A 144,179-nucleotide genomic window follows, 5' to 3' on the forward strand; every position below is an offset into this window, starting at 1 on the left:
GAAAATCAGTCCTCCAAACAGTAAACAACCCACATCAGGAACCTGGAATTCAAGAAAGGAACAAGAAGACATAGATTTAGGATTCTTGAAAACAGCTCCTTTTAACTTCTCTCTTTCTAACCCACCTCGTCCTTCTTCCTCCGACTACACTCTCCATAACTTCCACCGATTTCAAACAGCTCCGGTCACCGCCCCCGCCGCCGCCAACAATCTCTTCCCTTCATTCCAACATCTCTATCATCAAAACGTCTTGAACCAAGAACATGGATTCTTGAAACCCATTAAAGGAATCCCAATTTACCATAACCATAATCATAATCATCCTCATCCTTACACTTTCTCTCATCATCAACCTAATTCAGACACATCTTTCACAACCAACACTCAAAGTTGCACTAATTTCTCATCCTCCACTTCTCCGGGAAGAATCAACCGGTCTAGGTTTCTTCCGTCGACTAGGTTTCCGGCAAGGAGGAGCATGCGGGCACCACGGATGCGATGGACTACAACCCTCCATGCCCGTTTCGTTCATGCTGTTGGACTCCTCGGCGGCCATGATAGTATGTTTCATTTTAACATTTTTTTTGAAAATAAACATTTATAGATGTTAAAGATCTCACCTTTACATTTCACAGGAGCAACACCCAAATCAGTTCTTGAATTAATGGATGTTAAAGATCTTACCTTGGCCCATGTTAAGTCTCATTTGCAGGTAATTAATTAAACCCTCATTCTCATTCTTCTATCTCTTTTTCTGACTTATTTCAATTCCATAAAACTATTTTTATTATAGATTTGTGATTAATTAATACATAAACACTCTCTCTCTCTCTTATGCTCAATGGTCTTGTTAATTTATAGAAAAACCAGATTTAAAGAATAGATTATTTAAGTTTTTTCAACTAGATCTAATATGGATAGTCTAGAATTCAAAGAAATTTCAACCACCCACAAAGAGAAGACATATGAATGTCATAAAACTAATTAAATAAATACAAAGCCCAAGGAGATTGATTATAAATCAGCCATGGAGCCGAGCCGAGACAGCTTTATACTCAGTATCCTTATTTTCAAACAATTTTTTTCTTATTTGAAAAAAAAAATAAAAATTGAAAAGAAAGAGAGAGAGCAAAATAGTCCAAGAAAGTACAGGACATCATCATTTCTCAATGATATCTTCCATTCTATCTGAACTGGTTAGTTGACCATGGTTATATATATTAACCCTAGTTCTTCATTATAAGTAAAATGTGCAACATTTTAACCTTTTCTTTATTCTATTCTTGCAATTGATCATATAATGTACCCATTATAATATTATCTTGTTTTATTTTGAATTACAGATGTATCGTACGGTTAAAACAACAGACCGAGCAGCCGGTTCATCAGGTTGGTTATTAGAAAATTTCTTGCTAAATTTATTCGATTAATTAATATTCGAAGATTAATTAATTTAGGGTTTGTTAACATTAATCAGATTTATATGATCAAAATGGGTTATCTGGAGATACTAATTCAGAAGAAGGAACTGAAAATGAAATTCAGAAGAAGAATAAAACATCCGACCATGATCATCATCAACAACTTTCAATTCAACATGGAATCAAACAAATTTTTCATCAAGAAAATGTCCTTTGGAGCAATTCCTCAAGGTAAGAGATTAATCTTAATTAATTAACACTTATAATCATATTATGTGTGATTTTATTATGGTTTAATGATTAATTAAACTTTATACATTTTAATTTAGCATGAGATTTTTCATAAACAAGTCATTTTGTAGCTAGGCTTCAACTTACCAAAGTTAGACATTTGTAAAGGGTTTATTTAGTATTTGAGAAAACAAATCATAACATAATCTAATATATATATACTCTTATTCTAAATAAACCCACAGATTTGGTTGGTTTTGGGGATCATGATCTCTCTATATATAAGCATTTGAGTTAGAAAAATTATTATTTTTGAAAAAAAAAGAGAAATTATTTACCAAGTAGCTAGCAAAGACACCTGCATCGCTACTCTTTGCATTGAGTTGGGTTCAGTGTAAGTAATAAAGGAGGAGATAAATAGAAAGCAATAATAATACATTGATAAAAGTGAAACATTTTCATCTATCCCTTTCATATTGTACTACCACTTGTAACTTTATTTCCTGGACTTATATTTACAGCTTTCTAGCATATTGTAAAGAATTTTTAAAAAAAAAAAATTGGATATAATATGTCTTGATAGTGAAAAAAGATATATACACTATTTATTTTCTCCAACATATCATAAAAAGAAAGTAAAATGATGAGATTTGGCTGATTTTTTCAAGTTACTATTTAGTTCTCAACTTTGCTATGCTCCTTTGTCAAATTATTCCACAGCTAGCATACTTCCCATTCATTTTCATTATCCTATTATCAATAACCTAAACAAAGAGCATCTCTTTCCTAGGGATTTTGTGGGGTCAAATAATAAATTTGGTCCTACAAATTAGGAGACTTAGTTCCAAAGCTTTGCCTATATGTCTCATGATGGACCCAATTGTTGAAAAATTAGCACCAAAGCTATGTTCCCTTTGAAGTTTTCTCCTAGGGCTCGTTTGATTTAGCATTGACCGGTGAGATTAATAGTGTAGGTCCTATTGATTTCTTGACTTTGGGTGAGGTGGGTATCTAGGGTTTATGTTGGTGTTTTAGGAATTGATGATGTGATTTTTCAAATTATTTCAACTTTGTGTGTTTGTGTGAGTGAATAAAGAATGGGCTATCACATGGGTGTTCAACTTTATTCAAAGGGTTGTACATATAATGCAAAAAGTAGGGTAAGTGAGGTAAGATAGGGGAGTATATATAAGATAGTGAATAAAAGATGGCTTGCTTTTATTTCTCCTTTCTCTCTTTTTCTTCTTCTCTTTTGAGATCTTTTTGTTACTTTATTTTTCTCTCACACACATACTCTACTCTCTCATTTCTGCATGGCTTCCACTAATGGTAAATATTCTCCTTACTTTGTTTTGTTTGCTTTGTAGCATGGAAACATGGCTGCATGACAAATCTTCTCCTAATATACCATCTCATGAGGTACATTACTTAATTCCCGGTCCATTCTACTTTTCGAATACATTTACAATGGTAATTTTGAATTGTTAGATTTAACGTATGATTTCATTCTCCACCCATGAAAAAGGAAGGAATATATCGCTTTTTACATGTTTTTCATAAATGTAAAGTGAACAAAAGAGGGGACAAGGGGCTTTGAGAAAGTTATATGGGTAATCATGTTCTAATTCAAATGCCTAATAGACACTTCTTAGCTAAGCAAAGAAGATTTCAATTAAATTTTGCTAACAAAACATCTTTTTCATTAAAAAAATGTATCATGGTCAACCCAAAGTTCACTTAGTCGCTTCTTTATTATATAGTTATTCCCCACTTGATTGATCAATACCCTGAATCAAGAGACTTCAAACTGACCCACCATATATATTAGAGTCATCCATGAGATCAAAGAAGGAAAAGGGAGTATAGATGGATATAGAAAATAATTAAGGATTATTTCTTATATTGACATTTTAACTTCTTCACTTAATACTAATGCTTTGTTTTGATACTTTGGTTAATCAGAAAGATGTCGATGGAAACTGCTTGAGCAACGAGAGAATGTCTGATGGGAGTTCATGCAACATTAACTCGGAGTTGACGAGCCAAAAGAAGCCTAATCTTGAATTCACTTTGGCCATTCCACACTAATATATAACCATCCCTCAAACTTGCAAGGAATTTTAACATGTATTGCTAGATGGTGAAGAGAATTATGATCAGGTGCCCCTTAATTTGGGCATGGGGAAACTAGAGAAAGATCATAATTAAAGCTATTTTCTACATGAAGATAGATTGAGAAAAAAAGGGAAAAGAAGTGGTTAAAAAGAAGGATAAAGGGGAAGCAAAGAAAGACAAGAAAGCAACAAAAGGAAAAAAGGATGGCTGAGAAAAAGCTAGCAACCATGTATGCATGAGCCTTAGAATTATTACAACTTGATTGCTAAGGCATTTCATCTGACCTAATGGCTAATACTATGTCTATTTATATATATATATATATATATTAGAACTCAAATTAATTCTGTCACAATTTTGGAGGCCATGTTGAGTGTATGATCATGATATATATAGTTTCTTATGGATCTGTTTTGTTTTTGGCCAAGTATGAGCTCTTTGATATAATTTTGTATTCCTAATGCTTTATTACTAGTTTGTTTCAAATGTGTGACATTTGTTTTTATCTATACAAGTTTGTACCTATTTTTAAAAGGCAATCTATTTGGTCTTTTTTTTTCTTGTATATAAAGAAACATTAGTTATTATTTCTATCAATGGTAATCACTGTCACAGTGAGGTTCCATGGAGGATATTGTCAAAGTGATAAACTATTTCAATATAATCGCCACAAGTTTTTGTTAGCTAATGAGCGTAAAAACTAGCTAATCGTGTATGATGTGGAGAAAACCCATTGTTATTATGCCTATTTATCGTGACAATATTTTCCTTTGAAATAGAGGATCAATAACGACAGGAGGAAACTCGCACTTAAAGGTGTGACAAAACCATGTATAGCAATATTGATCTTTATATGTATAAGGCACTAGGGTTATTTGTGGCTTGATTCAATTTTTATAATTTAATCAGATCTGAAACCAAATTCTCATACAAAAATTGATATTCAATAATTGACCTTCAACTAAATGATTTTGTTAATGAAGTTTAAATATTGTTGTTTAGTTGATCATAAGTTAGTGGATTATCTATTATATATATATATATATTTGTTTATAAAATTTATAAAAACAAAGTTCTTAAAATAAATATTTGAAAATTAATAGCAATGATGTTAGCTTAGTTAATTATTGTGTGTCTAATTAATTAACGATTTGGAACATTATTCAAATCATTTAAAACAATATCGGTTTTCTTTTCATCTGAATTTGTTCACTCAATTTTTTCAACTTAGTTAATTTATTTGCGCACACCTAATAATTAGATATAATTAAAAATATTTAATCTCTTATATAAAATAAAATATTGAGATTTTGTTCTCAAATATATTTATTTAGCCATTAAATTTATTTGAAAAGAATGCTTAAATATTCTTCATATTGATTTATTAGTATTAAGTTAATGTTATATATCAAATAGATCAAAATGTTTTACTTGAACTTCATTTGCTCGTAGTTAGAGATATATTGGTTTTATGAGATTTAGTTGATATTTGTCTATATAGTTTTCTCTTCCTAAGGCATTGCACATTCCATAACTATGAGCGTATAAAGTATCGTCGTCAATAAAACACCACTTTTGGTAGGGAATTCAAATTACAAATGAAAATTTAGTTATTGATCTTTGATTGGACAAAACTAAACGACTTTGAATCGTTTTTGTTGAGTGTTTTTTTTTTAATATATTAGTATATTTTAGTTGAAATTTATGGTGTTATTTATGTAGAGACGATGCCATATATTTGTGAGTTGTCTAAAATCAAGATTGTGTGTTTGTTAAGATATATTACCTAGATGATTATTGATTTTAGACAAATAATACGAATTGAAATTGATATTTTAGTGAAAAAACTTCATACTCAAGTATGGGAGAAAAACTAAATTAGTTAAATATAATTTGTCACGAATTAATCAACCAAATCACAAATACAAGAAGATGATCAAAACTAAGAAGATAATTAATGTTTGTAGAGATAACTTTATAAATGGTATTGCTATATTTTTTCTTGGAAACAAATACTAAATGTTAAAGTGTGATGATGAAGTGATTCTTGGTTACTTTTATTATATTTTGGATGATAAAAGTTGTACTATTTACCAAAGAAGTGAAGATGATGATATCTCCATTCATTGCTTTTGGCAATATCACATGCTTTATAGTAGTAGTACTCTTCCCTAGCAAAAGGAGAAGAAATGAATTGTGCTAACATCAACTTTGGAAAGAGAACAAAAGATGTTAAGAAAAAAGGGAATAACAAAAGATATATAGCATCATGCAATCTTTTTTCTAATGCTATACTTTATATTTTCAAAAATTAAAATAAAAATTTACTTTGCTTTGATGAAACCATTTATTCTTGAAATGAGAGAAAGGTATATATTCCCAAATTAATACTTCTTTTTAAACATTTATTAGTTTTGTCCTTTTAAATAACCATATTTGATGGGTATAAACTATGAAAATTAACATTATATATATTAATTAAAGGGTAGAATAGTCCATATTATAAGTTTCACATACATATAAACATTAATAAATCATAGATTTCAACATCAAATCAAAACATATATAAGTAGAACATTAGAGAAGGTTAATTATCAATGTGATCTAGAATAGAAAATTAATGCATCATTACTATTATTGCACAATGCAAGGTTAATTACATAGTTAAAATTACATAAATGCCCCCAGACTTATTGTTGACTACTTTTGAATGGTAGATGACTGTCCTTTTTTCTGTTCCTACCTAGCTTGCATTGCCTTTAGTATTTAATGCATTGCTGTCTAATGTGTTTGCACGAAATTTAAGAAAATTTATGGGTTTTTTTTTTTTTTAAAACAAATGCTTTCACTTTCAATTACAAAAGTAGGTTTTTATGGGTGGAGCTCAATATTTGTGTTTCATCTTTACATATAACAAAAATAGAACTTTTTTAAAACCACCAATCTCATTGTTACGATCTTCTTCGACTTAAAACTTTTTACGTAGATTTGAGTTATGGTAATGGTTAAAAAAATGATAAGATTCAAATGTAATTGAAAATGTTAGGATAAACTTTATAGAACAAAGAAGTAATTACAGCTTTTATGTATATAAATATATGTTAGTCCATAAGTGTAAGACAAAAGTAACACCACATAAAACCTTTTATGAAAGTTGATTATTCCTCCATCTCTTTCTCTTTTTTCTATCTGTCTCTTCAAATTAACATAAAATGGTCCAAAAAGCTTTAGTTGTACAATGATGGCATACTTTTTTCTACATTCATGCATGATTCAGTGCCCCATTGAAGCCATCCCTCATCAAATTTTTTTGATACAGAATGACCATTGATGGATTTGGCAAACTAGAGGACAAGAGGATAGATAAAGAGGGGGCCTTCATTTTTACTATTCCTTTATAACGCTTTTAGTTGATGAGTACAATGTCACTACTTTGCCATGGAACAAATTAAAGTGGACCGCAAAGATATTCGCAGTTTCCCTTATCGGATTTTGATATTTGTACTTTGAGTTAGGATTGAGTATGATGGGCAAATGATGGAGTTTTCTTTTATCGTAGTGATTCACATGTGTTATCTTGACGGGACCTAAAAATTGAAGAGGTATTCTAAATTGGACATAAATGTTATATCACTAGATAAATTTTAAACGGGTCCTTAAGATTTATGGTATTTTCAAAGTGGTTCAAAGTTTTTGAAAGGGTAGAAATTTTACATTAATTCATGATGAAATAATGAATACTTTGTTGGTTAAATTAGTCGAGGTTTCTTCTACTTTGGGCGTGAATCTGATTGATGATTCTAACAAATTGTTGTACTGATCAATGTAACAACTATTATAAAAATTCTTCACGGATTTGGAAAAGTTAAAAACAAAACGAGAAAGATAATCATGGCGCCCAACATAGTGAAAAACAATCTCCCCATCCCACACATGGATGATGAGAGCAGGATGGAGATAAAAGAGAAAGGTCCCTTCATGACAATAATGAGGAAAAAAATTGATTCCAACATCCATAAGATTGAGAATTAATTCATTAGAACGAAAATATCATTAAATCACGAGTCAAAAGAGAGGCACAAAAAAATACAATAATTGAGCGACATGACTAAGGGTAGGTCTCGATACGATTCACCCGCAATGAGTATACAAATCCAACTTAATCTTAAGTCAATCAAAAGTTTGTCATGACCTATTTTTTTAATTAATGCTTTTGTTTGAATATTTTACCATGATAAATTTATAAAAAAATGTTACTAAACAGATTATCGAGCTCGTAAATCCTTGAGAAGAATTGTTAATTCCCCGAACGACTTTACGAAATGAATATTAGAAAATGTTGTAATAATAGTATTATGAATTATACGCGTCGGATGACTACATCATTGAAAATTCAACGATTTCTCTCAAACGAGATAGTTTCTCAAAAAATAATTAGGATGATAACTCAAATATGTAAGTATGTCATATTAGCTCAATTCAAACTTTAAAAATCTACGAAAATACTTAGAGTAATTATTGTCATTCAAATGCATAAAGACTATTGAAAGTATATTAAACTAAATAATTCTTTACATACAATTTTTAAACAGTTTAAAGTAAATAAAGGCAATAAACTATTATATAATTATTTTACATATATATAAATAATTTAACAATGACATTAATTACAAAAATATATATATATAGGTTAGGAACATGATTTGGGCCTTGTAAGGTTTCTTATATTATAACTGGGCTTATAAATGACTGTAATCTATTTTATAATATAATTTATTACACAATTATTTAGTTCACTAACCAACAATTAGCATTACATAGTCCTTATTTAAACAACCTTAATCCAAACAAGACCTTATTTGTTTGGTAAATAATAAGGGCTCATTTAACTAGTTGATCAAAATATAATTCAAAAATATATATTATTGAATTTTAATATTTAACAAAATTATATATTTATGAATGAAATAGTACGACAGATATTAAAATAATATTAAAAATATAGAAAGGGACTGTAGGGAAGGTGAGTGGGACCCTTAGGAAGGGCAGACCCAAAGAATGTCAAATTATTTAACCATCATTACATTATCATTCAATCTCGACCCACGAGCGTAAACACGTGTCACCATCCTGTCACGTGGGTTAGACAGGACAACACCCTGCTGACCATCAGATTGCTGTTTTTTATTTATTTTTTTATTTTTTCTTGTTTTCATTCCCATCCCAGAAATTAATTACCACTGTTGAAAAATTCTGTCATTTTCAACTTTTTCATATTTTGTTACTGCTACCCACTTTACTTTTCATCTGGGTTTTGTTTCATTTTGGAATTCATTTTAAGCATAATTTTGTGAGAAAATATGAAAGTTTCTAATATTATTCAATGTAAAGTTTATGATATTGTTTGAACAAATGATTTTTCATCAATCAAATATATACCAACTTTCAATAAGAACTCTTTTTTTATAGTAAAATTTAAATGAGGTTTATTTTTTAGATAAAACTTTGTTGCATTGAACTATTTGCACTCATATAAGTTGACTATATTTTAAAGTTTACACCATAATGAATGATTATAACAATAATAGACTATCTTGATCAATGCAATGTTTGACATGTTTGATACATTTAATCGCTCAAAGATTCAACTTATTCATAACATCTTTTGCTCATTCATTCCATTCGTTTGTCCATATGCCCATTCTCAATATTATCGACAACCCTTTTTTTCATCTCAACTATATACGCATGAAGATCGTCCTATGCGTCCAAATACATTTGATTTTATTTATTCGTGATAACTTACCGTTCGTTTAAACTACTATAACAACTTATTACTTGATTCATAATATATTTATAATTATAAGCTAAATTAAACTAGTTTATTATATTCTAAGATAATGAAAACATTTGGAAGATCCATTACTTTAATTTGTCTTGACATCTTTGTCAATCAAAAGACTTTTTCCATATCCCAAGATACATAGGATATATTATCAAAATATAGTTACAACTTTGAATAGAGAGAAATTATCTTCTTCTCATTCAATTTTATTATTAACTAATATTAATGATCACAATTAACAATCAACCATATATATATATATATTGTGTTGTTTGTGATGATTTTTTCTTTCTTTCCCAAAAAAAAAATAATAATAATAAATGTAATTTAAAAGCTAACTATATATATATATAGCTAGACTTAAAATAAACATATGGTCAAGAGGAAAGAGAGTGATTTGAACAGGTCGAGGAACGTAGCATGAAAAAAGCTGTGAAAATTAAATGAAATGGGTTCCACCAATTTCTGCCAATATTGCATTAAAGGAAAAGTAGTGTTGTTAGCTTTTGGCTTTTCTAAAAGGAAGAAAAGAAACCCCACCCTTGTTTCTAAAAAGCATTTTTATTTTATTTCATATCATAAACATTCAATTTTGGCTCTTTTTTTTCATTTTTAAACAATTTTTTAATTAAATCTAAGATAAACCCACAAAGTAAAACCATCCATTCATTATGAATTCTTCATTATTATTATTTTTTTAAAAAAAAAAATTAAGATAACTCATAGAGCACACTTAAGAATTGAAGTTTAAACATGTAATTTATTGTTCATATATGTCCTTGATGAAAATGTCTTGTAATAATATACTAATATAAAAAGAGACTAGCCTTTATTAATATGGAGGAGGGTGAAAATTTGTTGTAAAAATTAAAATAAATAATAATATGGAAAGTGAATTTACCTATAAGTCCAACATAGGGACAAAATAGACTTTCATTATAAGAGAGAGAAATAAAAAAGAAAAATAAGAATGATAGTTAATTAACTTTAATTTATCTCAAACGTAAAAGAAGGCGAGATTCTCGCGGGACTGAAATAAATACCATTTTCTCCTTTACAACAGTGATGTTTTTGCCTTTATATTTGGAGCCATTTGGTATTATTGTCATTTGGGATTAATTTTAATACTTCTTTTCATTTATATTTTTTTTTGTTTTTTTAAATAGTTAATGTATATTAAAAACGTTTTTAAGACAAAAATATTACATTAATAAGAATAAAAACAGTTCTAAGAAGAACTCCGACCTATTCCATTGATTATGGATAGAACGATTACACTCATTAATCGAGATAACTCAAATATGTATAAATCTCAATCATATTCACAAACAAACTCCAAATACTAGTCTAACCCATAATTTTCATAGTTTTGGATTAAAATGACTAAAAATTGTCTTAGTTTAATGAAATAAAAAGTAAATAATTTGATGGATGAATTTGAGAAGAGAGAGAGAGAAAGAAGTAATATAATAATGAATAGATCTGAGTAAAATATGGTTTGAAAAAGACGAAAGCTTAAGCATTTGCCCGTGAAGGGTCCCTAAGGAAGAGGGGGGAATGAAATGATTTTGTAATCCATTGCTTTATGATTGACAGACATAGAGACAGACATGCAGACATAGGAGACAGACACATCGATGATTCTGACGATGGACGGACGACGACAATAGTAATAGTAGTAGTAGTAATAGTACGTACTGTCACTGCTGCTGCTTCTGCTGCTGCATGATTTCTGCAAAAATCTCTGCTGTGTCATGTGTCATCGCTTCATCGTCTCATCTTCATGCATCAGCAGCAGCTTTTCTTTCTTTTTAATTTCTCTACACAGAAAAAGGAAAAAGGAAGAAGAAGAAGCAGCTATTGAGAAAATGACCTTACTTATCTTCCTTAATAAAAACAACCCATGTCATGTCTTTGTCTGCCCGGCATTCAAGACGGGCTCTCTTTCTTTTTATCTTATTCTATGTTTCTTTCCTTCTAATTAATGGACCTCTCATTCTATCTATCTATCTTTTACTCCATTTCCATTCATTAACATCATCCATCCATCCATCCATTAATTGAATTTGATCAAGTGTTTTTCCTAACTTGTTATATGCCCATCATAGTTGGCCAATGTATTTAGTACCCTTCAAAGTAAATGAGGATTTGGGATTTGGGTTTTGACCCACATATAATTTCATTGATAATATATGGATATGATGTAATAAACCTTTATGGGGGATGGGTGGGGATGACCTAATATTGAAAAAATGCAAAGCTAATTAATTTGGAGTTGAGAAGATATGCAAAAGAAGGAATTCCAACAACAACAAAATAACACTACTTAAGTTTGTTCAAATGGGGGGTCTTAAAAAGGTGCTGAAATCTTGAAAACAAAGTCGAAACGATAGAGAGAATTCAAAAGCAATTAAAACTTCCTCTAAATATTCACACATTGTTGTTGATTCTAGGTAATTCTCAATTCTAGAGGCTGTTTGAACTCCCAGCTCCTTCTTCTTTAACTGCTGCTATTGCTACTACTTCACCTGATACTTCATTCTTTGAATTTCCAGTTACCTGTAGAATAAGACACACCAAACATATCTTGATGAAACACAAATTTGTATACTTCATCTACATTGTTCTTAATTCAATTCAAATGGTTATATATATAACCCAAGAAAACAAGTAATAAATTGTAAATTCTTACTTTTTTTAGAAATAATATTAAGTAATCAAAGCATGTATTGAAAGAGCTCTCCATAATGATTGGGTTTTGGAAGATTAGTCAAATAAGATGTTTACTTGAACTAACTGGAACACTACATGTTAGGATGTCCTAGTGGGGAGATAGGCATCTGAAGGCCCAAGAGGGTTACATGTTCAGCCCAAACTTTTTTCTTAATAATATTACATTATATTAATTTATATTTGTAACATATAAATTAATTTGAAGTAATATTTTTAGCGCACTTTGCCTTGATACAGATTAAAATTAAAATTTTATAAAGTACAAGAGACACTATATAATCTAACCATTAACTCATTAGAGCCTAAGAGACCAAATATCATGATTTCATTTCCATTAAAAATGCATTAAGTTGAATTGGGGTTTTGCTAGCTTCCTAAATTAGAGTTCCTAAATTAGAGAAAAATAATTATATAATTTACCATTGTTTATCTATTAGTAAATGCATGACCTCAATTTAGTTAAAAATTCTCTATAAATGTAAAATTTTATCTGTAGCAAAGTAATAGTTTATAAGAATTCTTAGTTAATGAAGAATGTAAAATTTTAAGGAAGTGATGATGGATACCAGATGCACAATTAATGTGATTAAATTTTTTTCTTAATAAACGAATTTGACATGAATGCACATCCAAGACGATTGGCAAAATGGGAACCGCCTTCATCAGGATTCATTAAGGTTAATACAAATTTCACCCTAAATTTGGATACTAAGCAAGTTGTTGTTTCGATGATTGATAGCGATGAATTTGGGTCACTGCTACTGATAAATTGGAACCGGATTATTTGGGATGCTTTCCTATCTCTTGGGTTATTGCATAGGCTTAATTTCTCCACTGGCGGAATGTTTATTTTGAGTTAGACTCTGTTAATGTTGTCGAAAAGGAAATCATTGTTGGAATGTTCACCAACTTTGAACGGAGTCGGATCAGATGTTTCAGAATATGTATCAAATGCTGTACCGTTAATAAAACGACGTCGTTTTATTAAAAATTATTTGTTTTAAAAAAATTATCCTCTCCCGATTTGACTCGTGTTATCTCTTCATTATTGATATTTCTCCGTCTTCCTTAGCAGGGAGCCGTGGATGAATGAACCAGACAAAGACTTAATAAGTAAGAAATCGAGAATTCTTCGTCTTAAAAAGTAAGAAATCGAGATTTATTTGTTCCAGGAAGACAAAGAAATCCAGTCATTTTAAGTCTTACCTAGAATGAAGACGAGATTTCTTGCTTTTTAAGTCTTTGTCTGGTTTATTATGCTAACGGCTCCATGCTAACGAAGACGGAGAAATAACAGTAATGAAGAGAGGGAGCGAGTAAATCGGGAGAGGATAATATTTTTAAAACAGATAATTTTTAATAAAACGACGTCATTTTATTAACGGTACAGCATTTGATACATATTCTGAAAGAGCTGATCCGACTCCCTTTAAACTGACATTCGAAGCTCTTTGGATAGCAACAGACTTTATTGCCAAGAAGGCTTGTTGTGGAGATTTAATTGCTATTGAATTGGCTAATATTTTGTACAATGAGCTTCATGATTCTCAATAAATATATCTTTTTGACCAAAAGGAGAAGAAAGTATTATTATACAGAAATATAATTTTATTAGATATAATAACCATAAGGGGATTTTTGTTGTGTAATAACTTTTCTAAAATGTACTATGAAGAGTGGAATGAGGTCTTTTGGAGCACTAGAGAAGGAAGAAGAAGAATTGATAAGATTGATGGTTTGGATCTTCAAAGCAATGTAAATGATCAATGCATTTGGAGAGTTGAGAAAGAATACTCATTTATTACAAGCAAGGCTTGGGATTTGCAAAGAGTCGGAGGTGTTGAGGTTACTTGGTGGAAAGTTGTGTGGTTAACAAAGGTGATCCCAAGATATCAATTCATGGCTGACAATTTAAGAAAGATGAACGAAATATGACAAGAAGTAAATTTGTGCACACTGATAATGTCTAGTGTCTTTATTTCCATGATTGAGATTGAATTGTGTATCATATCTTGTGTGTGCCTATTCCCTTACTCTATTTGGTAAAAGGTAGACAAGTGCATGATGATTCCTAATGTTCCAAGAAAGTGGCACGGTATGAAATAATATATATTTTTAATAATTTAGGAAGGTAGCATGACCCGTTCAATTTAAGGTGTTTTAAATGGAAATCGAACTCGTGACATTTGTTTTTTTGGGAACAGACTCTTGTCACTTGAGCATGAAGGAATAGATTACTAACTACACTAAAGAGGATTGTTTCTCTTCGACTCTTGTCATTTTTTGGAGTCATGCTCAATGAAATTTAGAGAGAAAGGAATTCTAGAGTCTTTTCAAAAGTTAGTAGAAATGAAGATGTTTGGAGAGATGTCATCCTTAGTGGACCGACCCTTACTGCCTTACTTCTATATGGAGGAGGGTCCCAAATCCGTTTCAGAATTAGCTCTTTTGCAAAGAGTGGAGCATTGACAATGAGCAAGTCATGAAGAATACTGATTGCGTGAGAAGATAAAAAAATGTATGTGTTGTTTAGTGTTGTGTTAAAACTTTTGTTTGAATTGTAGTTTAATTTTTGTTTAGTTTTTGCTATGTTAGAGGCAAAGCCTATTTAGCTCTCCATTTCAAGTTTGTCATTTTATCTGTGTCTTTTTTATTAATAATAGAAGGTTTGTAGTTTTCCCCAGAATGAGAAAGTAAATTTATTTTGAATTAAAAATAAAATGGATTGAATAAGTGAATACATCAAATACATCCTTAATTTAGGTAAAATAGGTTTACCAACCCAATTTAATTTTTGAGTAAATTGGGTTGGGGTATTTTTTATTTCTTTTTAAAAGGATATTAACTAATGCTCACCCCTAGATGAATACAAGCACCAGAAAGATGAATACACACACAAAATAGCTACAAATCCATACCTTATATTGAAGGTTTGTTATTGTAGACCTTAAAAGAGAATCACCAAATGTCAATCTCAGCCCTTTGACAAAGTCATCACGACTTATCTTTTTCATCTACAATGTTGGTGGGGAAAGAGATTGCAGGAATAGATAAGTACAACCTTTTCGTGAAGACAATGAGCAAAAAAGATCATATAGATAACATACCAGAAACAACTGGTAATTGTCTTTAACTAATTTCATGTCATTGGGAGGTACTTTGTTTTCAATTTCATGAAACAGAAGAGTAAAAGGCATCCAGGGAGATTTTGGGGTCCTTCTGCCAGTTGAAGCTTGAAATCTCTCCTTCAAGACCTGCTCGCGGTTATTCGCCTATAATAAGTGTATGTCAATTCTTCAGGGGGAGAAAGGTTGTACCTTGTAAATTTAATTAAAACAACAAGGCAACAGGTGCTATTGCAGTTTGAATAACAAGTAATTGTCAATTATAGTAACCAAGTCAATAGAAGTGAGTAGATGATCAAGCATGATAAAAAATATGCTTCAACCACCATAAATAATAAATAAAGATGTTGTTAATTGAAAGCTGCAAGTTTAGCTCAACTAAGAGCTCTATTGGTACTACTGCATCTTAGCTTTCTCAAAGATACATGAAGGAAAAACATGATAAAAGAACAAATAGAACTCATAATTTGAGAGTGGAGAGTGAGAATTACAAATTAGAAGTACAAGATAAAGAATTCAGAAAAGTGTTTCTTTATTTAGGCACTTTCTGGTTAAAATAAAAACCCAAAATTTTGTCTGGGTATAAACAATAACACGGTGGATAAACACAAATCACCCACAAGGTTCGATCAGAATGAGCATTTGTATATTCTATTTTGCTTAATCTCATGCTTCGAGCTGAGACAAAATGTGTATTATTGCAGCTCAATAACAAACAGTAAACTCTTCCTAATTCAGATTTAGATTAAATTTGAGATAACAAATATTAAATTATTACTTTTTCTTATGTCAAAGTTTGTAGTAATCAAGATGTCATGAATTCATACATCAACAGATACTTATAGTAAACTAATTTTGAATGAAAATCATTTGATTGAATCAACTAATCATCTAATTCATTCTATGAAGATGAACAAAAATAATCACATAATAATGAATAGGTAGAGCAACATAAACCCATTACAGATGCTGAAAAAAGTGGTCAAGAGGAAAGATATTGGAAGCAGTGTACAACATTGACTCAGAATGTAAGAACTTCAAGGTCACTAACATTCATGATTTATGTGTTTGTTCATAATAACTGAACATATTCATAAATTTATTGGTTATTTCTCATCTGGATATCCAGAAACAAAAATAAAAGGTGTTCATAAAATGTGGTCAATGAAATCTATCACCACATGTGCTCATATCGCATATTAGTCCCATATATAAGAGTCCAAAAGACTACAAAGAACAATCAGGTCAAGGAAATCAAAAGCATCACAAACAGTGAGTAATGCAGCTCTCCATGAATCTAATTGTGACTAACCTGCACTCCCTGAGAACAAGTAGTGATTCCTGAGTTATCAAGCCTACTTTCATTTGCAGCAAGAAATCCTGCAAATAGAAAGAAACTACTGCTAAATATATTACAGAGATTTGATCTAGAGAAAGCAATGATGAAAAGGATACATCCTCTCTCAATTCTGAAAGATAGAAGGCACTATCTTCAAAACAATTAAGATCATTAGCCCCACAAAGGAGAAACCATGAATGATTGAACGCAACATTGCTTCACAGCTTAGAAGCTTTGCACTTTTCATATCGCAATCCATTGTTTATATGAGCCTGGACAGCTGAGAGCATCTGACTTGTCTCAGACAATCCAAGTTTGTCAGTAAGACCGAAAAATCAACCAGATGGAAAATATATATTGCAGACATCAAGCTCAAGCTTATAGTTCAAAATAAAACAGTGTCTAACTGGAAAATATAACAGGTAATGTCACCTGCATCATCAGAAGACACCTTGAAATTGACCACAAATTCTGGGTAAATATGAGTGTTCATATTCATATTCCACACTATATAATGACTTGGACAGTGAAGATCATCCACGCCATTATCATACTCTTCACTACTTGGATGGAACTGATTGGATCCTGGATGAAGAACTTCCGTGTTCCCCATTATTACTCGACAGAATACCATGTGTCGCATCCCATTTTCGTCAACATCACAATAATTTACACTGCAAATTAGGAATAAAAAGAACAGACAATGAAAGGAAATTAGACCCAGGCCAGTAAATGTTTGACAATTAACTATTGCTATATACAGATGAAACTATATATAATCCTGGGTCTGGAATCTGTTAGCAGTAAGATATATGAATTTTATGTATATATGCATATTGTGTAGGCATGCATACATACATCTCTACATCTTATTCTTGTGGCAATTATACTTCCCATCAGAGTTCAAATGTAAAAAAAAAAAAAGTGAAATTGTGCAAGATAAGAATTAAAATGGAAAACTCCTGATAAGTTTAAATTAAAAATAGTTTTTTATACTGGTAGAAGTATCATTGTCAATGAGAAAATGAAGAAACGATACAAGTGTCACTTGAAGGGGAGACAACGAAAAATTCAAGCATTGAATAAAAGGGACAAAATGCTAGAATGGCTTGGAAAGAATGGGGGAGAGAGATTCACATTTTATTAATGAGGTCTATTTATAACACTATCTCTAACCTCCATTTATCTCATGTGTGTGCTAACTGCAAAAAATTAACACAGGCCATAGAAAGTCCACAGTAAACATCACAAGTTACTGGCCTACCATCTTCAGCAAACTCCAATGTTAATATGCAAAAGGAGGAAACAGAAAAAACGAGAAGATCATGCTCCTTTCTAGATGGAGGTTAAGCGGTGATTCCATCTATTTCAATGGGTGATGAATATTCTAAACTTGTTAACTTGTCATAAAAAGAAATTTCACTAGTTGTAAACTTGTGTTAGATAGTGGCAACGAACCATCAGAGGAACAGAAAACAAGAAGATTGTGCCCCTTTTTGGATGGAGCTAAGAGGTGATCCCATCTATTTCAATGGGTGATGAATGGTGAGTACATTATGCATACTCTCCTAGGAAAAGAAGAATAATGTTTGCGAAGTGGACAAGAAATACTAACCCAGTGGCAACTAAGTTTAACGGTGTCAGATAAACACCAACACCAAATGTGGGCTTAGTTTTTGGCATGGCTTGATACCCAACCCCATACTTCATGATACTGGAAACTGCAGCTTTCGGCAACGGAAGCCAAGCATATTGAACATTTGCATCACCACGGTACTTTTTGGTGATCTCAAGTTGTTTTTGGAATAGCTCCAGACGAGCATCTGCTGAAGCACCAGAACTGCGATAAATTTCGAGGATCTCTGCCTTTACAGATGAGCCCAAACTATTGAAAAACATTTTACTTATAGTATCAGAATCAAGATTTCTAGAATCAGAACTAATGTCATCCACAAAATACTTCACTACTTCGTTAGTTTCTACAGCGTCCCCAGAAACGTTTTGATCAGGTGTTACACAATTCACCTCAACTTCTACATTATAGGTGCCGACATCAGATGTTCTTACCACATCATTTGACTCATCAGTGTATTCGTTCAACTTCTGGCAATCTAATCCATCCACTTCAATTTCCAGTTGAAGATGGTACTGATGAGGCAATCCAGATTGATCATTATGATCAGCAGCTTCATCATCAACAAAGGTCTCTGGGAAGAAGCATTGACCCGCTTCATCAATCCAGGCAATAGATTGCCCTAGGCCGGTCTTCAGGTTCAAAAGCATCATATGCACAAAATCTAGAACAAATAGATTATCATTAAACTCCACTTGACTGGTCGCTTTATTCATCCAGAGATCTTTTTTAACTATATTCACAACATCACAAGGAAAATCACTCCATTCACCGTTCTGATAGTACATCAGCCGCTGTGGAACTCCACTATTCGTAAAACTTGAATAACACTTATACGCAGATCTCACACGAGCAGCTTTATCACCATACAGACCACTGAGTGCACCCAAGTTCACTCTCTTAGTAATCTTCCTAGTTGAGGGGTTTAATGAAATACGGCAAGGTAACTTGGAGTTGACACCAGTCCGTTCATTGTCATTTCGGACTGAGCCCCGTCTGTTCATGCCAACCACAACCTGATAGCCATTACCCAACACCTTTGCGGATTCGGATTCCATTTTTTCCAAAAGTATCGATTCTTGAACACGGATACAAAGTCAATAGCACAAAATTGCAATAGAAGTAGAACGCAATTAGTCCTGGTTATGCCTCATAAGAAAAAGCAAGACATTTTTTTGATACTTCCCAACATGAGAAATTTGTTACTTTTTACGTAAGTCAGGAAATTAACCTGAAAAAAAAGAGAACCCCTCTTAGTGACTTCACAACTTACAAACAGATATCAACAGATAAATTCATATAGCAAGACAAGAAACCTAATGGCTTCCTTAAATAGAAACCATATTCTCCCAAGTAATAAAGACAACCCGACAAGGAAACTAACAAATAAAGAACTTGTACGAGATTTTTTTGCAAATTCATAAGATGACACAAGTGTAAAACCCATCTCCTCCACAAATTCTCCATTTGATTCAACAGTAAACAACAATTGAATGTCTAGTAGTTAATTTTATCTACAAAAGAAAACTTGAATCCAATCATAAAAGTCACATCCCTCGGCTTTAACACCTTATTGAAATATGATCAGACCAACCAAAGAAAAGAGAAGTTCATCACAGAAAGATTTTCCCATTCATATGGGTTCAAATATTTGCAATAAGTATTGAGTTCTCTGTGACACCACTAAGTGTAAAGTATACCTTATTGGAGTTATATGAAATAATGGTTTTGTGTGACTAGAAGTAATTTTATAAGATGATTATGAATTTTATCCAAACAAACAAGCCCTAGATCTTCAAACAACCAGATTCAAGTACAAGCAAAATATAAACTTCAATTACAAACAAACATTAATCCATCTAAAAACTCATGGGATCTGATGAATACAGCCATCAAATTAGCAGATGATATGAAATACCCTAATATGATTCACAAGATCAGTACCGATCGTGTTAAAAAACAGAAGCAAACACGAAAAAATCCAGAAAATTGAAAAGAAAACAGATAAGATCTAACAAAAGATGAGATTTTAGTGATTGAGTTGGAAAACATACAGAAGAAATTGAAGATAGAATTTGTATAAGGATAGATATACGTATATAAATCCCGATTAACTTGACCAAGCGAAGAAGATAGAGAGAACAAAGAGAAGTCGACGGATTCTTCTTTCTCGATCTTTTCTTCCTTTTTCTGTTGGTGGAATTCAAACCCTAAGTCGGCCTTGTTCAAGTAATCATCCGAAGCCATTCAATTTGGACCGACTTAAGGAAGGTCATGGGTGTGAATAATTGCATGATGCTGATGTTCCATTTTTATTTTCTCTATTTTTAAATTGTCTTTTTTCAATATTTTTTTATTTTTTTTAAATATATATATTTAATGTGATTTGATATAAATGTTAATAGTTTAAGTTTAACAACAAAAAATAATAATAATAATAATAATAATAATAATAAAATAATGTTTAACTTGCTCACCAAACAATAAATTTATTGATATTAACCATTTAGAATAATAAAAAATACTCATAAAATAAATATATTAAAATCTAATATGAAACAAAAAAATAATAATAATAAAAACGAATGTTTAACTTGTCACCAAACGCATCGAAATTGAGATTAACATTTTAGAATAATATAAAATACTTCTCCACTCTTTTAACCTAACGACAATAAATAATGAATATCCCTACTCTTCACGAGGTTATGGATTTGAGCCCGTTATGCGGCAAATTCTGCGTCTGTTAAATGATTAAGTGTATTTGCTGTATGTGTTTAACTCGCGAAAATTAGTCACACAACAATGTTCACAGTTTAACGTTCTCGAAAAAATATAATATAAATATTATTTTTAATAATTTGTTTTTTAATTAAATATCTTCATATAAAAATAAATGTTGACAAACACTTAACTTGTTTGATTTATCATTATTTAAAAATAAATCATATTTAATGTAAAATGGGATTGGACCAAATATTTTAAAATATTATAAAAATTAATGATAATATATTTGGATGCAAATAACCATTAATCAAACAAGGCATAAGTAATTTCAACGGAAAAATCAAATAAGAACAACTCGTGGGGCCCGCTCTCAATTTACAAACGAAAATTCTTAGAGGATTGGGGCCCAAGTCATCTAATATAAACTACTTTGATCTATTTGGAATTTTTTTTAATAAGGGTAAGATGGGAAAGATATTTATAAGATTTTTTTCTATATAAATTAGCCTAAAAGGTTACACAAGTATAAAATTATAAATGGACACAACTCTATTAAAATATAAATATAATAACTTTTATTCATCTACAAGTGGCATATAAGTCAATTTGCATGAAAAGGGAATATAATTGTTAGCTTGTTTTCCAAGCAACTGACTTAATTAATTAAAATTAATTATTTCAGAAAGAAAAAAAAAAAGCAAAATTAATTGCTTATTTAAAATTTTCAAAAATCTTAAATAAGAAATAGAAATTCAAATATTGCTGGTTTGTATCAGATAGTTACAAAATAAAGTTTAGTTATGGTTTATTTTTTTCAACAAAATACATAGGGATAATTTGAATACAGTTTTATTCAAACTGAATTTGAAAAAAAAAATATATATTATTGGGTATTTTTTTTAAAACCTGAATTTCGTTTCAACACACGCATAATTTGTCGTTTAACGAGTTCGAACCCAAAACCTCCGAGAGGCTAGGGATCCGATCAAAATAATATTGTGATAATATATTTTAATTATATATATATATATATATTAACAAATTTAATAATATTTGTCTATTTAAATTAAATTATAGAAAAACTCAATTTGTTTTAATAATAATAATAGTCATTGCCGGCTGAAAATTAAATATTTTAAAGTCTAAACCGTCTCTTTCAAGTATCAGCACATGAAAATTCAGAATAGTAACACAGTATCTACAAATGAGCAAAGACATCTGTCATTATTATTATTTTAATTTTGAATTTTAAAAACTAACACGACCGAAGTCATTACCCGACTTCAAAGTGAGAATCGAACTCATATCTCATTTTGATCTTCATAATAGATTCAATTTTTTCAGTAAAGAACCAAGCAATTTCTTATAAAATTTGACAGCAATTGTTTGACTTTACCAGTTTCATATATCTATAACAGCAGAATTGCAGTCTTAGTTACACACACAAAAGAAAATTTGTTTCTATAATTATTATTATTATACCTTGACATTAACTGCAGCCTCCTTAATTTGCTCTATAGTAAAGATGCCAAATATGTCATCGTCGAGGACCGAGTTCACAGCTGCAAGTGCTAAGTCATCGACACTAATAGGTGGGGCGAAGAGTAGATCAGAGGCAGGAAGTGAACTCAGAGGCTTAGTGAAATTTTCACTGGCGCGAAGAAATTTCTCGAGTGGCTCTCCTATTAAATCGAGAGGTATCTCAAAGCCATCTACTCGCCTTTTCCCATATATGAAACCGGGTCTTAAAACAACACCTGAGAAATTGACGATGATCAAAATGGGTCCAATGGAAATGTGATTGTGACAGGACATCACAAACCTGAAGTCGGGTATTTAGATAGAACCTCGGATTCTGCTTTCCTTTTTCCAGTGAAGTATCCGGAAGAAAGGAGAAACGGAGGCAAGTTGTAATCATGAACCGAGATCAAAATGAACTTGGGAATGCCTGTAAAGAAGAATTAACCAGAACTCAAAGGAATGTTGCGTATTTGAATGAGATATTTGATTTTTTTCATCAGAATCCGAATCTAGATAGAAAAACAGAAATTATAAGTGTTTTCAAACGCTTTGTTTGATGTGGGTTAATTGAGCTTAATTTCAAATAACTCAATATCTAATCAATAATCTACTCATGAATCACATCATTCAAATCATTAATCAATATACCCTCTATTTAAAAATATATATTATATATATATACCACTAACCATTTTACCAAACTAATCAAACAAGATTATATAGAAATAACCCTAGATCAAACAAGGCCTCTTACCAAGTTCCTTTGCAGCATTTATTGCAACAACATTAGCCTCTCCATTAATTCTCTGCATTTGTTCTTCATTACCAAAACCTCCCAGAGTGGAAACAACAGCAGTTGCCCCAAAAAGTACTTCCTCCAAATTGGCATAAAAGACGTCGCCTGCAAACATTTATAACCAGAACCAGAGATAAACAAAAGCTTTCAACTGTAACAGACTCTATAGAACACTCTAGCAGTCAAGTCGTGATAGGTATAGGAAATGAACTTACCTGATATCCAATTCACTTGATCAACCCATGTCCCTGAATTAGAGGGACGTCCAGACCTGATAGCATTTTAGAACTTAAAAAGGTCAAAACGGTAAAAAACATGTTTAGATGACTTTGAGTGTCGAGATGAACTAAAAACGTGCATTGGAACTAATATTTCATACCTGCTTAGACTTACAACATCAATACCCTTAGATACTGCAGCTTTGCATATTGCAGAACCAACAAAACCACTGCCTCCCAAAACAACGATCTACTAAGAGAAGTATGATAATGTCAAACGGGTAACAAAGGTCGTCATAAAAAAAAGATTGTGATAAATCTCAGTAAGATTATACCCGTTCAGTCCTAATATCAGCCACAACATCTATTGTCGTGGAGCTATAATCTTCTCTTACACTCGACGACGCATAGCTGCATTTGACCCCAAGCCTGTTGGGGCTGTAAGTCACAATGGAAAATGAAATCATTTATATTTATAGCTCCATTGGGAAAGAAACAAAAAGAATGATAAATAAATATAAATACTGTAAGAAGCTACTCCTACTGAACCATCCCTGTAATTAATAACAGAATATCACACTTGAAAATTTGAGTTTTTTTGTTTGTTGAAAATAGTCCGGTTATGAAGATTCAAACCCATGACCTAATCAACATTAGTTCTTGTGCACTATCACTAAGTTAAATAAGTCTTCTTGAAAAATCGAGTTTTAGCTATCAACTTGGAGAAAAAAACTAAAGGTTCATAACAAATTTGAGTTTTGAGGATCATCTTAGAGGGGAAGTATTAAAGATTATAGATCTAATTTTTATTATTTTATTTTTTTCAATTAAGGAGAATTAGCATGACACCCACGACCATGCCCCGCTTCAACACAAAGCGCTTCCAGATAGAAAAGATTATAGCTCTAATTAAGGCAAGGTAGGTGTAAGCAGTTCAATTAGACCGCTAAACTGTTTTATGTTTAACTCTTAGATATATAGAGAACACAAATGACATTTAGCCATATTGTAAAAGGAAGAAACAACTGTCAATCAAGCAAGTTTTGTAGACTACATTGAACTAATAGTTAAGTAACATGATACACTTTACAAAAAAAATGCGTCAAATCAGTTTTCTTTGAATTGCTTCAGCTGGTCACTCGGTGGCTAGCTCAAATCGAATTGATCACTAAGTCAACATGAGTAGGTATATCGTTAACTAGGATTTTTCTGTCCTTTGTTGGACATTTATGCTCAGAGTGATTCTAAACTACAATAATTAGTTATTGAATCTATTGCCTTGAAATATAAGAGTAGCTTTGGATTTGGATATAGCAATGAGATTCAAATCCAAGAGTCTATATTCAACTTATATTCAAGTTATTAGCCCCATTTGTTATATTCAACTCATATCGCACTCGAACCAACATAAATTCTTATGACCTTGTGTTTCTCTGAGGTTGTTGAATTGGATGGAAATGGAGTGTAGACTGACCAGTGATTAGGGTTTGAGGTTGTAAATTGTAATGGAGAGCTTGATTTTGTTTCAATTCGCTTAAACAGCTCCAAATAACTAAATTCAGCTTTGATTCTCTCCCTAATTTATAAGCTGTAATTTAAAACCTAGTTATATGATGTGAAATCGTGAGAGATATCCAAAACACAGTGAAGCAGAAGATGATTACACTATTGCATGTTTATTCATTGATTCATCAAAGTTAACAGGTTACAAATACAATCACATCAATTGCCCTAAAAAATCTTGAAATCAAAGTGATAGTACAGAGAAGCTAACCAAGTATATCTGGAAACGAGTCGAAAGCGCGGATGAGAGCAAATAGATGAAGAAAGTTTCTTCGATGAAGATGGAGGCGAGGCAACGATGGTGAAGGAAGATAGCGACGACATTCTTTACACAGGAAGTGATGCAGGTGGCTCTAATGGCGGATGCCAAAATTTGTATATAAATTATGAAGTTAGGCAAACACAGTACTGTCCTTTTTTTTCTTTTTTTCTTTTTTTGGCTGGAAGCATGTGCACTCTCCACCTCCCAAAATGTGAAACTCATTAGCCAAAATTAAAAAAAAAAAAAAAAATAGATAATTGATAATATTTTTAGATATGAAAAGTTGAGAATATTCATGTGTTTAGAAAAGAAAAAATAATAATTTTTATGTAAAAATATTATAAAATAATTTAAATATATATTATTAATATATTGACTAATTTAATGGTATAATTTATTTGTCTTTCGCATCATCAATCATGATAGTTTTAGTGTTAATAATTTTGTCTAAATTCAATTCTCATTAAGAAAAATAGCGTTAATAAGACAAAATTACTTTTAGACAAAATTATTTTTTCATTAAAGTAAATCACATTGATGCTAAGTGATTCGTAGTCTTCTATGTGAGTTCAACCACCCCCACTTTTACAGTAGGAGAAAGGGCTCAATCCATGGAGAACGGTCCCTTTATTTATTTGTTAGTAAGACCTAACTCTCACTTTTATCACTAAACCGGTTTTTGATTGAGCGGTCTATTAGTTTACTGTTCACTTTGGAATACCTCGTCTTCCTAAAAAAAAAAAAAAAAAAGGACAGTTGTTGATTAGAATTAACGTTGAACGACTTCAGATATCTGCAATCGAATTGAGAAAAAAATAAAAAGATAGAGCCTAACTCTATACTATTAAGATATATATTATTTACAATATTAAGATATTGAGTAATTTAGTGGTCAAACATAACTTATTTGTCTTCACATAATTGATCAGGTAGTTCAAGGGTGAATAATTTTTTCTAAAATTCAATCTTCATTAAAAAAAAATAGCGACAAAATCACTTCGTTAGTTAAATAATCACCTCGATGCTAAAAGATATGCAGTTTTCAATGTGAGCCCAACTACCCACATTTTTAGTAGAAGAAAGTGGCTCAATCCATGGAGATTGGTTCCCTTTTCCATCTGTAAGACCTAACTTTCATTATTTATCACCAAGTCGCTTTTCCTTTGTTGCTCATTAGCACTAATGTTAACGAGGATCATCGATCAAGGACTTCGGATACTACAATCAAATTAAGAAAAATAAATAAAAAGATAGATACTAAATTAAGATATTGAGATAAATATTATTAAGATAGTGAATATTGTGTGGGAGAGCATAATAATTCATTTGTTTTCACGTAATTGATTATAGTAGTTTAAAGTGTCAATAATTTTGTCTAGAATTCAATTCTTTTTAATAAAATAGTGCTGAAACTACAAAATCACATAGATTTGAATTTTAGAAATAAAAATGGCCTATGAACACGAAAAACTGAAACTACAATAGCAGAACCTGTGACCTTTGCGTTATTAACACGACGCTCTAACCATTACAATGGCCTATGTAGATCAAGGACTTCGGATACTACAATCAAATTAAGAAAAATAAATAAAAAGATAGATACTAAATTAAGATAGTGAATATTGTGTGGCAGAGCATAATAATTCATTTGTTTTCACGTAATTGATTATAGTAGTTTAAAGTGTCAATAATTTTGTCTAGAATTCAATTCTTTTTAATAAAATAGTGCTGAAACTACAAAATCACATAGATTTGAATTTTAGAAATAAAAATGGCCTATGAACACGAAAAACTGAAACTACAATAGCAGAACCTGTGACCTTTGCGTTATTAACACGACGCTCTAACCAAATAAAAATGGCCTATGAACACGAAAAACTAAAATTACAATGGCCTATGTAGGTCTCGAACCTGCGACCTTCGCGTTATTAGCACGACGCTCTAACCAAATAAAAATGGCCTATGAACACGAAAAACTAAAGCTACAATGGCCTATGCAGGTCTCGAACCTGCGACCTTCGCGTTATTAGCACGACGCTCTAACCAATTTTGTCTAGAATTCAATTCTTTTTAATAAAATAGTGCTGAAACTACAAAATCACATAGATTTGAATTTTAGAAATAAAAATGGCCTATGAACACGAAAAACTGAAACTACAATAGCAGAACCTGTGACCTTTGCGTTATTAACACGACGCTCTAACCAAATAAAAATGGCCTATGAACACGAAAAACTAAAATTACAATGGCCTATGTAGGTCTCGAACCTGCGACCTTCGCGTTATTAGCACGACGCTCTAACCAAATAAAAATGGCCTATGAACACGAAAAACTAAAGCTACAATGGCCTATGCAGGTCTCGAACCTGCGACCTTCGCGTTATTAGCACGACGCTCTAACCAACTGAGCTAATAGGCCTTTGAATACGAAATAAAAATGGCCTATGAACACGAAAAACTAAAGCTACAATGGCCTATGCAGGTCTCGAACCTGCGACCTTCGCGTCATTAGCACGACGCTCTAATCAAATGAGCTAATAGGCCTTTGAATACAAAATAGAAAAGTTTACTATGAATATGAAAACAATGAAAATTTTAGGAAAAAAATGGCCTATGCAGGTCTCGAACCTGCAACCTTCGCGTTATTAGCACGACGCTCTAACCAACTGAGCTAATAGGCCGGTTGTTGTGTTTTTTTATTGTAGCAAATTGTTATTTAGTCCGGCGAGATAATATGAATTTGTATCAAAACCCTAATAGTCAAAGTAAATATCAAAATTTAAAATACCTCCACTCTTTATCAATTTTCGTAATAGTGACAATTGAGTTTCTTTTCATTTTTTTTTTTTTTTTTTGTTAATTACTGAGTCTTCCCTACAATGAGCAATGCAAGATCAATTTTTCTTTTACAAAAGTTTGAAATTGTACACTTAAAGATTTTGGTGTTGCATCTGTTGGTGCTTCTTCCACAGAATCCATGATTAAATTACACATAAAAAGATAATTCAGAAACCTAATAATCACTATATGAAATATGAACCTCAAAATAATATAAAACTATTGTCATCAACTATATGAAATATGAATCTCAAATAAGCTAAATTTTGACAAGAAAATGATGACAATAATTTAAAAGAAATTGAAATAAAAGAGACTTAACTGAATTATGCGAGGAACCAAAAACTTTAAATCAAACTATAACCTCTAATTTTTGGATAACTATGCTTTTATCTAGAGTAGAAACTAGGTTTAAGTTACGACTTACGAAAATGCCACTTTAAATCGTTTTTTAGTTTGGTAAAAGCGGAATGAGCTGGTTCAGATAGAAGGTAGAGCTTGAGGTGAATGAAAGAGTGTCATTCTCAGTGTCTAGAACTAGAAATCGATAGTCTACTCAAATGAAACTATAAATAAGTAAACTCAATGTGAACCAACAATTGTGGAGAGGGGAATTAAGAGAGTGATAAGTGAGAAAGAAAATAAGTAATTTTTCTTTTAAAAAAAAAATATGATAAACCCGCTAGGTTAACCCAGGCTATCGAATTTCCAGTGCAACCGGCGGATTTACCGAATTTAACTTGTTGATTGCATTTCCGATTATTTCAACAACATAACCCAGTTTGACGGCTGATTCATCGAGTTTGTCGGTTCGAGGTTCGGACAGGGTTTCAAATCTATGGTTCAAACTATCTAAAACTAATAAACTAAGTAATAATTAATTATTTTTGTCTAATAACATTTTTTTTAATACAAGAACATAGAATCCTCTCTTCATACTCATTCTTCTCGTTTAGAGTTTTTTAATTTTTTTTTTATAAAATGTCGAGTTTCGCTTTTCTTTCGAAGTGCGATTAATTCACGCGAGTTAAATATATAGCTCGCAAATATACTCAACCAATTTAATTAAACGAGCGACGACAATAAACTCGAACCCAGAATATCAAATATCCTTATCCACCATAAATTGTCACTTGAGTTATCTTAATGGGTTCTAAATCTAAACGAAAAGTTACACATAAAAAGATTGATATCCGACTTAAAAATATATATATATATATATATAATAAATATTTGCATCATAAAAGTATTGTCTACCCCGGGTCCCCAAGTAAGGATTATCATTTTCCTCCCTTTTCCAAATCTAATATAACACAACTGTGCAGAACTACCTTCCATAACGTCAATTAGAGCGAAAATGGCGAAGTCATCGGCGACTAAGGATGCTCAAGCACTTTTCCGTTCTCTCCGTTCTTCCTATGCCGCCACTCCCACTAACCTCAAGGTTTGACTTCCTTCATTTCTTACCATAGATCTATCGCATACCATGGAATTCTTCATGTCTTGATAGTCAATGTATCTTGATTTTATCTGCAGATCATCGATCTCTATGTTATGTTTGCTATTTCAACAGCTTTGATTCAGGTAAGTTATCATCTAATTGATTGATATAATCGAATCTATGGATATGTATTTTGATTTTGTGATTCACCAGCTGATGGTTCTGTGTGAGAAATTGAGATTGAATTTAGCTTTTACATCTGAATGATTTCATCTTGTGATGCTAAATCTACATGATTTGTTTATATTATTGAACCAACTACTGTTTTTGATCTTCAAATTCCATAGTTAATGTCCAAGTTCGTGGTAATGTTTGATACAGATCTTCACCAATTTGCTTTAGCCTGTTACATATTTAGCTTTAAAACAGGTGGTTTACATGGCAATCCAATGTAGTCTTGTCGGATGCAAAATGTAGAAGATTAAATTGACATATCTCTCGAACATTCCATATCTAATGTCCAAGTTCGTGTTAATGTTTGATACAGATCTTCACCAATTTGCTTTAGTCTGTTACATATTTAGCTTTAAAACAGGTGGTGTACATGGCAATCCAAAGTAGTTTTGTTGGAGGCAAAATGTAGAAGATTAAACTGACATATCTCTCGAACATTCCATATCTAATGTCCAAGTTCGTGTTAATGTTTGATACAGATCTTCACCAATTTTCTTTAGCCTGTTACATATTTAGCTTTAAAACAGGTGGTTTACATGGCAATCCAAAGTAGTCTTGTCGGAGGCAAAATGTAGAAGATTAAATTGACATATCTCTTGAACATTCCATATCTAATGTCCAAGTTCGTGTTAATGCTTGATACAGATCTTTACCAATTTGCTATTGATAACTCTGTTATATGATCAGTTCAATCCATTATACCTTATTTTGTTTCAAGTTACGTTTTGTTAGCCTGTTACATATTTAGCTTTAAAACAGGTGGTTTACATGGCAATCGTTGGTTCATTTCCTTTCAATTCGTTTCTCTCTGGAGTGCTCTCATGTGTTGGAACTGCAGTTCTTGCTGGTAAGCAGTTCTGTTTGTTAATTGATGTTTTAGGTTGTGGTAAGATTCTTCAATGTTCCTTACTGATTTGATTACCTTCTGTGATTGCAGTTTGTCTTCGTATTCAAGTAAACAAAGAAAACAAGGAATTTAAGGTAAGGTCACAATATACTCGTTTATTTGATATTTCTGCTCTGGTTTAGTGACCTAGGACTTGTTTGATGTGTGTTGTTCGAAATTAATTTCAAATAACTCGCTATCATCATTAACCATCAATACTGTAATACCCTAATTTTCTTTACTCAAATAACATGGTTTTTCAAGATCAAAGAAGAGCCTAGGTTTTCCAATTGTAGTAGGCTTTTTGAGCTTGCGGGTGTTGTATGACTGCCATTGTCGATTCCTTGTGCCTTGGATGTGATAACTGATAAGTCATTTTTAGGGTTTATATGTCCTGCTAGTTTACCAAGTTTGATATTTAATAAATGGATGATATTGAACAAGGAGTAGTGAATTCTGTGATGAACTTCTCCACTTGTTTTCTCATAGTTGAAGTTGTTTTTATATATCTGTAGGATTTGCCACCAGAACGTGCATTCGCAGATTTCGTGCTTTGCAATTTGGTGCTCCATTTGGTGATTATGAACTTCCTTGGCTGATAGTTGGAGCCAAAAACAGTTTGAATTGCTTTATATTATTCTGGGTCTTCATAGTTGGAGTTTTGTAGTACTTTTAGGGTTTTTCCTTTAGTCTACATAACTATATTGCATCTTTCACTATTTCAAATGGTATTCTGAGTTACTTAATGAATTGATAGGTCACTTGACTGCAATTTAATTTCAGATTATGATTTTGATCTGGTTATGGAAAATCAAATCATATGAAATATTTAGATTGATTTGTTGGAAACCACTCACTAGGGATTATGGATGATTAAGTGGAAAGAGACTAAAAATCTCTTTTCGAAACTGAAACTATGTCCAAGTTAAAATGAGGATTATGACTATGGAGATAAATTTATCGAAAATTTATACATTAATAATATAATAAGTAAAAGATAATAAACTAATGCATAGAACTAGCTTAATAAAATTGAACATTTGGTCATATCTTATCAATGATTTTAAGTTAGTTAATATACTTGATGGGTAACGTTTTCAATGAGAATTGAACTCGTGATTTTTTTTTCTCAGTTGACTCTTTATATTGGACTACTAGATTTTTTTTTCCTCAGTTGACTCTTTATATCGGACTACTAGTCTAACTATGATATTAAAAGTAGGAAAAAAACTCACTTAGACGTATGTACTTGTACAACTAGCTCACTTAGACGTATATACTAATAAAAGTTCATTTAAACGTACGTATTATCAAAAATTGGCTCATTTAGCCTCTTTTAGTAACCATGGTTAACTTTTATTTTTAAATTTAAATATTTATTAATTAAATATTAATATATTTTCTCTCTCTTCCCTTTTCATTTATTATTTTATTTATTACTAATAAATGAACCCTCTATTTTTATTTTTATTTCTAATTTTTTATTATTTCTATATGAGTATTTATGATTATTTTAATTTTATTTTATATATATGAGCATTCATCATTAATTATTTGAACTCTATATTTCTTCTTCTTTTTTATATATATTTTTTATATTCACATTAATTATTAATTATTTTAAAATTGTTTGATCCCAATAATTGAATATAACAATGAAAATTCTTTCAACAATAAAAATCCTTCAACACAAAAATAAATTAATTAATAATTAAAAATTAAATAATAATAAAAACCCATTCATCAAACACCAAAAGAGTAATAATCAAATATTAGACAAAACAATTCCTTTACTACTAATATAATAATATAAGTCGTAAATAAAAATTAAATAAAAAATTATTAATTTCATTTTTATTTATATTAAACTAAATAAGAAAAAAACCCTTTTTTATTTTTATTATATTAAATTAAATAAGAAAAACTCTTCAAAAAAAATTACAGGAAAACATAAAATTTAAATAAGTTGTTAAATTATTTTTAAAAAATAAGAATTTAAGAAATATAAGAAATAAAAACTAATAAAACAAAAGATGAAATATAAAAGAGAAATTAATATTAAAATAATAAAAAAATTAAGAATAAAATAAATTACTTAGTTTAATTAATGAAAAAGGAGGAGAGAAAATATATTAATGTTTAATTAATAAATATATAAATTTAAAAATAAAAGTTAACCATGGTTACTCAAAGAGGCTAAATGAGCCAATTTTTGATAGTACATACGTTTAAATGACCTTTTATTAGTACATACGTCTAAGTGAGCTAGTTGTACAAGTACATACGTCTAATTGAACTTTTTTCCTTAAAAGTAAGTAGGAAACAAAAAAGACTTTTTTTCATTAAAATTATTTGATGAATTGACGATTAATTAATTTATATTTTCTTTCCAAGATTTAAGAATTTAATTTATTTCACCATGTACATTAATTTTTTGGGGATATAAAGGAGAACTACCAAAATTTAAGAATTAATTTATTTGACTACTCATATAAATTATTTTTTTGGGAAATAAAGAGAACTAACATAACACTCCACCGCTTAAACACAAAACGCTTTCAGATGGAATCGAATCTGTGACATTTTGATCTCTTATGACGACTTTTATCACTAGAATACTAGTCATATAAATTATAAAATAAAGAGTATTTGTTTTTAAAGTTGATTATATTAATATTTATAACTAATTATATAAATATGGATCAAATGTATTGTTTCGACGAGTCATATCTCGGTTATTTTTTGGTAGGCTATTTGACTAAAACAAATTGTATGACGCAATGATCGTAATCCATTAATATGTTTATTCCACAACTTTTTTATTATGACAATACGAGAGATCTCCTCTAAAACTTATATAGAAAAATCGGATGAACTCATTGATTTTTTAGGATTTCAGAGCTCGATAAATTTTGGTTTATGTTTCCATTATTGTTAATTTCGTATTTTGAATATTTTTTGTGACCATATAAATATTTCTAATTAGTGTGGCCCTAAATTTATTACACGTGTCTTGATAAGTCTTGGTGAATTACCAATTTCAAAATGAGTCACAATCTCTCACATAGGCAACAAGAACGAATAACACATGCATTCCTTTCTCTCTCTCTCCATAGATAAGGGCGGCTTTCACTCTCTCTCTTTCTTCTCTTCTCTATGCGCGCGCAACCTCTCACAAACGCACACACACACTTCCGCAGACTATGTTGATTCTCTCTGCTCCATCTCACTCTTGCACTTTTGCCACTGCTAGGGTTTCATCTGCTAACTCCAAGCTCCGTCAGATTTCCTGCTCTCTCTCCGTCCAATCGATTGGCCGGCGGCGCTGTGGTTATTCATTCGTACTCTATTGCTATACTAAGGCAAGAGAAATGAAGGAAAATGAGGCGGCGGAAGTATCTGTTGTAGCTTCCGAGGAGATCGAGCTTGGACATTCACGTGCATTTCTTGATATTCGAACTGAAGAAGGTTGGTGTTCTCTTCACTTATATTATGCATAGTCAATTACATACTTAGATAACTATTGTGATGGAATGTAATTGATGTCTGTGTGATGCGGTATAAGAATGTAATGCGTTTTCTTATACGGCTATCTTCGATTGTTCGATAGTTATTACTTTGATTGTTCCGTCTGTTAGAGAGTGTTCAGTACGAGATTACTTTTAGTTTGATCTGCTTGTCCATGAATTGTGGAATGTTCTCTTCTATTTGAATTTGGACTGCTTATTCAGTTCATATCAGCTTCGGATTGGTGTGTGCATTTATTGAATACAAGTGATTCTCTAATAACTTTGTTAGTTTGATCTGCTTGTCCACGAATTGTGGAATGTTCTCTTCTATTTGAATTTGGACTGCTTATTCAGTTCATATCAGCTTCGGATTGGTGTGAATCTATTGAATACAAGTGATTCTCTAATAACTTTGTTAGTTTGATCTGCTTGTCCTCAAATTGTGGAATGTTCTCTTCTGGTGGAAGTCTTCTATTTCAAATTGGACTGCTTATTCAGTTCATATCAGCTTCGGATTGGTGTGCATCTATTGAATACAAGTGACTCTCTAATAACTTTGTTAGTTTGATCTGCTTGTCCACGAATTGTGGAATGTCCTTTACTACAAATTGGACTGCTTATTCAGTTCATATCAGCTTTGGATTGAGGTGACCGTCTATCGAATATAAGTGATTTCTCTAATATCAAAACACTTGCCTGGTCATGAATCATGACAAGCTCATCTGGTTGCAGTCTTCTATTGAATGAACTTTTTTCTTTTGGAGTCAATGCTACTGGATTTGAGATTGAATTCCAAAACCTGAAAATGCTATGCAGTCCCCGTTGACACTTTTCTGTACAAGTAATAACATTTTGCAAATTATATTGTCATTGATTTTTTAACTCTCTCTATTATAGGCAGAGATTCTGTATGTATTTGTTCATGGAAGGTAACATTTGTGGTTACCAGGCCAAAAACAGTTAATATTTTGTAGTCATCACTTTTAAGACCATGTGTGCACAATGTCTTACAGAGCTGGAATATAAATATGTGAATGCTATCATTTAGTGATGTCTAAGAAACTGGGGTTAATCAAGTTTACTTAAAAGTAGAATCACCTAAGCTCACAGTATGATATTTTTATAACTTGGGAAGAAGCATAGTTTCTTCTGAGGGTGTTGCTTCTGAAAATTTCTTTGCAAATTTAACTCTACCTCCTTTGTATATGGGGATTGACAGAATATCTTGTAAGTATCTTAACTTGTTCAACTAGCTATTGTTTAGGTTATAGTCTTCTTTGTGAATATCATAACAAAATGCTTCTTATATTCTTTGTCAAGACCTTTCCAACTTGTGATTTATGCTATTTCTATAAACATGATTAAACTAACAAATTATTGTTTATTTTAAAGCTCTTGCCTTGAGATACAGTATTTTTTTTACATTCTCTTCAGATTAACCTGATCTATTAGGTGTTTTTGTGATCTTTATATGCATAGCAACTGTTTCCTCTATTTGTTCCGAAGTTTGGTTTGAGTTACTGCCTCCTTATGTTGCATCAGTTTTGAGTCTTTGCAGATTTGCTTTCTGGAATTAGAAGAGAAAAGGAAAAAGGAAAGCTTCCTCCAAATATTGCTGAAGGAATGGAAGAACTTTACTGGAATTACCGAAATGCAGTAAAATTCCTTTCTTTTTGTTAGGCATATTTTCTTAATATCATAATGACACCTTTCAAAAGAAACTTTAAACATCAAGGCCAGGTTCCACATTTTAATACCTTATATTAAACCTTTTTAATTATTCTAATGGAACAATGTCACTTGTTAATTACCTATTAAAGCTGTTGTTTCTAATTTTGCTTTCCTTTGCATTTTTTGGGTTTTGTTATGGCGCTAGAGTTTATATATTTACATTCTTGTTCCAAGTAAATAGACATGGTCATTGAAACCATATCCCATCCATGCCATAAAAACGGAATAATCTGGGCATTGACAGAATAGGACAATGATAGAAAAAGGAAAACATAGCTGGACTGCTGGATTACAGCTGATTTTCTATGACCAACGTTTTTCTCCTAGTTTTGTCATTCTATTTTTATTTTTCTTTGTAAGTAACCTTTATTTACAAGAAATACTTCAATATTGCAATACAATATTTGGTTAGGTCATACATGTATTACATGCCTCCTTAAGAAATGTGTTTTGGATTGGGTCTTCTTGTTCAGGTTTTCCAAAGTGGTATCCCCAAGGCAGATGAACATGTTCTTTCCAACATGTCCATAGTTCTTGATAGAGTTTACAGGGATGTGGAGGTATCATTCCTTTGATACTACTCTATAGCCTATATATATTGTTTGTTAAGCATGTCCTGTTCCAAACTCTCAAATTATTTCCTTTACCAGAACCTTGTTCACCTTTTTCATGAACAACTGATTACTGTGCAGGATCCTTTTGTCTTCTCACCCTATCACAAAGCCATAAGACAACCATTTGACCACTATATGTTTGGACAAAATTATATCCGCCTCTTGGTGGATTTCAGGTGTGTATGATATACAACTTGTGATCTAATGAACTTTGACATTGGAAGGAAAATGATGCTTGGACATAAGGATGGAGATTATGAACTTATTTTTTCTTTTTCCTTAGTCGCATCGATTTAGATATTTAATATGGTCATGTTTCTTGTAATATATTGTGTTTGGTAGATAAATGACCACTTTTGTCCATGAACATGGCACTAGTGCTCATATTGATCTTATATCTAGAAAATACCCAACTCTGATAAATGTCCTCCATTTTGCACAGTTAATGACAAGTAAGTTACTTACTGTGGAGAATCAAAACATTTATCAACATTCAGAGTCGATGTTGGGTATTTTTAAAGTATATGGTCAAATATGAGCACACTGCACACATGCAATGTTCATGGGCAAACATGAACTTTGTCCCAGATTTTAATATGTGAACTTTATGACAGTGACATCTTAATATATAAGCTGGTGTGTTCTACTTCTTCTTGTTCTTTTGGATAAAGAGGCCTCTATTTTTCACCTGGATCCATTAAACTAGTTATGTGCAGTTCAAGAATTTACATTTCAAGTCTTAAAAATCACAGTACTGACCAATGACCTTGATTTATTTTTTATTCAGGAACTCATATACTGGCAACATACCTGTTTTTGGTGAAATAGAAGATAACCTTCGAAAGGTGCTGAAAATCCTTGCTTTGATTCTTTCCTTGTTTTTTGTTTCTTGCTTTGTTTTCCCCCTCCCTATCCTTTGTAATGTTTGAACACATCTTCCATTCTTTGTAATGAAAAGTTGACCTTTTAAAAAAGAAAAAATCTTCTGATTCTAATTGTGAGTTATATGTTTGTGGCACAAAATGAAATTCTTGAGTTTCTATATTAGAGCATGAGTGTGCTTTGCTAATGGAATAGTTCAGCTACTTTAATCTTGATTTGAATCACAAAACTATAACTGTTATAACTACCTTTAACTACTAACTTCCTACACAATGATAATAATATTTACTAGCCTATTGCACATCACTTTAATACACATATCACCATCTTCTATAGTAAAAGTAGTCACCGCTTCCTCATTGGTTGTATAGAAATATCAATTTTGTTGTACTTCCTCCTCAAGGAAAGATTGTCAATGATATCATCCCATGCATTGGCAGCAAAGGACGGGAGTGCCATCCTAGAAAGGGCTTCTGCATGGAATCACTTTGCGTAATAATCCTAGAGGGATTTCACTTCAGAGATGCCTTTGCTTGAGTATTTTCCCAAAGTCACTATTCATCTGTCAATATTGAGCCTAACTAGAATTAGAAATTGAAGCTGCGATGGTTTTAGATATTAATGTTTGTGAGAGGCTTGTATAAACAGAATTAAACATGGTTATAGTATTTATGCACAGATTCCAAATAGCAAATTATCAGTCTTGACCACTAATTTCAAGTATTCCTCAAATTAGGATAAACCTGAAGACTTGTTATTTGTCTTCTTTAAATAGTCTTCATCATAAATGATTTATCCTCCCTGCCTATAACTTCCAAATTCTTGTGTCCGCTCTGTTTACTGTTTAACTTTCCTGATATTATTGATAATAGTATTGCCTTAAAAACACAGGGACACAATGTTATACTGATGTCTAATCATCAAACAGAGGCAGATCCGGCCATTATTGCTTTGTTACTTGAAGCAACAAATCCTTATATTGCTGAAAACTTGGTGAAGAAATTTCTTTTTTTTACTTATTATGTTATTTGATTACTCTGAAAACTTAATATTCATCTTAACCTAAACGGTATTTTCCAGATCTATGTGGCAGGTGACAGAGTGATTACTGATCCTCTTTCCAAGCCCTTCAGCATGGGAAGGTGATTGGATGAATTCAAGTATTATTATGGTATGTCATTTACATAGATTTATCTTTTAAGTATCCTCTGTAGGAATCTCTTGTGTGTGTATTCCAAAAAGCATATGAATGATGTTCCTGAGCTTGCTGACATGAAGAAAAAAGCAAATACAAAAAGTTTGAAGGAAATGGCCGTGCTTTTGAGGTACAATTCCTTCACTTTTTTTTTGAATTGTTAAAGTTTGTATTAATAGAGTTGTCACAAATGTAATGGGTTTGAGTCTTCACACACTGACCATTTACAAAAAGAGCCGTCATAAATGTGATTTCTGGTTATACCAACAATGTATATTCTAAGAGCTTGTTTAATGTAGTTGGTTTTTTAATAATCTTGATTTAAGAAATATAAATCTTGTTTGAAGAAAAAGTTGATTATTTGGGTTAAATAACTAAAATATTAGTTGTATTTAATATTTTAAAATGGTATAAAAAATAAATAATATTCTAGTATTTTAGTTGTTGATTTGAATGATGATTGGATAAGAGGTTAAATCCAAATAACCCTTCATCAAACAAGCCCAAGTCTTACATGATCTGTACATTGTTCATTGAGCAACTCAATCATCAAACCACATTGAATTGTTGGTACATTTCTGTTACTATATACACTTTTTTTATAAATAACAGTTTTCATATGTGGTCACATATCTATAGGCAGCCTGTCCAAGTCACCAATATTAGCAGCATCTAACTTCTTGATTATAGTGGCCGGACCATTATTTTCCTTTTTTTGCACCTCGGGGACTTTGTTTGTTTTCCTAGATTGTGTTAGATTAAGATGACTTCCAAACTAATCCGAATTTGACCTCCCATGGATTATATATAAAGGAGTACGATAAAAAAAAATTGATGTTAATCAATAGAGGGCCTGGTATTATAAACATGGCCACAAATAATTATGCGATATTGGAATTTAGTCCTAACACGAATCCTTTTAGGAAGAAGTGAAATTTGTTTATGCTTCATCCTAACATCATGATTTCCAAGGCTTAGGTTGAATGTTCAGCAACGGGCTGTTCAAACAAATCTGATCATAGCCATATGCTATCAATTTCTTAGTTTCATATGCCTCAAGAAAATCAAGAAATCTTCAGTGCTTAAAATGAGTTAGGAGTTGCTAATAGCTTACCTAGTGCAGAGACAAGCATGGCACACAAATCACAAACTTGATGAGATTTTACTTTTTCAAATAATAAGTCTCCTATTCTGAAGGGTTAAACCACATCTGTATGCTCTCTATTATTGTTTCCTTGAAAAAATCCAAATAGCCCAAGATCAAACAAGCTCTTACTCCTGTTTACATGCTAGGGGTGGATCACGAATAATATGGATAGCACCGAGTGGTGGAAGGGATCGCCCTGACCCTATAACAAATGAATGGTTCCCGGTAAGATTTCTACATTTGTTTGTGAATGGATGACGTAGATGGGTAGGGGAGTTTCCATTTTATATGGTCCATAAACCCAAATTTGAGCTCGAACATGGTCAAGAAATTCAAATTAGTGCTAATAATCTTTTAATCTTTCTCGAAAAATTTCTCATTCTCATCATGACAATATTCGGGGTTTGTTTTTGAGTTGTAAGACTTATTTGCAATCTTATTTGAGTTAAATGATATATTTGTAAATTTTAGGGGCTAAGTTTGTGTGTTATAAAATGACAGAACTTCCATGTATATCACTGCTCTCATAGGCAAAGATTAAGCTGCGCTGATTATGTAGTTTCAGCTGCTTAGTTGTTCACAAACTCATATTTTTTTTTTCTTCTAAGGTCAATATAACGGAAAAGAAAATGCTGCATACATTACAACTAGGTTACATTTTTATATTAAAATAAGTTCTTGTCTTAGAAGCGACTACACTACACATATAAGAGAGTTAGTCTATTTCTTCCCTTGCTATATTTGATATATCTTCCAGCCTATATTAATCACTCGTACTGATAAAAAGAGGTTCAGGCACCCTTTGACGTTTCTTCAGTGGACAATATGAGAAGGCTAACAGAGCATGCTGGTGTTCCTGGTCACATTTACCCCCTATCTTTATTATGCCATGATATCATGCCTCCACCTCCTCAAGTATGTTTTTCTTCTTTCGTAGACCAATCATATATATATTTGTTTCTGTAATGATAATTGGATGTAGTAGTATAGGTAATATGGTAGTTAGCAAAGTACGTTAGTAGCTTAATCGGTTAGTAGGCATCATTTGGAGTGACGAATGAAGCTTACGCCATTCTTGGGTCTTCATCTTCATTCATCACTCCAAATAGTACATACTCTTACTATTTATATGCTACTAACCCATTAACGTACTAATTTAGTATACTAATTACCAAAATACCCCTATAATATTACTACTAGTGTTACAGTTTCACATAGATGATACCCTTTTTATCCCCAGGTTGAGAAAGAAATTGGAGAGAAAAGAATAATTTCTTTCAGTGGAACCGGATTATCAGTAGCACCCGAAATCAGTATCCATTCAATCGCAGCTAGCTCCGCGAATCCTGAAGAGGTTGGAATTGTAAAATAATTCTTCTTTAAAGATGATTCCATTATTAGCTATTAAACCTTGTTTTGATTGTAATTTTGTAGGTTAAGGAAGCTTATTGCAAAGCTCTGTACGATTCGGTGGTGGACCAATATAGTGTGCTCAACCGCGCTATACATGGAAAGAAAGGCCTAGAAGCATCTGTTCCAAGTGTCTGCTTATCACAACCGTGGAACCAGGCTGCCTCTTGAACATAAACAATTTTCTCATTTTACATACTTCTGATCAGGTTTGTTGAGTTTGGACTGGAATTGTTTGCCTTTCTCTTGCGCAATATATTCAGGTGGTAGGTCAAACTAATATTTCCTCAACGGCAAATCCGAACTCTCTGCCCGTTCCAAATTTGGGCAACATTCAGATCCGGTAACTTCGACTTCATGGTATATACACTATATTTTTGCCCGATTCATTCACTTGTAAAGTATTTTGCAGAGTCTTCTAAGCATGAGATCTCTTATTTACATTGTTAATCCTTTTTTTGAGATTAATTTTCTAATGATAATGGTTTTGGAAACTCGGTTTCTATCAAATTTCTCATCCAAATCCAGATCGGGAATGAGATTGGAATATGGAAACGGGATGTAGGCAGACTTTCGGATCCGATTCCATATTCAATTATTCATTAACAAAAGTGTTTTCAAATACCCTACAAAAATAGCCTAAATTATTATTAACCTCTGTCCTTTTATTCTCTTTTTGGATGTATAAAAAAAATTGGGTTTTGGCAATGCAAATCATCTGATTCTTCTTCACTTGTTGAAGTCCTTAGAAAAAAACAGAAAATATATTGCTTGTTTTGTGACTATTAGTGCTGGAAAATTACATGCATTGAACCTTTTCTAGCTTTTATATTTCTTATTTTATTCTCCCAATAGTACAAAGATGAATGCCTTTTTTCTTTCTTTCTTTTCCACCGGATAAATTTGCTTTTTACTGTGCTATGGTGGTAGTACCACTTTATTACTTTTTTTCAGAAAAAAAAAACATCAACTAAAATATTTTATTTCAAAATTTAAATTAAATTTTACTTTTTATTTATCAATATCATTTTATATAGTTTTCTTATACAACTAACAAAACAAATTACATGAAAGTAGGAAGTTCAAACAAACTAAAATGGAAAATGTAATTTATTCTAAGATATTAAGTTGGGTCTGGTTCGGATTTGAGTTTTTGGCTATAACCGATATTTTAGTATTTAGTATAATGAATTGAGTAATGTGATAGACTTGAAAGAATGTTTGATTAGGTTGAATTTTTTAAATAATTCTAACAAAAAAAAAAAAAAAAAAGTTAGTTGGATTGAGTTGTTTCTTTTAGAAAGTTTAGTTTTTTATTTTATTTTAGAGGGATTGAGGAGTTCTAATGGATTTATAGTGGATTCATACTTTTCAATTTTGGACTAATATGAGAATTTATAAATCTAAGATAAGCATAGTATAGTATAATAATGAAGATTAATAATGACTGTCTAAAATAGTTTAATTATTACTTTAAATATTTTATTTATTTTTGTCTCCTTATAGTTCAACACATGTGGAGCTAGCTTGTTTGGAGTTTGGATTACACTTCTCCATAATACAGTCTTATTTGGTTTTGATTTTCAATTTTGAGGGTTTCTTTTCAAACAATTTACATGATCATTATTAAATATTCATTCAGGGATAATTCTGTAATTGTCCAATTAAATCCCATTATCACATTCTTGATTCCTGTCTATGTTTGTCAGAAAACAAACAAAAATATAAATCTGGATTTTCCTTCTGAAACAATTCTAGACCAATCAAACTCATGTTTTGCCAGCCATTTTTAATTAAACAAGTGTTGAAAATTGCAAACCACAAATTTCCTTCCTTTAAATTAAAATAATTCCAAATATTATTATTCATTATTACCACTGTTTAAAAAAAACAATAATATCCTCCATTTCAATAATCTATGGATTTTATATTTTTAATTTGTTTTCTTTTTTCTTTTTTGTTTTGTGATTATATAAAAAAAATAAAAGGGAATCCAAACAAAGCCATGCCATAAATATGTAAACAAAAACAAGTAGAAGATGTTGATGTACATAGTAAGTACTATTTTATTAAATTTATGATATGAACCGGTCCGGTTCCCTAAGTAGTGGTTCATTGATTCGGGTACATATATATTTATTTATTAATTAATTAAATAAATAAATGATGTATCTCCCAGATATTTATTAATTTATTTTGCGTCTCATCCACGAGGTTAACGAATCATATCACGTTCTCCAACGTTAAAATAAATGTAATATTAAAAACCACTATTTATTTTTCACATTAAATGCTATATATGTTTTAAATTAATAATATTTTTCAATAAATTATTATTATTTATTTTTGGTCATTAACCCAATAATACAAAATACAAAACATTGAGTCAGAACATTATTTATTGTTTAATTCAATGCTCAATTATATTTTATTTCTCTTTCATTACACATTATTTAATTTGGAAGGACGATCACAAAAAAATAAAAGAGGTAACAATCATGAGATGTATGAGGTTGTGGACAAATTTGTAAAAGCAGAAGCATTAATAATAATAATATTATTATTATTATTATTATTTGTATCTCATAATGTTGATTTACTTTATTGTTGGATGCGTGTATCTATAGTCAACTAATGCAATCTATTGGTTTTTCTTAAATAAATTCAATTATTCCGGCTTAAAAGTAAATTAATCTATGAATCAAAGCTTAATTATTGGTTTTCCTATATATATAAATAAATAACATATAATTTAATTTTAAAATGGATTGCAAAACTATATATGAGCTTGTTTCATGTGTATTAATTTTATAAAAAATGATTTAACCATCAACTAACATTTATCATTTAATGGGTTATTAGTTTGAAAATAATGTAAAGATTTTATCCTAGGTTTAGAGGCGGGTCTATGTTAGGCTTAGGGTGGGTTAAAACTTACTCGGAAAACAAATTGTTTTAAGTAGTGGGACAAAATTCCATAATTTTCTATTTTTTTTAAATTTAATTAATTATTTATTTTCTATTTCTAAAGAAATAGATTATATATCTGTTTTATTCAAAAAATTTTTAAATCCGTCACATATAGTTTGGTTTTTTATTAGAAAGATGGTAAATTTATTTAATGCAACCTCCATAAGACATAGAAAATCTTGTTTGTTGGTCTTTTTAGAATTTTATAGTTTATCATTTTTAAAGATAATTGTCTTGTTCATTGCACAATGATCAATACAAAATGTTTATCTTATTCAAGTGGAGTGAATATTTGGAAGAAAGTATAAAAATAAGAATACCTTTAATATTTAACATTTGAAAGAACTTATAAATAATAAAAATAGTTTCATGTTCTAATAAATAAAAACTTTTTAAGAAAATGACTCAATAACTTTTGCATTGTCGAGAGTGACTAGTATTTGGAACTTTTTATGGAGTTTTACTGGGATTCATTGAGTGATGCCCGAGTTTTTAGATAGTTGTTGAGATATTTGGATTGATCTGACTGAATATAGCAAACATACATATTTGGGTTACCATCCTAATTATTCTTTGGTGAATTATCTAGTTGAAGAGAAATCGTCGAACTTTCAATGATCATAGTCATTTTATGCGTATCATTCATAATACTATTATTATGATGCTTTTTGAGATTCGTTCAGGAAAATCAGTAGAATATGTCGGAGAGTTAATATTTCTTCCCGAGAATTTACGAGCTCGATAACTTTTTAAATATTTTTTTTTCATGTTATGCTTTGTTGTTATGCTTAAACAATTTTTTTATTTTTAATAAATAATTTATTTTTAAAAATAAAATAATAAATAAATAAAAACTTTTCATCCTATTTTAAATAACAACTAGTCTTCTAGTTAAAATACCTTAAATTCACTAAAATTTAAAGTAGAAGGCAATTAGACACATGCCACAACTATTATCATGGATTAAATTATATTTTTGCAAATAACAGTAAGAAGAAAATAATGAATGGATGAGATATATGTTTATAATTATATAAATAAATTTAGCCCTTATTCAAAACAAGTTATTTTTATTTTCATATAATGCATTTTGTTAGAAAAAAAATAAAAAAAAATTGTTGGAATGCAATCCGTGTGGGGGACCAGGTAGTATGATCTGGTAAAGTCAAAATGAAATCAATGTAGAATAATAAAGAGATGTGATGGATGATGGATTGACCCACGTGTCTCTTATTAACATGAGAGGGTGCATTGTTACACATGTGACTGGGATGCATACGAACCCCACCGGTCCCCAGTTCAGGTAGATTTGTTTCGCCGGTGTCCGGTTACATCCTTCCAATCCAACCACTACCCGGATAACAATTAACACCAATGACAAATTTATCTTACAAATTATGTTCTCTAAATGTTTCTTCCTATAACCTAATTAATTCGTTGCCTTATTTTTTTATATTATTACAACACATTAGATCGATAATAAATAATCGACCATTATTGATTTAGACATCGTTATGCAAACGGATTTACATTAGGGCTAAGGTTGACTTAAATCCATCCCGAAAAAAAATGTTACAAGAAAAATGTAACATATTGTGTAGACTGAGGGGAATGATTAAATGAGCCAATATGTTTTCGTGGGTTGAGGTTGTTGGGATAACAGGAGATGAATAACTTTATTATCAAGATTTTTATAGGAGAATTACAATGATTCTCTTATAATAAAAGTTCACCCACAACTCACAAGGAATTAATGTTCTCCAAGGCAAAGACTTGATTTTCTAAAGTACTCGAATGCACATTTAAATAAGTCTCAATTAGGTCAATATCAATATTTTGTTCAAATCTCTCAAAGAGCTTCCAAAATATTCTTACTATATTTCCTAAATGTATTTCCATAACAAAAGATCTACTTTTCTTTTGTGATAATCTTATTTTTTAATATCAAGATTATACACCAAAAGATATAATTTTCTTTTGTTGAATATACATTTTTCTTGTACTAAGATTGTATACCATTAATATACCATATTTGTAATGTTGTAAATTCATTCTCAACACTCCACCTTGATTTATAAGTTATCTTAGTATTGTATTCTATCATTTGATTTGTCAACAAGCAAAATTCCGTAGCTCCCAAATTTAGGAACCGCCAACATATCAACAACATTGTCACCATCTTCGTAACAACTTCTCTTTGCTCGATTATGCTCCTCTCGATGCCCCACATCAAACTTTAGCATGGTAAACACCTTAGACAAGAGTAAAACCAGAGGATCTTTAGGCCATTTATGTCCTTCACTATATTACATATAATGAGTTACACAATATTTTTGTAAATTAAGATTTATAATATAACGAATTACATAAACCTTCAAAAACATCATCATCATCAAAGATGGTACATACATATAGAATGTATCTTCACCAATGGTGGAAAAACTCAAGCCTTAGTATATAGAGAGTGAAGAGAAAGTAATTGAAGAAAATGAATTTTTTTTTCCTAACATCTGCCTTCGTCTTGATTCGTCACCCTATCTTTCTCTTGTTCTTGTCTCTAAAATTTACAATTTGGCTGATTATGTAAATCCTCAAGAATAACATCATCATGAACGATGAATTATATATCTTCATAAATTGTGGAAATACGTAATCATATGTATTTAGGGAGTGAAGAGGAAGTAGTTAAAGAAACATATTTTTTCTTCCTAACACCTGCCTTCGTCTTAATTCGCCTCCCTCTCTCTGTTTTCTTCCTTTTCAAAATTAGATATCTGTTGAAAACTGAGGACACCGAAAACGAACTTTCATCGCAGACTCCTCAAAATAAGATAATAATTGAAATCTGAGAAGACCCAAAACGAACTTTCTTCGCCTACTTCTTCAAAATTAGATATCTATCAAAACTGATGACACCCAAGGCGAACATCCATCGTCTATTTCCTCAAAATAAGATATTGATCGAAGTTGATAAGACCCAAGACGAACTTCCATTGTCTACATTTTCAATTTTGGATATTTTTTGAAAACTGGGGACACCCTAGACGAACATTCATCGTCTACTTCCTTAAAGTTAGATACTAATCGAAAGCCGAGAAGACCCAAGAAAAACTTACATCGTCAAAATAATTAGGTATCCAACGACATCTCATTACTCAATTTTAAAATCTAGAAAAAACATTTGACACCCATCTTGTCTGGAACTTTGCACACTCAACCAACTTGAATCGCATAATTCTCTAACCGTCTTCAATTGTTTTCACCATGCTTCATAGTTTCTTCGAAAGAAATCGTGAATGTCATTCCCTTTGAATTGATCGAGTCTCTCATTTAGCCCATTTTTCATGACTAATAATCACATTCAAGATCTCATTCATCTTCTCACATTAGATGATAATTCAATGATATCATTCGCTTTTGAATTGATCGAACTTCTCATATAGCCCCTTTTTTATGACTAAGAATATTATTCAAGGTCTCAATCCTCTTCTCAATAAGATGACAAATCAATCATCTCATTAATCTTAACTATGATCCACAATGTATGGACAATTAAGATAGAACAAAATAAGTACATAAATCATCACCTTTGAATTGACCGAGCCTCCCATTTAGCTCTTTTTTTATGAATTAGAATCTTACTCAAGGTCTTATTCATCTTCTCACATTAAAAAATAATGCAATGATTTCTTTTTGGTTCGTTTGAGAGTTGTTTCATGATGTCTCCACCTAAATTTATAAGTGACTTCCATTAATATTCCTCCTGTTGGTCTTTTATTCATATTACGTGTTAACTAGAAATATGTTAATCCTTAATCACCCACTAACTCAATACAATTTCTTAATTTGGCCTGAAGGATTGCCTTGTCAGCATGTTGACTATGTTGTCATCAATAAATGCTTTTTTGATAAGACTTGTTGGGTACCATTCTTTCTTTCATCCATGGACAATGATAAATTTTTACCAAAGTCATCATTCTTCCCAATATTTGAAGAAATCTCAATGATCCCATGACAATTCTTCCTTGGCAATATGTCTTTTGATGACATATCTCCACCTAGAGTTGTGATTCCTGTTGAATCACTATTTGTTTCTCCATTGTGTGTGCTCTAGTTTTTTCAAACTTCACATCTTGACCTAACATAACATTATCTTTACCTTTTCTAGCCAAACTCTATACCATTTGACATTCTCTGAAATCCAATAAAGAAATTTTTCTTTGCCGTTTGATCTAGAATCTCTTGCATTATCATGAGTTAAAGTTTTTGCACTAAAAACTCTTTTCTAACCCAATTCATACAAGCCTTTGAGGTCAAACCTCAGATACCAAAACTTTGATATATATTGAGTGACCTTGGAGATAATAACTAAATATATTTGTGAATTACCTTATAGAGAATACACATTGTTTTCACTCCTTCCATAACAACTAAAATACCCTACTCACCAGAAATAGTCCATCACTTGTCTTCCAAACATAATTTTTTCTTTTATGCTTCTTTAGTATTAGGTAGTTTTTTCTGAAGTGTCATTCCTTTTAACACCAAAAACACTTTACCATTTTCTTTAGTCTTCAACATAGACTTAGAACTCTTATTGCTCTGCCTTTTTTTCTCATGATGTTGTTTACCTCTTGCAAATATGTCTTCTCCATTGTCTTCTTTTCTATAATCTGCCATCTTGATTTGTTCCTTAGATAATAAGTAACTCATACTTCTTCCACATCAAACTTGGAAATTATTCATACAAACAAGAACTATAACTTGAACATCTTTTGGAAACCTCCTTAGGACTTTTCAAAAATCCTTGAAGGATCATCCAATCTCTTTAGCTTCATCTCCTCTTGAACAACCTCGCTTTGATACCACTTGTTGGGATACTAGGAGATGAAGTAACTCTTAATACAAAACAATAACAACATCGAACAATTTCAGAAATGAAAGAAAACAACTGAATAACACAAACATAAAATTTATAGTGATTCGACTAAAACAGACCTACATCCATTTTCGAGCACAAGAGGTTTTAGCTTTATTATCAAGATTGTTATAGGAGTATTGCAATGATTCTCTCATAATGAAAGATCACACACAACTCACAAGGAAGCAATACTCTCAAGGCAAAGACTTGGTTTTCTAAAGTACCTGACTACACCTTTAAATAAGCCCAACTAGATAAGTCAATATCAATATTTTGTTCAAATCTCTTAAAGAGCTTTCAAAATATTCTTACCAGATTTACTAATTGTATTTCAATAACAAAAGATCTACTTTTCTTTTGTGATAATCTTATTTCCTAATATCAAGATTATACACCAAAAAATATAGTTTTCTTTTGTTGAATATACCATTTCCTTGTACTCGATTGTGTACCATGAATATACCATATTTGTAATATTGTAAATCTATTCTCAACGGAGGTTGAGATCGAGTATCTGTCATCAGAACACTTGGGTTGCGATGCCACCTTAGATCTAGATGTCGACAAAGGGGAGAGCGGGCAGGTGGTAACATATCAAAAGTTGATGTCATCTACCCCTAATCCTATTTCGGATTTGTTGTACGATAAAAAGCAATTGATTAAGTAGAAAATGGATGTTCGTCAAATGTAGACGACATAATTCAAGACATCACTATAAGAACCCTTTATCTTGAAATTAAAAATAATGAATTGTCAGTTTTCATTCATAGTGTGTGCGATGAAGAATCGGTGGATTTTTATCTAGATTATGATGTCAACGAGAATATTTTAATGGAATTCTCGATACATAATATGACGTTAAATGAAAACAAAACCTCCCTTGAGGGAGATTATTGATTAATGGTTTAAGTGTGACCTAATGTGCGCGAGATATCATCCATTTCATATACTTTCTACCCAAATCTTTTTTTATCGAACAACTACCAACATTGTCAGCTGAAAAAACTAAATGATCTACCGCAATATTATATGTAAGAAGGAAAACGTGTTTCGAATCCTAGAAAAGGATATTGCATTTTGATTTCATCAATGATTGAAATGATTATTGCTTGAATGTTTATGGAATCAATTATGGTGTGAAGAGAGTCGTCATTAAGTCACTATTGGGAACTCTTCTTGGTTATGGCATATATTGTTTTAGTGAGTCTAAAATTCGAAAGATGGATAAGTGGATTGTAAGGGATATATGTAATTGACAGTTGTATTGTTGAGAGTTTCTTGATTCTATACGGGTGTCTCGTGGGATTCTTGTGACATTATGAAACAAAGTTACATTATGGTAAGTTGTTGTCGTATGTGTTATAAATAGGTGAAATCGGCGATACACTTACTTTTGAATTGTCAATAATGAGTCTTTTGTGTTGTGTAATTGAGACTCACTAGGTGATACTGTGAAATTTGATTGAGACCGTTAATATGACAAAAATACATATTTGGTTTACCATTTCAATTATTTTCTAATGGATTATCTTGATACGTATCATTTATAATATTATTATTATGACGCATTCTGATATTTATTCTCGAAAATTGGTGGAGTTGGGTATGTGTTTGTATTTTTTCTTTTTTTTTCTTTTTTTTTCTTTTTTTTTTATATTTTCTATTTAAATTTTTTTTTCATGATTTATGGTTGTGCTTAAACCATTCTTATATTTTTAAGAATGATAGACCTCATTTTAAAAAAGATAATAAAATTCACATTCATTTCCCGTTTTATCACAAGTTCACTCATCTCTAATTTCACGATATGTTTAAAATGTTACTTCAAAAAAGTCAAAAATAGAGCTATATGCTTTCTTTTATATAGATATACACTTAAAAGTAAGCTATACATCAAAGTATGTGAATTCAATTCAATCACTATTTAAAATATAAAAAGCTAAAACTATAGTTTTGCATAGACTAAAAGAACATATAAATGGTTTATTTCATCTTATGAATTATAGTTTTTATCTAATCTTAAATAATTTCAAATAAGTCATGATGTTTAAGATAATATTAATAATTTTTTATCTTATATTCTATGATATTATCAAACTTCAATTAAAAATTGTTTATTTCAATGATTATAATTATAAACATATCATGCCACAATAATACATCTTAATTAAATACAAAAAATAATCAATAGTATTGACAATATCTAACTTTTAAATTAAATTAATATATATCAATATTAAAATATAATTATATCATAATTAACTTTTGAAAATAGTCTTCTAGGCTCACTTTATGACTAGGAAGCTTGCATTCTTAAATCTGAATTAAATGCTATTTTCATATCATAGTTTAATAATATAGGGCAAATTACCTGGACGGTCCTCAAACTATCTTGATCGCTCACTTTTGGCCTTCAAATTAATTTTTGAAACAAATCGCCTCTTCAACTTTTATAAAGGTCACCAGTAGCCCTTCCGTCAAGTTTTTGGTTAAACCTAAAGGTTTAAGTTTAAAATATTATTTTTTTATATATTATCTTTAATTTTATATTTTATATTTATATATATAATTATTAAATATTTTATATATAATATTATATATATATTATTAAATTTTATATAATTATTAAATCTTTTATATAATAAATAAATAATATATATATTATTTATTTTTATCTATATATATATAATTTATATATATTATCTTTAACTAATTTATATATAATATTTATATAATATATATTTAAAAAAATAATTTAAGTGTTAAAAGTATTTGAGTAGTTATTTGAGTAGTTAGAAGGTTACAATTACTTTTAATAAATTATTTTTAATATATATAAAACAAAGTTTAAAAATAAATTATATGGATTATCCTTAATCATTAATAATATATATATATAAATAAATTTATATAATTTATAGAATATATATTTTACAAAATAATTTGAAAGATTAAAAGTAATTGTAACCTTCTAACTACTCAAATACTTTTAACATTTAAATTATTTTTTAAAATATATATTATATAAGTATTATATATAAATTATATATAGAGAGATAAAAATAAATAATATATATATTATTTATTTATTATATAAAAGATTTAATAATTATATAAAATTTAATAATATATATATATATATAATATTATATATAAGGATTTAATAATTATATATATAAATATAAAATATAAGATTAAAGATAATATATAAAAAAATAATATTTTAAACTTAAACCGTTAGGTTTAGCTAAAAAGTTGACGGAAGAGCCACTAGTGACCTTTATAAAAGTTGAAAGGGCGATTTGTTTCAAAAATTAATTTGAGGGCCAAAAGTGAGCGATCGAGATAGTTCGAGGGCCGCCCAAGTAATTTGCCCAATAATATATTATATACCATCAATTAATTGATTAATATTTAGTTATTTATGATTTTTTGAGACACTAATAATCATGATAGCTAATCGTTATTTAAGTTTTTTTTAACTAAAAATTAGTATAATTATCATATTTATGACTATCTATTTCAATTTAAAGTATTTTTAATATAAAATAATTTCGAGTCATCAATTTAAAGTATAAAATAATTTCGAGACATTATCTATGATGCAAGACTCTGTTTTAAATTTTAAAAATAAAATACAATCAGGTTTATAAGAAAATAAAATGGAGCACTAAATAATAATTGAAAATATATGATATTTTAATATTTTGAATATTAAATAAATTGATGATATAAATAGAATGACACAAATAACATATTGGGGCTCTTCATTGGGAATTAATTGTAATTTAGGACCTCTTTTATTGAGGATTACAATTTGATGCTTCTTTGAGGTCAATTGCAATTTAGGATCTTTTCTTTCAAACCTCACAATTTGGTGCTACTTATTGGAGACAATTGGAATTTTAAACCTCTTTTTTCGAGTCTCACAATTTGAAGTTCTACATTGTCAGGCTTGTATAAAATGGGGTTTTGCCCTAACAAACATGGACGTCCGTAAAAAAATTTATTGTGTGGCCTTTATAATTAAAAAATTAATGGTGACACATAATTCTAAATGCCCTAAACCCGACTCAACTTCATTTCATTGGGATGTGAAGAGTAGGAGAGTCGAGCGTCACGAGGTAAATGAATGATGTTGGAGAAGAAGTTTAATTTGAGTTGGGATAAATGTTTGGTTTTATATTTTTATTTTTAATGAATTGACATTTAGAAGTATATGTCCCTATTGATTTTGCAATTATAAAGGCCACGTAATACATTTTTTGACGGACGTCCATGTCCATTACGATAAAACCGCATTTTGTATAAATCTAATAATGTAGAGACCTAAATTGTGAGTTTCGAAAGAAAATGTCTCAAATTGCAATTGACTCCAATAAGGAGTCATAATTTGTGAAATTCGAAAGAAGGGTCCCAAATTACAATTGACCTTAATAAGGAGCCTAAATTGTGAAATTTGAAGAGGTCCCAAATTGCAATTGGCTCCTCTAAGGAGCCTAATTTGTTATTTCGGCCTAACTATAATACAAAGATTGAAATAATATTTAATTAGATTGGAATTATTTATATAAAAAGTCTATGACAATAAATTTTAAATAAAAATTCTTTATATACAATTATGTGTTTATAGTTTAGAATGGGTTTTACTTTTCCGTCAACTTTGTTTAACAACAATTTTGGTCTTAATCAATTTTTGTTAGACTTACCCAAAGCTATCACACCACTTTATTTTTTTATTATTATATATTATATATTAAAACTTTATGATTTGTGTTAAAAAAATCACTTTTTAAAAATCTATAATGGATGATATTTCTAAATAACTTAAAAAATTAAAATAGTATATATATATATAATGATGATAGGAATAGTAATAATTATTTGTAAGAAAAAATAAATATTAAATTAATATAATGGGAGAGAGAGTGAGACATTTGAGTCCCCATCTGTTCTACTTCCTACTATCTGACAAATAATATTTGTTCAAACAAACCAACAATAACACTCATTACCTCTCTCTCACACACTCAACACATTATATATATGTATTAGATATATATAAAATTTAAAAGAGAAATTAATGAAGAAATAATTCAGATTTGAACAACTTTAGATAAATATGCTAATTATTTATTACCCTCAATCAAACAAGATTTATATATTACATATTTGTGTCCCTCAGTTCTTAGAGCTTGTTTTACTAGTTATTTGAGAGTTTGAATTATTATAATATTTTTGTTATATTTAAAATTTGAATTTTATAAAAATAAAATAAATATATTTAATTGTTATAATTCTAATAATATGATAAAATTTCAAAAACCACATCAAAAGGTTTTTAGATTAGTTCACAATCAACTTATTTGTAAATTGCTTAGGTAAAACGATTGATATATAATGAATTTATTTTAAAGAAAATAAAATGTATTTTAATATTTATGTTAATAAATTATATTTGACGGATTCAATTTATTTAAATAACTTAAATTATTTAACAAATAATAATTGGTGATGATTTTAAATATATAATTTTTTTTATAATTTTTTAAAATATAATTTTTAAATAATATTTAATTTATTATTTTAGTTTAATGAATAAAGTGATATAATAATGTTCAAGAAGAGAATAAAATAAAATTTAATCACATTAACTTATTTAAATAACCAAAATTAAATAAGACCGTTATACAATTAATTTATTTAAATAAACGGAAACAAACCAATCTTAAAGGTCGTTTGATTTTTATTTAAAATCATTTATCCAACATATAATTTTACAATAATTAAATCACTTAATTTATAAATTAAAATATACATTATTATTTTAATTTTATAAAATTAAATTTAATATATAAAAAATATAATAATTAAATCGACTAAATCCCAAATAATTTATTTTTTCATCAATTTTTTAAAAATATTCAAAAGCAACACCAAACTAGCTCTAACCCTAAAACTAGTTTATTTATTTATTTAAAATTTTCTTATTAAATGACTCAAATATCTATATTATTTTACTTTTTACTTGATGATAAAATAAATAAGTAATCTAGAGCTAGTTTGATCCGAGATTTTTTGAGATTTTTTTGGATTTTATCCAATTTTTTACAAATTATCTCTATAACAAATCATTATCATTCTAATTATTCCATCAAATCAAATTATTCATTTAACATATAAAAAACCCAAATAACATACTTTCTCATTTAACAAGTTTTTTTATTTTTTTTCAAAAAATTCCAAAAATATCCTCAAATAACCCTAATAACTGTGCCCTAGATTAACCATTAATGAATGAATCAATCTCAAACAAGACCTAATCGTCATCAATCTCTGTTCATACTTAACTCAAACTTTCACCAATTTAGAAAGACATTTCCAGTCTTCCGAACCCCATAAATTTTACCTTCTTTCTTATCTCTCTCTCTTCTTTCTCTCTCTACATTCTTTACTAAAAACCCTTTTCCCAAAAACAAAATCCCAAGATAAATCACACGCATGATCTCTAAAACCCACTTGTAATAATCTCAATATGCATATGCATTCATGATCTATACCCTCTCTCCCCGGAGAGTCGGCGACCGGCGACAATGGGTTGTCTCATATCTCATCTTGCAGCAAAGTTTGCATTTTTCCCACCAAATCCGGCGACATACGCCGTAAAAAAACATGAAGACGGCAGCTTTACGGCGGTTTCAACCACATCTCCGGCGACTGTTCCGATCGGAGACGACGGAAACCTATTAGATGTTCTTATGTTGAATACTAAGAGAGGAAATCAAATAGTGGCGTTTTATCTTCGAAATCCGTACGCAAGACTAACCGTTGTGTATTCTCATGGAAATGCAGCTGATCTTGGTCAACTTTATGACCTGTTTGTTCAACTTAAGGCAAATCTAAGAGTTAATTTAATTGGGTTAGTAAATTTTTTATTTTTTTACATTTATTATTTACCTATCTTATTAATTGTTGATGGGTTAATTTCCTTTTTCCTTATTAGTTTAAAATTTACCTTTTTGATATACTTCACTTTGGATACATAACACAAAGGGTAATTTTTTTTTTTACTTTGTTCATATGCATGTTATCTTGGAACTTGACTGATTTTTTTTTTTTACAGTTTGGCAAATTTGTTTTTTTCTTCATGTCAATTCAGATACAGTGATTTTTTTAAATAAAAAAAAACCCAGATCTTGAATTTTGTCTATTTATTTTTGTATTTTTATAATTTTTTTTTTTATAAAAGAGAAGTGTTGTCTGAAGACTCTGAAATATTTATTTGTTTTTGTACCTTTTTCATCTTCTTGTATATGTTAATGGGCAAATCCTGACATTGGTCTGACATTATTATTATTATTATTATTCATAGATATTTACTTTACTTTATTGATATTGTTATGTTTATATAGATTTATGGGTTTTGTAATATGATTGTTTGAGTTTAATCAATTTAAATTTGGAGATAAGGATATTTTGATATTTTTAATTAATGATTTGATAAAGGAATTGATGATGGATTGATATGATGTTGAGTTAACCCACATCAATATGTCACATCACTTGTTTTTTATCATTTCATTTAAATCATTGATAATAAAATAATTTTACTTTATTTTTATAATATTTTATATATTTTTAAAATTAACATGGTTTCTAGGCTATGTTTGATATTGGAGTTGGTTTGATTTTGGGTTATTTGAGATTTTTATCGATTTTTTTTTTTGGAAAGAAATCTTGTTTGATGCAAAAGTAAATTATTTCAATTAATATTTGTTAGTTGAAAAGAAATATGAGGAAAAAGCTGAGTTTTTAATGTTTACGACCTAAGGTAATTTGGTTGATGATTATTTGAATTTTGTTATTGAAAATTATTGATTGATTGGATAAAAGATTGTTTTCAAATAATCTCAATAATCAACTTTTAAGTGAATTAACAATTCATGAGATCTCTCCAAATTATGATGCAGATATGATTATTCTGGGTATGGAGCTTCAACAGGAAAGGTAATTTTATTTTTGTAATCTTTCAGTTACTATACTCTCTTGTTATTAGTTCTAATTGCATTTATTGTTACATTTGTTGCATTGAAATTGAACTTTGATTTATTTTTTATATAAATGAAGCCGAGCGAAGTGGATACTTATGCCGACATAGAAGCAGTATACGAATGCTTGGAAACTGATTACGGAATAAGTCAGGAAGACATAATTCTTTATGGACAATCTGTTGGAAGTGGACCAACATTGCATTTAGCTGCTAAGTTGCCAAGATTGAGAGGCGTTGTTCTTCACAGTGGCATCCTTTCTGGTCTTCGTGTAGTCTGCCATGTCAAGTTCTCGTTTTGCTTCGACATTTATAAGGTACAAACTATGTCCTATCTTATGTAGTACTATGTTTTGTGTTTTGTTTGATGAAGGGTTATTTGTTGATTGTTCAATCTTGGGTTATTGAAAATTGAGTTGTTTAGATAAAATGACATTAGGACTATAAATATATAATGATGATGAAACAAGGCAATGAATTTAGTCCAAATAATCCAATTTTTCATCAAATAAGTTTTTCTTCTTCTTTTCTATCATGTTATTTTAAAGAGAAAAATACATTAAACAAGCTCCTAGTGTTCGAAAACCATTCGATTCAATGACTTGTTGAGCTAATCTTTATATGTTCTTGCCATGTTAATACAGAATATTTACAAAATTCAGAAAGTGAAGTGCCCTGTATTGGTGATACATGTGAGTACTCAAACTCAAATCCAATTTATAGAAGCAAAATGAGAAAACAAATATTTTTATAAGTTTGAATTTATCATCTATGAGCAGGGTACAGAAGATGATGTAGTGAACTGGTTACATGGCGATGGACTATGGTCATTATCTCGCGACCCATATGAGCCCTTATGGATAAAAGGAGGTGGTCACTGCAACTTGGAGCTATACCCGGATTACATTCGCCATCTTTGCAAGTTCATGGCAGAAATGGAAAACGTAACGACAGAAACTCATCTTCGAAAGTCCAAACAAGGTCTTAATATTCAGAAAAATAAGTGTAAGAACAAAAAATGGTGCTGCTTCTGCAGCTGCAGCTGTAAGATTAAGCTTTGGAAACCAAAATTTCCAAAGTGCCTTAAGTTGAGCTGCTGTTGTCAACTGAAATTCCCAAAATGGCCTTGTGGATGGCCAAAATGTAACTGTAAGTACCCGAAATGCTCGAGCTTATGCTTCAACTGCACGATTAAATGCCCGAGTTTATGCGTTAACTGCACGTTTAAATGCCCTACTTGTTGGAGACCGGGCTGCTTAAGGTGTCTCTGCTAGTAATAGTGAGAATTTGTGGGGGTATACTTGCATTGTTTTTCTATATGTATAGATTCTTCCTAAGACCTTAGCTGACATGTTTTTTTTTATAATGTGATGAACATAAGACTGTCCATTCAATTTCATGGTTTAGTTGTTTGATAACTTACTTTGGTGACTCTATTTAGAAAATTCTCCTATTTTTAGATTGATTGAGAATGGTTAGTGCTAGCAAATGGAATTTTAAGAAAATTAGGCTGTTTTGCCCTGTTTGATGGTTGTTATGCTCCATTTAAAAATAGAGCAATTTCATTATTGATTTGAGCAAAAGTTTGATGGGTACACCCAAATAATAATAATAATTTGGGCTTTGTATGTTCTATTATTTGAAAGATGTTATTGTGAAATTTGGGTTGTTTGGATAATTTTAAATTAATTTAAAATATCTCACATATTAAGAAATTTAGCTTATTTGTTATTTTTTTATTATTACTTTTTTTTTGGGTTAAAAAACAAATTCAATCATGTTTGCTAAATAAAATTTATTTAAATAATTTTTAGTCACTTGATTTTCTTCTTTCACTTTTTAATTAAATTTTTATAATTTTTTATGACATATTTCATATCAAAACAAAATTACTTTCATTTTTTGTTTTATCAATATAAAATGATTGTAATAGTGATAAAATACTCATTTATAAATAACTATGATTATCTTTATTTACTTCATTTTGAATTATAGACATGTCTACAAAAATCAGCTATTGGAACACATGTTTTTATATATATATATAAATCGAGATTTAATAATAAAAGATTGATAAATCACCTCATAATTCTTAATTATTTTGACAAGAGCTTAAAATCTTGAGTTAATTTTTAAAATTTTAAGATTTTACGATTTCACATGAGTTTAATAAGTCGGTTTTAAGTAAATTCTTAATATGTAAACTCTTATGATTTTAAATTTACGATAATAAAATTTTACGAGTATATAAATAATTTTGATTTTACGATTTAATTCGACTTTACATTTTAAAAATAAATTTATATTTAAAATTTTAAAAATAAAATAAAATTAATTAATATAATTAATTTTATAAGAATAATTTGTTTATAGTCTTATTTATTTATTATTAATTTTATATTTAAATATATAAATTTTTTAAACTGATTAAATATAAAATACTTAATTATATATATAAATAATAATAATATATAATTAATATTTTTTAAAATTAAACTGTTACAATTTCAAATAAATTCTAAAATTTTTGAGTTCACTTAGTTAACAATTTTAAATAAACTCTCAATTTAAAAAAAAAAAAAAAAAATTCAAAGTTACCTTAATTCTAACTATACTGTAAAAAGAATTTTTTTTTGAGAACTCTCCAACAAAAATGTAAATTCGGACATCAACCAATTGTGAGATGTGTTTAATATGATTCATCCATATATCTTATATTCTTGTTTGCCTTAAAGATGTATGGCTTATTTGTTAAATTCTTATTTATTAGTAAAATATATTATTAGAGTTACTCAGGGCTTGAAAAATAAAAATAAAAGAAGAATTATGAATAAAAATAATTATAAAGGTGATGTTTTTGTTTTTGTTTTTGTTGTGGGCTTAGCAGAGCTGTCTCTGTGTAATTTGTAGGTCCTCTTGGACAACCCATTCAAAAATAAATTAATTAATTTAACAAACTCAATAGGCCCAAAATATTTTTTTTTTCTAAGTTATTATTTAAAAGAATTCAATTTAAAGATAAAAATAATAAATTTATATCTACTAAGTATATTCATTTGGATTAAGATGGAATCTAATTGAGTTCAGAATTAAATTTGCATGGTAACAAAATTATTCAAATAAAAATATATTTTTCTTTAAATTATATTTTACCTCAATCTAATATATATATTTTTTATTTTTGCACTTAGTAAATATTTTATTTATTTGTTTATTTTTTAAATTCATTTATTTTTACTTTCAAATTTTAATTAATTAAAATATTGGAAAGTAATAAATAAAATTAATTATAACATTAGAAATTTAATATTTTTTTATAATTAAAATATTAAATATTATATAATAAAATAAATCAAAAATTAAGTAATTAGATAAAAAATATTAAATTAAATTGTATTAACTATTTCATTATGGATTAAATTCAAATCGAGTTTAATTTGGATTGATTTGAATAATCCAACTAATTCAATATAATTTAAATTAAAATATTATTATTTTTAATTATTATTTCTATCTGATCTTACCAAATTATCACAACGGTTCATTCTTTGTAAACAACGTATACAAATAAAGAGTTTAAATAATATTAAAATTTTGAATGAATTATTAAAAGAATATCTTTAATTAAATTATAATTTTATTTTCTTATATATATAAAAATAAATATAAACTTATATATATAATATAATTAATTCATTTTTTCATTTTTAATTAAATACAAATAAAATTAATAAATAAATTATAATTATTTTTATTATAATTTCAAGTTGACACGAAAAAAATATATAAATATTTTCTTTAATTTGGAATATTCAAATCATATTCATTCTAATCTATATCATGATAAAATGGTTTATAATATGAATTTGATAAATTTAGTTTTGATTATAATACAAATTGAAAAAAAACACACATCAATTTTAATTTTAACCGTTTGTTCACTTTTAATTACATCCATTTTAAACTCAAAATCAGTTAATTTGTATGTAAATTTAATATATTTCTAAAAAAAAAAAGTTGACTAGATAACAGTAAACCCCTCATAATCCATAATAGACACAAAAAAAAACAAAAAATTTGAACCTACAAAAATCCACTGGCAGTTGCTTCTGGCGGTGCCGGCCGGAACCTCCTCCGGTGTGGTGGCGGCGGTGGAGTAGTCTCCTTCGGTTCCACGGCCGGTGAAGGGATCTCCTTCGGTTCCACGGCCGGTGAAGGGGTCTCCTTCGGTTCTACAGCCGGTGAAGGGGTGTCCTTCGGTTCTAGTACTTCTACGACCAGTGAAGGGATCTTCTTCGGTTCTACAACCTGTGAAAGGGTTGTTTCCTTCCGTCGGCGTAAAGACTCCTTCCGACGAACCCTAGAACTCCTCTTACGCATACTCCGATGATTCCTATGTTGAACAAATCTAATATTCTTAAGTCTACCCGTTTCCTTAAACAAATTCTGTTCTTCCATAACGATCACACATTCAGGCGGCGGAGTAGGATACCTAACTGTATCATAACAATATGAATAATACATAAACTTTCTCCTAAACCACCTCATCGATTTTCTTCCCTCGACGGTTATGACCGTTAATGGGTTAGCCTCGAGGTCGGCGATCTTGTCTGAACAGTTGTTGGAAGTGGAAGTGGTGATGGAGACGATTGAAGGGTTAACTGGGCAGCCGAGAAGGACTAGGTCTTTGAATTCGGCTGTGAAAGGTTGGAAACGGTAGTTGACGTGATAACGACCACCTTGTGTAGCCCATGTTGAACCGTCCCATATTGTGGAATAAAGTGACATGGGTTTTGATGGATAATCTGAACCCATTGCTTCATTTCTTACTATTTCTCTTATTGGAACTTCATCAACGTAGAATCTGAAACAAGAAATATCATAATCACATTTACACAAACTCATTTTCAATATAAGAAATTAGCATAACCTATAGTAATGACATTCGATTTCATAGAAATTATTCTCATTTGAGTTACTGAGTTAAGATAACATGATCTAAGTTAAGTAATAAGAATAATTCTCTACTTAAGAGATTAGAGGTTACGATTCTATCACCTTAAATGAAAGTGAAAATTAGGCTGTGGTGCATAGATGAATTTATGTTAGGATCCAATTTTTGTTTATAGTAGAAATGTGATATGATATCATAATTTATTTTTTCAATTTAATTCATTATAGGTTGAATTATTAAAAATGGATACAATATGCCTTCGTTTTATCCATATTTTTCCGTAATTCTTAAGCCCACCCAATTTTTTTAAGTTCACCACAACATTTACAAAAAAAAAAAATATATGAAAGGTTGATTAAAGCTTCTATAATAAGTTCAATTTTATTCCTTTGTTATGAGTGATAATTACAAATCAAATAATGTAAATTTATTTGTTAGTTGGGGTGTGTGTGAGAAGAGCCTCCCTTAGTCAAATTTGTTAATAAAATTGTTAAAATTTCAATATACAAAATGTTTTGGAAAGTAGAACAAAGAATAAATTTGAGCTTGTTTGTTTATGGGTTATTTGGATATTTTAAAATAATTTGTTTTGGTTTGGATTATTAAAAACTTTCTTATTTGGATAAAATATATCAAAATTAATGAACAAAGAAATTTAAAAAAAGATACTATAACATTTTTGATATATTAAGTTGATTACTTGAATATGTTATTGATAAGGGGATGTATGATTAGTTGATGAAATAATAAAAAATCAACCAGTCCCAAGTATTTTTTTTATTAAAAAAAATAATTATTTGAATGTATGACTAATATATAAATATATATTTAAAAACATTATTAAAATAAAATATTCTAATCAATTAAAATAGTTAAAATAAAAAGATAACCGATCAAGTGACATATGTGTTTCATAAAAAAAATCAAATAATAATCTTTGGCTTAGGAGAAAGATAAAATCCTGAAATTTCTAACGTAAACACTAAAATAGTAAAAACATTTTAATTTGCATCCATATAAAAAGTAGTCAAAATTTGAATTAAATAAGCTAAAAATGCGACTAATGAGAATAGTTTTCCATCATTACTAGTCAAACTATAGAGATTGAAACTATATATATAATAATTAAAATCAAATTTCAAAGATTTAACTTCACCTGGATAATACTAATCCTAAATTTATAATTATTTAGTTTTTTTTTATAGAAGTTATATATTAAAGTGACAAGAATAAAAGTAAAATCATGACTTTCGTGGTCATTTTAGTTTTCTATATTTAACATTTTATTTATAAAATGTTCATTAAAACTTCTATAATAAGTGCAATTTTATTCCCTTGTTATGAACGATTAAGACAAATAAAATAATATATCTATTCATTTGTTGGTTGAGGGTGTATGTAAGAAGAGTAGTTAAATTTGTCAATAAAATTGTTGAAATTTCAATATCAAAATGTTTGGCAGGTAGAACAAATAATAAATTTGAGCTTGTTTGTTTATTTATTTGGGTAATTATATTTAAATAAATTGTTTGGTTTGGATTATTAAAACATGTCTTATTTGTGTAAAATAGATAAAAATTAATGAACAAAGAAATTTAAATATATATATATATATATATATATATATATATATATATATGATATTTTGATATATATGAAAATTATGATAAAGGGATGTATGATGATTAGTTGATGAAATAATAAAAAAATCAACCAAGTATTTTTTTTATTAAAAAAATTAATTATTTGAATGTATGTGACTAAAAATATAATTATTTAAAAAAAATTATTAAAACAAAAAAATTATTTTAATCTATTAAGATAAATTAAACTAAAAAACAAAATGAGAAAGGTGATTTCTAAAATATCAAAAGTGGTCTCAAAATGATTTCTAAAATATTAAAAGTGGGTCAAAACAGAAAAAGAAAAAAAAAGTTAAAAGGAAAAAACTATGAGTTATAAAACAATATTCAAGTAATAATCTTTGATTTAGGAGAAAGATAAAATCCTTATTTTTCTAATGTAAATACTAAAATATGAAACCTTTTTAATTTGCATCCTTATTTAACTTTAGAATTTAAAAACAGTAGTCAAAATTTGCATTAAATAAGATAAAAAAAAAACACAGCTGAGAATAATTTTAATTTACTATAATCAAATATAATTTATTTAATGGGTTTCAAAACTGTAAGAAATTAATTACTAGTCAAACTACATAGGTTGACAGTAAGATTTCATTTGGTTTATTTTGAGTTATTCAAATTTCTTCCATTCTTCAATTGTATTACTGAATTTAAAAATCGAATTTGATTTTGTTAATATATTATATAATAAATTATATATAATTATTTATTTATATACAATACATTATAATAAAATATATTAAAATAAATAACAAAAAATAATTCAAGTTTTGATTTAATTTTTGAGTTGACCCAACTCAAAAATGAAATCAAATACCGTATTTAAATTTAATTTGGTTTAATATTGAATTCGAAAACCAAAAGTAAAGAATTTGATTATATATTCCGGTCAAATATTAAACACCAATATATATATATATATATATTTTATAAAATTTGTTTTTATTCATGTTCATGGTCTCTTTATCTTCTTCCCCTCTTCCCCTGTTTTTATCATGTAATTTGAATTTTGAAAAGTAGAAAAGAAAAAGAAAGGGTTTAGAACATACATGATGATTTTCTCGGTCCAAATGATGGTGTATCGATGAAAATCAAGGGCTGGATCAAACCAGAGATTGTATCTCTCTTCCCTTCCCCGGCTAGTACTGCCATTACCGTACATATTCGTCTGAAATTTCCATGGCTTCCCTTTAACATTGCCAAGAAACTCAATATCCAATTCATCATGACTTTTCTCAAATGCATCTACATTCGATGTCTGAAATCAATCAATCAATCAACCAATCAAACAATCAACGCAATTATATAGAATGTTTTTCACAAGATCGATTCAGTTTCAAACAGATCAACATAAACAAATGCTTACATAAAGTGCGACGACGATTCCTGCGGAGTAATTCGCCGGCAACTTAATACTCGCGCTAAACAGGCCGTAGTTGTAGTAATCGGAGGATATGAAACCAGATCCTGTATAATTTTGAGATCTTATTATCAAATTTAGAACAATCGTTTGATCATTGATTGAGATGAGAGATTTGTGTTACCTGAATAGCGATTGAGGAGAAGAGAGACGGATGTATCGTCGGGAGATCGGAGAATGTTGAAATCGCTGAAGAGAGTTGAGAAACCTTGTTTGAAGGTTATGGTGGACAGATTGAACGCGGCGGTGGCGGTTGCGGTTGCGTCGGCGGTTATGAGAAGATGAAGAGGGAGGAGGAGGAGGAGGAAGAGTGAGAGAGAAATAACGGAATCCATTGATCAATCTCTCTTCTTCTTCTTCCTCTTTCCAATGTTTACGGTTATTTCTTCTTTTTTCGATCCTTATTCAAAGGTGTGATTGATTGTTAGTTCACAATTTCAAATAATACATAATTTCATTAATTCTAAACACACATATATATATATATAATTAAAATTTCTAATTTGTTCATAATTTCATTAATTCTAAACATATATATATATAATTAAAATAAAATAAAAAAACTAAGGCCTTGTTTCCTTTTAATTTTTAAAAAATTCATTCAAAATCAAATTTTCAATCTATAACTTCTTAGCAATCACATCACTCATTTAATTAATCAAAATACTAAAACACCATATATTTTAAATTATTATTTTTTTATTTTATTTATATATATCAATACTCTTTAATTTTTTTTATCAAAAACAATCACTATCTCCTCAAAATATCACCAATCATTATTTTTTTTCACTCTCTAGGTTTTTTTAAAACCCCAATCTGAACAAGGCCTAAGAGATTATTTTTCTATCTTTTGCTTAATTCACTTTATTTTTATTTGAGAATTATTTTCTTGATGAATTTTAAAATTCTTAATTAGTTTAAAAATATTAATTTTAAAATGATATAATAATGTTGCCCTATGTTCGTTCGATTAACTCTCTAACCAATTTTATTGACTTATCAGAATATTATAATAATATTATTATGATTGATATATAAATTAGACGATAACAATTATTACATGTTCGATAATTTTTCTCCAACTAGATAGTTAATCTGAAAATAATTGGATGGTAACTCAAATATGTAGATCTCACGTATTAGCCGCTTCAATTCAAATTTTCTAGTAACTAACTAAAGACTCGAGTAACACATAGTGAATCCAAATAATACTTCACAAAATACTCGTGATACTAACCATCTCGATAATGCGTAAATGAGTTTTCAATTTCACCTGCTCGTGACATATATAACAACGACTTACCATAATACGACATTTTTCATTTATATATTATCTATACGAATTCCACTATGAATATTGCTCTATCCAAAAAACGAGATATTTGATGAAATCTTTACATTTTTAAACAAAAATCATATGAAATCATCTTAGCGAATATATTGTAGCAATGCAAAGACAAACCCAAGATTTAAGGTTGGGATGGACTTACAAACATTTGGGGTAGGCTTAAAAAAAATAACGATTCAATTCTAAATAAAACGAGTGAATAAATGTAAGATTTGCAATTTTTTTAATAATTAGATAAACAAACAGTGAATTGTATTTATTTATTTTTTAAAAATAGCGGGTATTGTCAAATTTGAACTGTCAAAGACTTTTTTTTAAGGTGACTCTCTACATAGATCCGTCCCTAGCAATGCCGTACATGAAAACTATTCATGTATTGTCAACACATAACGTTTTGTTGATATAAGGACATTGACATACGTTGTACAAAAAGTAAAACTTTATTATGGAAAAAACTCTTCATAATGTTTAATTTTTTTTATATCTAATTCAACTAATGAAACTAATAGACCGATGAAACATGTTTTTAACTTTGACATTACTATATATTAGAATGAAGACAAACTCAAGATACGCCATAGTTAGACTTTTGACGTTACACCAAATGTTGTTCCAACGACTTTTTTATACTCTATTGTTATGAGTCAATATCAAATTGTTTAAATTTAATATATAATGAAAACAATAATTTTTATTATATAAAAGTTTGTGATAAAGACATTTGAGTACTACGTGTTCTAAAAAATAAACACTTTATTTCGTGTTTTAAAAGTACATACACCTCTTACTAAATTTTCGGTGAACGTGACAATTTATTAAATCTTTTGTAAAATATTTTTCAATTCCAAAATAAATAATCATTTGACAATTTTTATTATCATTTCTTCATTCATTTTCTCACGCCTCGTTACATCTTCCCTAAACCTAAACTTTTAGAAATTTCAAGTACAACCTTCTTTTTTCAAATCAAGAACGAGCGTCATCAAACATATTTCTCAAGCAATAATTTGACCACCAATTCTTACATTGTGAATGTATATATTCTCTCTCAAATAGTCAAACACATTTTTTTAAGACAAAATTTCTTTTTTTTATAATCAATAAAAATAGGTATTAAGGGAATGAGCCACTAGATTTCGATAATTTCAATGGGTAGAGAAGTCAAAATTGTTATGGATTTGCTTAATTGTTGTAAATTTGGATTTCCTATATATATACCATAAAGTGTTTAGTAACGATTTCATTAAGAGAAATAGTAAATACCTTAACAGTGTCGCAATTAGTAATCAAATTGCAACTTGAAAATATGGTTGATGTCGCTCGTTCTTGATTTGAGAGAAAAATGTTGTAGTTGGGATTCTAAAAGTTCAGGCTAGAGAGGTTAAGAAGATGTAACAAAATATCAAGAAAAGAATGTAGAAATATTAATAAAATACATTCAAATATTATTTATTTGAATCGAAAAATATTTTACATTTTTTTTTAATTACTCTTGACTTAAAAATGCGACACTAGTGCATGTTAATGTTAATGCTAGTCACCAAAAATTCGGTCAAGAGTAAACACATATACTTAATAGTATTTTTAAACAACAAAATAAAATGTCTATTTTTTTTTATAGAAATGATACTAAAATGTCTTTCTTCCTAAACAAAATTAATATGATAAAGATATATTGTCAAATGGTTAGCCGATAAAATATTATGTTAATGTTATTTATGGATTAGTTGTTTATATTATTCTATACAAAATATCAAAGAAGGAAAATTGAAAAACAATCCGAGAATTAAAAAAATAATTAAGATAACTCTACCCAAAAATTGTTCCAAGGGTTTAATTTCCAATTAATGCTTCCTATAAATTGGATCAGAAGTAAGAAAAAAATTCTGAAAAACATTAACTGAAAATAAATTTATAAATTATATAAAATGGTAATAATCTTTACAATATAACAACAAATCAATATAGTAAATCAAAGACTTTCACTAATAATTTGAATGATTTTATTTTTACACCAATTTAACCATTATAAAATATAAAGTGATTAAAAAAAATCATTAATAAATAAACATTATGCATACCAAAATATTCAAAAATAAAAAATTCAAAAGAAAAAAATAAAATTGCAAGAAACCAACAGTAATGTTTAAAATCTTATATTATTATTATTTTAACTATTTATTTAGGTTTCAAAATTTCAAAAATCTGGAGAAAATATAAATCTGTCCAGGATTTATGAATATCATAATTTTTTTTTAAAAAATTAATCCCTCCATTTATATTCTCATCTTTTTATTTTTTTTGATTAAACCCTTCTCACCTTCTATCTATATTATTTATTTTATTTATTTTTTTCAGATCACATTTCAAAATTTAAAAAACTTAGTTTATTTTCATAAATATTTTATGAAAAAAAAAAATTATTGCTTTAAAATAAATTAGAATTAATGCACATATAATTTGCAATCAATTTAATAAAATAGTTGAACTTTTGTTACATACAATTTTTTTTTATATCAAAACTTAAATTAAAATTATAAACAATTAAAAAATCTATCACATCTTTTTTCTCATTACTATATATTATTAATTTTTATTTATTATTATTATTTATTATAACTATTTATTAATTATTAATTATTAATTATAATTTAAAATTTATTATTATTTATTATTTATTAATTTTCATTCATAATAATAATTATTTATTTATTAATTAATATTATTTATTATTAATATTAATTATTAATTCTTCTTAATATTATTATTTATAATTATTATATATTATAATTAATATTTATTTATTATTATATAATATTTATTATTTATTATTATTATTTATTATTTATAATTTATTATTATTATTATTATTATTATTATTTATTATTTATTATTTATAATTTATTATAAATTATCAATTATTAATTATTATTATTATTATTTAATAATAATAATAATTATTCATTATTATTGCAATTATTATTTATTATAATTATTATTTATTATTAATTATTATTATCGATATAATATTATTATTTATTTATTATTATTATTATTATTATTATTTATTGTTATTATTTATTATTATTATATATGATATATTATTATTTTTTAATTATTATTTATTATTTCTATTATTATTTTTTATTTATGAATATTATTATTATTATTTATCATTATTATATATGATATATTATTATTTTTTAATTATTATTTATTATTTCTATTATTATTTTTTATTTATGAATATTATTATTATTATTTATCATTATTTATTATGATAATTATTTATTTTGATTAGTATTTATTATTATTATTAATTAATTAATATTTATTTTATTATATATGATATATTATTATTTTTTAATTATTATTTATTATTTCTATTATTATTTTTTATTTATGAATATTATTATTATTATTTATCATTATTTATTATGATAATTATTTATTTTGATTAGTATTTATTATTATTATTAATTAATTAATATTTATTTTATTATTTATTATTAATTATTATCATTTATTATTATTTATTATAATTATTATTTATTATAATTATTATTTATTATAATAATTATTAATATCTTTATTAATTAATTAATATTATTAATTATTATTATTTATTTATTATTATTTATTTTTATTATTATAATTTTTCATTTTTATTAATAATTATAATTTATTTATATATTATTATTATTATTAATTAATTATGATTATTTAGAAATTATTATTATTAATATTATTTATTATTATTAATATTATTTATTATTATTAATTTTTAATTATTGTTTTATTATTTTTTTAAGGGTTCAAGAGAAGAAAAAATGCCTTCTTAACAATATGGAAAACAATATCGAAGATAATATAGAAAGTTTAGATTATTTTTATTTATTATTATAATAATTATTTATTATTAATTATTTTTTAATTATTATTATCATTGTTATTATTTATTAATTATTATTCTTTATTTTTTTTTATTTTTATTATTATTATTTACTATTTTTATTATTATTATTATTAAATATTATTATTATTATTTATTAGTATTTATTATTATTATTAATTAAATAATTATTAATTATTAATTATTGTTATTATTATAAATTATTTATTATTATATATTATATATTTTTATTTTATTATTTATTATTATTATTTATATAATTTATTATTAATCATTAATAATTAATTATTAATTATAAATTATTAATTATTAATTATTAATTATCAATTATCAATTATCAATTATCAATTATCAATTATTAATTATAAATTAATAATTAATAATTATTAATTATTAATTATTAATTATTAATTATTAATTATTAATTATCAATTATCAATTATCAATTATCAATTATTAATTATTAATTATTAATTATCAATTATTAATTAATAATTATTAATTATTAGTTATTATTTATTAAAATTATGATTTATTAATAATTATGATTATTATTTATCATTCTTATATATAAGTATTTATTATTATTATTATTATTATTAATTACTAATTATTATTATGAAATATTTTTATTATTATTTATTAATTATTATTATTTATAAATTATTATAATTAATTAATTATTATTATTATTATTAATTCTTATTATTGATTAATTCTTATTATTTATTTATTATTAATGATTAATTCTTATTATTATTATTTTTTTTATTAATTATTATTATTATTTTTTATTAATTATTATTATTATTATTATAATTTATTATTTTTTATATTATTATGATTATTAGTATTTATTATTATTTATTTATATTATTATTAATTATTATTATTATTATTTATAATTATTATTGATTAATCATAAAAATTTATTAGTATTATTATTATTACTATTTATTTATTATTATTTATTTATTTATTATTATTATTATTTATTTATTCTTATTATTAATTATTAATTATATCATTTTTTGGTTATGTATGAAGGATGTTTATAAAGTAAGGATGATTACAAAGTTTATATTATTATTAATTAATATTTAATTATTATTAATATTTATTATTATTAATACTATTATTTTTATTATTATTTATTTATTATTTATTAAAATTTATTATTATTATTATTAATTATTTTAATTATTTTTTATTAAATATTATTATTATTATTATTTTATTCATTATAAATATTTTTATTATTATTAATTAGTATTTATTAGTATTATTATAAAGTCTAAAAGTAAAAGTGTAAAGGCATTGATAATAGAAATATTTAGAAATTCTATAGAGATATTTAGAAAGTCTATAGAAGGGTGACTTATGATATTAAAGTTTATAATTTGAAATAAAATTTGTGACATAACGTAGAGAAATTTAGAATTTTTTTTTATAATATCAAGATTAATTTTAAGAGTACGATACAACTGAGTTTATAATTTTTGGAGTAATTGAACTCTAGTTATGACACTAAAAAAGAGTGTTTTCTAAAAGTGCCTCGAAAATGCATCACTTATCAAGGAAACTTTGTAAACTGAATTTGTTGGCAAACTTCCTCCAAAGAGTACAGTTACCAAATAAGTGAGGAATTGTTTCTTCACAATTAATACACAAAACACTACTTGTATTCGATATTGTCAATCCTTGTCATTAGCCTTCCTATAAAAACCAGCTTAGAAAACCACACACTATGATACCACTCAACAATCTGTCCACTAGAGCATATACATTGTCATGATAAGATGAATTTTCTATTAGTTTCACCCTTCCATTTATGCACATCGGCTCTATCAAGAAAGGATACACGATTAACAACATCAATAATTCTTACCCCTCAGGAATGAGCCTTAACATATCATTACAATGGCCCTCCTTGACATCCCACACACTAGCAATTATTGTTCTCTTCTAACTTTGATGTTTCCCGATTCATATCTAGTAAGAATGTAGGTTCCCTCAAACCACGAGACATACCAGAACAACGTGCCTTTACAACACCAAATCACACTTGATACACCGTTCCAACACTTTAATTCCTAGCTGAACATTTCTTAATGAAGAACACCGTATTTTTATACCCAATAAGAGCCAATTCTGGCTTGATTTTTGTCTAGCAAAGTTTTCCTCATAAGAGCTCAAAACCCTGAATTCAGCTAGCAAAGTCATTTCCAAATCAACAAGATCACTAGGATCATTGATGCTAAGAATTTGTTTCTGAACCTCTTCAAATATTGTTGAACTTGATACAATTAAACTTCTATAGATGTATTTTGAGAAGTTTGAGTTTCTCACAAACCAGAAACATCAAGGTCTCATCAATTTGAGTGGCCTAGACGTCCTCGAGAATATGTATAGACATGCTATCCTCCATCAAGAAGTTGAAAAACTTGAATGGTCTTTTGACCCTTTCCTCCTTATCCCAATTTAACCTGATCGGATAATGATCAAATATTTCAGGATTCAAAACATGCACATGGCTATTAGGAAATTTAGCCACCCACGCTTCATTGACTAGACCTCTGTCGATACGACTTCTCCTCATGTGTTTACTGTTTACTCGATTTTTGTAGTGTCATAAATAAGGCTCTAATACTCTGAAATTTTCAACATAAATTTTCTTACACTTGAATTATTTTCTACTAAGGATCTATAGTCTTGATTATAATCAAGCAACATGTGAATTTTTTACTTCATATTTGTGTTCTCTTAGTGCTCGAGAAGCGTTCGTGTCTTTTTTTTCTCAACACTGTCTAAACTTAATGGACGTCTAGAGTCATTTTTAAGCAAGGAATATGGTTAGTCCCTTATTCAGACACATGCTAGATAATCACAAGAGAAAAATAGTTTTGAACTCATAACACACGTGTAACAATTCTTTCAAACATCAAATGCCAAACTATTTTCTAGTAAAGACTATCCATTTAGATGGGTGTGTGGGACATAACACCAATACCCTTTCCCAAACATAATCAAGCACCGAACATTAATTAAAAATAAATATTTATTATTATTATTATTATTTTTTTAGAAATAAACTAAAATGATGACTCTTGAAGTCAATTAGATTAATATGTCCTAATACGTACTAATCTAAAACTTGTACGTGCCAAATAAATGGTTCATGTTAGAGAACTCTATTTTTGATTCATAATCTTAAAGACGATATAACTTTCGAAATGATAGTTTTCTTGTCTACCTTTTTCTTTTGAGATTCGAGAGAAAGGTAATTTAAAGGGGTCTAACATAACCTATATAGATTTTTTTTTCTTCTAAAAACGGTACCTGTGATCGAGCCTACCATTGAAGTCCGTCGTTGCGTCCCCTCCGAGGCGAAGCACATGAAAGAGAAAAGTAAGACATGGTGCTCCGATTAATTTTTAGATCGTACCTTAAAGACATGACATTCAAATGAAATAAGTTTATTTAGAGAAAGCGAGACAGACAAAATAATGCGTACAGTTATTTAATTTATAACCTTATATAATTTGTCTCCATCTCGTAGAATATGAATAATATATGTAATCAAATATGTGTGTTTTTTCTACGTCATTCAATAAAAACACGTTATTTCTTGAACTAAGAAATGAGGTTAGGGTCATAATGGTTAGTGGTTAAAGTTTTTTTAATAATCACAATTAAATAATTTAGTAATTTAGTAGTTAAAGTGATAACATTTTACATTCGATATAGTGTGGTGATGGATATATTTAAGTGCTAATTTTAATGAATTATATGTGTTTAAGAGATAAATATGATAGTATATGTCAGTATAAATTTGAGAGTATTATTTAAGAAATGATAAAGATTATATTGTTAGTGATTGTGAAAATTAGAGTAAATTTTATGTGCTGAGTTTAGTTTTTTTTTTTTAAAGTCTAAATTTTTTTTTTTATTAGAAATAAACATGTATGTCTAAACGTTGAAATAAATATTTTTGTTGACACAATTATATAAATCATGTTATATTATTAAATATCAAACTTTCTATTTTTTGTTTATAAAAATTTATGTGCTTAATAAAAGTATTTAAGAAAATGGCATAAAAGTTGACCAAAAATTTTATTTTTCATTTTAAAAAGTTATAAACTGCACTTACTAATCATTTTGTGATTATAGTTTTTAAATAATAAACTTACCATTTTATTTTGATTAAAGACATAATTAAAAAAATAATGTAAGAATTGACTAAATTTTTATCTTTTATTTTAAAATATTGTAATCGGTTCTTAACAACCTATTTAGTGTTTAATCGTGACAATTATATATCGTTTTATTATTTAAAATAAATAAATTTTAACTTATTGTAACAAGACCATCCTACTTGATAAAATAAAATTGAACCTTTATTGAACAATGCAAATAGACATAGACATCTGCTTTTCATTTTGTTACATATAACTTTATAGACAATAGATCCTTTTTATAATCTATTTTACATTTCTTTTAATTAAATTGTTTAAATTTCTTTTACTTTAATAAACATATTGAAACAACTTCCCTTAATTTGTGATTGCAACCATTTGTTTTTAACACTTTAAAATTGTCTCTCAATAATGCTTTTCCAATTTTAAAGATACATACAGTCACGGTTATAAAGTAAAGGACAAACATATAAATTAAAGTTATAAAACTTTAATTTAATGAAAAATAACTAAATTAAACTTAGTGGCTGGAAGTTATTATTGTAAGAACAAATTATAAATAAAATATGCATTTAGAAAGAATCAACTCATGATAAAATATATGCATTTCATCTTACCACTATACCAAATTATTATCATTTAAAGAAAATCGAGATACTTAAAATTTTTGATAAATAATAATAGTTTTTTGGATAGACTTAGCTTAAACAATTTATTTTATTTTATTTTAAATGGTTCATATATATTAAAAAAATGGTGAAAAGACAATTTAAAACAGTCAATTGCTATATAAGTGAACCGATCTACTTTGAATGGGGATCGGGAAAATCCGAATAAAATTCTTAAAATAATACATAAAATCACAAAAATACATGACGTCTAAATACATAAAATTACAAAAATGTAATTCTTTATATATATAATATTTGTTAAAACTATACCAATAATATTTGGCCTTATTCGGTAGAAGATTTCTTAAAATAATTTATAATTTAATTATAAAATATTAATTGGTGGTAATTTTGAAAAATATGATATTTTTAGTGAAAAAATTTAATTGATATTTAATATATAATGATAAAATATTATTTTTTTAAAATAAAATTTATTTTAACATTTTGGTTTTTAAATTTATTAATATGGTTGATAATAAAAAGAGTGAAATATTATCTGATTAGATTGTAAATGGTATTATTTACAAAGAAATTCATAACTAACCCACTCTTATTGGAATATCATTTAAAAATATAAAATAAGAATGTATATCTTTTTTTAAACATTAATCGAAAGTTTAAAATTGAGCAGTTAAAGTCAGTTATACATTAATAAATATAAGTAATAATAATATAGTTATTTGAGGATTTAAAAAAAAATTGTTTATGTGTAAAAACAAAGTTATTTCAGTTTTTAATGTATTAGAATTATTATAATGTTATTTTTATTTAAAATTTATAAAAATATAATTTAATAATTAAATGATAGAGAGAATTTATAAAAAATTCTATAATAATATTTCTAAAAACTAATATCAAATAATTTTTTTTAATTTATCTTGAGCTTGTTTCATCTTGGATTTTTAAGTGAATTTTTGTCAAATAATAATAATAATAATAATTATTTGATAAACAAAAAGTTATTTGATTTTTAATTGGTTTGATTACTAAAATATTTTCTTGTATTTAAAATTTATATTTAATAAAAATAAAATAAGAGTATTTTAGTTGATAAGATTAATGATTATCTGATTAAAATAATATTAATATAATATAAAAAGAATTAAAAAAAACTTGATAAAATTCAAAAAAAATTAAAATCCAAAAAAATCCACATCAAAGGAGCTTTTAGTTTAGCGGTATTATTTTCAGAAAAATAATTAACTTGATAGACAAAATTATAGGTTATGCTTAAAATATGAAAAATTAATTGAGCTTCCTAATTAAAGGTTGGTGAAGGAAAAAAAGAAAGTGGACTGATTGGTCTGTCAAATGAAGGTGGATTTTTCCAAGCCCAAAACATTAGTGGGGTTATCTTGGGCAGTATCTAGTGACTAGTGCTCGTAGTATTTTTTTTAAATTATTACATCCTCTATTTGCCAAAGCATAGGTGAAGATTGGTCTTGCAACCTAGGACATGCCTTCTTTCCTAAGGCTTGTATAAGGCATTCAAAGGCATATTCCTCCTTCACTGATGTACTCGATCCTCTCAAGTCACTTGTCTCAAAAAGGGATTTACTTCGTTGGATTCGCTACAACCCTAGGAGATATCAATAAAGATTTTTCTACGTCTAGTTCTTCTTCGACTAATGCTAAAAAAGTTCTTGAATACAACATAATAATAAGACATATGTAGAAATTGTGAGCTAGTAAAAGAAGGAATATGAAGCCATTGAAATGCGTCATTTCTTTAAGCAGATCATCGAGAATCCAAGAAAATATTCACCTTGTAATAAGATAAGCTTGCACTTCATGTCTATATGATGTTGACTCGAGTGATCAATATTCATCCAAGAGACTTGTCTCAATTCATTTATCCTTGAAGAATATGACAACCAATTAATATATATGAAATACGGCTTATATGTTATTCTAATGTGATTTTTACAAACTCTTCTCAATTCTCATACCCGCTTTAATTTATGTATATCTGAATGTACATAACTTACATTTGGATAATGTATAAATTCTGTGTAAAATATCTATATTAAACTTTTTGGGGCCAGGAGTAGGACCTTAAAATCCCATTTATCGAAAGTAAATGGGCCTCAACTTACTGTTGCATTTTGTTTTTATTTATTTATATTTTTTAATTAGTTAGATCATACTCAGAAGTAAAAATCAAACAAATGAAAATGAATAAATATAATGTATACATTTCAAAATAAAACAAAAAGAATAATGTTTACTATCTTTTTGTTATTGTTTTTGAAAATTAATCTTGGGCTTGAAGTCTTGAACTCATAGGCAGCCCAAACCAGAAACAAGAAAAAAGAAGCCTAGACCATCAGGTTATTTAATTTGGTTTTGTTTTATTTTGTAAAACTAAACCGTCAATACAATAAAGAAGGCTCAATAAGTTTTCTTTCCAAAATTTCATTTCTCATTTACTGAATTCTACTTGTTGAACTTTTTCTATAAAATAATTCACTTAATCTACAAATGTGGATAGGTAGAGAATATATATATATTTTTTTTATATTTCGAGTGGACACATGAAAAATGTTTACAATCCTTTTGAAATTATTTCAATTTGTTTGTTTTATTAATTATTATTTTAAGAAAACCGTAAATAACTTTTGATATAGTAGTAAATTAAGTCGGCTAAAGAACTTAATCTCAAAACCGGTATGGTTTGTATTAATTGCTCCCATCCAAACATAGAGATGGGTTGAAATGCCTCCAAAAATAAATTATTAAAGTATATATATCTTATTAATTAGATCTATATCAGTTTGAATAGGGTGAGGCAAATGCGTAAACTTAACCCGTATTTTTTAACTCATATTCAATCAAAATTAAATTTACTCAACTCATAATTCAACCCATATTATTTATTAATGTGAGTTAGGTATGGGTTGGGTAAACCATTTTTTTTATTTTTATTTTTTCATTTAACATCATTTGACTCATTTAACACATTTTAAACATGTTTAACACATTTTCCCCGTTTTAGCACATTTTGACACGTTTTCACGTTTTTGGCCGTTTAACATGTTTTTGACACGTTGAACATGTTTTCACGTTTTTTGCATATTTTTCACGTTTTGACACGTTTAACACGTTTTAAACATGTTTAACATATTTTCACGTTTTTGGCACGTTTAACACGTTTTTGACACGTTTAACATGTTTTTCACACGTTTTAAACATGTTTAACACGTTTTTAACATGTTTAACACGTTTTGGCAAGTTTAACACGTTTTGACACGTTTAATACGTTTTGACATGTTTAATACGTTTTTCACATTTTGACACGTTTAACACGTTTTTTAAACGTTTAACACGTTTTTCTAAATGTTTAACACGTTTCTCACATTTTTGACACGTTTAATACGTTTTTCACACGTTTAACGTGCCAAAACATGAAAAACGTGCCAAAAACGTGAAAAATGTTAAACATGCTAAAAACATGTTAAACGTGTTAAGCAAAAAACATATTAAACATGTCAAAAATATGTTAAATGTGCAAAAACATGTTAAACATGTCAAAAATATGTTGAATATGTAAAAACGTATTAAACGTGTTGGAATGTCAAAAACGTGAAAAACATGTCAAAATCGTGAAAAACGTGTTAAACATACCAAAACGTGTTAACCGTGCTCAATATGTCAAAAACATGTTAAACGTGTCAAAAATGTGAAAAACGTGTGAAAAACGTGTTAAGTATATTAAAAACGTGTTAAATGTGTTACAATGTCAAAAACGTGTTAAACGTAAAAAACGTTTAAATTAATAACATTGTATTGTTTGTGTTTTATCTTTTATGTGTAATGTATATTTAATTAATAACATTTCAATTTTCTATTATATTCATGTATAGATTTTCACAGACTTAGTTTTTTCATTTACGATCCGTGCGGCATTAGTTACGATCTCTCAAGAACGAGTAACTAGTCAGCCTTACTCGACGCAACACTCGACGTTTAATAGATTTGACACAATAATTTTAGAGAGAGAGTAAACTCTTACAAAGAATAGTACTATATCACTTAAATAGTTGGTGATTTACAATGTAATACCTCACAGGTATTTATAGGACTAATTCTAGCTATTACATTAATGACGCACTAATTTAGGGCATTTCTTATAAGTGTCAAATAGTGATGCACTAATTTGGGGATTCTTTCTAATTGTCAATTAGTGATGCACTAATCAAGGAAATTCCTTTTAACTATCAATTAGTGATGCGCTAATCAAGGATATGCCTTTTATCTCTCAATTAGTGATGCGATAATCAAGCACATGCCTTCCAGCTAGAATATTCCTTGCGTCGGGCTTAAGCGGGCTTAAGCCTCCTCCTCTTCTTGGGCTAGGAAGATTGGGTCATCTTCTTGACCTAGGAAGATTGGGTCGTGACATTCTCCCCCACTCAATTTGGCGACATCCTCGTCGCGTCCTCCTTGTAGGCCTGGATGATGTCTCTGCATATGATAGAAGTTTTGAGCGACATGCTAGCTTTCCAACCCGTTTCTTCTCTAAGAAAGGGCCTTCGTATTTCCTCACAAGCCCCTTGTGAACTTTAGAAAATCGTCTCCCTTGATGGAGGAGAAGTTTTACTATCACTCGGGTTCCTCCGAACTCCAAGTGTTTTCTCTTCTTGTCCTCCCATTTCTTCATTCTTTTGGCGGCCTTGTCTATTTCGCACTTCTCTTTCTTGAAGAGCAACTACTCCAGTTGCCTCTTCAACTCCTCCAATTTGGGATGTTTCATGCGATAAAGAACCACCGCCGATGGTTTAGTACATTTGACTAACTCTTCTCTGTGATCCACCTCTCTCTTATGGTGGGGTTTCTTTGATAATCCAGCAGGCATTACATCATGACTTTTCTCTAGGACAATTGTAACTTTTGGAGGTATATTCTCTTTGGACGCAGTTTTCTCATCTTATTTCACGGTGACAAAAGATGATGGGTAGGTCTTCTCCGCACCTTTTGAGAGTTGCATGGTAGATAGGTGCCTAGTTTCTCTCTTGCCCTCTCTTGTTAAAGGTATTGTGCGAGTATTGCCTTGCTCTAGAATGTACATCATATTGGCAGAAGGGAGTAGGATGACATTACCTTGTCTAGAAACTCTATTCCGAGAACCATCTTGTAGTCGTCCATGTAAATAATGGAGAAATCTAGAAGGCCAGTCCACTCCTCCAAGTTGATCTTTACATTACGAGCAACTCCATAAGTTGCACTTGGTGCCGAGTTGACTGCTTTAAGCCACCATTGCTCCTTAGTGTACTTGATCCCCAGTCTTCCTGCCTCCTTTACCTCTAGAAAATTGTTGTTGTCTCCCGTATCCAACAAAGCTTTAACCATGTGGTTTCTTACTCTAATTTCCACAAATAGTCAATCTTTCTTCGCGGACTTTGACTCATCAAACTTTGCTGTAATGGCACTAAGTAGGTTTAACGACCCCAATCGAGCTTCATCGTGAAGGTGTTCTTGCTCCTCTATCAATGCTGATAGTTTGTTCTTCATAGGGCACTCTCTTGCTTTGTACGGCCCTTCACAAAAGAAACACTTTATCCGGAGTTTCTCTCCACATTTCTCATCCCGATCTTCTTTACCATTGGGTTTGGTAGACTTAACTGGGTCTTCATTGTTGTAGATATGGTTTCCACCATTTTCCCCCTTGTCATTCCTTTCATAGGTCGACTTTGGTTTCTCTTGCCATTCCTCTCATAGGTCGAATTTTGTCATTCTTCTCATTTCGACAAGTGATTCAACCACGACAATAACGGTGTTTAGATCTTGGACACCACGCCGTTCCAACTCCAGCTTCGCCCACATTTGTAGACCATCAGTGAAGGCGAACAAGGCTTCGTTGTCTGAATAGTTAGGGATTTCAAGGAGAGTAGCGATGAACTCCTTGACATACTCTTTGATACTCCATTTATGTGAGAGATGTCGCAACTTGGCCCTTGCTTCTCGAATGGCGTTTTCAGGATAGAACTGTCTCTTAAGTTCCTCCTTAAATTCACCCCAGGTATTGATAGAACATAGACCTCTTTTTATGTCATTACTTCTTCTCCTCCACCACAGCAATGCGGTGTCTTCCAGGTATGTCGTGGCCATATCTATCTTCCTCGCCTCTTTTATTATGCCGAGTGCTTTGAAATACTGGTCCAGACTCTATAAGAAGTTGTCGATCTCCTTCGCATTCCTCTCGCCTAAATACGTTTTAGGCCTTGGAATGTCTATCCTTATTGGATTGGGGACTCCTACAGGCGCACGTCCGCACTCATTTGTAACCGCCTTCTTAAGTAACGCCACATCCTCTTCAGTGACTTTTAATTTAGATGACATTACCTCGAGTTTCTCGGTCAAGGTACTGATTTCACCAAGGAGGGTCTGCTCCACGATCCGAGTTTGCTCTTGACATTTGGACTAACCCTCATTCAAGGCACCTTGCATTCCTTCCTGGAGCTCGTATCTCTCCTTCTCAAGCTCAGCAATGCGTTCCTCTAGGTCCCCGACATTATCTTGTCCATACGCCATAGTGAGTTCTATCCTCTTTAACCTAGCGATAATATCAACGATAGTGTCTCTTGATCTCTCTCTTTCTTTGGTAGCTTTGGATCCTCCCGCCTGAACTTTGCGAGAGTTCCTACTATCTTCTCCGGTCCCGTGGGGAAGATTCTCTACTTCGTCCACGACCTTTGAACTTTCATCCGATCTCTTTGTCATTTTAGCTCTGATACCAATTGTCACGGACTTAGTTTTTTCACGGACTTAGTCTTTTCCCTGACGATCCGTGCGACACTAGTTACGATCTTCTCAAGAACGAGTAACTAGTCAGCCTTACTCGACGCAACACTCGACGTTTAATAGAATTGACACAAGAATTCTAGAGAGAGAGTAAACTCTTACAAATAATAGTATTATATCACTTGAATACTTGGTGATTTACAATGTATAATACCTCACAGGTATTTATAGGACTAATTCTAGCTATTACATTAATAACACACTAATTTAGGGCATTCCTTATAAGTGTCAATTAGTGATGCACTAATTTGGGGATTCCTTCTAATTGTCAATTAGTGATGCACTAATCAAGGACATTCATTTTAACTATCATTTAGTGATACGCTAATCAAGGACATGCCTTTTAACTCTCAATTAGTGATGCGCTAATCAAGCACATGCCTCCCAGTTATAATATTCCTTGCGTCAGGCTTAAGCGGGTTTAAGCCTCCTCCTCTTCTTGGGCCAGAGAGATTGAGTCATGACAATCTCCTTAAGTCTCCTATTCTTGGGCCAGAAAGATTGAGTCCTCTTCTTTGATCAGGAAGATTGAGTCGTGACAAGATACATAGAAACCTCACCTGATGAAAGTGAAAATAGTTGACTTAATTAATAGACTAAAATATCATAATTTTTCTATAATTTTTTAAAAAAAATAGATACAATAAAAAGATAGAGGAGCTTTTAAAAATCACTATTTTTATTCTTATTAGGTACAAATTCTTATATAAAAGTTGTGAATAAATTTGTACATAAAATATTTTTTTATTGATTTAAATTAAATTTATATTTTAATATTATTAAAATTTAAAAATAATAAATTCAAAAAAACTGAAAAAATTTGCAAAATAATTTCTGAAACAAACTAAAAAGAAAAGCTGAAAAAAAAATTCTAAAAACATTAGCTGGAAAAAAGGTTAAAGAATAATGTCGGTAAAAATTACTGTAAAATAAATACCTTTGCAACGCTTATTATAATTTGACCCGCCCTAATATGCGTCGATAATCATTCGTCGATCAAAAACACAAGATTATCGCTTCTATATGATCTAAATTATGGACAACCATCTTATTCGACCAAGAGAAAATAGATTAATTTAGGTGAATGATTAAAGTATTTAAAAAAAAAATAATATAAGCTATTTAGAAATTCAAATAATTTTTCCAACAAACAAGGCCTTATTTATACATTATATATATATAATGTATAAATAAGGCCTTGTTTGTTGGAAAATTATTTGAATTTCTAAATAGCTTATATTATTTTTTTTTTAAATACTTTAATCATTCACCTAAATTAATCTATTTTCTCTTGGTCGAATAAGATGGTTGTCCATAATTTAGATCATATATATATATATATATAATTAGTTATCTTATATTAATCTATTTTCATGTAATAATAAATTAATTTAATATATAAATATTTACATTTTTTTTTCCATATGTAGGAACACTTTAATCTAATTAGATTAACTTCATAATTAAATGACCACAAACAATTAATTTCAAATTATACTTTAAAAAATTAAAATTATTATATATATTTACATATAGTTTAATAAAATAACATTAACATTAACATTAATTAGTTGACTAAAAATAATATAGCTTAGAATATATAGAAGAATTGAAAACATATTCTTTTCATTTAAAAATAGTTTTTCATAAGAGATTTTTTTGTAATTATTTTTTCACAAGACAATTTTTTTATTGATAGGCCAACGTAAAAATCAAATTAACTTATAAATCATATTAATACCATTCAAATAAAAGTCATCAAAAATATAACAAATTAATTATTTTATTGAGATTAAAAAATAAGAATACAATTAAAGTTAGTTTATATTTTATAAAAAGTTAATTAAAAAGATACAAACATTCAACGAACAATTCCAAAAGAAGGCATCAAATAATCAAGCTCCCTATCGCATTTGCATGCCTTGCATTCTACGTTATTATCACCATCGTCAACTGGCCATGTATTTCTCAACTTCTTTTTGATAGTTGTACTCGTGATTTAAACAACAAACCACAACTTTATTCATAATGGTTGTGATATTGGTCCACAGCCTAAATATGAAATGAATCATCTCTTTAGTACACTTCCATAATATTACTTTAAGAACATTTTTATTCAGAATCTCAATCCCTTTTTATTTGATTCGTTATCTCAAAAAGTGAGATAATTCCAGTTACATAGAGTGCTTCCAAATGTCCATAATCATTACAACAAAACATACTTTCAGCGACCCTTATATGCCAACCCATATTAAGCGTGAATAAAAATTAAAAGAAAAAACTTTTGTCAACCTTTATATCTATACCACCACCTTTATTTTTTTTATACCAACTTTGTAACTTTGTTAAACCTTATAATTTAAAAATTCTAAATTTTAATAATTTTTATGTTTTATTTTTAAACTTTGTAAATATTTTATTTTAATTTTTTAATTTTTTTAAAATTAAATTTGACTTAAAATTTTGTTAACATTAAAATTTAATTAATATTTTTTATATAACATAATTTTTAAACTTTGTATAGTATTATTAATATATGTCTTTTATTTAATTATTATTTAAATTTAATTAAAAGTAAAATATGAGAGAGTTCAGTAGTTTCTGAAGTGTTAATATGATATTTATCCTAGAGAAAAAGAAGAAGTTTTTGGTATATAAAATATGAGAGAGTTCATTAGTTTCTGAAGTGTTTTTAAGGTTATAATGTGCTGGACTATGGGTTCACCCTAAGGGTCAGGAGATAAAAAAATAACATCTAAAATGAAAATAGAAAAAAACAAATTTAAAAAAAATAGTTTAAAAATAAAATAGACTTTTAGCGACGTTTTTTAATTTTGCCAACGCTTAAATAAGCGTTGTTAAAACTTTCGCCTTTCGGCAACGCTTGTATCGACGCTTAAATAAGCGTGGTAAAAACTTGCGCCCACCCTGCTTCTGGCGACGCAAGAATAAGTGTCGGTAATGTTTTTAGCGACGCTTTTAAAGGTTGGCAGAAGTCTTTTTAAGCGTCGCCGAAAGTCATTTTTGTTGTAGTGAATTTGCCGCCTTTTATAAATACTTCAATCTATATTTAGAACTTTGTCGCTAATATTGTCCACCTTTACAAACACATAAATAAAAACATATAATCACTTAATATAGAATATTAAAAATATATATGAAATCATTATTGATATTCAATCATTTAGTTATTATTCATGGTCTATAAAAAGCTTCTAAATTATGACATTGTATACATCGTTCCAATAATAGGAGTTGTTGTTCATCTGTTCCACCACTAGTAGAAAAAAGGTCTTCTGTAACGAATACTAGTAACGGCGCTCGAACAACTTTACTAATACTTTTTATCAGTAATGGTTATAATAAACCGTTACTGTTATGAGAACATCAGTAACGATCTTATATAGCCGTTACTGTTAAGAATTTACAGTAACGGATATAAGGATTTACCGTGCACGGAACTAACTCTATACCTTTTACAGACATTATTTGATATATAAAATAATTGTAGCCTAATTCATTGAGAGCCTTACCGTCATAAGAATAAAAAAAACAAATTAAATGTTATCACGAGAAAATAGATAAAATAATAAATATGTATTTGTTTATTCATACACGAATTCGTGAATATATAGAGAAAGAAAAAGAGAAAGTCAATATATAAATAAGTAATATACTTATTGTAAAAACATTATTTTCAGTAGATTAAGAATGAAAATATTATTTGGTTTTAAACAATTAATTCATTACCCCTTCCATAACTGCAGCCAAATTTGTATTTTGCAACATGTACATCGAAAGAAATGCAATATCAATATCAATATATAGATGTTTATATTAATTAATGAATCCTCTTAGGATTAGGATTAGTAAGTTATAAATTGTTAGCCGATAAAATATTCGGTTAACGTTATTTATGGATTAGTTGTTTATATTTTTCTATACAAAAGATCAAAGAAAGAAACCTGAAAAACAATTCAAGAATTAAAAAAACAATTAAGATAACTCTAAATCAGAATAATGGTTCCAAGGGTTCAATTTTCAATTAATGCTTCCTACTTAAATAAAAATTCTGAAAATAATTGAAAATTAAATTTATAAATTATATAAAATGGTAATAATCTTTACATTATAACAACAAATCAATATAGTAAATCAAAGTCTTTCACTAATAATTTGAATGATTTTATTTTTATACCAATTTAACCATTATAAAATATAAAGTGATTAAAAAAATCATGAATAAAAGAACATTATGCATACCAAAATATTCAAAAATAAAAGATTCAAAAGTAAGAAATTAATAGAATTGCAATAAACCAACAATAATGTTTAAAATCTCATATTATTATTATTTTAACTATTTATTTAGCTTTAATTTTTTAAAAATTTAGAGTAAAATATAAATTTGCCATTTATGAATATCATAATTTTAAAACAAAATTAATGGCTCCGTATATATTCTCATTTTCCGCTTAAATCCTTCTCACCTTCTATCTATATATATTTTTTTCAGATAACATCATAAACAAATATATTAAAAGGAAGTGGATTGATGTAGAATGAATTAGAATGAATGCACATATAATTTGCAATCAATTTAAGAAAACAATTATACTAAAAAATGTAAAATTTTAAATTGTAATTAATTCGCTAGCCAAACTAATTTAAAGTTTTAAACAATTAAAAAATCTATCACACATCTTATATTTCTCATTAATATATATTATTAATACATATTTATTATTTATTATTATTTATTATTTCTCATTCATAATAATTATTATTTATTTCTTAATTATTATATTACTATTAATTATAATTATTAATTATGAATATTATTATTATTTATTAATTAATATTTATTAATATTAATTATTAATTCTTCTTAATATTATTATTTGTTATTAATAATAATAATAATAATTATTAATTATTATTATTATTATTTATTATTATTCTTTATTATTTATTAATAATAATAATTATTATTATTAATTATTATTAGTTTTACTATTTAATAATAATAATTATTATTCTTTATTATTACAATTATTCTTTATTATTATAATTTATAATTTATTATTAATAATTATAATAATAATAATTATTATTATTTATTATTATTATTATTTAATATTATTTTTTAATTATTATTATTTATTTATTTATTATTATTATTATTTTTTATTATGATAATTATTTATTTTGATTTGTATTTATTATTTGTATTATTATAATTTATTATTATTATTATTATTATTTATATGATAATTATTTATTTGATTAATATTTATTTTTATTAATATTTATTATTTATTAATTATTATTAATTAATTATTATAATTTATTATTATTATTATAATAATAATTATTAATATTTTTATTTATTAATTATTATTATTATTTATTAATTATCATTATTTATTATTATTATTATTTATTTTTCATTTTTATTAATAATTATAATTATTTATTAATAATAATTATTAATTAAATAATTATTATTATTTTAACTATTACTATTAATATTATTAATATTTTTATTATTATTTAAAAAATGAAATTAAATTAAATTTGTAACTTTATTTTGCTAATTATATATTATAATTATAATGATTTATTATTATTATTATTTATAAATTATTATTTTTAATCATTATTTATAAATTAATATTATTTAATAATAATAAATAATTAATATTTAATAATTAATAATATTAAATAATTATGATAAATAATAATATATACTAATAAATAATTAATAATAATTAACAAATAATGATTAAAAAAATAATAATATAAATAATTATAATAATAAATAATAAAAAAATTATGGCACATAATATCTATTCCTCTCTTAAAAAAATTACAAAACTTATTTATTTTATTATTAATAATTAATAAATAATAATAAAAGTAATAAAAATATAATTATTAATAATATTAATAATATTAATAATTAATAATATAATATTTATTATTATTATTTATTTTTTATTATTTATCATTTATAATAATTATTATTTATTAATTATTATGATTAATTATTAATTAATTAATTATTATTATAAATTATAGATTATTATAATTTTTTACCATTTATTAATTATTATTATTCTTTATTATTTATTATTGATTAATTATTATTATTGATTAATTATTATTAATTATTATTATTATGATTAATTATGATTATTTATTATTAATATTATTATTAATTAATTATTAATATTTTTTATTACTTTTTTATTATTTATTATTTATTATTATAATTTATAATTATATATTATTATTATTTATATATTTATTAATTATTATTATTATTACGTTTAATTAATCTTATGTGGTTTATGATTTGTAGAGAAACTTATTTCATATTATTACGTTTAATTATTATTATTACGTTTAATCACACTTATAAGAATAGTTTATTTAGATTTTATTTTAATTCATTTCTTTAAATAACTTAATACAATTTATTATTATTTATTAATTATTATTAATATATATTATTATTTTTATACTTATTATTTTTTTTATATATTTTTTAATTTTTTACTACTTAACCTAATATATTATTATTATTATTATATATTATTAATTTTATACTTATTATTATTTTTATATTTTAATTGTTTACTAATGATTTATATTATTTATTTATTAATTATTAATATTATTATTTATTATTTTTTTATTTTATTTTTATTATTATTCATTATTTTTTAATTATTAATGAATTATTATTATTATTATTTTTTTATTAATAATAATATTTATTAGTTATTTATTAATATTTATTATTATTATTATTTATTATTTAATATTATTATTATTGATAATTATTATTATTATTATTGATTAAATATTAATAATTAATAAATATTATTATTTATTAATTATTAGTAATATTGATTAATTATAAATATATTGATTAATTATTAATATTATTTTTTATTAATAATATTATTTATTAATATTATTTAATTATTAATTATCATTATCATTATTATTATTATTTATTATTTTTATTACTTATTATTATTATTATTATTGTTTAATTATTATATTATTTATTATTATTATTTATTTATTATTATTAATATTTATTATTTTTATGTTTATTATTTATTATTATTATTGATTAATTATTATTACTATTATTTATTATTAATTATTATTATCGATTAATTATTATATTATTTATTATTATTTATTAAATATTATTATTATGATTTATTATTTTTATTAACGATAGTTTTCCAATATTAACCTCAAATTTTTAATTTCAATTAATTTATTAGATATTGAAATTTCTGAATTTTTAAAATAAGTTAGATTGACCCTCTAAGAACTTAAATTAAGTCGAATTGTAATCTTGAAGTTTCAATTTAAAAAATTCAATTTTTAGTTTCATTTTACAACCATAACCTCTTCAAAATATTATTTCTTTTACAATAATAAAAAAAACATCAATTTTAAGAATCGTTTGAAAAACTCATTATCTTTTAGAGCTCCTACGTTTCACATTCCAAAAAATCATGAAATTTATTAAGTATGTTCATAAAATGTTTTTGAATCCCACAACAATTTTAAGATTTTTTGAGGCGGGTTTAAAAAAATGCTATTTTCTTGTAGTGTCAAGTTCAATAATTTAAAAAATTATAAACTCGGTTGCATCGTGCTCAAAATTATTCTTAACATTTATTTGGGAAATAAGTTATTATCATTTAATTGAAGGAAAATGAGCAGATACATTTTGAATTAGGACAAAAACAACCATTTGTCCTAATTTTGAAACAAATAAAACATAAAACCTACCCATCCAACAAAGCATGAAATACATCAATCCTACAACTATTAATACAACCAATCAATAATTAAACAAATGAATACAAACAAGCAAATCACCGCATCTCACCTTAAACAATTACTTTTTTTTTTTTTTGTGTGACTTCTTCAAACTTGATTCCTCACCTTTGGCATAACTCTCAATTGTCTGAAGTAATGAGAGTCATTCTCCAAGTATGAATTAAGGATAGTCCATCAAACACAATGTCACTCTATACTCGATCTTCATTTTTCCAAGCTCTTGAGAAAACTCTAGTATTCCTCTCCATCCAAGCATGATACACTAAAGTTCCATAGATGCAATTGAAGATATTGGCCTTGAATGTATTACCTTTAGTCTTTGTTAGCACCAAGGTTTTGATGTTACTCCAATCATCTGGAAAACTTTGTAAACTGATTTTATTTTGTTAGAAAACTTCCTCTAAAGAGCACTAGTGAATATACAATCACCAAATAAGTGAGGATCGTTTCTTCACAATTGATACATAGAACACAACTCATATTCGGAATTGTCATGAACATGCTGATGTGATCCCTTATGATTAGCCTTCCTCTAAAAACCAGTCAAAGTATAACCTGATGTCTAAGGATGATCTTAGAAAATCACACACTATGATACCACTCAACAGTCTATCATCTAGAGCGTATACATTTACATGCCAAGCTAGAGTTAAACTTGCTATTAGTTCCAAGTTCCAACCTTCCATTCATTAACATCGACCCTATCAAGAAAGGATATACAATTAACAACATCAATAATTCTTACCCCTTAGGAATGAACCTTAACATATCATTACAAAGGACCTCCTTGACATCCCATACACTAGCCAACTTTTGTTCTCTTCTAATTTTGGTGTTTCTCGATTCATATCTCGTACGGATGGAGTCTCCCTCAAACCACGGGTCATACCAGAACAACGTGCCTCTACCATCACCAAATCGCACTTGATACATCATTCCCACACTTTTCTTCAATTTCATAATCTTTTTCAAAGACCATGGCATGTCCTCCTTGATTTTACATGTCCAAATGCTTCTTTCCACTTTCAGAAATCTAGAATAAACCCAATCAAACATGTATGTTTTTCTATGTCATTTCATATAAAAACACATTATTTCTTAGTTGAAAATTTTAACAATCACAGTTAAATGGTATAGTAGGTAAAGTGATTGACATTTCACACTCAAAATAGTGTGGTGATGGTATATTTAAGTGTTAATTTTAATGAATTATATGTGTTTGAAGAGATAACTATAATGATATATGTCGGTATAATTTGAGAAACTAGCATGCATCTCGTGCATTTTCACGAGTAACAATATAAAAATTGTGAAAAAATATTACGGTAAAAATATGATAGCATTTTTAATTTTATTTTTAACCGTTTTAAATTTATGGGCGGATCAACTAACAATCCGACCCAAGTATCCATTTACTTTCAACTCTCGACCCGATAATCTGAACACTTTAAAAATTAAGCATCATTATATATATATAAATTAGTTAGTTAAAAAGTTGAACTTATACTGATAAAATGTTCCGCGTTCATCAAATTTGATGTTGAATTTAAAATATAAAGTGTTATTAGCCTAGTTGGTTAAAGAGATTTGTTTTGTTAGGTTGCAAGTTTGAACCATACCTATAATATTAATATATTTCTATCAAGTTTTTTTAGAATTCATTACTTGTGCTATGACACTGAAGTGGACCACTTATCTCTGCAATCAAATAATTTTTTTTTCAAGAATTCTGAGTTTAATCACTAAAAATAATTTCTAAAAGAGGTAAGTAATATCACTTAAGACACTAATGAAGGCTAGAAGATCCTGTAAACCACAAGAAAATGCAGCATAATAATGCATTACTTAAGAAATCCAATAAAAACAAACAATATTTGAAATCAACTTTTGTTTTCTCCATGGAGATCATCAAGAAGAAAGTTGCCAGAAACATGCAAACTTAGTAATACAAATGAAAGAAACATATATGGTCCATAAACAGATCCACATGTTCAGACTAATTAAAAAATTACAAGCAGTTTCTCATGTGATCCAAATTCAGATCAAAAAATTGAAAGAGTTTTTAAATGGAAAGTAAGTGAAGAATTGGTTATGAATTTTCGAGATTGAAGGCACTACAACAAAAAAGATTTATGACGACCCTTAAAAAGACTTCTGCTAACCCTCAAAAGCATCGCCAAAAATATTACCGACACTTATTCTTGCGTCGCCAGAAAAAGGGTGGCCACAAGTTATAACGGCGCTTAATTAAGAGTCGATAACAGTAATTTAAGCGTTGCTAAAAGTCTATTTCATTTTTAACAATTCTTCCTATTATAATATTGATTTTTTTGACAATTTTATCTGAATCTTTTTTAATTAAATTAATAATTAAGAAAAAATTGTTTTATACTAATTATTGACATTTTTAATTATAACAAAATCAATTAAAATTCTCACAGAAAAATTATCTCATAAAATACAGGTTCCACTTAGTTGGAATTGGTGAATTTTTCTAACAACTTCTCTACATCAAACAGAGTTTTCTGAAGTATTTGTCTGAAGTTTTCTAGTTAAATAAGATTGATTGAAGCAGTTGGGTTCAGAAAACTGGACATACAAACACAATATAATCAATAATAAGAAACAGAGGGTAAAATATTTGAACTAGACAAGAAAATACAATATATATGGACATGCACTAACAACAATAACTTCATCGATCCCATTCACCTCACTTCCACTTGATGTAATAACCTCCACAGTTTGTACCAAACTTGGCAAGAGAGACAACTCTTCCACCTTCCCAACAACAACCTCTGAAATAATTTCCTTTTCACTTGACTTTGATGTAATAACAACCACATCTGTCAAACACAAATTTCATTAAACTCTTATACAAATAACAAAAAATTCATCAAGTCATTTATGATTCTTAAAAGTATTGAACCTTTTTAGACATTCCATTCTGCACTTTTGCAATCACATTCTCAACTTAACCATAACTGTAAGAAAAAAAACATATTTGGCTTGACAAATAGGAAAATTTATTGTTTAACGACAAGGAAATCATAACAGTTATATACCAATTGATGTATCCTCCTCCTTCTTTGAGGAGTCAATCAAATTGACAGTCAATGAGTTAATCAATTCATTCTGAAAAGGAGGAATCTGTTTTGGCTCAGCAACCACCTCTAAACACATAACTTTGTCTTTATCTGCAAAAAATTTATAATATAGAGACCAACATATGTAAAAGAGAAAATTTAAGAGACATAAGAAATAAATAAAGAAATTTCCAAATATGAAGTACTTAAGTGAGTTTTTACTTTTATGAGTGTCATTCCCATGATCAGACAAAGGGAGATTTCTTCTCATTCTTCATCTTCTTGTCATTCCTCATATTCTTGGATCCTGAAGGCATGCTTAACTTTGGTAGATGAAAGCTGATGATGATATGATGATGGTCTGCATCCATGTGTATATATAAATAATAGTAAAAGTCTTCTCAACTCCTCCATTTGTTTCTTAAGTAATTAGTGGGGAGATGAATGGAATTGGAATTTGGAAGGAACAATACTATGCTAAATTAATGAATGAAGTAATTACTACTTGCAAGAATGTGAAATGATCACAATACCCATAATCCCTTACTAATTAGTTAATTGAGAATTGCAAGCCATGCATATATATATAAAGCTAGGATTTAAGATTTATATTTATATTCCAAAATTCATGATAAGAAATTCATAAATGCATGCATCTATTAATTAAAGATTGAATACAGAACAAAATTTGTTAACTTGTTAATTTTTATTACCTAACTGTATATATGAATAAAAAAAAATCTACATTATTATTCTTCTTCAAAATAAAATTAAAACTATCAATATTGAAGCTTAAACTTGCTTGCTAGCTAGTTTGGATGCTTTTTTTTAGCATCCTTTGGGTTGTGATCAGTAGTATAAATACAAGGGAATTTTACAATCTCACTTCTTCTCCACCCACATCAGGCTGAATCTGTTTTCAATTGTTATATTATTCGTTTCACTTTTCTTCTGCTGATCATCTGGCGTCCATAATGTACATTTTGTCTTTCCCTTTGACTTTGAGCATCAATCAATACATATAAAAAGTTCATTCATCTTTCATTTTATTATATTTTTTTTTCAGAATTCTATGTGTTCTTTGGTCTTTTCCATTTTGGGATGAAACGTCTCTTTCATTCCAATAGAATGGTCTGATCTAGGAAACACTCACTAACTATACTTGGTTTACATCGTATGTATAGATCATGACTAAAGCCCAATTTGAAAGACTTCCTATATATATATATCAAACCAATTACCGATAACAATTTGTATATATATATGGGCCATAAGAAATTATAAGGAATATATAAGTACAATTTTTAATTCATAAACTTAATTAGAAAACTGAGCTGAAAACAATATATCAACTTAATTAGATTTGTATAATATATATAGTTTGATTCCACTAAGAAATTATTGTCATAATATGATTTGAGTATAAAAATGTGATTGTTTGGAATAGGAACAAAAATAAATAGAACGACAGTAATTTTGATATATACATGGACTTACCTATCATTTAAGATTGCTATGCTCAGTGCCATGAGACCAGCAGCAATGATAGCAAGTGGCCTCCTCAGAAATCCTAGGTATGTGAATCACAACAAGATACATCCATAAGTTTGCAAAGATAGATGAAAGACACACAAGTGAGAGGAAAAAAAAGAGATCATGCTTTACTTGATGAACATAATCGAAGTAACAAAACATACAACAGTTCAAAAGATAATGTCATATGCTTAAACTAAAATTATGAATCGAGTTTGGAGTTTTACCGCTAGAATGATCACTCCAAACAATGTCCATTTCATTTTCCCATATGTTCTTAACATACGCTCACTAAAGCAAATAGAATAAACAAGAAATCACTTCAAGGATTGCATATGTGCTAAAAATATATAGCCTATAAAACATGATGAAAAAAGAATCGGATTCATACATTCAGTATAATCGTTAAATACAATCAAATAAATAGAACATGATGCATAAACTTAATCTTCCAATATTATTAACATAAAATTCAGCCTCATATGGAGGATGAGTTCTCTCATCACAGGCAAACACAACATCAATAACAATAGAATTCTGGAGTATATGACCATGAATGAATGATCCGCATGTGCGAATGGAATACGATCTATATAGATATGGAATGGAAAGAAGGTCGAAATTGAAACAGTTGATAAGGAGATTGAATGATTACTGTAAGTAGAAAAGTGATTTACATGCAACACCGATCTAGATGGTGTGAAGAATGTCAGAGAATCAAGAATTGAAGAATTTATGAATTGAATCTGCAGAATCTTGAATGGTTTCTCAGCTCTAACAAACTGAGTGATATCTGCAACAAAAATAAACATCAGAAATCTAGTATCTAATCAAGAGTGCTTGAAAAAAGATTAAAAAAAACAGGTAGACCTACCAAAAGTGAACCACATTGATCAGATGAACTAGAAGAGATGACAAGGATATTAAGATCAATGTTATTCTCATCAGCTTTAGAAGCAAATTCAACAAGATTCAATAATGTTGTTCCAACAATAAACACCTTATTCTTCTTCCCTAGATTCGAGTTCTGATTCCAGCAAAATATGCATCAATTTCATATTCTCAACAGGATTTCATAACTATATATAAAGAAAAAACAAAACAACTCACATTCAACAGTGTCAAAAGATCTCCCAAGGATGGAAAATATTGTCTTTGTAACCAGAAAGATCACATGCACATTGAAACTCTTCCTCCCAATATACGACACCGTTTACTCCAATCCTTCCCTCCTTAGTGAAATTCCTCTTAACTGTCGTCGGAACGGACTTAGGGCAAACACTGTCATCCCCTGTCATTCCTCCGATTCCAGTATAATCGCCGGATTATACCTACGAACGACTAACCAAACTTCAAATTTCTTTGATAGAACGGCCGCCATCTCATCATCTTAACCACCATTAGATCCGCATAGAGTTTGGCGAGAGAATTGAAGCAATTTGTTCGGATCTTAAAGAAATATGTGAGGAAAACAGAGAATCCAAAGTTGTGTTGTGAGTAAAGATAACACCGAACTGGCTGCTGCGGACGAACTGGTTGCAGCAAACTAAGTTAGAAAATTGGTCTTGTGTTTTTCAATATATTTAAAAAATTATTCCTAATTTAAAAAAATATATAATAGTGAAATAAACTATTTATAAAGTTTAAAAATAAAACATAAAAAATATTAAAATTATTAAATTATTTAACAAATTTTGTATATAAAAAAATAGAGGTGGTTGTATAGATATAAAGGTTGACAAAAGTTATTTTCTTTTAATTTTTACCACGCTTAATATGCGTTGGCATATAAGGGTAGTTGAAAGTATGTTTTGTTGTAGTGAGGTACTGAAAAAGTAAATTTAATCAAATGAAGATGAAAAAGCACAAGCTACCATAGTGGCGATTGTACAAGTGTTGGGCCATGCATTTTCGAAAATGCTACACAACCCCAATGTATATGATTGTCTTCTAATATTCTGCCAATGTGAAAAAATAAACATTAGCATTAAAGAAGCCATTATGAAATAGGTTCCATGCTTCCAATAGCAATACCAGGTATATTACTATGATAATCAATGTAAAAGAATTAATGTTGTTTCCTCACAAATGAGTTCCACATATGCATCAATTGTTTTTCATGTTTGGTAACATCCACAAAATCATCAAGCATCTGCAACGACAAAGCGTAAATTGGTTGGAAAATAAAGATTTTGATTTTTCAAATATGTTAAATCAACAATCATCTTATCATATTACTATAGTTGAAACGTATGTTCTCATTTTAAATATCGAGCAATTCTTTATTTATTTGTCTCATCTAATATAGAATCTTTCCATTCGACATGGTAGCTCAAGTGAAAAGAGTCTTGTCCCAAGGAATAAACATTGATTCATCACATGAAATATTATATAAAAATAAAACTGTTTAAAAGCACTGAATATGTGCACCTCCGAAAAACAATGTGATTCACAATTTTAATTACTTGTGCAATCAAACACAATACCCATTTATTATTATCATGTATAAACTGAACGAAAGCAAATGATTCACAAATGCATCCAGGAAAAGAATCTGCATGTGTGAAGCGATTATCTTTTTATGAAAGATAAGATGGTGAAACAAATTAACAGTGCGAATCTGCTAACCCTTCAATTTTTCAAAGCTGGGACAGCTAAGAAAGCCCAAGAAATGAATCAAATAAACATACCCGTCGATCTTCAAAATCGGCAACATCATCGTCAACCTCATCTTCACTATCACGATCTTACATAAATTGTTCCAATGCCATAGGCTGCAATCAAAATTTTACACTTTAGACAACAATTAGTGATATAAAAATTCAATGCCAAGATCTTTATCCATAAATCAGCTATTTTCAAGAAAATATCAATATAACATTAATATAACATTCATCATAGTGAAGATTTGGCCAGCATTTAAGTATGGATCTACTAGTTCAATAAGCCAGATTAAAGCCTTAAACTAAATTTATGTAATTTGAGCTTGAACCTCGTTTATGGTTCAATAAACTATCAAAAAGTAGGTGCAAATGAGAAAATCGAAGCAAAACTTTAATATTTAAACATGCTAATAATGTAGTTACAAAACTCATGGGAGAACACTTGTATTTAGACAAAGGCATCTCACATGTGCTCCATGGGAGTGGAATAATGGGCATTTCCGGAAAAAAAGGCACGACTGAAACAAAGAATTTAATGAAGAACTAAATTCAGATCATGTAGCAGGAGAAGAGTCCATAAAAGTTTTTAAATAAGTTTATAGAAAACATCAAACATTAAGGTAGTTATAGATGCAAGGATTTAAGGAACAAATATTTCAACAAATGAATAGACGGTTAAGCAAGTTATAAGGTAATCAAATGAATAGACCTAGATCGATTACACTATTTAAGATACAAATTATTACTTAACAAATCATCCAACTACTGCAGTTGTGTTTTTCCTTTTTAAATTATGAAACTCTTTAGCCACAAATTTTGAAAAACTCAGAAACATACCTAGAAAGGGAGCAACTTCCACGACCCGCAGATCAAGGCAAGCCCTAATAGACAACGCTGTGCACGTTTGATTCCATACCGAGGCCGAGTTCTAAAGAACGTCTTTAGAAAGGCATTTTGTTGCTTCACATTCAATCGAAATGTTGTCCTAAATTAAGAAGACATCTCTTAATTCTTTATTTCTAATAATTTGACTTTATCGTCGTTTCAAATTAATGATCAAATTGTAACTGAAAAATTCAATACATACAAATAAAAGAGAATTCAAATATGGAGGTCTTATATGAAACAGCATGCATGTTTTTTCAGAGAATTTAGGTTAACATCTAGAAGGTTATAATGACATAATATTATTCAAAATTCGAGCTACAATTTACAATCTACAAAAATATACTTCCTAAACTCATACAAAAAACAAAAGTCCCTATGGTCATTCCACAATATCAGTATTCTAAAAAAACCACCAAAGAAGAGGAGTCTCCTCAAGTAAAAAAGTGAATCCAGGCATGAAACAAATAGGCACAATGAAATAAACTCATACAGATCTGAGAGAAAACAAGTGGATGAAGGAACTATGATATACGAAAACCTTACCATCTCTATCTTTATCGAAGAGACTGAAGGCTTCCTTGAATTCGGAGATCTGGTCATCGGTGAGTCTAAATCTATTTTATCCACAATTCCATTATCAACTTTCTCGAGGGTCAAAATTGTTGGAATTCAGATTGCAACTGTGATCAACCTGATCTTCAAAAAAGGAGTAGATAACTTAAAATAAAGGAAAAACTTGAAGTTGTGTAAAATCTTCATCTGAATAATATTATCATTGTATATAATTAATAGTTCATGGGCTTAATAATTATTACCATTCTCTCTCCTTTTCTCCTTTCTCAGGTGTTTACATAAATGATTTGTTTGGCTGCATCGATGAATCAGAATATAGACAATAACTTGCTCCCATTTTCTACAACAAAAGATGCTTCAATATTCCTGATGCAAAAGATTATATATATAACATATGTTATAGTGTGAATATGGAATTACATTAATAATTAGCCATAAGTTTGATGGATAATGGAAACCAGATGGTGAAAGAAACAACATATTCGATAGAAAGTTAGAATTATATTTATGATAAATATTTGGTTTAAAAATAAAATCACAGAAACAGAGCTCTGCAATGGAAGAATGTAATTGTTTAGGTACTTACCAAATTTGTTTTATATGCTCTGCTCTTGGTCTTTCTTTTCCAATAGAATATCTACTGTGAACTTCAGACAACCTAAGTCAATAAGAATTTATAAAGCCTTACAAAATGAATAATATAATTATTTCTTTAGTTTAGTTATATAGGTATGTAACCTGCGTTGAAGTTATTATGACTTCACTTCACAACTCAAAGTGCTTCCACTGAAACCACCTTGGTGGGTTTGCTGCATGTCAAGAAATTACAAGTCATTAATTAATAGAATATAATTTGTAGGACCTTCTAATTGACTCTTCTGCAATGGAATAGTATGTAGTTGTTTGGCTACGTACCAAATTTGAAGTAGGTAGGACGAAGTCTTGCTTGAAGGGAACGTAGGAGTGCCATAAATTCGTCTGCTTCTTCTGAAGACACCAACTTAGGACAACCCCGGATACGCAATCTCTGTAGTGAATTATTAATATTGAGGTTTCCAAATTCCTCAACTGATATCATCAACTCCGGACAATTATAAATATCTAATTCCGTGAGATGAAAATGATGATGGTTTTGTTGGTTCTCGCAGCCACTAATCTTTAATGTCTCTTTCATTCCCTCATCAAACAAACGTCTTAACTTGCGGCACGACTCAATAGTTAGGGATTGAAGAGATATGAAAGATGTGCGTACTCCTAATTGTGCTTCAATATTATTGTTCCCAAGGATTTGATTTGATGATGGTATCTCATCTTCATCAAACATTAATGACTTAGCAGCTCGAAATAAAACACTTCTCTCCTTCATGCACTTAAGAGTGAGATGAGTGAGAGCACTAAGATTTGAGATGCTATATAACAACTCATCCGAACATTCACCACGAACAGTTACATGTTTGAGTGCTTTGAGATGATGTGGCAAGGCCCCTAACTTTGGGCAATAACATATCTCAATCTCCAATACATTAGGGAATGGTCCGGGACTAGGAATAGTAGGAGACACTAATTCCCTCAAATTCTTCATTTCACGAATAATTAGTTTCTCTAATAAAGGGAATAACACTACTTCAATTCCATTCATGTTGTTGTCGGTGAATATGTGCTCCAAATCATTATTCAATTCACCAAGTTTGAGATGAGTGAGACCATTAAGATTCCAGATGCTATATAACAATTCATCAGAACATTTACCTTCAACAGTTAGATCTTTGAGTGATTTGAGATGTGGCGACAATCTTCCTAGCTTTGGGCAATTTATTATATCAATCTTGCATAGATTAGGGAATGCTCCAGTACTCCAACAGCTACCAGACACCAATTCTGTCAAATTCTTCACATTCCAAATATGAAGTTCCTCTAAGAAAGGGAATACTACTATCATTTCATTGGCATCGCTACTACTAGCAATAGTTTTCACATTGTCCAAGTAATTAAGCTCAAGGAATGTTAGAGAAGGAGATGACTTTCCCACCCATTTAGGAAGATTCACACCTTTGTAAGCCCTCATTCTTAATATCTTCAGCCTCACAGTTGAAACCTCTAGAGCTTCACATATTTTCTCATCTCTAGTACTCTTCCTCTCATTATCATCAACTTCATTATCTTCAACATTCCATTCCAAATCCAACTTATTGATACTCGACTGTTTAACCATGCTTATCCCTCTTGCAATACATTCATCACTAACTCTTTCAAGGTTCTTGATTTTCAATGATCCGCCGATATCCAATTCTTTTAATCCATCTAGTTGGAAGTCTCTCTTCTTCTTGCTTATCACAAACAAGCTTAACGTCTTGAGATGTTTCAATTGTCCCATCCCTCTAGGCATATATTTTAATCGTTCACACCCCTCCAAATAAAGATGTCTCAGATTAATAAGGTCTTTTGTATTTCTAGGCAAACATTTAAGACGATAACAATAACTCAGTTTTAAAGTATATAAGTTCAAGAGATCACAAATACTATTGGGCAATGTTGTTCTATTAGTATATGAAAGGTCTAAGTATCTGAGATATTTTAGATATCCCAAGTAACACAAATCTTGATATTTCTCATAAAATGATTTTACTTCAAGGAAACGTAAAAACGGAGATTCCTTCAAGACGCTCAAAATCTCCTCGACAGTTTCATAATTAAATTTAACATCGAGCACTATTGAATGCAACCCTCTCATTTTCTTAAAAGAACAAACTGATGTTTTGTCCAACCGATGATCTTTTACTGTTACATGACGAATTTCAAGTCCTAAACCATCACTTGAATTATTATCATCTATAGTATAACATTCATCTTTCATAATAGAATGTGCAAGATCATGCATAAGATCGTGCATCATACATGTTGTATAAACTCCATGATGCCAATCTTTGTTCTCTTTTTCATCTTGGAAAAAGGATCTCCAACACAACTCCTTCCAAATTGTATTCCCAACCTCTTCAACTTCTTGATTTTTAACTGTAGGAATTAAACCATGAGCCATCCACAATTGGATTAATCCCTCCTTTTCAATTTTAGTATCTTTTGGAAATATGGCACAAAACACGAAACATCTTCTCAAATGATAAGGGAGGTCATAGTAACTCCACCTTAGAATAGACAAGATAGAATTTTCATTTTGGGATATCTCCCATATCTCGCTATCTCTTATTCTGCACCATTCTTTTTCGTCATCCTTAAACCCCAATTGACTTCCCAATGTCTTGGCAATTAAGGGAATACCCCTACATTTTCTAGCTATTTCTTTACCAATATAAATAAAGTTTGGAGGTTTTGGTTTTCCATGCACAAATGCACGTTCTTCGAATAATAACCAACACTCATCTTCAGATAGAGATGATAACATAACATGTTGAATAGTTTCCATGATTTCTGCCACATTTCTTTTACGTGTTGTTGTAAGTACAAAAGCACCTTTTAATCCACAATCTAATATAGATTTCAACTGATCCCATGCCTCAATGTTTTCATTCCAAACATCATCTAGTACAATTAAATATCTTTTCCCTCTCAATTTATCCCTAACTTTTTTCTGCAATTCTTCTAAACAAGCTTCTGCCTTTTCTTCTAAGATGGTTTTGATGACCAACTTAATATCAAATTCATCAGAAACACAAACCCATATTTTGGTATCAAAATGCTTAGAAACCTCATAGTCATTGAAGACCATTTGGGCAAGTGTTGTTTTACCTAAACCTCCCATTCCAACAATGGGCAGAACAGATAACTGTTCTGTAGCAACACTAACAGTACTAGATGTATTATTGAGTAGAATATCAATAATCTCTTTCTTCTCCTTATCTCTTCCATATACTTTATTAGAACTAGGAAGAGACATGGTTTCACGACAACTACTAGTAAGATTGTCTATTTTAGAGTCATGAACAGATTCACGCAAATGTAATTTTTGGCGCTCTGAAGAAATTTGGTCTAGTTTCTCTTGAACATCCTTAATTTTTTGACCAATTTTCAGACGCTTCTTAGTATTGCTAAAAGGATGGGAGATACAGTTGGTTACCTGGTTCTGGGTTGAAGAAGAGGAGGCATTAAGCCTTTTGACTTGAAGACGAAGATCTTCAAAGGTGCACTCATCCATGATGTCTCGAACCTCATATGCTACATCTTTCAGTTTCCGCAACCAATCTTCAGTTTGTTTGTCCTTCTCCCGCACGTTCTTTCTCTCAGCATCCTCGAGTACGGCAGTAATTGCAGATAATGTGCTCAATAGTTTTTGAACCTCTTTCTTAAAATTCCAAAGCAAGGAGAATTCATCCTTAATGAGAGGTGCCAATTTTGAAAGCAAACCACTGATTAGAGCAATATCAGCCATGGTGTTTATCTCTCAATCAATCAATCAGAATCAGATGAATAAACTTCTCTCAATGTTATTGTGGAACTCTAACTTTAAATGTATTTGTGCCTAGGGACACCCTTCCCCGGGACCCTAAATTATTATTTTTATAACTATTATATTGAGGTTAATTTGATCCTAGACTTAATTAAACAATAATTATTTTCTCATTTACTAATAAAGAACATAAATCACATACAAAATGGACCACAAAAACGCTTTTATGTGGTGGAAAGGTTACTTTATGCGTAGTTGAAAGTATGTTATTGCTTGAATTAAAGTTGATCATGAACGGTAATCAATGGGAACAAGATGCGAAAGTCTTATAATTTGAAATGAGAAATTATATATCAAAAGTATAGGTAAGTGGAGTTTACTTTCTACTTTAAAAATATATTTTGGTAATGATTTTCTTGTTTACTAATAAAGAACATAAATCACATACAAAATGGACCACACTTTACAGGTGTAACCATAAAAAAATAAAATAAGGTCTCTCTCATAGCATGCATTAAGAGAATATATAAAGGTACTTTAATAATTGTATTAAAGGAATCCTATTCTCACAGGTCCAAAATTTAGCACTTTGATATTAATTAATGTTCCATATATATAATCTTCTCTATTATTTTTTAGCGCCTAATGTTCCATATATATTGTTGTTTGTAATCTTGTTCTCATAGACAACCTAAATGTTCTTAATATGAATTTGTAGAAAGAAAAAATATTGAAGGTCTTTTTGTTTGATAAAAAAACCTAACATTGATTATGTAATCAGTTTCCTCCCGCCTAAAATTTTGTTTGATCATGTATTTTCTTGTAGATAACATTTTTAGGTGACTAGGATAACTTTATTTCAATCAAAAAATATATCTTATAAATATTTTGTTATTGAGTATTTTATAAAAAACATCTATATTTTAACTTTTCCAATATTAACAAAAATGTCACTACAAGGTAAGAAGGTGCTTAAAATATACAAATCGTCGTAATAAATGCATATTATTAAAGTTGTTTAACGTCGGTATTAGGTTAAGGACACTACTACCGGGAAGCTTAAAAGCGCCAGTAAATACTGTTTTCAAATACTGTAAAATGGTCAGTGGGATCGGTAAAAAAATTAGCGGCACCTAAATTAGCACCGGTGAAAACTATCTATTGTCGCTAAATCTAATTGTTTTTTATTAAATTTTGAACTGTTTTACTAAAAATATAATATTTATTAAACCATAATAAAGAAAATGTCAAATAATAAAATTGTAAAGTACATATTTATCATGTTATCTATCAATATATAGATGTGAAATACAGAAAATATCAAATACTAAAATTGCAGTGCATTTAGTTTCAAAAGATGTAGATACAACACAAACTAAAATATTTACAGTCTAAAACCAACTTACTATTGACCCATTTATTTTTCTGCAAAATTTTAACATGACCTAATCTCTTTGAGAATGTTCTCTTATCTGTTTGGTGCTTGATTCAAAGCACAAAGATCCAAAAGGATTAAGGTGTCCCAATATAAAGGGATTAGATAAAATAATTAATATATTATTAAGCATGCATCGCCAACATTAATGGCCAATTAGTATGAATGGAATATTATAAGTTGTTTATTTAGTGAAAAAATGATAATGCATCATTACAAAAGTTATATATTTATATATATATATATATATATGTGGTATGTGAAAAATTAAATAAATAAATTATATATCTCTATCACCAAAGCATCATAATATTCTTGAAGAAGGAGGAGTTAAATGTTCGGTTAGTCAGTTATTTATTGGTTAATCGTTTCTATTTTTTTACAAAATTATGGAAAGGAGTTAACTAGAAAAAACTCATTTCATAATTGACTAAAAACTCAATTATTTTTTTAGTTTATAATAAAGTAATTAATAATTTAATAAAAGATCCAAAGTTTTGTGCTCGAATCTAACTAAAAACGTTTACATGAGAGTGAAGACATACCTACCTAGTAGAGGTCATGTTTATATATCTTTCTAAAATTTCAAAAACAAATTAATATAAAAACACATTATGCATATTAAGATACTAAAAAACTTTTTTTCAAACAACCAACATTCATATCCAAATAAATAAATTGTAATCAAACTCTTATGAAATCTGCCCTTATATCTTGATTGTGTTGGCTATTTGAGGATTTTTAATGAATTTTACTAACATATTGTTTGATGAAAAAAAAAATTATCTGATTTTTAAATTAATTGAATTATTATAATATTTTTGTATTTAAAAAATTTATAAGAATAAAGTAGGATATATTAATATTTTGGTTGATTAATTGATTAATTTAATAATTGAGAAGAAATATGATTTGATAGTTGAATTTAGTTAAAAATCTCAAAATTAAAACTAAAGAAATTTGTTGAAATAAAATGGTTAAAATAAACCAAAGGTATAATACATTTGGTGACACTTAAATTAATTATACCGGCACATAAATAAGCGTCGCCATAATCTACACCGATTATGCTCGACATTTTCATACAAACTTTTATGCGGTGGAAAAAAATTTACTTTATGCATAGCTGAAAATATTTTTTTGCTTGAATTAAAGTTGACATGAGACACCGGCTCAAAAATAGTACTCAATAGGAACAAGATGCGGAAATCTTGAATCCGGAGAATATAATATCAAAAGTATAGATAAGTGGAGTTCATTTTCTAATTTAAAAATATAGACATTTTTTTATTAGGCTTACCTAATTAATTTGGAGTGGGAGATGCACTCAATAGAATATATGAATCAAATCGAAAGAGAAATATAACCCAAAAAAAAAATCTTAGCATTTACTACAAGGAGTCACACTTATGCGACACATAAGCGACATATAATTTCCGGCTTATATTATGCGTCGGTAAAAGTTTAAATAAAATACACATCCGACAACCCTTATCTGCATAACCTATTAAATTCCTTTTAAAATTATTCCTAAAATAACCTCCAACGACCCTAAATTAATTGGAAACATTGTCCCTCTTCAAATCTTACACGAACTCCTTCATTAGACCTCAACTCAAACCTTCTTCTGCCCTCGTTCAGCAGCCTCAACCTAGGACATGCATTTCTTTCCTAAGGCTTGGATAAGGCATTCAAAGGTGTATTCCTCATGCAATGATCTACTTCTCTCAAGGTACTTGTCTCAAAAAGGGATTTACTTCGTCGGATCCGCTACATCCCTAGGAGATATCAGTAAAGACAGGTTCAGTCTGTGGGTCATAAGCGTCGCTAAAACAACATACATGCTTCTTCTAGTTTTCGACCTGATCTTAGCTAACAACTTATTTGGTGATCCAAATGTATCCCAATCGGCATGAAACTTTCCAGAAACATGGTTAACACATAAAAGAACATTTATATAAATTAAAATCTTAGATATAATTACATAAAATTAAAATCAAATATAAAATAAAATAACATATTACAGTTTTTTGTTAATTTTTTTTAGGGTTATTCAAATGGTCAATTCATGAGTCGATTTTGTTTAAAAAAAAGTTTAGAACAAATCTTTGTTTAATTTTCGTTTTCTAGTTGTTTTGGTGTTTTCATTTTTTTTTTATATTTACATGTTCTTGCAGTTTATATTTACATAATTACATTCTTAAGAATACAGAAATTAAAACCTAATCTAATTTAAAGATGTGATTACATTATATAATAGGAAGAAAAATACAAATACAAACATGTTATTTAGATGAAAGGAAAAGACAAAAGTAGGAAAGAATCAAAGAAGCTTACAAGGGTTGCTTTCTTGATTTTGGGATGTGAAAAACCTTAAGTCCAATTGGTAATTGCTTAGGAAATTTGAAAGGGGCAGCTAGGGGTGTTATAATTAAAAAAATGTGACCGTTGTGCACTTGCACAAGAGTGTGTATTTATAGGGAATTCACAAGGAAAAACCTATGCCCAAGGCCCATTTAACCCACTTGAGAATTGAAATGAATTTTCATTTTAAAATATGTCAATATATTTTAAATGGAGCATTTTCAATTGACATGGATTTAAGCTCCATTTATTAAATGATTTATTAAATGATGTAATTAATTCAAGAATGACCAAGTCTTTCATGTTTCCTCTTCAACTCATTCTTCTTTCTCTTTTTTATTTTGTCACCCAATAATTCTCTTCCCCTACCAAATTTTATTAAATAAAATGATAAATGGAAAAATAAAAACAAATGATTATTTATTATTAAAATGAAATAATTATATTTATTCCTAATATCCAAAAAAAAAATTATTTAATTATATTAATAAAAACAAAAATAAATTAAAATAATTGGTTAATATGAATATAAAAACATTTTTATGTTAAAATATTATTATTTTTGTTTTATTCTATGTTTATGTGTAAGGTGATTTAATTAATTAAAACTCAATTAAACATATCTTTAAATAAAAATGTCCAAAATGTTTAATTAAAACTCAATTAAACATATCTTTAAATAAAAATGTCCAAAATCCTTCAACATAATAAAGAAATGTCTTCCTTTTTTAAAAAAAAAAATTTATTATTTATATATTAAGTACGACAAAACTCTTGTGTTTCATAACTTAGGTCAATTATCACCTTAAATAATTTATTGAAATTCAAAATTAACTTTTTCTTAAAAATTCACTTATTTAAAAAATAGTCATTTATAAACTATAAAAATTAGGGGTAAAAATGAGTATGTATATAATGTCCCTCTAGGACAAAATTTGTGGAGATCACTATGTTAAGAAAAATGCATGTCCAAACTTGAACATACACATTGTGTTTTGAAAATTTCCAATTTTATTGTGTAATTTATTATTAAAATTTATTATAAATATATATATATATATATATATATATATATATATATATATATATATATATTAGTACTCAATTTATTTGTATAAATAAAATTAATAACTATTAATTTTGATTTTTTTTTTAGGGATTTAAGGAAAATGATGAGAGACATGTAAATACTAAATGACAAATAAAACGCTAAAATTCTTTCCGAAGTAAATTACATCATGGAAGGGGCAAGAGACCACTGTAAATATAATACAGTGCCAAAAAAAAGAGGAAGAGGAAAACAAAGATAAAAAAACTTAAAATCATATTCATAATTTTTTTTCTTTTTCATTTGTGTGTATACGAGGTTGTTTGAGAATTTCTTATCTATTTAAGAATTTTTTCACTGTAAACTCTTATTTATCATTTAATTTCTTTTAAATTTAAATTGTTGATTAAGAATCTTATTAAAATAACTTAAAAGTTATTTTTTTTATTCAATTAAATTTATAATAATTAATTTTATATTGAAAATATTTATAAATTGTGAAATTGGATTTGTCAGATATATCAAAAAGGAAACTACAGTTTGTTTTACTTATTTTTCTTATTTTTTTTTAAAGTAAATTTAAATGCCTTTAGATCATTTTATAAAAAAAAATAAACATAATATTTTTAATAAAATTAAATTTTAGATTTATTTTGTAAAATATTTAATTTAATTTTTGTGTTTCTAATATAAAACTCAAAAATCATGGATTGATTTATTTATAATCATAAAAATTAATTTATGAATATAATAAATTTTAATTCCCTTTATTTTCTCATTTTATTTATTTGAGAATAATTATTAATATTATTATTTAATATGTATTATTTCTAGATTTGTATTAATATATATTCGAGATATTTTAGATAGAATGATTGGACAAATAAACGGATAAATAAGTGTAAAATATTTTTTTTAAATGGCCAAAATATTAGAAGTAGAGAATATTTCTAACATGCATGTGTGAGACATAACGTCAAAACCATTTTTCACGTGTAACCAAAACCGAACCCTAAAGATCCTCTTTTCCAAGAAACCGTTATTGTTCTATATGACAAACATTTATTTATTTTTCCTATTTTTTAAGAAATTTAGGTGGCTAATCTTTAGTCACAAACTGGTTTTTAAACAATTCTCCGATTTGATTTAATTTAATTTCAAATTTTTTTAAAGAGATATTTATATTTTATATTTATTTTTTAAAAGTTGAAAAAATCATTTTTGCGGGTCAGACGTTTTTAAACGCATACAACCTCGTCTAGTGTTTGGATTGTACATGAGTACATATCTCGACGCTTGTTGATTGCGTTACTTGGAATTAATACATCTCTCATGATCTCAGCGTGCTGATTGTATCATTTGGAATATACATCGTTCCTGGTCTATCGATCACATTGATCGACACCTGGTTAGTTCGACTATATTGCTACACACCTCGCCTAGTCTTTGAATTGTACGTGAGTATACATCTTGACTTAGTTTGCTGATTGTGTTTATATTTGTTCGAGATATATACATCGTTCTGGTCAATCGATCACATAGATTGATACATGGTTATTTCGACTATATCACTACACACCTCGCATAGTCTTTAGATTTTACGTGAGTACACATCTTGACGTAGTTTATTAATTGTGTTTATATCGGTTTAGAATATACATCATTATGATCAATGGATCACATGGATCGACACCTAGTTATTTCAACTATATCAATACACATCGCATAGTCTTGGATTGTATGTTAGTATACATCTTGACTTAGTTTGCTGATTGTGTTTTATTTCACTTTAGGATATACATCGTTCCGTTCAATCGATCGCATGGATCGACACCTGATTATTTCGACTATATCACTTCACACGTTGCCTAGTCTTTGGATTGTACGTGAGTACACATCTTGACTTAGTTTTTTGATTATGTTTTATTTCGCTTTGTGATATACATCGTTCCAGTCAATCGATCGCATAAATCAACACCTAGTTATTTTAACTATATCACTACACACCTCGCCTAGCCTTTGAATTGTACGTGAGTACACATCTTGACTTAGTTTGTTGATTGTGTTCTTATTATTCTTCTCATTGAGCAATAAAATTTATTAATCATTTTAATCAATACTCTGCTTAGTGATTACGTTTGTGCCGCTTCTTTCATGGAGCAAAAAATCTTAATGATTATTCTAATCACAACTCTACTTAGTGATTATTATCGATTTAAGTATCGATCACCAGTTTAGCGAAATACTTGAATATAATTTTAAGAACACTTCTCTTCTGTTTAGCAAAATGTTCAATTTAAGTATCGCTTCTCGAATTAGCGAAATACTTGAATACTATTTTTAAGAACATCGCTCTTCTTTTTAGCAAAATGTTTAATTTAAGTATTGCTCCTCGGTTTAGCGAATTACTTGAATATAATTTTAAGAACATCGCTCTTCTGTTTAGCGAAATATTCAATTTAAGTATCTCTCCTCGGTTTAGCGAAATACTTGAATATAATTTTTAAGAACATCGCTCTTTTGTTTAGCAAAATGGTCAATTTAAGTATCGCTCACCAGTTTAGCAAAATACATGAATATATTCATGATTTTTAAGAACATTGTTCTTCTATTTAGTGAAATATTCAATTGAAGTATCGCTCCTCAGTTTAGCGAAATACTTGAATATAATTTTTAAGAACATCGCTCTTCTGTTTAGCGTAATGTTCAATTTAAGTATCCCTCCTCATTTTAGTGAAATACTTGAATATAATTTTTAAGAACATCTCTCTTCTGTTTAGCAGGAGAATTAATTTTTCTAATCACAACTCTAATTAGTGATTATGTTCGTATCGATACTCTCATTGAGTGAGAAATTATTTAATCACAACTCTAGTTAGTGATTATGTTCGAAATCAGACTCCCTTAATTTTGTACTAACGTCTTTTTCATCGGTCTTTGGATTACTTTCAAGAATCGTTTCCGTACTTCCTTCCTTGAAGTGTGTCGAGAGGAAATCACATGTAATCGATGTTATTTGAGATTCATGCTATCGCTTTAGAGACTTATCTTTTACCATGACGTTTTCCCCTGAGTTTCTTCGAGGATTTTGTTCGCTCGAATGCTTAATCTTTCAACCGTGCATCATGAGGTTGAGTCTCGCTTCTCAAATTTCAAAGGTCAGCTTCAAATTTTCAGGTCTTTGGGCTCTTTTTTTACTCAGGTTATGTTTAATAGAATCAGTACATTTTTGTTATTGCATTGGTAATTTAGACAATGTCCAGATAAACAACAAATGGTGATTTCAATATCTCAACCTCTATGAGTATTGTTCTATTTTTTCGGTCTTTTTTCTTGATGAACGGGGTGTATCTGATAGACTAAAACAATTTATTATTTCTTGAAAATTTAGTGAAAATCTAATTGAACAACAATATTGTACTTTATATCTCAACCAACACAGTCTTAATTGACTTGATTCTTTAACTTGAGGTCTGAGATCTTTGCACTTGACCTCTACTTGAGACGAGTCCTCACCTCTGTTCATGACATAGTTCCTAGTTTGGGAATTCATCTTTTATGACCTCCCTCTTAAATATCAGTAGTTTAAGCTTTTTTCTGGGCTTGAGGTAGATCTGTTTACGAAGCGCCTCACTCGGATCCCACTAGTTACATTGACTCGTCAAGAGGCATTCATTGGGAGAAACGTCTTTTCCCGCATCCCTACTCATTTCTTATGCTCGCTCATCAGTTTGTTTGGCACTAAAAATGTTTAAGGTTTTATCTCGTTTTTATCTTCCAAAAATGCCCCTAGTATCGATATAGGAGTTTGATTGTTTTTGGATAGATTTTTGTGATCCCAAATTCTTGTTGCTTGAACTCTACGGGGATATACTTTGTCTCATCTAAAAAATTGACTTTCTAGGGATTTTATTTTGATTGGAAATGGGCTCGTGACAAGCTACCTACGTATTCTCATAAAAGGAGAAATTAGGTCCGAACGTAATTCCAAAATTGTATCACGAATAGATCATGACTCAAAGTTTTGTTTGGGGTCAACAAATGAGTTTGATGGGAAATTTTCAGGTGTCCAGTCTCTTGTGTGAACTGTTGAGACTGTTTTTATCACTCAGTTCTGTTGAGGATTTGTTTTGTTTTATTTTATATGGACTGAACCCATGATAAGATGCCTACATATTCTCATCCTAACAAGAAGAAATCTGGTCTGAATGTACTTCAGTTCTTGTGAAGTTAAGAACTGCTTTGGGATGAGAAATTTTTTTCATTTTTATTTTAATAAAAATTCCCCTGGTATTGACATAAGGTTTTTGGTTTTTTTGAAATTATTGGGACCGCACTCATGATAGGCTGCCTACGTACTCTCATAATAATGAGAGATCATGTCCGAACGTAGTTTACACTTGTGAGTTATGAACTTTAGTTGTATATATTGAGGTTTTTTTTAATTTTATTAAATGTTGGATGTAATTGCTATTGGGACCGCACCCATGACAGACTGTCTACGTACTCTCATAACAAGGAGAGATTATGTCCGAATATAATTCACACTTGTGAAGTTATGAACTTTAGTTGTATGAATTGAATTTAGAAATATTAATAAAAAAATCAAAATATTATTTATTTGGAATCGAAAAATATTTTACAATTTTTTTAATCACTCTTGATTTAAAGTTACGATGCCAAACTACCACGTCAATGCTAGTCAAATTTAGCTTGAGGTAAACACCTATTTTTGTTTGGAGTATTTAAAAAAATGTTTATTTTGTACAACAAATAATACTGAAGTGTTTTTTTTCTTCTTAAAAATTAAGATCATATTGTGATCAGTTGTCAAATGGTTAGTCTTTCAAATATTTGGTTAAACGTTATTTATGGATTAGTAATTGTTTATATTTGTATGGATTAGTAATTGTTTATATTTTCTATACAAAAATATAGAAGAAAGAAAATTGAAAAACATTCTTAGAATTAAAAAAACAATTAAATAACTCAAGTCACAAAAAAAAAATGGTTCCTAATAAAAGAAAGGGTTCAATTTCCAATTAATGCTGGATACTTACATAAAAAAAATGGATCAGAAATAAGAAAAAAATCAATTGAAAATTAAATTTATAAATTATATAAAATGGTAATAATCCTTACAATATAACAACAAATCAATATAGTAAATAAGTCTTTTACTAATAGTTTAAATGATTTTATTTTTACACCAATTCAATCATTATAAAATATAAAGTGATTAAAAAAATCATTAAAAAAAAGAATTATGTATATTAAAATATTCAATATATATATATATATATTCAAAAGTAAGAAATAAAATTTCAAGAAACCAACACTAATATCTATTATACTAGTCTAACATCAAATTGTCATCATATATATTTTATCATAAAATTTTATTTGAAGTTGTTATTTAAAATCATATACTTATTATTATTTTAAATATTTATCTTGTTTTAAAAAAATTTAAAATTTTAGAGTAAAATAAGAAATCTATCCTTGTAGAATTTATGAATATCATATTTTTTCAACATTTTTGTCTGCCGCAGCCTAAGAAATAAGAATGTAAACGGTTAATTTTGTTGAAAATTATGATATTCATAAATTAAATAAGGTTGTGATTGCTGTAAAATTTTGAATTAGAATTAATTGGCTATCACAAGTCACTATAAAGTTATAAAAAAAATTACAAAATCAATAACTCATCTTATATTTCACATTAGTATTTATTATTATTTATTATTTATTTATTATTATTTATTTTTCTATTATTATTTATTATTATTATTATGATTTATTAGAATTTATTATTATTGTTATAATTATATATTTATTATTATTATTTATTAATTATTATTATTATTATTATTTATTAGTGTTATTATTTTTGTATTAATTTAATATTATTATTAATATTATTAATTTATTATTATTATAATTAGTATTTATTATAAGTATTTATTATTATGAATTATGAAATATGAATTATTATTATTTATTAATAATTATCATTATTTATTAATTACCGTTTCGCTACGGACTTACCGTTTCGCTAAATAGTACCTCGCGATTCGCTAAGTGTCAAAATTTTTTGTTATTTATAGTTAATCATGAACTTCATTTGACAAGGTATCTACATCACTTCATGGTTATGAAGAGGAGTTATGTTAGCAAAATAAACCTTATCTTTTTACATTAATGGAAACATTTAGATTCTTCAGAAAAGACCATTTAAGAATCCATTATTGAGCTCCAGATAAGCAAAGATTGGCTGACTTTGATTTCGTTAGTCATTAAGTTAAAGAAATAAATTTCAAACAATTTTCTCTTAGCTGGAGCTCAATGATTGATTCTTCAAAGGCCTTTTCTAAAGAATCTAAATGTTTCCATGTAAAATTATAAGGTTTATTTTGCTAACACAACTTCTCTTCAAAACTATGACTTTGTTGTTGATACCTTGTCAAACGAGATAGATTACCTATGAAACCAATAATTTTTTTTGTAATTCACGATTCGCTAAGTACTACGAGCTCCAGCTAAGAGAATGGTTAGAATTCAGTTTCGTTATTAAACAAATATACTAACGAAATCGTATTCAAACCATCTTCTCTTAGCTGGAGCTCATTGACCTCGCAATTCGCTAAGCACCTCCCGATTCGCTAAGTACCTCGCGATTCGCTAAGTACCTCCCGATTCGCTAAGTACCTCGCGATTCGCTAAGTACCTCCCGATTCGCTAAGTACCTCCCGATTCGCTAAGTACCTCCCGATTCGCTGAGTACCTCCCTACTCGCTACGGAAGTTGAAGAGGCGCGCGTACGCACACGCGCTATACCTTATATATTAAAAAATTTCAGAACATTTCATTTCAACCGCCCGACTCTCTCTCTCTCTAACCCATTGTCTTCACTGAATCTTGTCAAGGCCGATCATTTTTGCCCGTCGTCTTCTCGGTTCTTTCTTCTCGTTTGTCATTAAGAAGGTTGGTTCATTCTTCTCCCTGCCAATCATTTTCTGCTTTTTTGTTTATGAGTTTTGGTTTTTGCATGTTAAGGGTATATGCATGTTAAGTGTTTTTGCATGTTAAGTGGTTTTTGTCTGTTTCTGGTTTTTATTAGTTTATGTATGGTCCATTTTTTGTCTTTTGTTTAGTAAATTTTTTCGCTATTAGGGTTTCGCTAGGTACCTCCTGATTCGCTAAGTACCTAGCGATTTGCTAAATACCTAGTGGTGGCCGATCATTTTCTGGATTTTTGTTTATGGATTTTGGTTTTTGCATGTTAGGTTTTAGTGTTTGTTTCTGATTTTTTGTTTAGAGTTTTTTATTAGTTAGTTTATGTATGGTTTAAGCTGTCTTATGTTCAGTTAATGGTTTCGCTAGGTACCTCCCGATTCTCTAGGTACCTCCCGATTCGCTAGGTACCTCCCGATTCGCTAGGTACCTCCCGATTCGCTAAGTGCTTAGCGATTCGCTAAGTACTTATGGTTTGCGATGGTGTATGTGTTTGTTCTTACATTTTTGATGATGTTGTTCCTTTTATAGATTGAAGAAACAACAGTTACTGAGTTTCCTGGTCGGATTTCGTGGAAAAGTGCCCTCAGCCTGAAGAAGATTGTTAATAAGTTCGAGGAAATGGATCTTTTGGAGAGTGTTTACAATACCCAGTTCAGATCATTATTCACAGCCCCGGTCTTGCAGTTCTCAGGAACTATTGTACATCATATGTTAATTAGGAGGGTAAGCTCAAACTCCAAGGAGATAAGTTTCATGGTGAATGGACAAAACCTTGTATTTGGTATGGAGTATGCGTTGGTTACCGGCCTATGCTTCGGCATTTTTCCTGAGTTGGACCAAGAAAAATTGTATGGTTGTCCACCTCTCTCGGTGAAATATTTTAAAGGGAGCATGAGTGTGAAAATGTGCGAGTTTGAGAAAGCTTTTTTGAAATGCAAAGACAAGGAAGATGCATTCAAGATGGGGCTGATATGCCTGATTTGCCAGTACCTATTTACATTTGACCCAAAAAGGGTGATATTTCCAAAAATACTCCACATGGTAGAAGACAAGGACAATTTCCTCCAATATCCATGCGGGAAGGTCACCTTTAGAGCCACCCTCAAGGGTTTAAACAAGAACATGAAACATCTTAGTAGCTCATATTTTGAGAAGAAGGAGAAGGCTGATGATCCTTATGCTCCTTTTGCATATAACATATATGGGTTCGCACTGACACTTCAAGTGTGGACGTATGAGGTCATCCAAAACTTTATCCCTAAATTCTCTAGAAAGAATCAGATTAATGACCCTCTACGCCCAAGGTTGTTACTCTATCATTCCAACAGGAAGAACACCTCGATCGAGGTAAAGTCTGCCCTTGAGACCACGGATGTGACTGAGATGGAAGAGTCCTCCATGGAGAAGAGGTTATACAGTGGTGAGGAATTTGAACAAATCGACGAGACAAGTGATGATTTTTTTGAGGGATTTACTGATGGGAAGGTAATAAAAGATGATTTTGATGAAGATGAATAAAGTGAACATGAAGAATGTACTCCCAATCCCCACAAACCTACCACCAGGAAGAGAAAGGCTGAAGCTACTCTTAAAGAAGCAGTAACCTTGAAGAAGAAGCTTGCTTATGAATCGATTCCGGCCCGCATTCTTACTCCCCCCTCCGCGACCTCAAGTCCTCGGGCTCAGACACCTCCTCCTCGGGCTCAAACACCTTCTCCTCGGGCTCCAACACCTTCTATTGGATGTAAATGTAATGAGCTGAAGGAGGAACTGAAAATAGAGTTGAAAGAGGAGCTGAAAGAGCTGAAAACAGAGCTCATCAAAGAGCTGAAAATCACAATCAAAGAAACTCAACAAACTCACCTTGAGTCGTTCAAGAAGATGGTTTTTAGTATGTCCCAACAGTTGTTAGATAAATCCAACAAAAAAGATGTTCATATTATTAACCCGATTAGATGATATGGAGGAGAATATAAAGAAGAAGAAGAGCAAGAAGAAGGATTCTAAGAAGGATGTGAAGGTCGTAGATGAGAAGACTACTGAGGTATGAAGATATTGAATTTTGCACTTTACATTTCATTTCGCTAAGTACATATCTGATCTGACCAGTACCTATTTTGCAGGTTAAGGATTCTAAGAAGGATGTCGAAGAGGAGAAGAGCAAGGTTGAACAGAAAGGAGGAGAAGAGCAAGGTTGAACAGGAGGATGAGAAGACAGAGGTAAGAGTTAAGTACCTATTGACTTTTGCACTCAGCGAAATGCTGAGTACTAATCGTTTCGCCAAGTACTTGTCGTTTCGCCAAGTACTCTGCATTTCAACTAGTACCTAGCGATTCGCTAAGTACTAATCGTTTTGCGAAGTACTTATCGTTTCGCCAAGTACTCAGCGTTTCGCTAAGTATCGCTAGCTAAGTTTATTTCTGACCCTAATTAGAATGTTGCTATTTTGTAGGAGATGATAGTGATGCAGGGGACTGTGGGGGGTGATGAGAAGGTGAATGATGTAAAGAAAGATGATGTGGCTGTGGGGGATGATGAGAAGGTGGAGGATGATGTAAAGGTGGAGGATGATGTAAAGGTGGAGGATGTAAAGGTGGATGATGAGAAGGTGGAGGACGATGAGAAGCTGGATGATGTGGCTAAGGTGGATGATGTGGAGGATGATCTGAAAGTGAAGGTGGATGATGTGGAGGATGATCTGAAAGTGAAGGTGAAGGATGAGGAGAGTGTGGGTGTGGATGTGAAGGATGTGCAACAAGGAATTCAGAATAAGAAGGTTGAAGATGACAATGATGATTTCCAGTTATACAATACTCCTCCTAAAGGAAATTATGGGAGGAGAGTGAGGAAGCCGAAAAAAGATGACTCATACACCAACTCTTCTTTGTCAAAAATGCCAATGACAAATGATCCAATGAAAGTGAATCACCTTCAAAAATTTGAAGATGAACTGCTGGATGAAGTCAAAGTGTGGTTGGTTGATCCAGAAACCGATGATGTGAGAAAGGATGTACATACTTACCAAGCACAGAAGGATATGTTTGTTAGAGTTATAAATAGGTTGACATGGCTTGAAGACACTGTAAGTCGTGCAAATCATGCAATTCATTATTCATTAATACTCAGTGTTTCGCCAAGTACTCATCGTTTCGCTTAATATTTAGTCAATGTTGTTTGATATATACTGAATTTATGTTGTGTATTTAATCAAATTTCCCCTATCCTATATCCTCTATCCTCTAATTTTAACATTTTTCTCTCATATCAATTTTTTTTAATTATTTTTATTAGTTACTAATCCCCTAAGTAATAAATGACCACTCATTCTAAATTTTGTTTTGAGCATTTTCTATTTACTTAGTTAGTTGATGAAAAATAAGTTGAAAATCAAAGTAACAACATTAAATGTCAAAGTAAGTCATGAGTAGTTCCTCAAGTGAACTAAAAATATAACCCACAAGAAAATAAGAGAGAAAAATAATTGTTTTTAGCATTCCCCTTGAATAGCATTATGTGTAGTTACTACTGATGCAACAATTGGGGGAAGCTTTAATAGAAGCAAATCAAGTCAAATATTAAATGGAGTCGACAACTTCTTCACAACTCGACTCTGTTATTGCAAAAAGGGTCAAACAAATTTGAAAATTCTTGAATTGGAGGTCAATTCCAAATTCTTGTTTTGTTTGATAACTTGAAATAAGGAATTGTAATTTCAAATAATAAAATTGCAAAGTACATATTTATCATGTTATCTATCATTTCAAATATAGATGTGAAATACTAAAATTGCAGTGCATTTAGTTTCAAAAGATGTAGATAAGACACAAACTAAAATATTTACAAGTGTAAAACCAACTTACTATTGACCCATTTATTTTTCTGCAAAATTTTAACATGACCTAATTTCTTTGAGAATGTTCTCTTATCTGTTTGGTGCTTGATTCAAAGCACCAAGATCCAAAAGGATTAAGGTGTCCCAATATATAGGGATTAGATAAAATAATTAATTATTGAGCATGCATCGCCAACATTAATGGCAAATAATTTGTCTATTTTCAAGAAGAGAAATATGTAATAGCGATGACATTAATAGAATATTATTAGAATGTTATAAGTTGTTTATTTAGTGAAAAATGATAATGCATCCTTACAAAAGTTATATATATGTGGGATGTGAAAAATTAAATAAATATATTATATATCTCTATCACCAAAGCATCATATATAATATTCTTGAAGAAGGAGGAGTTAGATGTTCGGTTACTCAGGTATTTATTGGTTAATTAGAAAAAACTCATCATGGAAATGAGTTAATTAGAAAAAACTCATTATCATAATTGAGTAAAAACTTAATTAAATTTTTAGTTTATAATAAAGTAATTAATAAATTTAATAAAAGATCAGAAGTTTTGCGTTCGAATCTAATTAAAAACGTTTACATAAGAGTGAGGACATACCTACCTAGTAGAAGTCGTGTTTAGCTTTCTAAAATTAAAAAAAAAAAATTAATATAAAAAACACATTATTCATATAAAGATACTAAAAAAAGAAATAAAATTGCAAACAACCAACATTCATATCCAAATAAATAAATTGTAATCAAACTATTATGAAATTTGTCCTTAGATCTGGTTTCATGTTGGCTATTGTTGGCTATGTGAGAGTTTTTAATGGATTTATTAAAATATTATTGAATGAAAAAGTAAGTTATTTGAATTTCTAATTGTTTGAATTATTAGAATATTTTTTGCATTTAAAATTTATAAAAATAAAGTAACTAGGATATATTAATATTTTGGTTGATTAATTGACTACCTTAATGAATGAGAAGAAATATGATTTGATAGTTGAATTTAGTTAAAATTTTCAAAAACTAAAATTTGTTGAAATAAACTGGTTAAAATAAACCAAAAATATGATACATTTGGTGATGCTTAAATTAATTATACCGGCGCATAATAAGCGTCGCCGTAACCTACATCGATTCTGCTCGACATTTTCCGGAAACGCTTTTATGTGGTGGAAAAGATACTCTATGCATAGCTGAAAATATTTTTTTCTTGAAATAAAGTTGACCATGGGACACCGGCTCAAGAATAGTACTCAATGGAAACAAGATGCGAAAATCCTATGATTTGAACACGAGAAATTAAATATAAAAAATATATGTAGGTGGAGTTCACTTTCTAATTTAAAAATATAGACATTTTTGTATTGGGCTTACCTAATTCATTTGGAGGGGGAGATGCACTCAATAGAATATATGAATCAAATCGAAAGAGAAATCTCAAAAAAAGAATTCTTAGCATGCACTACAACAAGTCACACCTTTGCGACACATAATTCTGGCGTATATTATGCGTCGGTAAAGTTTAAATAAAATACACATCCGACAACCCCTAGCTGCATATCCTAAAAAATTCCTTTTAAAATAATTCCTAAAATACCCCCGACGACCCTAAATTAATGGAAAACATTGTCCTTAAAATCTTACTCGAACTCCTTCATTAGACCTCAGCTCAGACCTTCGTTCACCAGCCTCAACCTAGGACATGTGCTGATGTGCTTCTCTCAAGTCACTTGTCTCAAAAAGGGATTTACGTACTTTGTCGGATCCGCTACAACCCTAGGAGATATCAGTAAATATTCTTCCGCATATAGTTCTTTTTCTACTAATGCTAAATAAGTTCTTGAATACATAATAATAAGACATATGTAGAAATGTAAGCAGAGAATCCAAGAAAATATTCACCTTGTAATATGATAAGCTCGCACTTCATTATATGATGTTGACTCGGATGATCAATATTCTTTCAAGAGATCAGTTGTCTCAATTCATTTCTCTTTGAAGAAGACGACTTAACCAATGAATATATGAAACACGGCTTATATGTTATTCTAATGTGATTTTTATAAAATTTCACCTCAAACAAACTCTTCTTATACCGATTTTATGTATATCCGAATGTACATAACTTACATTAGAATAACGTATAAATTTCAGTGTACAATATCTTTTATTAGATAATGAGACAACTATTTGAGGTCTCATAAATTTCCGTTAGACACCTTTATTTTCATACTGAGTCTCGTTTCCTTCATTTGGATTACGAGAATTAAAGTTATTTGTAATACTTAACATTGGTAACTTTCATTGATCAAGTTGCTTTCACTTTATATCAAAGACATAACAAGTTGCCAATAGAGGTGAGCTCCTAGTATTCCCATCATTATAGTCTAAGTGAGTGTCTTAGTCTTCTACAGACTGTCTGTCACAAAGCTTATGCACAAGACCTGTATGCGAAAGAATTTGGAATTAAAATCAGCGAGAAGTTTGTTTTGGTTCAAGTACAAATTTCACGAGCACTTTGGGTAAATTCTCCTCTAAATGATACATCTCGGTGAATAATTAGACATTTTTTTGAACCAACTAGAGCAATCTTGACCATAGTTACATCTCATCGTCGATATCCAAATAATATCCGGCTCCGATGCAAATCTACTACAAATGATAGAAGAGTGTTATTACAGAAAATAAGATAATATGAATGATCATTATAATGTATTTTTATGATATTTAGCAATGATATTTGGTTGGTCATCTTCATATATTTGTTTATTTGTGCTTATATTCTTCCAGTTTAATAAATCATATTATTCTACCCAAAAAACAAAATGACACCTCATTAATTTCTAATTAAATATGAAAATGGAATGGAATAAGTCTAAAATGAAAGCTTATATCGAATTTTAAATTGCTATGGGAAGATAATGGAAGTTATTTTATTCAAATGGAGCATCTCTTTTTTATTTAAAGGGAAAAGAGAACAAACAATATTCAAATGTGAAAATATAATACAAATGGATATGTTTGATTAATGTGAGAGTGACCCATGACCTAATTTCTTTGACTCATTAAAGTGGTGAACAATACTACTTAATCATTAAACAATAAATAAAGAAACAAAATCATGAATATAAAAGTAAGAAAAAACAAGCAATACTACAAAATGTGGAGACTTAAATGGATATGATATTCAAAGAATGACATTTTTTTATAAATGGTCCTAAATACTCGAATTAGGACCATGGGTTATTACGTATTAGGAGTATTCTCATGAGTTATTACGCCTTACTGCTGAGTTATGAGTATACATTAAATGATTATATATACACACACCGAATCCACTTGTGCCATTTCTTCTTTTCATCGATGATTCTCAAATTTGTTTTAAAATTCGTAAAATAACAAAGACGTTTTTCTCAGGGAATGCTGATTCTCGCAATTTTTCTTCTATATCTTCAAAATGGTAAAAAAAAAGAAGAGAAAACTTTGAGTTTAGAATCGTCATCTGATTTTTTTTAGAAACAAAGAAAGAAAATACGTAAAAACACGAGTTTAGATATCCTTCGTGTTTCGGTGTTTGATGACACTCAATAAATAGGCGCAACACAATCTCGTTTGTGCTCGTCCACATACGTTCTCAACTCAGTATTTGGTTATTTGAATGTAAAGTTTTCATTATATTTTTTTTTTGTAAAATTCACAAAAAATTGAAGGATAAATTTAGTTAGTGATACACAATTACTCGATTTTAGATAAAAGGCACAAATGACCCACTTTGCAACTAATTGGGCCTATATGAACATACTCAATTATTCTCTACTACGAATAAGTAAAATTCCAATTTGAGAACAAATTTATTTGGCATCTGTAGGGTTCTGTCCACACCTTGGGTTATCGGTGTCCATATGATTTTTCTTGAGCCAGTAATTTCTCGAGTTAAAATAGGAAGATCAATATGATATCTAAGTGAGGTTTTAATTAATCATAGGATCATCTCAAAAGCTCAAATAAATAAATAATTGAACTTAATGAAATGTCAAAATAAATGTATATTATCGGGAAGATAGCACACAAAAATAAACTTATAATTCAAATCCACGTGTTAGGTTTCTATTCAAAAAGTTTAAATTTTAAAAAAAAAATCGACACCTGGTTGGGATATTTCCATATTTAATAGTAATTTGAAATCGACTCGGATTTGATCTTAATATTTTATTTTATTCATGTTTTCTCAATTTATCTTTTTTTAAGATAAGGAATTGGGCCGGTTAAATGTTTTGGGCTGGTTAAACGTTTGGGGCCATGGGTAAGACCTTAAAATATCATTTATCGAAAGAAAATGGGCCTCAACTTACTGTTGCATTTTATTTTTATTTATTTATATTTTTTAATTAATTAGATCATACTCAAAAGTAAAAATCAAACAAATGGAAATAAATAAATATAATGTATACATTTCAAAATAAAATAAAAAGAATAATGTCTACTCTTTTTGTTATTGTTTTTAAAAATTAATCTTGAGCTTGAAATCAGGCGGCCCAAACCAGAAACAAAAAATGAAGCCCAGAGTAAATGATAAAGCCCAGACCATCAAATTATTTTTGTTTTGTTTTATTATGTAAAAATAAACCGGCCGGTTTCCATTTATCGTCAATACAATAAGGAGGGCTCAATAATTCACTTAATCTACAAATGTGGATAGGTATAGAATATATATTTTTTTATCTTTCGAGTGGACACATGAAAAATGATGTTTACAATCTTTTTGAAATTATTTCAATTTCTGTTGTTTTAATTATTATTTTAAGAAAATCGAAAATAACTTTCGATATAGCAATAAAATAAGTCGGCTAAAGAACTTAATCTCAAAATCATTGCTCCCATCCAAACATAAAATGGGTTGAAGTACCTCCAAAATAAATTATTACCTACTAAGTATATATATCTTATTAATTAGATATGTATAGTGGTTTGTGTGACAAAAATTTTAAATCATTATCTCTATCTATATTTTATTTTTTTCTTTCAACCCATCCTAAATTTTTTCTTCATCTTTTCCAAACCCACACTAACCCTTAAATCATTCTTTATATATCAATATTTTATTTTTTTTCTTTCAACCCATCTGTTGAGATGAATTGTCATATGGTGGAATCCAAACATGAAGGTCATAAGATAATTTGTGGTTCATCTATATATAATTGGTAACAAATTTATCTTATTTGCGTTATAGTCTTACTTAAATTGTTTGTATTATTATAATTAGAAAATAAAGCTCTTTAAATGTATGAATTAGGTGAAATTTAATGGCTTAAAAATAGATCCTAAATTAATGTTTTGATTACTTGGATGTATTTGTTGTTATTTAGTTTATCTAATATTTGATTATTTGTGCAAAACACCATGCTGTTTGGTGGTCGATGAAAATCTTGTTATGAAAATAAATATGATCTTTGAAACTAAATTACTTTTAATTTTTTTTTTCTAATTACAACAATATCTTTTGTCTTTAACACATGGTTGATTCCCTACCAACCAATAATGATGATCAGGCTATTGTATTGTTTGGTGTTTTATCTTTTATGTCTAATGTATATTTAATTAATAACATTTTATTTTTCTATTATATTCACATATAGATAAATAAAACCTCACCAGATGGCTAAATGAAAATAGTTGACTTAATATACTAAAATGTCACAAGTTCTCTTTAATTCAAATAATAAAAATAAATAATAAATACAATATAATAAAGTGGTAGAGGAGTTTTAAAAATTCACTAATTTTTTTAGTTTTTAATTAGGGATAGATTCTCATATAAAAGTTGTAAATAAATTTGTACATATAATATTTTTTATTGATTTAAATTAAATTTATATTTTAATATTATTAAAATTTAAAAATATTAAATGCAAAGAAAACTGAAAAAATTCACAAAATAATTGCTGAAAAAAATCTAAAAGCATTAGCTGGAAAAAAGGTTAAAGAATAAGGTCGGTAAAAAATACTGTAAAAAAATACATTTAGCGACGCTTATTATAATTTGATCGGCCTAATATGCGTCGCTAATCATTCGTCGATCAAAAACACAAAATTATCGCCTCTATATGATCTAAATTATGGACAACCATCTTATTCCACCAAGAGATTAAGAGCATGTTTGATATAGTATTTTATTCAAATAATATTTATTTTAATTACAAAATAGTATAATATTTAATTTTAAAAAAAATAATATAAAGTATTTAGAAATTCGAATAATTTGTCCGACAAACATACAGTTTAGAATATATAGAAGAATTGAAAACATATTATTTTTATTTAAAATTATTTTTTCATAAAGACAATTTTTTTTTATTAATAATCAACAGAAAAATCAAATTAACTTATAAATCATATTAATACCATTCAAATAAAAGTCAACAAAAATATAACAAACTAATTATTTTATTGAGATTAAAAAATAAGAATACAATTAAAGTTTGTTTGAATTTTATAAAAAAATAATTAAAAAATACACATTCAACGATCAATTCCAAGAGAAGGCATCAAATAATCAAGCTCCCTGTCGCATTTGCATGCCTTACATTCTACGTTATCATCACCATCGTCAACTGGCCATGTAAATCTCCATTTCTTTTGATAGGTGTACTCGTGATTTAAACAACAAACCACGACTTTATTCATAATGCTTGGGATATTGGTCCACAACCTGAATATGAAAAGAATCATCTCTTTACGACACTTCCATAATATTCCTTTAAGAACATTTTGGTTTAGAATCTCAATCCCTTTTTTATTTGATTCATTATCTCCAAAAAGAGAGATAATTCCAGTTACATAGAGTGCTCCCAAATGTCCATAATTTGCCGCCTTTTGTAAATACTCCAATCCATATTGAGTTCCTTTGTCACTAAAATAGTCCACCTTTACAAACACATAAATAAAAACATATAATCGCTTAATATGGAATATTAAAAAATATATATGAAACTCATTATTGATATCTAACAATTTAATTACCATTCCTTGTCTATAAAAGGCTTCTGAATTATGACATTGTATACATCGTTCCAATAATAGGACTTGTTGTTTATCTTTATTCCACGGAACTAACTCTATACCTTTTAAAGACATTATTTGATATATAAAATCATTGTCGCTTAATTCCTTGAGAGCCTTACAGCTATAAGAATAAAGAAAACAAATTAAATGTTATCACAAGAAAATAGATAAAATAAATAAATATGTATTTGTTTATTCATACACAGATTTCGCGCTAAGAAGATCGGAATGAGAGGATTTCGACAATGAAGCTAAGATGTTGATCACCAAATCATTTGGGAGGGAAAGAACGTTGGTCTTAATTGCTTCTCTATTGTAGATATCCCCTTCCTTTGCGATTGTTGGATTTTCCATCAGATTGAGAGATATATTATTCATGTTCTTCATGAATATATAGAGAAAGAAGAAGAGAGAAAGTCAATATATAAATATGAAGGTGATATACATATTGAAATATTATTATTTTAAGTAGATTAATTAAGAATTCAAGATTATTTGGTTTTAATCAATTAATTCGTTACCCCTTCAATAACTGCAGCCAAATTTGTATTTTGTAACATGTACATTTAATTAAACAAATGCAATATAAAACATCAATATATAGATGTTTATATTAATTAGTGAATCCGGATTAGGATTGTTGAATCCTTTTAGGATTAGGATTAGTAAGCTATATATGAGACTAAGTAATTGTTTTATATACCAAAAGGATTTTATTTATTTTTTATACTTTTGAATTTATATATATATATAATTATTGTTTCTTTATTATTATTATTATCTAAAAACTCAAAAATTAAATTTTATTAATTAAAGATGTCTGAAAAATGTTTAGGTTTGTAATAAATTAACCATCAATATATATTATATTAACATAATTTGTAAAAAAAATTGTTAAAGAGAAAAATAAGTTGAGAAAAAAAGGGAAAAACTCACCTTTAAAATATGGGCGGTTAATATTTATGAGAGTAATAGGTATAGAAAAATATGGGCGGTTAAGATTAAATATGTTAGATTTACCTAGCTAGATAGAGACCATTACTAATTAGATATTTGCTAATTAGATATGTGTCCTAAATTAAAATTTTCCATTTTTTTAAATAATATATATATTTTTTACTTTTACAATTTTTTTAAAGAAATTACCCACTAAAATAGTTCCAATGACAAAATAGTTTATAAGAAATCAAAGATACATTCTTCCTTTCAAACAAAACAAATTATTCTTTTAAAGAAGTTAGATTAATTTATTTGAATGATTAAAATGTTTATTTTTGTGTGTAATATATATAAGAATTAAGGTAGTTAATTATAAATTTAAACAACTTTTCCATCGAACAAGGCTTAATTATCTGTTGATACATAACTTTAAAATTCCATTGTACTAATTTTTTTATATATATAGGTCAGCGTGTCAAATTAACTTTTAAATAAAATAAAATCATATTAAATCAATTCAAATAAAATTCATCAAAATATAACAACTGAATTATTTTATTGAGATTAAAAAATAATAATACAGTTAAAGCTAGTTTTTATTTTACAAAATAATAATTAAAAAAACGATAGGAACATTCAACTATCAATTCCAAGAGAATGTATCAAAAAATCATACATTGCATTCTACATTATCACCATTGGAATATTCATCTACAACATGTTTACGAAAAGAACCATCTCTTAACTACCCTTTCATGGACCATAATATTCCTTTAAGAATATTTTAGTTCGGAATCTCAATCTCAAAAAAAAAAAGAAATAATTCCAGTTACATTTAGTGATCCTGTGTGTTCATAATTTGCTACATATTTTTGTTTAGAATCTCAATCACCAAAAAGGGAGATAATTCCAATTACATATAGTGATCTCTCGCATGTACATAATTTATCACCTTTTGTAAATACTCCAATCTATATTTATCTCTAAAAAATAGTTCACCTTTACAAATAGATAAATATAATCACTTAATATAGAATATTATTAAAAATATATATGAAACTCAATATTGATATCCAACAATTTAATTACCATTCCTTGTCTATAAAAGGTCTGTGAATTATGACATTGTGTGCATCGTTCTAATGGATATGTTGTTTATTTTTGTTCCACAGAACTAACTTTATACCTTTTAAAGTCATTATTTGATATATAAAATTTTTGTCGCCTAATTCAATGAGTGTTTTCAAATATGGAAATTGTTGTGCTATACAAGTCACTTGTAAATTGGAAATCGATATAGGACATGATTGCCTTTTGGGTATAACCAAATTAAACCCATGTTGTTGAGCCCCATATGATTAATGGAATAAATACTACAATTTTTGTTATTTTAGATGACTTGTGATTGTTTAATTTTTTTTTACCAAATAGAAGTGGATTCATAACCCATTAGGGGAGTCTTAAGTTGAAATGGGGCATGACTCTAGATTAGTGCTAAATTTTTTGAAAAGAAAAAAAAAACAGAGTTGGATGGATTGAATCTTCTATATATCCTATTTCATATACAGTACATATGGACTGAGTTTAACAATGTCATCTAGTAGCTAGACTTGATAAGCTTGATCCCAAGTATTAACTATTAGAGAAAAACTTGATTATCTAATAAACTCTCCACCTTCACAAAAACATTGACATTTTCCAAACATGTTTTAAGAAAATGAAGAAAAGTTCAAAATTTTAAACCCTAAGTTGAAGTGAGGGTCATAAGTGTGCAGGGTCGTGCTAATTTCTTAAATTCAAAAAAGAAAAAGAAAATGATAAGGTAACAACACACTTACACATTCATTTACAACTACCTCTTATGATTGGGATTCATTATTTCTTCGAATCTAGGATTTCTTTTCTTTGCTAATTATGTTGTTCAGAGCATTTGTAATGAATGTATGTTCTGTCTCTTGCTGAAGAAAAGCAGCTTGACATCGTTGAATTTTGCAAAATTGAAGGCCTTATCTCGTAGAGAACAAAGTGATTCAATGGATTTCTAATGTTTGATTTTAACTTGGAAAAAACATAGACTCTTCTTCAATCTTTATAGACTGTTTAGTATGGTGTTTGATTTCTAATATGAATGCTTCTGCTATTATTGTTTCAGTCAGTCTCCAAAGGTATGTTGGATTTGTACAGAGAGTGTGAGTTACATATTTATTTTCTTGATCTGGCTCAACTTATAATTTGGTCAAAGTTAATTATCTCATGATATTTTACAGTTAAATAAAGAAAGCAGAAACACACAGTCATTCAACATGGTAGTGAGTTTTGAGTTGATTATTATTGTTGGTTAATCATAATTATTTGTATTTGTGTCTTAAAATAACAAATTGAAATGATAAATTTGCATCTTAATTGTAAATATTTAATGTTCTGTGTATCTAATCATAATGATAACTTGATTTCTTAGCAATTTTCCTATATAAGCAAATATGAGTTGATTAAGATGAATCAATCTTGGGATAGTTTGAATCATACTTTGCACACAACATCATATTTACCATTCTTAGAACATTGGGTATTTAAAGTATGCAAAAAATAGTTTAACTATCTTTTTAACAACAGTTTGTATTTTGGAACACAATCTGATTTTATTGATCATATATTAGAAGCAGTTTGCTTGTTTGAACATTTGGCTTGAAGGGTGTGAGTGAGTGAGTGATTACGCGTTTTCACGGTTTGAGATTTGGCAATAACTTCCTCCCATTTTCTACAAGCAGAGGATGTTTGAACTTTCCTGATGCAAAAGTTTATAACATATGCTACTGAATATAAAGCATCATAAGTTTGACAGATATTCCAAAGATGACGATGAAGGCTATATATATGTTGGATGATGAGAACAACTAAATTAAGCACACATATAAAATACAAGGAACAATCATTGATTGAATGAGAAATGAAGAAAAGCATTAATACAATTCTCAACCCATTACAAGTAAGCAAAACATATATAAACAATAATAATACAAATGTTCATGAATCAAACCAAATCAAGCATCAGTACCATATTGAGTATGAGAAATCAATTTCTCTTTATTACTGAGAACAAACAAATTTGAGACCAACAAAATCACCATTGGATCCACTTCAAGAAGAATCCTTATTCCATCACCTGTTCGATAATGTCATCAATATTATAATTTTAATAGTCCAATCAATCAGGATTAAAACTCTCCCCAAACTCCTCAAAGTAAAGAGCTAATTAGGTTAAAATCAATATAATTATTTGTACTAACCTTGTTAATCATTCTGCTACTCCTTTATTATGACCTCACTTCTCTTCACTTCACTGCATGTCAAGATAATTAATAATAGATGATGCAACTAATGGAATGGATGAATATAATTATTATTTTTGTATGTACCTTTTAATTGAATCTTCTTCTGCTATTCCTTTATGATATCAACATTGAAGTACCAAGGATCAAGTCTTGCTCGAAGGGAACGCAGGAGTGCAACAAAATCGTCAGTTTCTTCTGAAGACACCAACTTAGGACAACCCATGATACATAAACCCTGTAGTGAATTATTAATATTGAGGTTTCCAAATTCCTCAACTGATATCATCAAATTGGGGCAATAGTAAATCTCCAATTCCCTGAGACCTCTTATTCTTTCTGTTTGTCCTTGAAGAGGATGCTTTTGTTGGTTCTGGCAGCCACTAATCTTTAATGTCTCTTGCATTATCATTCCCTCGTCAAACAAACGCCTTAACTTCTTGCAGTTCTCAATTTTCAGATGTTGAAGAGATTGGAAAGTTGAGGGTACTCCTAATTGTGCTTCATTAATGTCCCCATCATCAAACATTAATGCATTAGCAGCTGGAAATAAAACACTTCTTTCTTCCATAAAACCAAGAAAGAGATGAGTGAGACCACTAAGATTTGAGATGCTATATAACAACTCATCCGAACAATCAGCTATAATAGTTACATGTTTGAGTGCTTTGAGATGCGGTGGCAAGGCCCCTAGCTTTGGGCAAAAAGATATCTCCAGCTTGCATAGATTAGGGAATGATCCAGTGCAAATACTCAACAGCTAGGTGACACCAATTCTCTCATATTCTCCATGTTAGAAATCTTCAATTGCTGTAACAAAGGGAATATTACAATCATTTCATTGCCATCGCTACTACTAGCAATAGTATTCACATTGTCCATTCCCTCAAGGCCTGTTACAGAAGGAGATGACATTCCCACCCATTTAGGGGGATTCACACCTTTGTAACCACTCATTTTCAATATCCTCAGATTTGTAGTTGAAACCTCCAGAGCTTCGCCAATTTTCTCATGTCTACTACTCTTGGTCTCATTAACATCAACTTCATCTTTAGATGCCCATTCCAGATCCAATTTGTTGATACTCGACTTTTTAGCCATACTTATCCCTTTTGCAATAGATGCATCACTAACTCTTCCAAGGTTCTTAATTTTTAGTGATCCGGAGATATCCAATTCTCTTAATTCATCTAGTTGGCAGTCACTCTCTTCCTTGCCTATCACAAACAAGCTTAACATCTTGAGTTGTTTCAATTGCCCTATGCTTCTAGGCATATATTTTAATCCATCACAACGATCCAAATAAAGATGTTGCAGGTTAATAAGGTCTTTTGTATTTGTAGGGAAATGTTGAAGATGATAACATTTATTGAGATTCAGAGTCTGTAAGTTCAAGAGTTTACAAATACTATTAGGTAATGTTGTTATTTCACTACCGGAAATGTCTAAGTATCTCAGATGTTTTAGACTTCCCACCTGAGACAAATATTGACATTTCACAAGAGAGCATACTTCAAGGACACGTAAAGCCGGAAGTTCCTTCAGGACACTCAAAATCTCCTTTGCGGCATCTCCATTATCTCTTCCATGGAGCATTATTGATTGCAGCCCTCCAACTGTTTTAAGAGAACAAACTGATGTTTTGTCTACCTCATTAACCTTTACTGTGACATGACGAATTTGTTCTCCTAACCCATCACTTGAGCTGTTAGCATCCATCCTATAATATTCATCTTTCATTAAAGATTGGGCAAGATCGTGCATAAGATCATGCATCATACCTGCTGTATAAACTCTATCACCCCAATCTTTGTTCTCTTTTTCATCTTGAAAAAAGGATCTCCAGCACAACTCCTTCCAAATTGCATTCCCAACATCTTCCAATTCTTGGTTTTTTAATGTAGGAATCAAACCATGGGCCATCCACATTTGAATTAATCTCTCCTTTTCAATTTCAGTATCCTTGGGAAATATAGCACAAAACACAAAACATCTTCTCAAATAATAAGGGAGGTCATAGAAACTCAACTTTAGAATAGGCAAGAGATCAGATTCTTCATTTAGAAATATCTCCCATATCTCACTATCTCTTATTCTACGCCATTCTTTTTCGTCCTCACCAAAGCTCAGTTGACTTCCCAATGCCTTGACCAATAAAGGAATACCCTTGCATTTCCCAACTATTTCTTTACCAATATTAATGAAGTTTTGATGTTTTGGTTTTCCATCCTCAAATGCACGTTCTTTGAATAGTAGCCAACAATCATCGTTAGAGAGTGGCAGTAACTCAAAATAGGCAATTGTTTTCATTATTGTTGCCACACTCTTTTTACGTGTCGTGGTAAGGACGAAAGAACCATTTGATCCACAATCTAATATAGATCTCAACTGAGCCCATGCATCTTCTTTTTCATTCCAAACATCATCCAATACAATCAAATATCTTTTCCCTCTCAATTTATCTCTAACTTTTCTCTGCAATTCTTCTAAGGAAGCTTCTGCCTTTTCTACTTCTAAGATGGATTTGATCACCAACTTAATGTTAAATTCATTAGATACACAAACCCAGAGTTTGGTATCAAAATGCTTAGAAACCTCATCATCATTGAAGACCATCTGGGAAAGTGTTGTTTTACCTAGACCCCCAATAATTCCAACAATGGGCAGAACAGATAGTTTTTTAGAAGCACTAGATGTATTATTGAGTAGAATATCAATAATCTCTTTCTTCTCCTTATCTCTACCATACACTTGATTACTACTAGAAAGAGACATTGTTTCACGCCAACTACTAGTAAACTTGTCTATTTTTGAGTCAGGAATAGATTCACGCAAATGTAACTTTTGGCGCTCGGAAGAAATTTGGTCTAGCTTCTCTTGAACATCCTTAATTTTGTGACCAATTTTGTGACGCATCTTAGTATTGCTAAAAGGATGGGTGATAAAGTTGGTTACCTTGATCCGGGTTGAAGAGGAGGCATTACGCCTTTTGACTTGAAGACGAAGATCTTCAAAGCTGCACTCATCCATGATGTGATGCGGTGCGAGTCGAAGAGGCGTTTATGCGAAAGTTGCAGCATCCGAAAATATCTCGCAAGTGTCAGATTTCGACGATTGCCTAGTGTTTTTCGGGCGGAAACGTTTAGGGGCTCAAAATCGCATTTTTTATTAGTTTAGGGTGTTTTTTTTGCAATTTATTAAAAGTTGTTTATTTCTTTTGCAAGCTAGGGTTTGAGTATTTAAAGGATCTTAAAACACTTTGTTAGGGGAAGATTATTAATCAGAAAACGAGGTTTCCTCAATATCTATCGACTTTCGGTATTCGTAAGAATCAACGAATCTTGATAAAGGTTCATCCTAGCCACGCACGCTGCATCAGTTGGTATCAGTTTCCAGTCGACCCTGAGGTATGCCGCCCCGAAGACAGCCGCGCAACCCTACCCCTGGTGCTGATGATGGTGACCTTGCTGAGTTACGACGTGAAAACGCTGAGTTTCGCTGTGATAACGACGATTTGAGGCGGCAGGTTGAATGGTTGACGCAACGGATGGATGCATCTATGCACATGCACCACCCTGAAGATGATGTTACGATGACAGATGAAAACCCTCTCGGTGGTCTTCGGAATCGATCCCCTGAACGCCCCAATCATCACTGGGAGCAGACTTTCAGGGTGGACATCCCTAAGTTCGATGGTAGTCTATCACCGGAAGAGTTTATTGATTGGCTTTCTCAGGTTGAAGAGATTCTGGATTTCAAGGAAGTTCCTGCAGATCGTCGTGTACCCCTTGTTACGATCCGCTTACATGGTCGTGCACAAGCATGGTGGCAGCAGTTGAAACAGACACGTGTTCGTCATGGTAAGGCAAAGCTCACGAATTGGGACAAATTCAGGAAGCATATTAGGGCTACGTTTCTACCATATAATTACGAACGTAACCTGTACCAGCGATTCCAGAATCTTCGTCAGGGTTCTCGTTCCGTGGATGACTATTCCACTGAGTTTTACACCTTTGTGGCTCGTGTTGACCTGTCTGAGTCCCCTCTCCAGTTGGTTTCTCGCTATATTGGTGGCCTTCGCCTCCAGTTGCAGGATATTTTGAATATGTTTGATCCCTTGACTGTTTCTGAGGCACATCAGCGTGCTTCACAGGCTGAGAAACAGCTAGCCAGGCGCGGTTCGGGTAGCTTTGGAAAACAGGTTGTCCCCACTAGTGGCATTGGTTCTTCTATTTTTGAGTCAGGAATAGATTCACGCAAATGTAACTTTTGGCGCTCGGAAGAAATTTGGTCTAGCTTCTCTTGAACATCCTTAATTTTGTGACCAATTTTGTGACGCATCTTAGTATTGCTAAAAGGATGGGTGATAAAGTTGGTTACCTTGATCCGGGTTGAAGAGGAGGCATTACGCCTTTTGACTTGAAGACGAAGATCTTCAAAGCTGCACTCATCCATGATGTCCCGAACTTCATACAATACATCTTTAAGTTTTCGCAACCAATCTCCCGTTTGTTCGTCCTTCTCCTGCATGGTCTTTCTCTCAGCATCTTTGAGTACGGTCCTTCTCCTGCATGGTCTTTCTCTCAGCATCTTTGAGTACGGCATTAATTGCAGATAGCGTGCTCGATAGATTTTGAACATCATTCTTATAATTCCAAAACAACGAGAATTCATCCTTAATCAGAGGTGTCAAATTTGAAATCAAACCACTGATTAGAGATGCAACATCAACCATGTTGGTTTCTCTTTCAATCAATCAGATGAATAAACTTCCAAGTATATAGTAGAGGTTTATTTGATGAGAAAATGATCATGCATTTCCATTCAATATAAAACATTAATACGGGCTGTCTCCATGTACTATAGTAGAGGTTGGCCTCAAAATTTCAAATCAAGTCATTTAAAATCAATTTAAGATTTCTTGTTTTCCATTGCTTGGTCTACATAGCATTTGATTGGTTTGAAGTTTGAATCTAAGGAAACCAAGGAGTCCACTTTCTTTTTATATATAAAATAATAAAGAACTAGTTAACCATTGAATAAGAAATAATATATAAAATCATGAATAAGAAATGAAGAAAAAATAAGCAATAACAAATGTGAAATAATAAAGAACATTATTTATATATGAATTATTAAAAAAGAACCAAAAGAGAAATCTTAAAAATAAAAAAAGAACCTTAGCATGCATCATTGAAAGATTTTCTCTCTCAAATATTGGGATTTTAAATAGATTTGTATCGGCATACTAAAATGGACCACTTTCCTTGTGGACCATACAAGATAAACCACACTTTCTTTTGAAATATCTTAAAATGAATGATTGACAGATCTTAAGAAAATAAAATTACTTTAATATTAGTATTAAAGTTATAATCTATTCTGACATGAAGAATTAAGTATAAATTAATGTGGATTTATAATTTTATTTAATACCAAATATCAACATCTTACTAGTTAAAATCTGGAATGACGAAAATGCCATTACCAAAATGGCCTAGTCTTTAGTGACATGCGCAAGCAAAGACTTTAAAGGTGGTGTGAGAAACATTAAGATGAATGAAGATAGATAAGAAGTCACAATTTATTATTCATTTTAATGAAAAAGTCTTTGTAAAAAATAAAACAATTGACTAATTTAAATAACTAATAAATTTATGGGATATTCCAATTCTGTTCGAGATATTAAATGATCTTCACATATAGGAAATGTTTAAATTTAAGTTAAAAAATATTGGTCAAATACTATTTTTTTTTTGTCAGAATTTAGGAGCACCTCTTTGTTGACCCGTTCAAATTTAATTAGGTATACCATGTCCATAGTAAGACATCTCTTTTTTTCAATAACAAAATTAGCTTTCATAGTACATTTATGTTTAGCTCAATTTGTCCACTGAACTTATGTAATTGTCTCAAATAATTTATTTTCACAAAAATATATATCATGTTTTATTAATTGTTTCATTAGTTACTTTATAGTATCTAACAAAATAAGAAACTTATAGTTTACATAACAATAAAATCAATACAGCCGACTTGTAAGTTGTAACAACCAAATAACTACGATTTTAATTGATTTAAACATTTTTGAGCGACTTACAAAGTCATGTTACTAATATGTAGCAGATTTTGCGCATCAAATTGCAATGGATTTTAGAGACTAAATTTGCAACTAGTATGGTTAGCCATTTCACAACCGGTTTAACTGATTGCAAATAGAACTAGTACGGATTTTACAACTTTTTGTTACAACTTTCTTTTGTATAAAAATGGCTCGGATGTGTGAAGTCGGCTCGAAGCCATAAATTTCTGAACAAATGTTTTTTCACTCTACCTAGAGTCTTCCATCAACATCTTTCAAATATTAAGATAACAACCTATTTATTTCAATCAATCATAAATCAATCAAATCCATCATAATAACAATCCAAAAGAAAGTTCTCAATAAACATCTTTTGATCAATAGATAGAATTGATTATATATAACATTGTAAATAACTTACCCACTTTCTATAAGCAGAAGATGCCTGAATTTTCTTCCTGATGCAAAAGATCAGAACATAAATATTTTAGTAATAAATATTTGGTTACAAAGAAATCAGAATCAGAGAAAGAAAACTACGTAGTTGTTTGGTTACGTACCAAATTTGCTTATATGGCCACTATGCTCTGTTCCTCCTCTTTCACATCCAATAGAATATCTACTGTGAACTTCTCGCGACCAAGTCTGGTTCGAAGGGAACGTAGGAGTGTCATAACATCGTCCACTTCTTCTGAAGACACCAACTTAGGACAATCAGTAATCCACAATCTCTGTAGTGAATTATTAATATTGAAGTTTTCAAATTCCTCAACTGATATCATCAACTCCGGACAATTCAAAATACGCAATTCCGTGAGAGAGTTCATGAGTCCTTGTTGGTTCTCGCAGCCACTAATCTTTAATGTCTCTTTCATTCCCTCATCAAACAAACGCCTTAACTTGCGGCAATGCACAATATGGAGACATTGAAGAGTTTGGAAAGTTGAACGTACTCCTAATTGTGCTTCATTATTATTGTCCGCAAGTGTTGACGATGATGGAAATAAAACACTTCTTTTATTGATATAATCAACATAGAGATGCGTGAGAGCACTAAGATTTGAGATGCTATGTAACAATTCATCCGAACATTCACCAAACACTCTTACTTGTTTGAGTGCTGCGAGATGCGGTGGTAATGCCCCTAGGTTTGGGCAAGAAGATATATTCAGCTTGCATAGATTAGGGAATGCTCCTGGACTAAGAGACACCAATTCCCTCAAATTCCCCATGTTACCAATAGTAAGTTCCTCTAGCAAAGGGAATGGAAAAGGAGATGACATTCCCACCCATTTAGGGGGATTCACACCTTTGTAACCACTCATTCTCAATTTCTTCAGACTCTCAGTTGAAACCTCTAGAGCTTCACCTATTTTCTCATGTCTATTACTCTTAGTCTGATTATCATCATATTCATAGTGCCATATCAACTCCAACTCATTGATATTCGACTTTTTAGCCATACTTATCCCTCTTGTAATAGATGCATCGCTAACTCTTTCAAGGTTCTTAATTTTCAATGTTCCGCGGATATCCAATTCTTTTATTTCATCTAGTTGGCCATCTCTTTTCTTGTTGCCTATCACAAACAAGCTTAACGTCTTGAGATGTTTCAATTGTCCCATCCCTCTAGGCATATATTTTAGTCCATCACAATCCTCCAAATAAAGATGACGTAGGTTAATAAGGTCTCTCATATTTCTAGGCAAACTTTGAAGCTCAGAACAATTATTGAGTTTCAGAGTCTGTAAGTTTAAGAGATTACAAATACTATTAGGCAAGGTTGTTATCCAACTATTGGAAATGTCCAAGTATTTAAGATGTTTGAGACATTTTCCATAACTCAAATATTCATATTGCACATGGCCTTTTAATTCAAGGACACGTAAATACGGGAATCCTTTCCCGACACTAAAGATCTCCTTTGTGACACATGGATCATAATATTTGCCAATGAGAATTATTGATTGCAATCCTCCAGTTTCTTTAAAAGAACGAACTGAGGTTTTGAATAACTTATCAACAAGTACTGTTAGATGACGAATTTTACGTCCTAAACCATCACTTGAACTATTAGCATTCATCATATAACATTCATCTTTCATAACTGATTGGGTAAGATCGTGCATAAGGTCATGCATCTTACATGTTTCATAAATTTCATACCGATCTGATTTCTCGTCTTGAAAAAAAGATCTCCAACACAACTCCTTCCAAATTGTATTTCCAACATCTTCCACTTCTTGGTTTTTAACTGTAGGAATTAAACCATGGGCCATCCACAATTGAATTAATCTCTCCTTTTCAATTACAGTATCCTTGGGAAATACAGCACAAAACACAAAACATCTTCTCAAATGATAAGAAAGGTCATAGTAACTCAACCTTAGAATAGACAAAATTGATTTTTCATTTTGTGAAATCTCCCATATCTCGCTATCTCTTATTCTGCGCCATTCCTTTTCGTCACTTGTGAACCCCAATTGACTTGCCAATGTCTTGGCAACTAAAGGAACACCCTTACATTTTTTAGCTATTTCTTTTCCAATATCAATCAACTTTGGAGGTTTTGGTGTTTCAGGCATGAATGAACGTTGTTCAAATAATAGCCAACAATCATCGTCAGAGAGGGACAATAACTCAAAATGTGTAATCGTTTTCATAATTCTTGCCACATTTCTTTTACGTGTCGTGGTAAGGATAAAAGCACCATTTGATCCACAATCTAATACAGATCTCAGCTGAGCCCATGCCTCTTCATCTTCGTTCCACACATCATCCAATACAATCAAATATTTTTTCCCACTCAATTTATCTCTAACTTTTTTCTGCAATTCTTCTAAGCAAGGTTCTCCCTTTTCTTCTAAGATGGATTTGATCACCAACTTAATATTAAATTCATCAGAAACACAAACCCAAATTTTGGGATCAAAATGCTTAGAAACCTTCTCGTCATTGAAAACCATTTGGGCAAGTGTTGTTTTACCAAGACCCCCAATTCCAACAATGGGAAGAACAGATAGTTCCTTAGAAACATTAATAGTACTAGATGTATTATTATTGAGTAGAATATCAATAATCTGTTTCTTCTCCTTATCTCTCCCATATACTTTACTACTAGAAAGAGACATGGTTTCACGCCAATTACTAGTAAACTTGTCTATTTTTGAGTCATGAATAGATTCACGCAAATGTAACTTTTGGCGCTCGGAAGAAATTTGGTCTAACTTCTCTTGAACATCTTTAATTTTGTGACCAATTTTGAGACGCATCTTAGTATTGCTAAAAGGATGGGTGATAAAGTTGGTTACCTGAATCCGGGTTGAAGAGGAGGCATTACGCCTTTTGACTTGAAGACGAAGATCTTCAAAGGTGCACTCATCCATGATGTCTCGAGCCTCATATGCCACATGTTTGAGTTTCCGCAACCAATCTTCCGTTTGTTTGTCCTTCTCCCGTATGTTCTTTCTCTCAGCATCCTCAAGTAAGGCACTAATTGAAGATAGTGTGCTCGATAGCTTTTGAAACTCATTCTCAAATCTCCAAAACAACGAGAACTCATCCTTAATTAGAGGTACCAAGTTTGAAAGCAAACCGTTTATTAGAGCTGCATCAACCATAGTGATTTCTCTCAATCGATCAGATTTTTCGCTCTCAAAAATTGAAATAGATCGCATACAAATTTGACTGCACTTTCCGTGTGGACCATAGCTTGCATGACCCACAATTTCTTTTGAAATTTCTGAGAATTAGATTGACAGATCTTAACTAAGTTAACAATGTTACTTGATTAATTAATCTAAACTTATTTAACCATTTTAGATAACTTATTGCATAGAAAGAAAACATTTCACAATTATATATTCACTTCAATTTTTTTATGAGAGTATTGTCTAAGGTGAAATAATGAAAATTGTAGCTTACATAACAACATCATGAAATTAATAGCTAAAGATTTATACTCATGACTTTGTACATTTTACGACGTAGCTATGGCCTATGAGTCTCCGAACACCATCTTTCATTCCTACTCGACTCTAGCACTCCCCCTTTTGTGTGGATTTTTTTTTTTGTCTAAACCAAAGTTTTTGTAACTCACAATAATGCTTTAAGGGCCTAACGAGTAATATGAAAACAATGTTAAGGAACTTGTATAATAAAATAATACTTATTTGTAGTTTTCCCTCAAGTCAATGCGACCACATGTCAAGTGGTCCAAATAATGGACAACACTCTTGTAGATAAATTAAATTACAATGTATAAAGCCTTTGAAATCCGAAACTTATGATAGCAATATGAATAAAAACTTTGTTTGAGTGGTTTATGCCCTCTTCTTCCATGACTTATTGGGAATCCTTTGATCCATGTCTGGAAATTTTATGGAATACACATCCATGCAAGGAATGATATCTAGAAATATATTTTTTCTTTGTTGGGAAAAACGACTTAGCGATATCTAGAAATATTATAAGAATAGGAACTAGAAACACCATGCTTGATTCACCAACTGAAAATTTTGTAATATTTAACTTTGTTTATCGAGACATGTGTCTGCAAAAGTGCAAATATAACACAAAAAATAAATAAAAGATAAATGGGAAAGTTCTTCCTAACATATTTTCTTACAACTTTTATCTTTAATAGAAATTTCAGATCTCAGCAATTAGAGAGTTGTGGTGATCAATTCTTAAAATAAAAAATCATTTGAAAGATTTTCTCTCTCAAATATCAGGATTTTAAATAGATTTGAGGAACATACTAGATTGGAATAAACCACATCCAATGGACCACACTTTCCGTGTGGTCCATACAAAATAAACCACAATTTCTTTTGAAATATCTGAAAATGAATGATTTCCAGATCTCAAGAGAATCTTAATATTTGTATTAAAATTATAATTATAATCTATTCTTATATGAAGAATTAAGTATAAATGAATATTGGTACCAAATCTCAACAACTTACTAGTAAAATCTGGAAGGAAAAAAAATTCATTGCGAAAATCACACTTTGGTGATTTGTAAGCAAAGACTTTAAAAATGTTGTGAAAAACATTAAGATGAAGAGAAATAACGAAGTCACAATTTTATTATTCATTATAAATGAAAAGTCTATGCCAAAAAATAAACAATTGACTACTCTAAATAACTACTAAATTTATATTCTAATTTTATTGGAGATATTAATGATCTTCACATATAAGGAAATGTTTAAATATAAGTTAAAAAATATAACACTATTGTTAACTGGTCAAATACTTATTTTACTTTCTTTTCTTCTTCTTTTTTGTCGGTATTATGAATTTAGGAGGCACCTCTTTGTTGACCCTTTCAAATTTAATTAGGTATACCATGTCCATCAGTCTAAGACATCTACTTTTTCAATAACATTAGTATTCATAGAACATTTATGTTTAGCTCAATTTGTCCACTAAACATGTGTACGATGTAGTTGTCTCAAATCATATATTACCTTCATCTTTTATAATTTGTTTAATATTTTTACTTCATAATGTCTGACGAAATAAGAAACTTATAGCTTACATAACAATAAGATATGAATACAACCGACTTGTAAGTTAAATTTAATTGATGTTACAACATTTCTTGAGCAACTTACTAAGACATGTTACTAATATGTAGCGGATTTTGTGCATCAAATTGCAATGAATTTTAGGGACCAAATTTGCAACTAGTATAATTAGTCATTTCGCAGCTGTGGTTAGAACGATTGCAAATAAAACCAGTATGGATTTTGCAACAAACCTAAGGAACTTGTCTTCCCATTTCAAATCACTCAAAATACTAACTATTGTTCCAATGAACTGTTATATAGAATCTCAAATAATCTTAGTGGTCTTATATTTGAAGAAATGAATGAAAGAAGTGTTTTTTTCAGCTGATAAAGCATTAATGTTTGATCATGATGAGATACCATCATCATCCCTTCGATCAAGACTTGATGTGCCCTTTCCAGAGTATGGTATGCAAGATATTCTTGAATTACACATTTTCTTAGAAAGTCTTGTCCCTGTCGAATGTTGCAGCAGCTGTAACAATGCTAAGATAATTAGAAGAATCTTCAAGGAAAAGAGAAAAAGAATTTGTGAGTAAATAGTTATATGTAAAATTTTACAAATAAAATCGTTTTTTTTTTATCCCGAGATTTTGGTTTTCCAGTAAAGATTTCCTATCAAAGGGGTTCAAACTGGTGCTATAATATTCCTACAAGGTAGATAAATTAGCAATACTATTTGCTCATATGTTTTGTTATTGAGAAAGTGTCTGAAATTTGATTATAAAGCTATAATCTGTTGATGCATGATTTGGAAACAACTTTTCAGTCGCTCCCATTTTAAAAATTTATTGACAAATTCTCATTCAGAACCAGTGTTTTATATGTTCGATACTTAGACTTATTGCGGGTTAGACAACACAAGCCAAGATTGGAGGGTTTGAGTCTGAATTCAAAATGTGTGTCGTACATTGGAGGGAGGTGGATTTTTGCGATGAAGAAACAAATCAAATATTATCTATCAGATAAGAACACAATCTACCATCAGAAAATGACTGATCTACAATTGATTGAACTTGGTTAACAAGTAAACTCTCCACCTTCACAAAACATTAACATTTTCCAAACATGTTTTAAGAAAAAGAAATAAAAAAAGGTTCAAAATTAAACCCTAAGTTAAAGTGAGGTCATAAGTGTGGATGGTCGTGCTAATTTCTTAAATTCAAAAAGAAAAAAAGGGCAATAGTGACAGTTTGTTCAAATCATTACAACACACTTACACATTCATTTAAACATACCACTTAAGTAGCTGTTTTTCAGGCTCTTATGATTGGAATAAATTGTTTTTTTCAAATCTAGGATTTCTTTTCTTTGATAATTATGTTGTTCAGAGCATTTCTAATGAATGTATGTTCTGTTTCTTGCTCAAGACTGTTTAATATAGTCTTTGATTTCTAAAGTGAATGTTTCTACTATTATTGTTTCAGTCAGTCTCGAAAGGTATGTTGGATTCGTACCACGGGGAAGCCAGAATAAAGGAGTCACTAAATAACATACTCTGCACATAACATCATATGTAGCATTTTTAGAACAATGGGTATTTAAAAAAGAGCATCATATCAGTACCATTAACATCTGAAAATCTAACACATTTCTGTAAATTTTATCATAACTGAATTTCTAAAGTCGTCTAAAAATGACCACAATCCAATTTTATGCTCAGACATAGAAAAACATCCCAAATCATTTAAGATCTAACAGTCTAAATTTGTACAGATATGAAACTAAATAAAACTTAAATTTTAGATGTTCAATCAATCATTAATCAAGAGTCCCAATAACAACAGCCCATTTACATCCTTCTGATCAACAAGTAGATATAACTATATATGCATCAAATCAAATATGTAAAAGTAAAATTGAAATCCAATTAAACCTGCTGCAAAAAGAAAAGATCAAAAGTGTAAACTTACGCGGTTTGAGGTTTGGCTGTACCGACAATAACTTGCCCATTTTCTACAAGCAGAAGATTAGAACATATATGTTATATGATTAGCCATAAGTTTAAAGGATATATAATGCAAACCAGATAGTAATAAATATTTGGTTAAAAATAAATGATAGAAAGAAAGAGAGCTCTGCAATGGAAGAATATGTACCAATTTTGCTTATGAGGACACTATGCTCTGCTCTGTTCTTTGTCTTCCT

At 29.1% G+C, this 144,179-nt stretch overlaps 13 protein-coding genes and 3 non-coding genes across 22 annotated transcripts in view; 4 read left to right on the forward strand and 12 right to left on the reverse strand.

The window, feature by feature from the left end:
* Positions 1-4: 4 nt before the first annotated feature.
* On the forward strand, positions 5-4,238 carry LOC124918364 (probable transcription factor KAN2; the record flags this gene model as incomplete). Its single annotated transcript, XM_047458540.1, has 6 exons — positions 5-560; positions 636-712; positions 1,344-1,389; positions 1,478-1,652; positions 3,020-3,071; positions 3,615-4,238. Coding segments are annotated over 6 exons (1,032 nt in total), but the record flags the coding sequence as incomplete, so codon positions are not given.
* Positions 4,239-11,905: 7,667 nt separating this feature from the next.
* Positions 11,906-20,730, reverse strand: LOC124918363 (inactive poly [ADP-ribose] polymerase RCD1-like). 3 transcript variants are annotated; one of them, XM_047458539.1, is made up of 7 exons: positions 20,538-20,730; positions 18,425-19,673; positions 17,242-17,483; positions 16,783-16,850; positions 15,453-15,599; positions 15,264-15,359; positions 11,906-12,171 (listed from the first exon to the last, which is right to left on the reverse strand). In XM_047458539.1, the coding sequence occupies exons 2-7, from the start codon at positions 19,498-19,500 to the stop codon at positions 12,079-12,081; spliced, it is 1,722 nt and encodes a 573-aa protein (XP_047314495.1). In that variant the 5' UTR covers positions 19,501-19,673; positions 20,538-20,730; the 3' UTR covers positions 11,906-12,078. The 3 variants fall into 3 exon arrangements, with proteins under 3 accessions (XP_047314495.1, XP_047314492.1, XP_047314494.1); XM_047458536.1 differs by having other exon boundaries at positions 15,453-15,617; XM_047458538.1 differs by having other exon boundaries at positions 15,453-15,617; positions 20,497-20,730.
* Positions 20,731-22,459: 1,729 nt separating this feature from the next.
* LOC124918365 (uncharacterized protein At1g32220, chloroplastic-like) lies at positions 22,460-24,186 on the reverse strand. Its single transcript, XM_047458541.1, has 6 exons — positions 24,040-24,186; positions 23,866-23,954; positions 23,702-23,757; positions 23,445-23,591; positions 22,992-23,117; positions 22,460-22,926 (listed from the first exon to the last, which is right to left on the reverse strand). Exons 1-6 carry the CDS (start codon positions 24,169-24,171, stop codon positions 22,646-22,648), a joined length of 831 nt encoding a protein of 276 aa, XP_047314497.1. The 5' UTR covers positions 24,172-24,186; the 3' UTR covers positions 22,460-22,645.
* A 3,687-nt stretch (positions 24,187-27,873) lies between these two features.
* TRNAI-AAU lies at positions 27,874-27,947 on the reverse strand. The gene has a single exon. It is a non-coding gene; the product is annotated as a tRNA-Ile (tRNA).
* A 51-nt stretch (positions 27,948-27,998) lies between these two features.
* Positions 27,999-28,072, reverse strand: TRNAI-AAU. The gene has a single exon. It is a non-coding gene; the product is annotated as a tRNA-Ile (tRNA).
* A 63-nt stretch (positions 28,073-28,135) lies between these two features.
* TRNAI-AAU lies at positions 28,136-28,209 on the reverse strand. Its single transcript has one exon. It is a non-coding gene; the product is annotated as a tRNA-Ile (tRNA).
* A 1,460-nt stretch (positions 28,210-29,669) lies between these two features.
* On the forward strand, positions 29,670-31,723 carry LOC124918378 (dolichyl-diphosphooligosaccharide--protein glycosyltransferase subunit DAD1-like). Its single transcript, XM_047458554.1, has 5 exons — positions 29,670-29,810; positions 29,903-29,954; positions 30,790-30,888; positions 30,979-31,022; positions 31,443-31,723. Exons 1-5 carry the CDS (start codon positions 29,724-29,726, stop codon positions 31,524-31,526), a joined length of 366 nt encoding a protein of 121 aa, XP_047314510.1. The 5' UTR covers positions 29,670-29,723; the 3' UTR covers positions 31,527-31,723.
* Positions 31,724-34,009: 2,286 nt separating this feature from the next.
* LOC124918366 (glycerol-3-phosphate acyltransferase, chloroplastic-like) lies at positions 34,010-43,106 on the forward strand. Of its 2 annotated transcripts, none has more exons than XM_047458542.1 (12): positions 34,010-34,395; positions 35,995-36,092; positions 36,641-36,727; positions 36,860-36,957; positions 37,569-37,626; positions 38,555-38,656; positions 38,744-38,805; positions 38,878-38,988; positions 40,152-40,230; positions 40,801-40,920; positions 41,246-41,359; positions 41,440-41,894. In XM_047458542.1, the coding sequence occupies exons 1-12, from the start codon at positions 34,131-34,133 to the stop codon at positions 41,584-41,586; spliced, it is 1,341 nt and encodes a 446-aa protein (XP_047314498.1). In that variant the 5' UTR covers positions 34,010-34,130; the 3' UTR covers positions 41,587-41,894. The 2 variants fall into 2 exon arrangements, 1 of the variants encoding a protein (XP_047314498.1); XR_007097379.1 differs by lacking the exon at positions 34,010-34,395 and adding an exon at positions 42,922-43,106 and having other exon boundaries at positions 35,999-36,092; positions 41,440-41,775.
* Positions 43,107-55,881: 12,775 nt separating this feature from the next.
* LOC124918367 (alpha/beta hydrolase domain-containing protein 17B-like) lies at positions 55,882-58,797 on the forward strand. Its single transcript, XM_047458543.1, has 5 exons — positions 55,882-56,225; positions 57,277-57,313; positions 57,434-57,670; positions 57,998-58,045; positions 58,133-58,797. The coding sequence occupies exons 1-5, from the start codon at positions 55,900-55,902 to the stop codon at positions 58,625-58,627; spliced, it is 1,143 nt and encodes a 380-aa protein (XP_047314499.1). The 5' UTR covers positions 55,882-55,899; the 3' UTR covers positions 58,628-58,797.
* A 2,639-nt stretch (positions 58,798-61,436) lies between these two features.
* Positions 61,437-62,215, reverse strand: LOC124918368 (probable xyloglucan endotransglucosylase/hydrolase protein 30). The gene has a single exon (XM_047458544.1). The coding sequence runs from the start codon at positions 62,166-62,168 to the stop codon at positions 61,437-61,439; it is 732 nt and encodes a 243-aa protein (XP_047314500.1). The 5' UTR covers positions 62,169-62,215.
* Positions 62,216-64,902: 2,687 nt separating this feature from the next.
* On the reverse strand, positions 64,903-65,705 carry LOC124918370 (probable xyloglucan endotransglucosylase/hydrolase protein 30). Its single transcript, XM_047458545.1, has 3 exons — positions 65,495-65,705; positions 65,317-65,417; positions 64,903-65,208 (listed from the first exon to the last, which is right to left on the reverse strand). The coding sequence occupies exons 1-3, from the start codon at positions 65,703-65,705 to the stop codon at positions 64,903-64,905; spliced, it is 618 nt and encodes a 205-aa protein (XP_047314501.1).
* A 34,128-nt stretch (positions 65,706-99,833) lies between these two features.
* LOC124918371 (putative disease resistance protein RGA4) lies at positions 99,834-103,310 on the reverse strand. Its single transcript, XM_047458546.1, has one exon. It carries the CDS (start codon positions 103,308-103,310, stop codon positions 99,834-99,836), a length of 3,477 nt encoding a protein of 1,158 aa, XP_047314502.1.
* Positions 103,311-125,562: 22,252 nt separating this feature from the next.
* On the reverse strand, positions 125,563-126,459 carry LOC124918372 (putative F-box protein At1g67623). The gene is made up of 3 exons (XM_047458547.1): positions 126,308-126,459; positions 126,064-126,226; positions 125,563-125,967 (listed from the first exon to the last, which is right to left on the reverse strand). Exons 1-3 carry the CDS (start codon positions 126,457-126,459, stop codon positions 125,563-125,565), a joined length of 720 nt encoding a protein of 239 aa, XP_047314503.1.
* A 4,023-nt stretch (positions 126,460-130,482) lies between these two features.
* On the reverse strand, positions 130,483-133,403 carry LOC124918373 (disease resistance protein RGA2-like). Its single transcript, XM_047458549.1, has 2 exons — positions 131,205-133,403; positions 130,483-131,091 (listed from the first exon to the last, which is right to left on the reverse strand). Exons 1-2 carry the CDS (start codon positions 133,401-133,403, stop codon positions 130,483-130,485), a joined length of 2,808 nt encoding a protein of 935 aa, XP_047314505.1.
* A 3,350-nt stretch (positions 133,404-136,753) lies between these two features.
* Positions 136,754-140,080, reverse strand: LOC124918360 (putative disease resistance protein RGA3). 4 transcript variants are annotated; one of them, XR_007097377.1, is made up of 3 exons: positions 137,229-140,080; positions 137,016-137,146; positions 136,754-136,913 (listed from the first exon to the last, which is right to left on the reverse strand). XR_007097377.1 is itself a non-coding variant. In XM_047458534.1 (2 exons), the coding sequence occupies exon 1, from the start codon at positions 140,073-140,075 to the stop codon at positions 137,025-137,027; it is 3,051 nt and encodes a 1,016-aa protein (XP_047314490.1). In that variant the 5' UTR covers positions 140,076-140,080; the 3' UTR covers positions 136,754-136,909; positions 137,016-137,024. The 4 variants fall into 4 exon arrangements, 3 of the variants coding, with proteins under 3 accessions (XP_047314490.1, XP_047314489.1, XP_047314491.1); XM_047458534.1 differs by having other exon boundaries at positions 136,754-136,909; positions 137,016-140,080; XM_047458533.1 differs by having other exon boundaries at positions 137,016-140,080.
* A 3,856-nt stretch (positions 140,081-143,936) lies between these two features.
* The window catches only part of LOC124918374 (putative disease resistance protein RGA4), a 3,458-nt gene continuing 3,215 nt past the window's right edge, over positions 143,937-144,179 (reverse strand). The window contains exons 1-2 of the mRNA XM_047458550.1: positions 144,131-144,179; positions 143,937-143,987 (exon numbers count right to left, since the gene is read on the reverse strand). The exon at positions 144,131-144,179 is cut by the window's right edge and continues 3,215 nt beyond it. Coding sequence (XP_047314506.1) covers positions 144,140-144,179 — 40 coding nt within the window. The 3' untranslated portion in view covers positions 143,937-143,987; positions 144,131-144,139. The remainder of the gene's footprint in view (positions 143,988-144,130) is intronic.

This window comes from Impatiens glandulifera, unplaced genomic scaffold (genome assembly GCF_907164915.1).
Source record: "Impatiens glandulifera unplaced genomic scaffold, dImpGla2.1, whole genome shotgun sequence".
NCBI lineage: Eukaryota > Viridiplantae > Streptophyta > Magnoliopsida > Ericales > Balsaminaceae > Impatiens > Impatiens glandulifera.

Coding starts and splice junctions, on each gene's coding strand:
- LOC124918363 (XM_047458536.1), bottom strand. CDS start 19,500: ATGGAATCCGAATCCGCAAAGGTGTTGGGTAATGGCTATCAGGTTGTG. Junction 17,484..18,424: donor TTAAACTTAGTTGCCACTGG/GTTAGTATTTCT, acceptor CCTAATTTGCAG/TGTAAATTATTGTGATGTTG. Junction 12,172..15,263: donor TAACAAACCTTCAATATAAG/GTATGGATTTGT, acceptor CTTATTCTACAG/GTAACTGGAAATTCAAAGAA.
- LOC124918365 (XM_047458541.1), bottom strand. CDS start 24,171: ATGATTTCATTTTCCATTGTGACTTACAGCCCCAACAGGCTTGGGGTC. Junction 23,118..23,444: donor AAATGCTGCAAAGGAACTTG/GTAAGAGGCCTT, acceptor TCTTCTTTACAG/GCATTCCCAAGTTCATTTTG. Junction 22,927..22,991: donor ATCTAAATACCCGACTTCAG/GTTTGTGATGTC, acceptor TCAATTTCTCAG/GTGTTGTTTTAAGACCCGGT.
- LOC124918378 (XM_047458554.1), top strand. CDS start 29,724: ATGGCGAAGTCATCGGCGACTAAGGATGCTCAAGCACTTTTCCGTTCT. Junction 29,955..30,789: donor AACAGCTTTGATTCAGGTAA/GTTATCATCTAA, acceptor TTACATATTTAG/CTTTAAAACAGGTGGTTTAC. Junction 31,023..31,442: donor AAGAAAACAAGGAATTTAAG/GTAAGGTCACAA, acceptor ATATATCTGTAG/GATTTGCCACCAGAACGTGC.
- LOC124918366 (XM_047458542.1), top strand. CDS start 34,131: ATGTTGATTCTCTCTGCTCCATCTCACTCTTGCACTTTTGCCACTGCT. Junction 38,806..38,877: donor AAGCCCTTCAGCATGGGAAG/GTGATTGGATGA, acceptor TATCCTCTGTAG/GAATCTCTTGTGTGTGTATT. Junction 40,921..41,245: donor TCATGCCTCCACCTCCTCAA/GTATGTTTTTCT, acceptor TTTTATCCCCAG/GTTGAGAAAGAAATTGGAGA.
- LOC124918367 (XM_047458543.1), top strand. CDS start 55,900: ATGGGTTGTCTCATATCTCATCTTGCAGCAAAGTTTGCATTTTTCCCA. Junction 57,314..57,433: donor ATGGAGCTTCAACAGGAAAG/GTAATTTTATTT, acceptor ATATAAATGAAG/CCGAGCGAAGTGGATACTTA. Junction 57,671..57,997: donor TTTGCTTCGACATTTATAAG/GTACAAACTATG, acceptor ATGTTAATACAG/AATATTTACAAAATTCAGAA.
- LOC124918368 (XM_047458544.1), bottom strand. CDS start 62,168: ATGGGTTCAGATTATCCATCAAAACCCATGTCACTTTATTCCACAATA.
- LOC124918370 (XM_047458545.1), bottom strand. CDS start 65,705: ATGGATTCCGTTATTTCTCTCTCACTCTTCCTCCTCCTCCTCCTCCCT. Junction 65,418..65,494: donor TCTCCTCAATCGCTATTCAG/GTAACACAAATC, acceptor AAAATTATACAG/GATCTGGTTTCATATCCTCC. Junction 65,209..65,316: donor GAATCGTCGTCGCACTTTAT/GTAAGCATTTGT, acceptor GATTGATTTCAG/ACATCGAATGTAGATGCATT.
- LOC124918371 (XM_047458546.1), bottom strand. CDS start 103,310: ATGGCTGATATTGCTCTAATCAGTGGTTTGCTTTCAAAATTGGCACCT.
- LOC124918372 (XM_047458547.1), bottom strand. CDS start 126,459: ATGGAAAATCCAACAATCGCAAAGGAAGGGGATATCTACAATAGAGAA. Junction 126,227..126,307: donor CTTCTTAGCGCGAAATCTGT/GTATGAATAAAC, acceptor TTATTCTTATAG/CTGTAAGGCTCTCAAGGAAT. Junction 125,968..126,063: donor CCTTTTATAGACAAGGAATG/GTAATTAAATTG, acceptor GTGTTTGTAAAG/GTGGACTATTTTAGTGACAA.
- LOC124918373 (XM_047458549.1), bottom strand. CDS start 133,403: ATGGATGAGTGCAGCTTTGAAGATCTTCGTCTTCAAGTCAAAAGGCGT. Junction 131,092..131,204: donor GCGATGGCAATGAAATGATT/GTAATATTCCCT, acceptor AATCTATGCAAG/CTGGAGATATCTTTTTGCCC.
- LOC124918360 (XM_047458534.1), bottom strand. CDS start 140,075: ATGGTTGATGCAGCTCTAATAAACGGTTTGCTTTCAAACTTGGTACCT.